The sequence below is a fragment of the Anopheles stephensi genome, chromosome 3 (genome assembly GCF_013141755.1).
Source record: "Anopheles stephensi strain Indian chromosome 3, UCI_ANSTEP_V1.0, whole genome shotgun sequence".
In the NCBI taxonomy this organism is placed as follows: domain Eukaryota; kingdom Metazoa; phylum Arthropoda; class Insecta; order Diptera; family Culicidae; genus Anopheles; species Anopheles stephensi.
In genome coordinates, this window is record NC_050203.1 from 57665768 (window position 1) to 57795853 (window position 130086).

A 130086-nucleotide genomic window follows, 5' to 3' on the forward strand; every position below is an offset into this window, starting at 1 on the left:
CGAAATGCATGCACAAAACGATGACACAGAATCTCTTCCGATGCAATAGGTAACAATTGAAGGGGAGAGTGGAAAAAAAAAACCACCCCACACTCACACAGTCCCATTGCGATTGGCTCCTCCGGGACGCCACTGTTGTTGGACACTTTTGGGCAGGAGCTTTTAAGGTGACGGTATATTTTTCCATTTCTCAAACAATTTTTTTTTGTCGTATTTTATTCACCCAAAACTAGCTCTTCCTGGTTCATTGTTGAGAAGCAGCGAGAGAGGGAGAGCGATAGAAGTTTGTCCCACTCCATTGCATCGACCATGACTTTAGACAGGGGTGCCGCAGCTGCAGGACACACACACAAAAAAGAAAGGAAAACCCACCGACCGGTACCGGTTGATTGCGTTCGGGCAAAAGTTTGTCCATCGGGCCGGATTTCAGCGGAAACCGAACGCTTCTCACCTTATTTGCACAGTTGCTGCAGCAATTTAGCTTATTGTCTTTTTTAACGTACGAATATGGTTGGATACGGAATGGGTCGGATTCTTTTTTTTTTTTGCTGGAGGCGCCCAGTGAAGCGCTCAAGTTTCTTTTCGTTCGATTGCGTGTCCATCCCGGATGATTGCCATAATATTTGCACAATGGCAGCTGTCATGTCGTTGATCGAAGTTGTGAATTGAAGACATCGGCACACCGGGAGCAAAAGGGGAAGCGGAAAGTGGAACGAAAAAAAAACATTCTTCTTCAATCAATTCCAAAGAAAGTCTCGCTTTTCACTTCAACGACCAGCGAACTAGCTTGTTACCTGCGCTTCTTCGCTTTTACAATCAAAACTAGCACAAATGTTATTGGAGAAGTGGGCACTGTAGCACTCTTATTTTCCAAAATTGTCAGTTTTATTGCTGATCTTTTGCGTTTCGCAGGAGGAGAGCGTTTCCATTTGCACCTTGTCGCTAATCCTATTTGCGGGAAGATAAGCGGATTTTGTCGTGGGATGAAAATGAATGGCAAAGGGTATCCGGTGATCAGCCGATGTTTGTGCGCAACGGCGCCAGGTATGTAATCTTATTCGTGCTAATACTCAATTTATGCCCCGAGCATTACGGAGAACTTATCTGTTTCTGGAATAGGAATTTTGTTGCAGTGGGGATGGCAATATTATAAAGCCAAGTTAAGCTTTTTTAGTGGTGATTAATCATGTATTTGAGATTGTTTAAGATGGTTCAGGTGAATTGATTGAATTGATTTTTATTAAATAAACCTCAAGTATCGGTTCGTGGACTTCACTGATTGGACCATTTTTTATGAACAAGGGATTGTTGACTCCAGATTAATTCGTGTTATATTTGATTCAATTTATTAACAAATTCAAATTATACGACACTCTATTTTTCGAGTAAGACGCTCTTCAAACTTTTTTGCAAGATTCATAAATAAGGAATATCAATCGTTATGGCAAACTACGACAAGACACCGAGATATTGTTAAGCAAACTGAAAATAATTGGAGACCTAAAAACAAATACCTGGCGTCTTACAACAATCGATCGTCACCATCCCTTCAATTAAGTAGTGTTATTTCATATAGTGTCATATAGTGTGTAGTGTTTTATATAGTGGCTCCCGGCTATAGTACTCAAGGACAGGTCGTACCTAGTAATAATAAGGATCCTTCAAGTAAACCAACTAAAGAGAGTAGGTTGTCTTAGAATGAAAATTTCGATTGCTGTTTAAATAAATGATTTTATTTGGGATTTAAAACTAAGATGGTTTCTTCAGTAGGTATACATAAGACACAAATACAATAAGTACTTTCCACACATTAGTTGTTAGGGAAGCGACCAACCGTTTTTTTTTTTAGTCGTTTGGGATGGCCGTATTGCTTACAACTAATATGCAGAATAATATAAAATTGTTAAAGTTGGAACTCTTTTTCTTCTCCGAACCGTGAAATTCATCTCATTTCGGGTGTACTCTCCCAAAAATTAGAATGCAGTTCTTATCGAAGTTCTCTACCTCACAAGAACACCTTATCCCCTATTTGGACACTTTGTTTCCAGTATTAAATGGTACACGAGAGAAGTCTTTTCCATAGCTCGAGTCTTAACCTTGGTCCACATACATTGTACCAGTGATTGGAGCTCTAAGTATTGTCCCAAATGTCTCATTTCGTTGACTTGTCTATGAAATGCTTCGATCGGTGCAACTGCGTCTGATCTGTGCCGTACAGCTATCGAATCCTATTCTCCTAAAGTGTCGAAATACCTATCCATTCTGAGGTTATTGAAATCTAACCATCCTCGATATCGAAGTGTAACACAAGGATCTATTTCGGATTGAAAACTGCACCATGAAGCTCTCCAACTTACATCTATCTTTTCAGTCGAAGCTCTAGCTCCATCCAACTTGTCACTAATCAAGAACTTTGGACCAGCATTCCGAAAGACATCTTCCCTGACAGTGCCCTTAAACACGACACCTCCAATGACCCCCACACGCAGTTCCTTGACGGCATTCCCTCATCACCTGCAATAGTTAACTGTTGGAATCCGGGGCATTCCATAATACCGTCATCAACCACAACACCGCACCTTGAGATGATCCCGATTCTAGTCACATCCAACAAGTGTCTTTCCGCCTTCGCATCGATCACACCCATTAGGCACACTCCTACCTTCTCGTAAAATCCAGTCCACAATTTTGCAGCTTCTGTGGCGTCGATATTACGGCCATGTCCTTACCGATTGCCATGGATAGACTACCCACCGAGACACATGCCATCTTGAAACAAACCGAGCCATCATACCATCATCTGATAAACAACAGTCAAACCGCATCGTTCGATTTTTACACATCAGTACCATAGACATCCATAGACAGTCAAGAGGTGATTAGAGTCTCAAAGACCCTGAGAAAGCCTCTATAAATAAACGATTAAAAGTGGTGTAAAATAAGAACATACTTTGACTGTATCGTACGAGAGCACTAAATAAAGACGAATAATACTAATTCACTTGTCGTTTATGAATCACTGTAGTACATGTTGAAGATTTTCATCAAACAAGACCCTATTCTCAATCTCCATTCTCAAGAAGTGGGCATTACACCCGTAGTCCATTGTTAAACATCAGCATCTTCCCATCCAGCTATTTTTATTCATAAGCGATAACCAACCCTCGCATCTACCCACCTGCTCCACTTAAGGTGAACGAAATCGGTTGGGTAATGTTTAAAGTACGCCCTTACATTTATTATCCAGCATTCTCCGAACAGTAAAGACAGTTTCGCTACGGAGCATAGTAATGCAAACCACACCGACCACGCGTCACCAACGCAATCCAATCCCCCATTCATAACCGTCATTTGTAGGGCAATTTGTGAACCAATGCCATTGGCGGTACCGATTGTCGTGGTGCATTCTTAGCAAACGAAACTCATAAACCCATTTGTGGGACTCAACCCACCGTTTCATAATATTGCACCTTACGCGCCCGAACCTAGCTAGACTTGGCAATTTTGTCAACTTATTGCTTAAACGACAAGCTTTTACGGCCCATTCAACGCGATGCAAGGGCAAAACTTTTGTACCCTGTTCACGGTATTGCTCGATACAGACTAATTAACGGTGTGCACTCTAATCACGTACCCTGTATTTCTCTGTACGATTGAGATTCTTTCCTTTTCTTTTGGGCAACCGAAATGCGACCGAACGGGGGATGAAGATTTGTACCGGATCGTGGTAAACCCGTGCGTCCCAGGAGCGCTGTGTGTTACCTGTATCACGCTGCCTTTTGAATAAGAAATAGCGATGCTGGCGGTGGTGTACCATTGTGCAATAAACCATCATGACCGTCTGGTGCTAGCGACTGTTGTTACCATTGGCAAAAATGGAATCACCTTCCCTTGCTACCTCCTTTGCACCAGTAACGACGAAATCGTAGTAATATTAAGTTCTCGTGAAGGAGAAAATTTGTTTTCCTTGGGTGGTGCTGGTTGTGCATGCTCCACGCTTCGAGGACATACTTTCTGGCAATAACGTTAAAGTTTTTCACTCGAACAAGGCTGCTGGCCCAGAAGCTGGAGTCAAGATTATGCACAAGTTTTCAACAAATGCAGTTCAAGTGTAGGAAGTGTACTTTTGTCCATTGTGAACGGGCGAAGTCGTCGGCACAGTTCGCATACCTTTTGCGAATCGTATTCCTATTGGTGGAGTGTACGATCGACTTGAGTGTCGTCTTTATAATACACTCAACAGTAAGTATGTGCGGTGTTCGGTGGGAGAAAACACCCCACCTCATTCCCATCCACAGACACCGCAAAGTAATAGTTTTGACTTAAGCATTCACAAAAAAGTTGTCCTTCTGGATGCAAAATGCAGGTCCACAGGTCTCCCGCAAATACAAGTTGATAATCACGATAGCAAGAGCAAGCAAACGGAAGAAAAAGCATCACAATGAAAAGCTTTCTCAAGGGCAAAGAGACAACCACATCTTATCATGGGCAGGGCACTTCATCACCTACGCCTTCTTTCCGAAGGACCCATGGATTATGTCAGGTTTACCACGCCTTGCGACGGATTGAATCCAAACGCACTCCCGACGCTGTCTGAGCTAATGCTTGCCGATGGGGGAAACACCCGCCCAGTAAGGTCAATGGGTGGGACACCTCACAAACCCGGGGTGGCGACGAACGATGCAGCTGATAGACCACGTGCACCGGATTCATGACGCGATGAATTTTACACTCCATCGCGTCACACGATCTATCACGGCGATCGGCGTCAGCGCGGGGAACCATATTTATGCCGCCCGGTTTACACTGCAGCGCGAGAGATTTATGTGCACACCGTATGTTGCTGCCTGATGTTTGCGGAAGACTGATTTCGCTCGTGATTAAATCCTTTCCCCGTACCGATTCTATACAGGTGCTAAAGAACGCGGCATGATTTGTGATTGCGGTGCATTTTGGTGCCGGGGAGAATTGAAGCAACAATTACGTCGGGCGGCACGATCCTGGTGGGGCGATCAGATGGAAATGAAACTGATGCTGATACAGCGTGTGTTTGAACATGCGTTGAGAAATATTTATCCTACCTGGGGCATGCTGGGTTTTGTAAACATTTATTTACATAATTATTTCAAACATTTGCACAATATTGATCCACCCTCTGTGACAAACATTTGCTAGCCATTTAACACCAGTGGATTATCGTGGTGCGCCTGGTGAGAGGAATGGTGCTGATTCTCTCCATGCACTGATGCAGACTCTCCATGCACACTAGATGAGGGGCTTCATTGAAGAGGATTCCAATGGGTGAGAGAGATAGAGAGAATTGAAAAGGAGATGGGAGGAACAAAGCTCCTTTGTTAGATACCACTAATGCACAGTGGATGACAATAATGCAGTGCGTCAACCAATGACGAAGGCACAATGAACGAGATGGACATATTTTAGACTTCGGACCACATTATTATCAAGGATTATGACACTTGTTGGAAAAAGTGTAATACAAAGTTAACAGTGACAAGTTTTGTGCGACATCAGCTTCAAGTAAGTTTTCAATAAAATAACTAAAAAATGGAGGATGACTGAAGCAAATCTGCATATTTCATTGAACATCAAGTTACCGATAAGCAATCACCAGTTGGCTAAAAAGCTTACAGGTTCCTTGACTCTGCCCGAGGTCAGCAATCTTATTATACTGTTTTTTTTTTCTATTTTTTCACTCGTATTTTCCATCACTCTTGACAGCGAAATGCGTCAGTGCAACTTTATCTCATATTTTCTCATTTAACGCCTCTTAACGAGCTTCGTTCCTTGCTGCTGTTCCAAGTGGCAGGCTTGTTGTGCTTCAATAGAGTCCAGTATCTTTAACAGCAAAAAAACGACTGCCGGTTGTCATAGTTTTGTTCCGTTAAAAATGTCTTTCATCTCGTCGAAGGTTTCGTTTCTCTGGCGCGGAACTAAGGCACACGGACACACAGCACACGGAATCAACGCAGCACACGGACAACGACAAAAATGACACGTCCCGGCTGAGCGGTACGTCGAACCCGAACCGAAGCAACCCACTGTCGACGCACCGCTCCACGGAACGGTCCGTTATCGGCTCTCAACTGTGATCAAAATTAATTCCACTAAATTGATTCAAAATTCCCCGTCCGCGAAAGTAAATTATTGGTCCCTAGGCTGGGACGCACATCTCTCTGCCTCGCTCGCACTCTCTCGCACTCAACACCGAAGAATCTTTTGTGCAACTGTCTGCAGCCACGTGAAGGGGGAAAGGAGGCATAAGTGTCCCTTGTTTCGCTAACGCTACTTCCCACCGTTTGCTTTCCCCACTACTCAACCAAATGGGATTGGACCCTTTCAACTTCGCAACAGAAACAACTCAAACAGTGCGGCCCCAGGACTAAACTTCGGTAGAATTCATTCGCCACCACTACCGGAACCGCTCGGTATAGTTTCCCAAAACCCGCCACTATTTGCAGCGCCCAAAACGTAACGATTTTCCCCAAGAACTGAGCCCTCTTTCACCAGCAGCTTTCAGCTTTGTTCAGCAAGCTGGGCGATACTTGAGCGTTGAGTTGGTGGAGATCGGGAGCTTTGGGGAGGGGGAAAGCGGCAAATTGAGCAGAATGGGTGTAATTGAAGGCGTTGAAATTTATTGTTTCTTGTACTTGAAGCGTACAATTTATATCCCCATCGGATGGATGCCACGGTTTCGAGCGAAAGTAGGGGTAGCAGTGCTAACGGGAGATCGCACTCCGACTGATTTCAATTCCTTGCACCTTTTTTTTCGGAGCTACACCATCAGCTCCCTAGCCCCATGCCACCAGCAATTCTAGGCCAGTGAAAGTGTATGCCCACGGTAGGGCGACTCAGATAAGATCTCTCCTCTATGCACCCCACGAGCGTAGAAAATAAACGTAAGTAAACGAAAATGGAAAAGAATTTAATTTCGTCTACTCCATTGCGCCCAGCATCGACGATCGGGTAGACTGTTTCCAAATCTGGTTAATGATTTGGTGCTTGAAATTCTTCCTACGATGCTTTCGAGATATTGAGGCAGGGTGTGTGTGCAGGGTTCGGTTCGAGAACAAAAGGTAACATCCGCTTGGGATGCTGTGCCCCAACCGTGTTGCACCGTTGCCTCTTCGCCTGAGAAACGCTCCAAGAAATGTACAGGGAGTAGAGAAAAACGAGCACACACACACAGCAACACACTCGCACAAGGTGAGCATCAGCATTGGGTGGTTTCCACCGAATCTACTGTCCATGGGAGACTAATTCAGTGAAGCTTATGAATAAATTATGAATTGCTCAAGTCTCCGGTGACTACGGTGGCGTACGTCCTTTGGCAACTGTGGCATCGTTGTGGGGTGTTTGCCGCTTCAAGGATTCCTGGTACTATTTTTTTTCCCCCATCCTTCTCCTTCGCTGCGCCTCTCCTTCGTGCATCCTTTCGCTATTTGCTCTCCGTTATTCATGGTGATAGTCCTAGGCAAAAACAAACATTCATAAAGTAGTGCAATTACGGCAGGAATACCAATTAGAGCTCGTTGCCCGGCGGTTTTGCAGGATGTGGATCCTGAGTTGCTCCGAGTATTTTTGCGCTGTTCAAGCCGATTTTTTGTTTTGTTTTGTGTGACTTGCTCATGCTTCTGGTCGTTTTTGCTCCTCATTCCCTAATGTTACAATTCACGCTGCAGCTAGCCGTGCTTGGCGGCCAGTGCAAATGATAGCGCACGACAAACAGACGGGAAATGAACTTTTAACTCCTTCAAGGCGTTAGCGGTCTCCGTGTTCCATTTCGTGAAAAAAAAACCGGGAGGCTAGGTTTACTTTTATTAAGCAGAAGCAGCTTGCTTTGCTGCCTCCGACCACCAAAATATGCTCCCGGTTTTTTTTTTCTTCTTTTGTTGGTCTACGGAAGGAAGTTCTTCCCATCGTTTATTTTTCACACGCGTGGAGCATCGCGTGTTGCAGTTTTGGGGCAAAAAAAAACCTAAAGAATCATGAGCTACCGAATTGGTAACAAATTGGGACACTAACCACTAGCCCGCGACCGGATGCGCTACTATTTGGGTCAGATTTTACAAAACACCACCACCGGGGAAAACTTTTCAACAGTAGGCTGTGGCCGAAAATTGCCGACCATTTCCGGGTATGGCCGGGTCCGATTTTAGCAGTCCGCTTCCGGGCACTAAATGGGCCCACCCACAGTAGGTGGTCCGCAAGAACATTGCCGCCCTTCCGTTGATTGGCGGGTTGCCTGTGCGACCAGCGACCGAACATGCCTGACTTATTCATGGATTATGAGTTTATTAAATAAAAGTTATGCATCGCGTTTAAGCCCGCGTGGGAAACCGTTCTGACTGAGGCCGGGATTTTTTTTTTGCTGCTTTGTTTCGCCATGCCGCCTTGCTTTTCTGTCTTGAGTGGCGCTTGCCCGGGACAATTACGGCAGCTTGTTTGAGATGAATTATTGCACAATGCACGGCGCCCGGGATGCTAAATTATGCACGTGTGGATTACGGGCTGTTGGTAGCTTGGTAGCCGCAACCTACTGATTACACGATGATAGGATGGCTTTTGTGGGCGATAGAAGAACAAAAAATGGAGAAATCCTTTAAGTTAAAAGTGGCAGCCCAGCGCAGAAGCACGCTATTAATCAAGCACAATACAAAAGTTTCGTTCGTGAAGTGCGCTTGTTAGCTTACTGGATGATGAAAAAACGGATGAACAGTTAGATTGTGTTGGAAGAGAGAAAAAATTGCAAATCCATTTAATAGACTCACGAATCTGATGGAAGCAGTGGTTGTAAACAATTCACTCAATTATAAGCTGTTTTAAAGTCAAGATTAACATTGTAGTGGTGTTTGGAAGAATAATTTTAAATTATAGATTTTTTCTTATCCCATAAGAACGGCCTTCCTGTACTGCTCTGCATTATAGATTCCTCTTACTGAATTCCATCCTTCGGGAACTATTCAAGGCAGGCTATTCGTCGGCTCAAGAACAACAAGGCACGTCGAAGGGATAGTAATGAACAGCAGCACCTGAACAGGAAATTCGTCTATTTATTACTGAGGTATGGGATAGTGAATCGATCCCTTGTCATTGGAATCTTGGTATCATCTATCCCATTTAGGGGAGGGAGATAGGCAAGAGTGCAGCAACTACAGGGGTATTACGGTGTTGAATACCGCCTACAAGATCTTTTCCCTAATTCGTCGAGGAGATAGTAGGAAACTATCAGCGAGGATTCAGAAATGGGAAATCAAGCTCTGATCAGATCTTCACGATGTGGCGAATCTTGGAGAATCATAATGGTCAACATCACATGTTAGGTGAAGGTGAATGGAAAACTCTTAGGGTCATTTGTTACCACCAAAGGGTCTCAGCCAGGGAAATGGGCTTGTTGATCTTCTGTTCCATCTGGCACTTGACAGAGCCATTCGTGACTCGGAGGTGGAAACTTTGAGGACCATCTTCTATAAGTCAGAACCTGGCAAACGTTGATGATGGCACCACCAGCGGCCCTGCTATTAAACTCTGCTTTGCGCAGGGGTGATGTACAGATCCGTGGCGGTCCGGTGGCCGTGGCGATAACGGCGCTGGTCTTCACACAGCAGGTTTGATTCCCATCCAGAGCGCCTCACCGTACGCAGGGCTGACTACTTGGTGCGGTAGCTTTGAAGTCGTCCAAAACTTCATCAATTTGAGGTCAAAAATCTCCACCGACAACAAAATTGATGTTGAGATACGCGCAAGGGTGCTGGCTACCAACCGATCATGCTACAGGCTTAGAATAATCCTCCACTTAAAATACCTGTCGCGGCGGAATGACGAGTTCTACTAGCTGTACGGTGATCTCACCATCGTGCAGCGAATGAGATTTGCCATGCCATGTCATGAGAATGACACCGGACGACTCAGCCCATAAAGCTTTTTACATCGTCCAAACGGTTTGGTAGGCCCAAATTCAGTCAGAACTGCCGTGATGATGGATTGACAGACGACGTCGCAAACCATGAGCGGTGCCTGATAAATTTAAGAAACATGCAAAACTCTTCAAAGTTAAATAGAATCCTACAAAGTAGAAACCAGAACTAATTAAAATACTTATCCCTTCTTTGACACTACAAACAATCCTGAACCTGACCTCTTGAGTCAACACTAATGCGGTAATAATCCTCGAATCCGTCGTTCAATTCAAACACCATCTGGTTGGGGGGAAAACAATTCAATAACACTAACCCTTGGCACCGGCTAAACGCCCCAAAACATTGTTGCAGGAATGCAGATTTGTTAAAACACAATCTAAAAGCAACAGCGGAAATCCAGCTCGAAACTTGTTTCAATTAATCCTCAACATTGCAAACATCAATTTACAGTGCAGTTAAATAAATTTTCTAATGAATCAGGGAAAGTTATTTGCAACTTTTTCGGGCAACGCTGGCAAAACTTTCACTCGGCGTACCCGGTCTAAGTCGGGTTCTCCGGTCCAGTAAATGTAGATGCAGGGGACGGTGAAAACCTTGGGAAAGCATCTGCAAGGATGCCAGCTTTACCGTGCAGCATATTTCAACATCAACGTTCTGGATCTCTGTTTTTTTTCTCTCTCTCTCTCTCTGTATCTCGCTCTCGCTAATTCTTTCTCTGTCTAACATTGCTCCCATGATCCACTTCGAATCGAGTGCTGGAGCATGGTGACGTGTTATCGTGACGCTGTGCAACGTGGCGAGACCAAGTTAATGGCTGTTTGTTGTTTGTAAGGACGAAAGTTTTCGTGATATGCTTCGTGCCACAGGCTCCCAACGTTCGGTAATATTTACAAATTTCGTACTCAACACACACACACACACATAGTACCGTTTGTCTATGCACCCGTTTCCTATCCTATCCCACAACCCTAGTTCCCCCTAGATCCCCCAGATTCCCTGGAAAAGGAGAGGAATTTAACCCATTACGACCGATTAACAAGAAAAACCAACAATCTAAAACGCTTCACTATGCTCGCCTCGCCCTTTAAACTCCCTTTCCCGGGAATCGGATGATCTAATGCACATGGCTGCAATCTGTCCTCGCTGCAGCTGCCAAACAGCGCTGGGGACAAGATTAAGTTTGAATTAGCCACGGGGAGATAAACTGTGATTCGTAATCCGGAGCAATTCATCCCGAAAGAGCCGAACGAAACGCAAAAGTGAAAAGAACAAGCTTACGGATCAGCTACAGGCTGCGTCAGTAAGCGTTGGAAGGGAAATTGACTGTGTTGGATTTTTTCACTCGAAAAAATTCAACAAATTTAAACTTTTTGTCAGCAAATATTTTTTATTATTTTTAGAAAGCAAGACTTCAGATTTGCTTAATGATATTTTTATATAATCTACCAACTGCTCATATTGCGAATAAACAGAAGCAATTGTTATCACACATGAGGCATTAAGATTAATTAAAAGAGACGAAGGTGTTACTTACTCACTTGTCAGTCTGAGCCTATTTGTTCGGGTCAACACCATACCACTCTCACAACTTGGGATTGTTTCCTGTGTCCATATGAACGGCCGAAAAGGACTAGCTCGTAAAGAGTCGTTTGGCGTCTTTCTCACGACATGACCAGCCCATTGGAGCCTGGTGTCTTCCAAAGGTGAGATCATCGCACAGCTCGTAGAACTCATCACTGTAACGCAAGAGACTAAGTTTTCTCTCTCTTCTTAGCCTTACGACCGTTTAAGGACATGTCTGGTCAAGGTTTCTGATTTATTTGACTTAATGATACCGCATAGTTGGATGGTTGGTCCTCACTAGGGGGGAAAGATCCGAATGGAATTTGAACCGTAGTCCTGCCGCTTAAAGACCGATGCCGTTGTCGCACCCGCCACTGGCCGCACTATTTGAGATATTAATAAAAACGCTTTAGCTTTAAAAATTTGGATTCACAAATTTTGTATGATAAAATTGCATAATCAAACAACCTTCATACAATAAGAATTTCTTTAGAAGATGGAACCCCTTTTTTCTAATAAATAAACACATTTCGTTAGCATATCAACAGGATTTTGAAAATGAGTTAAAGTCACAATATGAATTAATATTTATTATACCTTTACAAGGTAACTGGTCCATATGATTTTCCCTTTCTAGCGCTTGATTTAAAATTATTTATCGTACGAACAAAGCTACTTCCAAACTTGCCTATACCTTTCGCACCACTTTATGGCAAAATTTGACCACTTATTGTGAAGCGGTTCCAATATTCACACATCCGCACAATCACGGCACACCGATGCAAACACCTGTTCCCAGCATAAACTACCAATAAAATGGCAGGCAGCATGTTTTCGATGAACTTTCACCAAAAACGCACCTCGTGCACAAGCTTATAACCGACCAGCTTTCCAGGAACAATCAGGGAAAACTCTCACTTCGGTGCCTAGCCTAACCGACCCTAGGAAAAGGTAAAAATAGGTTATCACAATTGTTATTCTTTTTCCTCTTGCGGCGCTCCAGGGCACCAGGAGGACAGTGGTGGGTTGAGCATCCTTTCAGCCTTTGCTCACTCGTTGTCGCTTTTCCCCCTCAAACGCTTCCCATCCACAGAAGAACGTTGAATAACAGGATGGCAGTAAAATGGCATCGGCGACACGATTCTTCCTTTCATAGGCGATGCTAGACCGTTTCTAGCAAGAACAAGTCACGAAACAAAATATAGCCCCAGGAATTGTCGAGCGCGCCGGACTGGAGCGAACACGGAGCGAGCGAGCGGACGAGGTGCAACAAAAGTCCTTTGTTCCGACGTTTATCAAACCGACACTATCGTTTCCCTTCAATATTTTCCCGAAAACCGGAGAACCCCGATGCGAGCGGCTGTGCCGGATGGCTGGCCGCAAAGATGGCCGGTCGCTCGGCTGCTATTGTTGCTATTCAGCTGCCTGTTCAGAGGCCAGTTGGTTCCGTGCTATTCACGCTTTAAATGCAACGAAACCCGTTCACAAGAGTGCCAGCACTCGACACCCACTTTCGGACGATATCTTAAGAAGCAAAACTGAAGCCTGCACTTTGGTTAAAATACCTTCTGCGAAACCATTAGTGGTGTGTTTGATTTATGCAATCCGATGGTGCACGGGTAGTTAAAGCATTTCCCATTTGCGCCGTACCGCTTGCGTGTTGCAGGAAAGGGATGTAGATTGATTAAATGGCCTGAGAATTGTTGTTTTTTGCAATCTTGCTCTTTGAATAAACTAATAATTGCTGAGGATCATATATTATCTACACAGAACAAAGAACGGATTACGGCTAGGATTTTATTTATTTTAGAATCATCAGAGTTTTATTCAGATAAGGTACAAGAATAGAAATCTTGGTGAAGATACTCCACGAAAGATGTTTTCAATTCCTTTAGAGCAAGTGGAACATATATTTTAGATATCAAAATATTTTCATTTCCAACGCTTGTAAGGCACTGTCAGCAAGCGAGAACTAAAACTCCTTGCATAAAAAGTGCTAGCTGAATGCAAAACGTGAACACCTAACCGTTTAGTTTGACCCGGTGCTGAAACGTTAAATGAAATATGGAAGTTAAACTTGACATTACATACAAACCGCACGGACTGCACTTCCCACTAGTCCAGTCCAACACATCCAACCAGTTCAGAATACTCACCAGCACCACCACCACCATAGCCGAGGATCATTAGAAATGTGTTTAATTTCCACCGTGCCGGAACACACTCGGACAGCTAGAGCTACAAGCACCCCGGTCCCACTCCAACCCCTCTTCAATCCTTCTGGCAGGGCGAAACGAAATGTTCATGCAACAATTATTTCACACATAAGTTTTCCCAGAGCACACGCGACTGTACAAAACCCGTGCCTTTTGCGAGCCTCGGTGATTTTCCCACGTCCCGACCGGCTCCGGCAGGTAGAAGCGAACGGTAATCGGGAGCGGGGGTTGAATTGTGCAAAGTAAACACACGGGCACCAACTGCGACCGAGCCGGAACAACTTTAACGACCTGATGATGGTCGCAAATTTATGCTTCCAGAGCGAAGACAAACCACCTCGACACCACCATTCGTTCCCTTCACCGGATCCGAATGATTTTGTTAACGAAGGACATGGTTTGGAATGAAAAATTCAAAACTACAACCCAACGGTGTGCGGTGACAAAAACTATCAACACAAATGCTGGAACTTTTCGCTAAGTGATTAAAACGGAGCCCTCGTTCCATAAGCGTAGCACGGTATGGATTGTGGAATGGACGATACCTAGCAGAATAAACCGTACCACAGGCTCAAGTGATTGTTAAATAGTGGTTGTAAAAAATATATTGTTGTTCAATGGTGATCGTTAAAGATTGCCGTACCCGTTCCAGAAGGTAACAACATTCAGACGAAGTAAAACAAAAGGAACACGTACGTTTTATGCGTTGCAAGGATTCTGTGTATGATGAGTGCGCATGAAATACATTTTCATAGAAATGGTGTATAGGAACTGTTTGATGAAATAGAAATATTAAATAGAAGAAATAAAGCTACAAGAGCCCTTCTTCTCCTTCCTTGGCACTAGAACCTCGAAAGGGTCTCGGCTTGCCATTTCTGGCTCTCTGTGACTTAATTTTACCCATAGCAAGGTAGTCAGTCCTGCGTACGGGGAGGCGGTCTGGATGGAATTTGAACCCCGGTTCTGCCATGTGAAGTCCGGTGCCGTTATCGCCTCGGTCACCGGACCGCCCCAACCGTACCTTATTTACTATAAAAATTTCTACTACTAAGGGTTCTGATATTATTGCTGGCAGCCTTGAAGCAGGATGGATGAAACTATGTATGGCTTTCATATTTGGTAGAAGGGTTTCCTGTGCAGCATTAGATCTCTTGCTAAACCACCAAGAAGAGGGCACCGTCGTAACCTATCCCAAATTCCCCACAATGCGCTTTCTTTTATATCTCAATATAACGATTTGAACATATCAGGTAGAGTAGAGACAAAGCCTCTTTTGATACGAAATGTTTTGAAAGACGACGCCTCTTGGAGATCAAAATCTCTCAGACGATGTGGCATTTTCTGCTACGTGAATTCGTGCTCGATGAAGCTTATAAGCTGAAATTATTACTAAGATCGTGGGATCCTTCAACTACTATAAGTTTTGTTGTTAAACTTCTTGGAACTTTCAAAACGAAACCAACTACTGCCCCTTTAGTTACTTATCATTTTATCGTGTTCATTTTGTATGAGAATAACTTCCTACATCTTTCAACTTTAGATATAATTATCAAACGCTACAACCGCTTCGCAGTCTTACCCTGCTCCAATAATCCTCGATACCGCTCAAGGTCTAATGCTGTTGCCTGTCAATCCATTATCCGGGCTATGCTTGCAGACGCAGCAATGCCATCACCCCATCTGACTTTGGGCCCAACACTCCTGCACTGTCCATGTGAACGCCCTAAAGGACCGTACGGACTGAGTCGCCCGGTGCCATTTTCATTACACGACGGACCCTGGCGAGTCTAATCCGCTGCACGATGCACGACTCTAAAAAACAAGAGATAATAAAGTTTTTCATCAAAAGTCTAACACTTTTTAATAACGAATTATTAATGCGTACTTCCCAATTTCATCTGCCATGATTTCAACACACCACATAATATTAAATGTATCACACCGTTTCCTGGAATGCGCATCACCAATCAGAAACTTCCAACCGTCTGGCCGGTTTGATTTGTTCTGATGCTTAAGTAGCACCGAATTAGGGTACTTGTTACGAATACGGGATAATCGTTCCCCATCGTGGCCACTAAATCATCCCCTTGCGCTCGTGGGAATCTGTCTACACAAAACCCGAAACGGTACATACACTATAAACCACCGAGTGCCAGATATTCAAACGAAGCTGTGAGCTAAACGCACACAGATAGTCGGGCTACGGCACATTTATCGTTGCCAGGTTCCCTCTCGATCGGAAGTGCTGGCCGGCCTGTTTTCAGTATAGGAATCCATTACCGCAACTTAAATGACCACCCCTAGTGCCATAAATATTCGCTCATTATAATGAATTTTTCGGTCAATCTCGTTTATCCCGGCTGCATTGGTTGGCGCCCCGAGCACGAAAAGGATTATTAGAATATTCTGGCCACCGGGCTAATGTCGTCCGGCTACGCTCCGGCCCGGGTGGTGGAATTGGATTGGTGAGCACATGGAAACGCGACCGTACATTTCATGTGCGTCTTTTTCATATTTAATACCAATCTCTCTCAGTGTCCCGTTGGCCGTCAAGCTGTCTATGTGGCCAATCAACTAAGTAAATCATAAGCGCACCAATATATCTTTATTATACGTTTTGTTCGAAAAGTTTCACCAAGTTTCTTTGTAATAAGTCTTTATATCCAAATTTGTGATATCAAAAATCATTGAGAAAACGTTTAAATATAACGATCGTAAGGAAAAAGAGAGGAGTTTAAATACAAATTAAATATGAAAACAAATCGTTACAAAAACCGAAAATAAACTATGAGTACTAAACAGGGTAGTAAAGGTAAAATTGACAGTTACGGTTATATTTTAATTTGAGATTGTCTTGATAAATAGGCTCCCCACTCACGAGCACTCACTTTTATTAACCAAAATACCTAGAATTTTGGTATAAGTCTGGCTAAAATTTGAAAAATTGTTTCAATAATAAAGAATATCAATAAAAAAAATAATTAAAAGTAAATAATAATTGTAAAAAGGTTGAAAAAAAATACCCTTATGGGTAACTCAGTAGCGAACAGTGAGTGCTCTTGAATGGGTGGGGTTCTCATTTCAGACTTTAGCCGAAACAAGAAGAATTATACGTTCTCGATGATAGGATTGCAAGCGCATCAACGCTTTCTTCGACGACCAGCAAGCGCGAGAGCTGTTCTCCTTCGAAATAAGCCTCCGGCTCCCATTCCCTGTGCTACATCAGGATGCTGGAAACGATGAAGAATCTTTGGATCACTAGAGCCGAGTAGTGTTCCATCAGGAGTCCGCACCTTTTCATACGGCTATGAAAAGCATCTAATGGTTGGCTGACAATTTGTACAGCTTCACCACGACGTGTGTGTGGCCTCCATATTCATCAGATCTTTAACCGTGACACTTATCGAGCGTCCGGCAGTACCAAGGCTTGCTTTTTAGTGGAGAAAATAACGTTTATGACAGTGACATGGTTGCCATTTTCCACTTTCCAGAGCTGGATCCAAGCTGTAATTGATACCTAAGGCAGATATTTTTCAATAATTTCAACAAAAAGAAATGGTCTTAAAAGAAAACTTAGGGATAGAGAGGCACACTATTTTCTGTAATAGTGTTCTTTATCTCTGTCTACCCTTGATGAAACGAGGTCAGGCTCGCAGGTGTTGGTTCGGAGGTGATCGGCGAGTAAAATCTTTTGATTAACAGAAACCCTGCTACTGCACATTGGAACTCGGCGATAGTATCTGAGTTTGATGAGGGCCTGCACGAGCTTGAGCTATAAGTGCTGGGTAGTTTGAGGACGCTATACACAAGCAATCGTTTGTACTGTGCAAATTGTTGCCTTTCAATTTTTTGTGAATTTGTAATCGTCAGCACATAAAGTGTTGGCAATACGGGCTCAATTTCCGAAGCTTGCTGCTTAATTTATCTTGTACACCCTGTACAATATAAAAAAAGCTCAAAAAATTGCTCAAACCTCAGAAAAACGAAACCAACTATTAAATTTCAAACACCACAGACACAAACCTAATGATAAATGATACGTAAGCTATATTAATTGGTTAACAAAATTAAAAACCCATCCGTAACAAGATTAACTTATACCTTCATTCCACAGTTTAGCTTCTAGCAGCTCATTGGCTGCATAACTATTATTAGTTTATGAGCAAACGAGCGTTTTGCTCCCTGAACTGAATCCACCTTCACTCACCACGTCTATCTCGGGTGCACATCTAAAATCCTCCCCCCGAAGCGTTTGCCACTGTTTCGTATGCACATTTTTAAACATATTCAAACTCACTATCAGACCGTACACGATCAGGTCAGCACGGATAGTATTGTCAACCATACGGTCATTTCACACATGCTGAGCATGTTGCTCCGGGCTGCACTATTTATAAATAAATGCAAAAGATTCCTTTAAATACATGCACGATACGCAAACCCGCTACGGTACATAGCCAACACGGTCCCGGTCACACACACACACACGCGTAGTGTAGGGCAGGTCAAAAAAGGAAAGAAGCAAATAATTTCAGATATTTATTCCTGGCTGAAACGGTCAAAACAAAAACCAACCCTGGCAGGAGGGGCAGGACGGAGCGAGCAGCCAGCTCGGCGAACCATTTGCACAAAACCGTTGCCATTTTGCCTCCGGGAAGCGTTGCTGCACTATCTTCCGGTGGCGAACAGTTCGTGCGGCTGCAAATGCATTCAGAAATTATAAATTATTAATGAAATATGTACGTTTTCAACACCCGACCGCTAGCATCTGCTGGCTGCTTTGCCTTTCCTGCGTGTGTGTGAGAGTATGTGTGTGTTAAAGTGGTGTTAGTAGCACATTTTTCATTTAGTTGATTTGCAATCTTTATCTGGGTTATGCTTATCGTTAAGCAGGAAAAGAAGCTTACACACATGTTCGATGTGTCGGTCCCGGCTTCACATACGAGCATGCTGCTGCCCTGGGGGCAGCTGCACTATCCAAACTCCTTCAAAACCCTCATTGAAAATCCCATCACAAGCTGTAAGGATTCAATAATTCACCGACCAGAAAAGTAGCATGCCGGCCGAATTACATCCCTAACCCGGTTCGCAAGCAAGCAGCTGGCATTCGTTGCAAATTTGCCACAAATCATTTGATCATCTTATCTCCGGCGATAACAGTAAGCAAAACAGCACAAACCACAGCATGAAACGAGTCCTATTGGCAGATGGGTAGTGGCCCCCTGCACTCTCAACAGCAGACATGATCATTTGTGCACAATGCAATCAGACCAAACTGATGCCATTCCCGGGCACTTGAAACTAGTACGGGTAGCATAACACTGATCCATTCCTGTCGAGGCTTATGGCGAAGTGAACCATTTTTGTGGATAGAGAGAAAAAGTGAATTTTGGGAAATGAATTCCTCTGCTGCTACTTCGAGTCCTAACTAACCCGATCTGTTCCCTGTCGTGGTATGACTTTCCCGTGTCGGCATGTGTGTGTGTGTGCCTGTTTGAGCATGGTGCCACTTCGTTTGTGTTTGCAATTTGCAGCACGCCTCTGGTATAATATTTATCATCTTCACTTCCAATCTCCAAATGCTGCCCGAAAAGAATGAAAGCGATTATTCCTTGCTAAGCTCGTTCTCGTTCTTCCGTACCATGCGTCGTGCGGCCCAGAACGGCACAAGATTCGTTCCGCTCCACGAACGAACGTACGACCGAAGGGGACGTCTTTCTTCACCCTTCAAGAACGGTCCCGGGGAACACACAAAACCGACCGACCAGACGGCACGTCATGCCGACGAACTCGATTTGTATATTTTACCATATAGATGGTATCAGCTGACATTCCAGGCTGCTAAAGACGAACCTACTGCGAAGGCAAGCAGCACCCTGGAACGCACGAACACGGCAACACGGGGAAGGGTTTTTGGCGAGTCCACGCCACCCAGCACCGGATAACAACAGCATCGGGGCACCGGAATCCGAGCGAGCGAGCCGTGAAAGTTGAAGTGTTTTCTGCCACCCGTGGGCGACCGCCTCGGAGAATCAACCGTTGAAGCTTGTGTGTGTGCTGTCTGTCGGAGGTACTGCCGTGTTCTCTGAGTTGCTGATGACGGACTCCGCACCGACGGACGATGCAGCCCAAAGATGTACCACCGTCTGACATCTAGCCGTTGCCGTGTACATTCGAAAAGGACGACTTGACCCACACGCAAGATGAGATGCAGGGATACCGTGCTGTCGAGTGGAGGTTGAATGCTAAGCAGCTCGTCAGCAGTGCCAACCGTCTTTCGAAAACGGAAGGTACGTGATGATTACTGGGTTAAGGCTTCATTCAACCCACACCCCTGCAAGATGTGGGACAGTCCCAGAAAACGGTTTATAGTTCAACGGCAAGATGATCAGCTTCACGCCACCGGTTGATGGTGGCGACGAAACAAGCGACTGGGTAGGGAAATCGAGGCCAGAAATCAAGACCACACATATGCGCTTCCACCAACGGAACAGGTGGTAGTGCGATGGAGAACTTGTCCGGAAATTCGAAAGCATCCCTTTCAAGAGCCAGTGTTCTATACTCGGCCCTCACAACTCAGGTCGGTGTGGGGGTGAGGTTGATTTTCAGTAAATCACCCGTCCATCACCCGCACACCCTACCCCGGATAACGTGCCCGTTATAAATAGGTTATATCTGATAGGAGAGATGTGTTGCTACTACTACACACACACACACACACGACATCCTCGTGTCGGGGATGATTCACGTGCTGCATGCTAAACTGTCCTCCTTGCTGTCTCTGTTGCCCTTGCCCTGGTGAAGTTTGGCGGAACTGGTCGGGAACATACGGAAGCGCAATAACTTCATCATACTCAACCTGTCGTTTGCCCCGGAGGGTGGCATTCAGTCAGTTTGGACACGATTCACGGCGGAGTCGGAGTCGCGGGCGCTTGAGAAGTGCAAATTTCAAGGTAAGGATAACAAGCCTCCTCAGCGCTTCAAGCCGCATCGCAATCGCACGTGCACTGAGCAGGTGAGCAACTTCGAGGTGTGGTGGCCCGACCTTCAGCAGCAGCAAACATACCGTGCCTCATCCGGAACGCACACATCGGAGGTTTTTTTTTTTTGTTGCTCCAAAGCTAGCACAAAACTGCCCCAGGCACGAATAAATAGGATGCAGTTCACATTGCATCTCAGCTTCCGCCTTTGTGCTGTCCTGTTCTTTCACCGACGGGTAGGGACAGTATAGCAACAGGATAGTGCCTCACGCCTGGGCCTGAGTTGTAGTACGCTATTGAAGCATTAGTTTCGTTCACAAGAAGCTGCTGGTGAAGCTGCATTATGCATCACCGTACACCGCGCATCACCACCTGCTCCTGTCCGCCGGCCCTAAGGACAGTTTGTATTGTCCCGATGCATATTTTTGTTATTTTGGGCACACACACACACACAACCACCCTAACAGGGAATCCTCAGAATCCCTTCGGAGCAGCCAAGCACAATAGGCGAACAACAATACCCGTGCTCGTGCGGGACTATCATTTGAAAATAATTCCTTTCCAGTGAGAAATAATCGTAATGTGTACTGCTGGCTGTTCGGCTCACACATATATCTGCCGCTGTGCCCGAGATCGCTGTCACCATCATGCGCCATGGTTTCTTCTACCTGTTCTTATTGCTTGCAAGAAAGCGTGACTCGTGAAAGAAAGGAAAAAAAACTGTGAATGCAATCCGTACATCGGTGGATTGCGGGCTCACCCGAACTGGGAGACGCTTTATCTTCGGGTCGAGCCCAGAAGCCTCGGGTGGGCTTCCTAAATAAAATGTACTGTCTCAATCTTTCAGCTAAATCCCGTTTTACTGTACCATTTATACACGGCACCGAACAAACGAACAGCCCGCCACCCGAAATGACAGAGAACAGAGATACAGAATTAACTTACCGGTGCCAACAATGAGAAAATGCACACAGTACGCACAGCCCGACACACGATGCTTTCCGCTGCCAGAGGGCAAAGAATGGCAGGCCCCGTGCCGGAGCAAACTAAATTTCCGACACATTCAAATCCAGCACCCGAGACCCATTTTTCGATGCCATCCGTACTCCCGGGCGCAATCACAATGCCGGGAGAGGTTTGGAACTTTTCAGCAGGGGATTAAAAAGAATTACCAAGCATAATTTGTATCACAAGACGCATTATTGTGGATTCGGGATGAAGCATTCGAGCTTCCCGCCTGATAGTGCCGGTGAGCAAGCGAACGAAGTGGAAGTGCAATCACACCCGATGGGGTTTGGCAGATGCAGTTTTGCACTTTTTGTGTGTTTGTATGTTCTTTCGTTTCGTACTGTGAGGCAGTACGTTGTGATGCAAACTAGCTTCTCACCGCTTTTTCTATTTATATATTTCTTTTGCTAAGTACCATCCCGTATGCTCTTGCCTCGCATTGCCACGGCTTGCAGGTATTTTCAATACGCAGAACCAAACAGAACACCAACCACACTTTTGTACTGCTCCATCGAAACTGATCCACCCGATAACCGGCAGACGCTACAGCTTAATCTGGTGTTGATTTATGTTTTACTACTTCTTTATGAGCTTTGATTGGCAGAAGTTTAATCCGAACCAGGTTGGCTGAAATAAATCCTGCAAGCTAATTGTTTTGCATTACTTACACGAACACTGCGCGTGAAGCGTTTTGGAGTGGGCGCTGTAGTTTCCATAGATTAACAAAGTGATTTATGTTTGCAGCATTAAAATTGGACATGATTTCCTCGAATTTCAGGAAAAGGTTTGATTTTAGTTTGAGAGGTTCCGTGCAAACACTGCTAAAACTGTATTTATGCTGTGGGGTTCCTCTGCTAAATATTTGATTCGATTCCAAGAAGGGAATTGGAAAACTAATTTTAAACCAATGTCACGTGCAGCCTTCGGTCACAGCCATTGGCATAGGGTTGGATGGAGTGAAATTAAACCTTTCCATCGAACTGAGATCAGCTTTCTGTAGTACACTGCTCACTACAGAAGCTTTTCAAAACATTTCTGTGAACACAATCAGGGCCAATGCATCAGGCAACAAATTCTGGTTATAGATTTTCGTTATTTACTCAGAAACTCGCGTTGGGTGTAAGTATCACGAATCGTAGTAATTCCGTTCCTACAAACAGGAAATTGAATGCTATGCGGTAGAATTACCGTGAAATTTATCCATCTTCTCACTATCTATTGCATTGATACGAATACGGACCGCACACAACCCGATAACGTTATCATCGTTTAAAAGCCGAATTCTCTGTAATGGGTAAACTGTTGCTGGAAATGATGCACTAGCTGCATTTTTCTTTTAGCTGCAACTCGTTAACTGTATACCACAAAATGATTAATTTATTCTCATGAATCGTGTTCGTAGAATTACGTCTCATCGCTGCATTTCTCTTTTTAGTGCAGCATTTGACTTAGTTCGCAACATGGAAAATGCAGCAAAGAAGATTAGCCGCATCTCGATTGAAATCATTTTAAAGCATCTTTACTCAAGATTATCTTCTTCTTTAGTGGAGCTTTCAATCACGACTGGCTGTATCGTTTTGCAATCCTGTTTAGAGCAGGTATTGGCATTCCTTCTAGCTATAACACAACTCTGACTTGATATGTTCTCTTCGCCTGGCATGCTTTTCTTCAACACGGTTCTCTTACTAATACTAATTCAGGTATTTTGCAGTACTTTTTTATAATTCACTAGGACATTAGTGTCCGTCATTATAAAAAAATCCTGTCCGCGATATTAAAACCATTTTCGCTTTCTTCATCTTTGGCAATACAACCGCGAGAGGCATTGGGCCTGCCTTTTCTGGCTTTATGTGACAAGATTGTACAAGGATAGTCAGACCTGTATACCGGGGCGGTCTGGATGGGATTTAAACCCCGCTCCTGCCGTGTGAAGACCTGCACCGCTATTGCATCGGCTACTGTACCGCCCCAATGACGCCCCGCCTGTTGTGTACAGCCTATATATATTTATATACATTTCTCTTCTCAAGATTAAGGTCGTGTTGGGCAAAACAGGGACTATCTGGGACATGATAAGGACGCCATAGATGATGAGGACGTATTGGTGGATAGTGCTGATGGCTATCTTTGGCGGTGTTTGCGTGCAGGCCAAGAGAAAAGGAGAACGAACCGTGAGATATCTGAGAATTCTTTCTTGGTCTCGGCCTGCCATTTCTGGCTCTCTGTGACTTGATTTTACCCGTAGCAAGGTAGTCAGCCCTGCGTACGGGGAGGCGATCTGGATGGGATTTGATCCTCGGTCCTACCGTGTAAATCTGAGAATATAAGAATAAATAAGAAGAAGAATTCCACCCAGTTCTCAAAAAACTCACTCATTCTTGAAATTTATCTGACAGAGGTAACAACGGCGCGGGTCTTCATACGGCAGGACCGGGGATCAAATCCCATCCGTACCATTCCCCCGTAGTAGGGACTGACTATCAAACTATGCGGTATCATACAGTCTAGTAGGCTAAAGAAGGAGAAGAGAATCCAAACTTAACAAACACAGATAAGCAATTTTCATTTTATCCACATTTAAAATCCTATTTATACAATACGGCGCCTGACCGTAAAAATAAAAAAAAATAAAAAAATTAAAAATTAAGTCACAGAAAAGCCAGAAATGGCAGGCCGAGACCTCTCGAGGTTGTAGTGCCACAGAAGAAGAAGAAGAAGAAGAAGAAGAAGAAACAAGGACCCTTATACAAAGTAGCTGACGGAGCCCCAGGCATCAGCTATATCCGGCCTCCGTTAGATCTGCCACAGGCTAGTCATACGAATATTACCGAACAACCAGGCAAGCAAAGTCTCTTTAGATCGTCCCTATAGACATTGGTGGTTTTTTGGGCCAAACTGGAAAGGTGTAAAGGTGTTGGGTCTACCAGAAAACCAAACAACAACAAAAACAATTGGCAAACGATGGCCCCCGAGTATGGACGGTTCGAGGATGTTCGAGGAAGTTGACTATGACTGATGCAGATGTACATGCAGTTTAAAGATAACTCATAATTGAGTATTTCTAATTGTAGGTAATCAAACAAGAACAAATTTAAATGTTGTGTTTTTTTAATGATTCTGTAGGGATAATCTGTACGTATTGCTAAATTGGGTTATTAATAATTCTGAGCTGTTTAATGCAAAACAATATCTTGAACTTTTAATATTTTCTCTTTTCTATACCAACTATTTTCCATTTAACATACAAAAATATCTTTCGATGACCATAAAACTACTATTAATATCATACAAACACTCAGCATGTACTGCGGTTCGGACAGTATCGATTGTGCGTGCAGCAAACGCACAACCTCCTCCATCCATTATCCACGTTGACACAGCGTTGGTTACAGATCGGATCATTGTCACAAATCAACAGCAAACCTACACACAGAGATGGTTTATAATTACGCACCCAACCCAAATTGTGCGGGGAAATTGATATTCTACGGCCCGTCCGATGATTATCTGATTGAACGGCAAACATTGCATAATCAACGCACGACTTCGGTCTCCGTTCCGGCTCCTGCCTGTTGTCGAGTACCCGTTCCCAGAATGCCCGATTCACTATTGTTGATTTGAATAAACTTAATAAATACCCACACTCCACATTATTGCCAAAAACCTGCCCCCCCATTTCCGAAACCCACTCGATTCCACCGTCATTAGTCGCACCGCACACCTAGCCAAATTAAACCACTCCATGAACACCATGAAATGAAACAGCACCAACCGACACAAACACTTCACATACAAATGCACCGAAAAACTATCCGTACTGTAGTTAGCGTAAGCATTAGAGCCCCGAACCCCCGAGCCCCCGAACCACCTATCATGCCATTGCTTTCCATCCGGTTTTTTTTTTATCCAATCTCGACAACTCTGCACAGCTGCTTTCCTCTTTGCCCCGGAAAAGCGGTTATCACCGATTGGCACTAATGAATATAGAATCGGTCGACTCGGGTCCAATATCCGCAAACGGCAAACAAAATAAATTATTTTCCCCGGCGTGCAACTCCGACGGGCCGGCCGTTTTGCACCGGCAAGATTGATTCTGTATAAATTGTTTAACTTGTTTTCTTTTCACTCGCTGACCACCTTTCAACTTTACCACTGCCAATTGTGGCGGTTCTCGGATGTATGCGGGGTGGGGGCGAGGGTAACCTGAACTCGATGATAGAAACATAATTTAACCGCAATCGTACTTGCTCTTTGCCATCGCTTAATGCAACTTGCACTAGATTTAAATTGCACTCCGGTGTTTGAAGGCGTACCGTCCGGGCTGAGGATTGCCACCGAGAAAGACATTGCCCTGTCATCATGCTGCACGCTGGTTTCGAACAGGCACACGAAAGTTTCTTGGAACGGATGGTGCGAGATTTTCCCTACCCCGACTAACGCTGAAGCTACCGGATCCAATCAACAATCAAATATAATGCAATGAATATTGTGCCGGCGTATGTGTGTTTGGGTGTGCATGAATTCGATTCGTTGTACGGTGCAGGAGAAAACGCTGACGGTAGGATGGAAGCTCAATCCATTTCTGGATACGATGAATATTGGTGAATGTTTGGTTGAAACCTGCCGAAACTGAAACAACATGATGGTTCGATTGACCTGCTTTCCGATACCCGGTCCCGGTTTGGTTCGGGAAAATTTTAAACCGAACTCGAGTTTCTCGAGCTGTTGTTGTGGTTTAAATTTCACAAAGAATTAATTAACAAATTGCTGTGTTCGGTACTTCAATTGCACTTCCCACAAGTTCTATTCTTCATTGGCCCAAGAGCAATAGGTATGTACTGGCATGTATATCGTTATGCTACGATCGGCACAATTTATCGGAAATATTTGAATGGAACCTTCCTTGAAGCTACCGATGGACAACCGTTTCAATATTAAATGCAGTAAGTGGTTTTGAAAAGGCTTGAAATTGAATTGCATATACAAGAACTTAAATACCCGGACAGTCCCGGGAGCAAACTCGGGCACAGGGACAACTTTCAGTGCCAGTTCCGGAAAACGAGGAGATGAAAGTAAAATAAATGCTGCACTGCATAATAAATTCAATGCTCGCTTCACTCACGCTACTGACCCTCGGTACATTCCTGGCCAGAAGTTTATGTCCCACCTTCACAAACCAAACCCCACACAAAAGATAGCCAAATTCCACCGACACGTACGGTGTTGCAGAAACGGGACAAAACGTTCGCTCCGGCAAACGCTACACCACCTGGACACCTGCTTTCAACCGTACCCGTGCAACATTAACCAAGGGAAAGGCCCGGAGACGCTTTAGTGTTTATATTTGTGTGCTTTACTGGACCGGTAGTGGTGCTGGATGGGATGCCAGAACCCTGCTTTATACCGATGCATTGCATGTCCTGCACATAAAGCAAGTGCAAAGCATAACAATTAGTGCACACCCGGGAAAATGGTAGCAATGGGAATTAGCATCCGAGCACCGAGCAGAATGCTTTCCACAGCTGCCTGACCGCGTCCGTGCAACAACAAAACAAACAAAAAAAACCCCCGAACCACAGTCCAAGGGTTGTGACAAAGTCGGCAGGCAGAAACCGATGGACAATGCCGCGCTGTTGCAGTTTTGTGTCCCGGTGACTTTGACACTCCCTGATGTGTGTTTAGAGGCCAAACCGCGGGATATTTCGGACGAATCTTCTGGCAGAAGGGTCTTCAACGAGTCCGCCACCGAGCGCCGAAGCTTCCGGTACATTCAACAGTTCGAAGTTGGGCCGGTTGTGTGGGACAAACTTTACGGCACACAACAGCAATTTTTAGGATGTGCGACAGTGTAAAATAGCAGCGGGTGCTTTATTGTGTTGGTGCGCCGTGCAGCACGATACGAGCAATGCGAGCAGCGAACAGCCATGCCGGCAAGACAACGTCTTACCAGCAAACTCACATTAAATGGTGTTCGCTTTTGGGTTTCTTGTAATTGAATTGAAAGCAGTGCTGGTAGCTCGTTTCGGCGTTAACTGTCAGGGCACAACACGTTGTATTTAGGTGTAAAGAATTTGTAATTTAATGTATAAGATTTGTTGACCAACATGGAGATACGGTTGAATTTAGGAACAAGACTTCCAATTACATGTTTGGGGAATATAATGTCGTGTGCAGTCAGCAAGCCCTAGCAAAATCATAAAATGGTAGTTTGTTGCAGCTCACATACAGTTCCTGCTGTCGTGAGACATTCCTACTGGAGCAGCAGCCAGAGTCAAAAACGAATCGTTTGTTTTCTTGTTAGGTTCGTTTCCTGGAAGTCCAATTTGTCGTGTGGTAGTGTCAGGAACACAGCTCCTTTTTTTAAATTGTTGTCAATTTCTAAAAACTGTTGTAGATTTTATTCCGAAGCCATCCGTGATTGAGACTACAGCAGCGCTAGACTCCAAACGGAATGACCAGGTATCGCATCCCGCCCGGAGCATCTCCCCTAATTTAGCCAGGGATGTCAGCAATGGCAGGCCAAGACATTTTGAGCCGTTGAGTAAAAAAAAACAGTAGATCAAATATTGTTTGGACGATTTGGGCCTATAATCTTTATTATTGTTTTATTTCCAGAACATCCAATTTTCCACCATTTCTATACAAAAGTCTAACTGCTTTGGATTCCTTTATGTAGTCTATCTGATAAACGTATTTCAGATTTTTTTCAGATTTTCAGCAACTTCAAATCTATTTTCACACGAATCAATCAATATAATTTAACTCACAGATTACCTCACCATTAATCACAGCTACCTCATTGTTTGCATACCTAAAATAAATTCTTATTGTATTCCCCGTCTAACTCTGCCAAAGCTCGATAGAAGGTGATCAATTCACATGACGGTACGCACAATTATCGATAATTTGCACTTTTGGTCTGCTCATTGATCTTTACGCACGCAGTGTGCGCTTACCTCAAGACCCACTCCCTTTAAACCGAGCACCCGGACCGAGGATAGATAGGACGGAAACAAATACCATTAATAAACCAACAATCACCTCAAACAATGGAAGCAAGCATGGTCGGTCGCACCGGGTTTTCCCACGATCGAACGCACGCAAGCACGCACAGAGCACAGAGACGTCCCCCATCCCCGGGTGGCTATTGAACGACAATGGCTTCCGGGAACATCGGATGCCACTTTCTAAACCAGACCGGATGGAAGGTCAGAGCGAGAAAAACACACAGTTTCCCACGGCAGTTCCCATGCTTCCGAGTTTCCGAGACACCGGTTGAAACGCTGGCGGAAAACTAAACTGTGGCCAATCGTTGAAGACTGGCTCACACTCAGCTTGCCAAACACACCGCCTCTTGGTACAGCTAACAATACCTATGAACAATACTGGACGTGGATCGTGAGAGAGCGGGATGCGAATAGCCGCTCGAGTGCCGGGACCGCTACAGTATCCTTTAAACTGATCTGGCAACATAAACTTTGGCTAGCGAGCATGGGTTTAGTATCAAACATGCACATAATAGATTAACATTTGGTTTGTTCAATTAGCAGGAAGCCAGTCACATCGTTCCGTCTCGTTCGTGCTGCTGCTTCTCCAACGTATGTGTCCTTTGCTTTCCCAGGAGCAAATACTCACACACAAGCATGCTTCATCATAACCCCAGACGCCATGTTTCAGCTCGTGTTCGAAAAACACTTGCTTTATGTTCCACACCAGGACAAATGTACCCTTTCGCACACATTCGCACGACGACTCTCGCTGTGCTGGATCGTCCTAAGCAAATCTACCTTCGCCGTACCTGGCCCATTACGTCAACCGCTTTCACCTGTTCCACACAATAATTTCCTCGTGCTTCGATTCTCCCAACCTTCGATTCGGTACGGCGGTGGCGCTACCGAAACTTAGGACACGCCGTACCACTGAAGCGCTGTGCCGTTCCCGGAGCAATATTGGCCGCTATAAAATGATAATTTCTATATTCATGATAAGACTCATCCGGTGTTGCGGTGCGCTTTTTAGTGAGATGCATATCATAGCACCATCTGCTATGCTCAGTGAGTCCCCCACGGGTTCCATCCCCCCCACCCACACACACACACGCACGTACCAGTCGGTAGCTCATTTGGTGCGACCAGCTCCAGCGTCAACATGCCATTTTCCTGGCACCGGTACGCGCTTCTGAACCTACGACCGCATTATCATCTAACCGTACCGGCTCGTAGCATTAGCGCGACTGTAGAACCCGAATACGAACGCTCGGCATATTTCATACGGTTTTGCATCGCGTACACGCGTACATCCAACGTTCATGCATTCATTAGTCGCAGGGGTGAAATATTTATCTTTAAAAATCAATAAATTTTCATTATCATGCTTTTCATCACAATCGCACCAAAACCGTCAAGCAAGTGCTCGCGGGTTCGAACTAGCGCGGGTAGTTTGAAGAAAACTACCGGGCGCCTCCATTTCGAGGTTCGGCTATGGTTGAGGGTTTACTTTTCCCCGACACCGGTTATGCTTTTTCCGACAGATTGAGGCATATTTTGCAAAACGTGCCTTTGCTGCCGTCAGGCAACCCTACGGCCTTGGTGAACAAGCAAGCACGTGGCGTAAAAGTGATTGAAAACGAAATTGCAAATGCCAGGAAGATCGTTTTAAATGATTCGCGATTGTGCGAAAGGCTTCTACACGAACGCTCGTTTGCGGATGCATCGTGTCCGAACGAGAGTGTTTGCTGTTTCTGGGGAAGCATATTCATCCAATGAATTTCATATGATGCAATCAGGAAAGCACTATTTGGACGAGTATTAAGCTTGACATAAAAGAAGGCTAGTTTGTGAAAATGAAACACTGGGAAAGATAACATATGAGGGGGAACTTTAGTTTTAGAATATTCTAATCGTGCCCTGTAATGAAAAGTTAACAAAGTTTAATTTTTATTATGTTTATAAAGTAATTATATATAATAAACAATATTTATAAAATACTTAATAAAGAATTTCTTATACTCTCCTAAAATTCCAATAAAGCATGTAACACATACAGATAATGCTTTTAGATCTGCTGTGAGTTCAACAACAAAAAATAAAAAAAAGGTTCAAGTCAACGTATACTGTATAACAATCTCTAGAGGTTACAAGCCTTTTCTGGCAACTTCATGCTGATTTAGAGGGACGATCAGTAATGCGCACGAAGAGACGATTTGGACGAGATTCTGAAGACTGACATTCATTAACAAATCAACCCACCACCTTGATTTCAAAAACTAAACTGTAAAATGCAAGCACTGAATAAGACTGAAATTGAACGACTTTAAATATTTATACTACCACTAAACTCTCTAAACGCAGTCAGATTGATCATTCCGGCAATCTATTGGCTTACTAGACCTAACGAAATCTCGTAGTTGGCTAGTTAGCCCAACTACGGCAGAACGGTTCCGATGGTATTCGATCCCCGGTCCTGCCGTATAAACACCGGCGTCGTTATCACCTTTATCATCGGACTGCCCTAAAAAATAAAGAAGCTTGTAATTGTGAAGATCCCATTAGCCATGAAAAACAATGTTTTACGAGGTACCGCAATATTTCCGCCAAAAATTAAATATTTATGCTTTAAATAAACCAATGCTCAACGACTGTCCAGATTCTTGAGCGTCGTCAATACCTTCAGCGAATGTTTTTTTTCACAATGAGCAAAACGGGTTGAAGCATCACATCTGATACCATGTATTAATCACCCACTCAAGGGATGGAATGGCTTTATAGCCGGGTTCCTGACATTAAGATTTATTGCGTAATCCATCGAGCAGCTCGGAGGGCCATCCCATCTGTCGCAGGGCAATCATCGGTGATTTGAATATTACATACCGCCAAGGTCCGGTGTGTTTATGCTAATGGCATCGAGCCATGCAGTCACCGTTAGCCCAACGATGCATATACACTGTTGCATTTCTCGGTACGTCCATCTCGTGGATCTCTCGTCTTAGTTTGCTCTACGGTATCGCTCACGATGTCCGGGCCGGGTGGACGGTTGTCTGCATCATCTCCATCATCAATAATTGATGCACCAAGAAGAATAGCAGTCAGCAGCGAGCAAGACACACCGGTCATTATCCCGGGGTGCCTAAGTGAACCCCAACCAACCGAACCGTCGGTCGGGTTGAGACGAGATGGGCACGCTCTCAGACGCTGGCACAATTGACAACCGGTGCCGAATAAACTGCAGTGCAGTGCATCTGCAGAAATCAACTTCCGGCCGTCAGCAGCAGATGTAGTATGCACCGTAAGCCAATCTCGGCGCGCCTTTCCCCGCAATCCAGACGCACATAAATCTTCTGCATCGAAAGCCCATCGCTGATTGCATTGTAGTATTTTGAAGGGTTTCTCGGGCTGGACTGGGGGAAGAATTTCATAATCGCAACGCCATCATCTGTCACCGGTACGTTAACAACGCTCGGCTGCGCTGACGGAACAGGAGACGTTGTCTCCGGAATCCACACTTACAAGCCCCTTACGAAACACGCCATTCAATCGGTACAATTGTATTGTGAGTGCAGTGCAGCGTATTGATCGTCAATCTGCCAGCTCCCAGCTGTCAGCTCGAAACAGTTGCCACTCCATTTTACATTTCAAATCAGTTTGCTTTTTATCAGTTCCCGTGTTCAGGCTGTGGAAATGAACTATCGGTGCCGTTCAAGGAAGGAGCACCAATAAATGTAAACTACAGCCTCGTACTACAAATCGAATGACATTTTATCAACTCCTAAGATATTCGCCACACAAAAAACCACCTCTTTTGCGTCTTAAAAGCATAACAGGAAGCGTCCCTTAGCTACACAACAACCGGACGAATTGCAGTCTCTTCTAATTGAGCCACAAATCATTCGCCGGAAAATGACCCACTCCCGAAACTGGGAATAATTTAGCTTACGATTCAGCCACGCTTTGCAAACAAGCTTGCGTCATAAATTTCCAACCTCCCAATGGACACGGTAAATTTGCGTCCCTCGCTCACCGCTCAACTCTACCGCCACAACCCACGTGGAGAGCGGTACGCAAAGTACGCAAAGTTCGATAAATTATGCTACATTAAAACGAAAACGAAGGAACGTCCAAAAGCGAAGCCAAAATAACATTAGAAACGCAACATGGAAACATTATTGCGGAAGTGCAAAACAAAACAAAAGCGCCGCAAAACCGGCAAAGGGAAGGATGAGCATTTTTTATTTATTTTTTTCCCCAACAAACTACCATCATTCAACGTGACGAGCGTAAATGAGGAAAAAAGAGAATCGTTTTTTTTCGGTGTTTACTGGTCCGCACACCCTTGCGACTCGGGTAGACGTGAGTGGGATGAAATATTTGATCAATTAGTCCCTACGCGTGGAATCCCAATCATTTCCGTACCGATCTACGGCATCAGCCGCATTCGATAGTGCACAAAAAGCTTCCGAAACGGCACCATCGTATATGAGGTGTAGAGCGGAGGTACAACATGCGCGCTGTATTCAAATTTCTGTATAGTTAATGGTTGAAGGAATGTTTCACATCGATGATTACTAATTTACACGTAATTGCATGTAACGCTAACTACTTTAGCCCAGTTTATGAGGGATCTCCGCTCATGTTAATAAAGGTTTGTTCGAGATATTGGATAAAGTTGAAACAACTCAATGATTCGATACGACACCGGTACGATTTAAGTTAATTACTCATTATGGAATGGATTTATCACATTTAATGACGTATTTGGATTTTTTTTTTTTCGATTTTTATGTATTGATGAGATTATTTTATTTTATTTATTAAAAGTGAAGTAGAAATTCAGAGTTTGACTTTTCTTCAAATGTTTGGTTTTATTTTCACTAACACTAACACATATTGGAGTGGTCCGGTGACCAAGGTGGTATTTCGGATCTGATTTCCAATATGAACCGTCTTCCAGCACCAGTGGCGGATTAAATGGTGAGTGAAGTAGGCGATCCCCTAGAGCTACCCATCGGCTACATGCTATAAGAGGTAGCGCATTAATAGTTCTACCGAGGATACATCGCTGTTTCTTTCAAAGTTGACTAGTTTGCCCTAGCGATCTGTTGGGGTAATTTGATCAAAGCTCTAGGTGATAGAAACCTCAACTTTCACTCCATCTAAAGCCCCGTAGGTGTTTGATCCGTCACTGTCACAGTACATAGGACTGACTATCCAGCTACGGGTAAAAACAAGTAAAGGAAAAGCCAGAAATGGCAGGTCACGACCACGCAAGACTTCTTAATACTTTTTTTTTCTATCGAGGCTTACTAGACTTATTGATACCGCATAGTCGGCTGGCCAGTCCTCTTCATGGGGGGAACGGCTTAGATGAGACTTGAACACTAGGTAACATCAGCTACTATGGGACTATGAGACTCATCCACAAGGACGTCAAAAACCAACAGCTCTCAAAGTTGTGGAACCAAAAAAGAAGAGGAATACTAATGCATCTTTTAACAATGTTAACGACATTAAGGACATAATAAAAGTCTCAACAAAAAACTGTCCTTTATGGTCTTCTTGGTATATTTGCTGTTGTCCTCTTCATATCCAACTAATCTGAGAAAATGTAGCACCAGGCATTGCAGCACAGCTTTAAGCATTTTCCGGGTTTGGAGCTACATGCGTTTTTGAGTTCATATTATACCCTTTTAGTCAGCATGAGCTTATGATTGGAAAATTGATAATGCTAAGCAATTCCCTTTTGTTGCCTGCTGCTAAAGTTAATTTGCACAATGTGTCAAACGTGTTTTCATGCAAAACCTAGAGCTGAGTTCGGGTCTAGTTTCTAGCTGTTCAGAAATTTACAGTTAATTAATTTTGCCTGAATTTAATTAAAACAGCAACATGCTCTTCAATTCTAATCATCCAATTCGAGGTAGCATCTAATTAACAGTTTCATGTTTTGAATAACTTTTTAACCTAGCTAGAACAAAACATTTGACCACAATGCATCATCCTGTTTTTTTTCTTTTAGTTGTGTAAACAATCTATTGATTTTTGCCAAATAAAAGTGAACTTTTAATAGTGAATGAAAAATAAACTATTGCGCAAAAATCAATTTCCCTCTGTTATTACTGATAACACCATAAACCAGCACGCTATAACCTTTGGCTTAAAATACCATCGACCGGGTAAAAATTTTCCCCACGGCAATTGCTCTCCCACCCAAGCTGAATTGTGTATCACATTTAATCTACCCATTTGCAGGAGCAAATATTAAATCAAACTACTGCCCTATTATTTATCGACGCTAGTGCGCTAAGTACCGTACACTGATGGCATTATTTATCACACTCCAATCATTTCATGCTCGAAGCGCTAAATAAACCGAGCTAGGTAAACAGGAAAAAAACATGCCTTCAAAAATTGACTAGCACCAACTAAATCAATTACACTTTTGTACACCCTTTCACCCATTCCATCTCCGATTGATAGGTCAAACAAATTCTGCAAGTGCTCATTTGATTTAGCGTATTTACTCTGTTTGGCATCCCGATTTTAAAACGCCCATTCCATTCGCTGGCAACAAAGCCAACAAGTTCCTCTAAACTGCCTAGCCATTCCCGGCACAGGGACAGGGGATTGATAGTTTATTTCCCTTTGTTTCAATAATCTATTGCAATGCGTTTTGCAATTGCGGCTTTCGAGGATGGAGGGATAATAATTCTTTCCGTATCGCGGGTACAGCTTTGTCGGCCTGAGTGCCGCACGCCGAATTGGAAAAACAAATACGAACGCCGGTGCTGGTGAACAATGAACAATTTATTGCATCCAATGTGTCGGTCGGGCAGGAAGGCTCGTGTTCTGGTGGAATTGTGCCACCAGATCGCAAACGTCCATAAAGAATGAACGTCGTTGCTCGACTGGTGCTTTCTGCTGCTTTAGACATGGGAAATAGAACTAAGTTGGTGTGTCTGTGTTAATAAGTGTCTGTGTGTGTGTAAAGAAAACACTATCGGGTGAGCTTTTCCGAACATGTCAACTTTCCCCGCCAGCACGCATGTGCACATGCGCCACACGAAATCCGAACATTCCTTCATTCAGAGCGCAGTTGTAAGTTTTCCCGCCAGATGGCGCATCAGCCTTCGCACTTCATGCTTTCCGCTGCTGTTCCTTCCCGACCGTTACCGTACAGTCGGAGTATTCCTGCAGACTCCCGCAACACGACCAGTGGCGCTGTCCGGGATGGCCCTCGTGACCGTGACCGCAGCCTCGATATCCTCCGGGCATGATGCTTCCACAGGCGCACGTACCGCCGCCCTTAGAACCGCCGCTCGAACAGAACGAGCAACAATGATACACACCGTAGTGAGGCCGGAGCTTGTGAATGCGTAACACAACTGGACATTCCTGTAGAGCGACAAGTCAAACATATTACTCGCACGTATCAGACTACGGCCACCACACACACACACCCACATACCTCCAGTAACTTCCCGTCGACGAACAGCGTCAGATGCATTACACCGGGGCGTGGCGGCACAAACGTCAGCCCGTACGACCCATCCCGATTATCAACGATGGACATTGCAACCGTGTGATCTTCGTCGTCCCGAAATCGGAGATAGGTTTGCACGGTAATGCCACCGTGCCCGAGGCGCCGACCCTCGTAGTCCCGCACGACCAACGTCAGCTGGACGCGCTTGTGTGCCTTGAGCGTGGCCAGCTCGCCCGCCGAATGTTCGATACCGCTCTGCCGTGGGTCGGCCTTCTGTGTGGTCACAATGCCAAACAATGGGACGCCGGTCTGTACACGGACGGTGGGCGCTTCCTCGTCCGCTAGAAACTGCACCGTATCGGTTACGGTGCTATCGAGCGTTCGGGTTGGTTTGAGGCATTCCTCGAACCGCTTCAGTAGTACGCTGACAAACAGTAGATTTTCCACGTCACTACCCTCCGCCAGCAGCTCTTCGGCAAACTCGATCGCAGCCCGTGCATTCTGGGAACGACATTCTGGGGGAAATGAGATGCATTAAAAATTCATTACGGTTATCGATAAAGGTGCAACAGGTACTGACTCCTTCCATCGGCATACGCTCATCCTTGCATTAGGCGCATTTATTTTGTCAAATGAAATAAATTTTCAAAACTAGATTGCAGAATTTTCAAACTAGATTGCCATAAATGAATGACAGTCATTTAACATCACTCTACTAGCGGATGCAAGGGTAATATAGCAGCTCCGTGAGGATAGTTGGTGACACATCAAAACTCTCTTTTAATCTTTCAGCTCCCAGGTATGGTCCGGTAGCCGAGAGGATAGCGGCGTGAGTCGTATACTCGGACAGGGCATCGAATCTCATGCTTGACCTTCCCAACGTACGCAGGAGGAGGCTACTTTCCAACCATGGCTTTTACCGAAACCAAGGAATCTAGTAATGATCAAGCCCTGGCCCAAAATCTCTCGAGGTTTTAAGTATCACTCAAAAAGAAGCAGCAAATACCCTTTACTAATTATATATGACCTCTTAACAGCTGATGGATGTAAGAAAGCTCGGAAAACACCTTGTTTTTTCCACACACTCACACACTTAAAATCCACCATACAAACTCATTAAACAGATGATAAATTAACCGTCCAATGTTTTGATACCAACAATTACGAACATGATCGCAAAACACAACAAATGCACTGCATAATGGGTTGTACAATTAAAAGTTGCTCACCAAAAACAGAGCCATCAAAAGGTACATCATTACCCACACACACTCACACACATTGCTCGCCCGGTTTTCTTCCATTCGGGAAAAGGGAAAGTTTCGCAGAAAAACGGTCCCTCAGCCCGAAATGGGTTGTTTAATTACAATTTCATTTTACGCCATTTCATCACGCTACTCCCCTCGGTATCGGCTTCAACAGTTTCACATGTCTTTGGCACGTTCTGGGAAGGGGGTTTCATTTTCCTCCGAAACAAACTTGCCCGACACACACCGGGGATTTGGTTAATCTTCAAATTTTGCAAATTACTGCCCAACCCCGTGTCGAATCGTCTTACCAAGGTCCAGCTTCTGGGCCATAATCATCTCCATCTTTGCCTGGCGGATGTTACCGATCTGCTCGGCCAAAGCACGCCGATGCTCCTCGAGGGCTGCCACGTACTCGTCCACAAACGCATCCACCTCCTGCTGGACCGCCTCGCACCGACTGTTGATCCGCACGGTCATATCGTTCAACCGTCCGACCGACTGAAGCGCATAGTCCTCCAGGGGACGCGTCTGCTCGATGGCACCGCGCACGAAGCGTCCGTATACCTTGCCGGCCCGTGCCACCGTCGTGCAGCGGTGGTCCCGATGCAGCAGTGTGCTACACTCGCCACAGATCACCTGGTGGCAACTGGTGCAGAATAGGTTTAATTGATGTTCCGGATGCATCGGACATTTAATCGAGCGTGGCACCGACTCCGGCTCTCCCGGGACGCTCGCCCACCGGGGCCGAACTTTCATCAGCTCGTTCAACCCAACGCCCAGCCGCACAATGCCGTGCGACGACGTGCCGCGCTGCCGTTTGTGCGCTTCCTTACAAAAGTTGCACAGTTTCAGTGCACACGTTTGACAGGACGCAGTTGCCTGGTGGAAATCAATGCCAATAGTTACCGGAACACAGATGCACAGTAGTTTCAATTTGTTGTTTTGTTTTATGTTTTATTGTCGCGAACGAAATTGCGCGCGCGTACCAGTTGATGCGGACGGAGCGGTTGTGCGGCGTGGATGCGGAATAAAAAATAAAATTGGAAAAATCGAATTAGTTTTTAACTCGACTAAGGCGCGTGAAAATTGAACCACGAGAAAAACACTGTTGCGCTTCTCGCGCGCTTTCCGTTCGATCCGCTGGATTTTGGAAAGGGGTGAGCGAGGAAAAGGGATGGGAAATATAATTCCATAAAATTGTACGTTCAAGCTAGCTCCGACGTAGAGCAAAAGCAAAAAAAAACAAGGGCTTCAAAAACATAACAAACACAAAACAAATGGTGACAAATATTGCGACCGGAAAACGGAGCGAAATTGAACCGAACACTGTGCGCGGTGGCGTCGCGGTCCGGTATTGCGGTTGAAATTGGTTCCGTCTGACCGCTGACCCCGTTTCAATGAAATTGGATTGGCGAGTGAAGTGATGATGAAAGATTAGTGGTTTAGAAAATGAAATAAAGCTTAAGCGGAAAGTGTTTCGCAACGGCAAAAACAAGTCTGCTGTTGAATTTGCGCGTTGAGGACGGTTTTTGGAAAAGTATTTTTTTTAGTTTTCTTTATCAATTCGTTCTAATTGTCACAATGCTTGATATACCATTTTTTGCAATCACTTTTATGTTAGAGGTAAATCATTTTTTTTTTAATATTTAACAAAAGGCAAATTTGATAAAATAATAATAAATTAAAAAAGAGAACACTTAAATTTGGCCAAATTTCATTTCAATTCAATTTTTCAAAATGGTCTCATCAGATGAGGGTGATATATTCATATTAACTCAGAACAATCCATAGAATGAGCAAGCTCAAACTTGTGTTAACAGTGAAAAACTGTCGATTAAATGAAACAAGTGAAACCTGCCCGATTTGTGGAAACAAATTCAAATTCAAACGAAGTGTTTCTCTTCTTCTTCCTGCGCACTACAACCTCGATAGGTTTCGGCCAGCCATTTCTGGCTTTCTGTGTCTTAGTTTTATCCATAGTACGAGGAGGCGAGTCCGTATGGGTGCGCGCTGTTATCGCCTCGGCCACCGGACCACCCAAAAAAAAGTGACAAAGTGTTTGGCTCGGCAGAACGTTAGAACGATTGTTAGGTGGCAGTAACAAATGGTGGAACATCGTAGAATAAGGAGGGGCCTTATTGAGCCATGCATTTCAACTACGGAATGTAAAAGAGATATCCCCTTACATGTACATATAATGATCCACTTCGGAAAACCAAATCGGAACATTATGAAGTTTGTGTAGTGTTCCTTGAACACCGGGAAATTAAATCAAAGTAAAATGGAAAACTGGAAAGTTTTATCAAAGAAACACACCCAGCAGACGATCAGATTGCGTTCGACAGACGCACTCCTGTACTGAGCAGTGACTCAAGCCGAAGACAGCAGCCAGGGCCCAGCTGAGGGTGTTGTCGATGCACTTCCAAAGATTTGAAGAAAAAGTATGGTATGCTATAATTTATATGAAAAGTTATTCAAACGGTTTATTTAGCTTAAAAAAATCTTTTTCCCAGTCAACTTTAACTTGCGCACCCTGAAAAACCAGTTATTAATGAGTGAAGGCCTATCCCATACAAATAATTCATCCGGTTAACTATATGAATAACATATTCAACTTGAAAATTTTATCAATGCAATTTAAAATCGTTGGTCCAATGAAAAGTTTCTCCATTAGATTCTTCCCACAAACCGACAAACACTTAGTTCTCTCCTATCCTTATCTCATCTGATCTACTAGAAACATGCTTCGGTTGGATCGATGTGCTCGGTGGACTGCGTGTAAATATCTGGAACTTGTTTTGCAGTACCATTATCGTGCACATTTATCAACCAACAAAAAAAAGCGACCAAGATCAACAACCACAAACTGGCCGTATGGAAAATGGGTGCAACAAATAAAAACAACACCGACACACATAAAACTTCATGCATTGAATGATAAATGTCAAAACTTTCAAGCCACTCACTCCAATCCAATCCAATCCAATCCGATGTTTTCGTTTCGCGCTCCAACACCTCACCTAACGCGGCCCCTTTGCAATGCTCCCCCTCGTCCAATGGCACCATGGGATCAAACAAGGTGTAAAACTGATATCCTTCTTCATTTTTTTTTTTGTTCAGATATATTCCCCACGTCATGTATGACTTACCGTAACCTCGTCAGAGCATAACTCGCACAGCGCCAATGCGATTGATGATGCACAGCTGGTGGGCGATCCGGCCCGGGACGAGACCGAAGACGACACATGCTGGGAAATGATGTTCTCGATTTTCCTTGCCAGCACAAAGTGCTGCGGCAGTTGGCCAACACCACCCGGTCCGGCCGGCAGCTCCGTCGGATGGTTACAGGTGGGACAGACGAGAACTTTTTCCCTGTCACCATATATTACCTTGGCCTTAACTTTGTCCCGGCTCTGCAAGTGGTAAGAGCAAACAGGCTGGGGTGAGCGAGAGATGAAGTAGGGATACATGCATGGGACGTAAAAACTCGCCGATCGCTCTCCGGCACGGTTCTGCTTTGGAAATATGCTTTTGAAGGATGTGCCTGGTAACGATGACACCTGCAAGGTACCAGGCCCTCTCCAGCAAGATGTGTTCACCAGAATGTGTGTCATCTTTGCTTGCTTTTGCACGACGCGACACCGCATAAAATGTAGCGCAAATTGAGAGCTATTCATTTTGTGCGGATGAGCTTTAAACTGTACGCTGCGCGTTACACGATCACTATGCCCGTTTCGGGATAGTCTTGTACCGCTTGGACCAGACGTGACTCGTACTTTGGGTAAGGATGGCTTTCGTTTTTTGCGCCTTTTTCGCGTTCTACTTCTTAACAACTGCGAGTGATTGCTTTTGAAACTAAATCCCAGCAAAACGCTATTGATTTACTACATTTTGGTAACATCGCAAAAAATCACACACACACATACGCACACACACTGATCAAGATGAAAATAATTACCTTGTCTGACTTTACCGGCGATCGCAAACAGTTTTGCTCACGAAAACTCTGAAACGAGGCGCGCAGCTGGTCGAAACGTGACTCTCCGACGGTGCCAAACAGTGAGGGACCACTATGGTTTTCCGCTTTACCATCTTCCACATCTTTTTCACTGGTTTCAGCTAATTTACAACGAAAAAAACAAGATTCAGTGTTAATAACCTTCGAACAGAATGGGCGTGATAGGCTCAAACTGTCAGATTGGGGTTAATGCATTCTCCAGGATGGCGGTATCGAGAACTCAGCGGTATTAACGGTATTGAGAACTGTAACAGCAGGTGTGTATTTATCTCAAAACAACATTAAAATACTTGTCAAATACCTGTAGAAAAAAACTACAACAAAAGCAGCAACAATGTCTAGGATGTTTTTTTTTTTTAATTGATACAAATAATTTATTTGCCAACTTTCAAAGGTTATGATGAGATCCCGCACGAAACATGCTATGCTGCTTAGTATCAAACAAGATTTAATAAAGTTTTATCAAAGATATATGAAGCTAAAACAAATTTATTATTCGTAAAAAAATGATTCGCCCAAAAATCATAAGTTCAATCATTTAAGTCCTTTCAGTGCTGCTACTAAACTTAAATGCTTTTGCGTGAGGTCATGTGTTGCATTTACAATTATTTGCTAATAATATAGTATTTTTATTTGTCTCACAAAGAATTTAAAGTTTAATAAAAGGGGTCAGAGCCTTACTCTTGTTATTTCAAATGAGCTGAAAGATATTTAAAGCTCTTTCAATTTTTGTCAGCCATTTTGATATTTCAGTTAAACAACTAACATGATATAACAGCATTGTTTGTTCAATTCTTTTAATAAATTTATGGTCCAAAACTGAAGCACTTTCCAGAAGATAGCTGCGATACTTTATTATATTTCAAGATACCACGTTGTACCAGGGTCGGTTTCTCCCTTAAGGCTGTAATGAAATCTACAAATGGGTTTTAAGAAATAGTCTTAACGGTGCTCGACAGACTGACTAGTTTTAGTTTTAAGAGAGCTATATTGTCTTAAAATAACTGATCGCAGTTCAAATCCAGGCCATGTACACTCGTAGTGAGGACTTACTATCCAACTAAGTGGGATTGTTTAGTTTGGTCATCCAGAAAAGGCAGACATTATTCATTAGAGAGCTGTTTTGTATTTTGATTAGAGCATTGCAGAATACAAGATGAATTTCGAGGTCTAGAAATGGTCATAAACACAGCGGTCATAACGGCTTTCTTTAGACTGGTCCCTCTTAATGTCAAAGCTATATTTTATGTTATTATGGCATTCAACAATTAAAGGGTTTGAAATTAACCCTAATTAAATAGGAATAACAGCATTGTTACATGTATGATACTACTTCAATTATTTCTTCGGCTTCTCATCTGACTATTTTAATAGAATGTTCTCTTTACCTTTGTATGAAAGCTTATGTTTTGTAAGCTACACATCACACTACTCAAAACAAACAATTAATCGAAACAAGAAAAAAAAGAAATTAACGATTTAATCACACTTAGCAATACACACTGACACACAAGCAAACTAATTGTATCCGACAAATCACGCTAAAACATATCACGGTCACTATTTACGCGCAATCACACCACACAAAACCCTTCAATTATTTGTTTATGCTATACTGAGCGATAGTTTAGCCACGCTTAAAGCAACAAAGCGCGTTACAGCAAACACAACAAAACACACCCCCTGTCACATCGAGACAAGTGCTTCGACCGAAGCCCTACAGATGGCAAACGCAAAACGTGCCCCACATGTGGCCCCAATAAATCTTTGCTTATCGAAGTCGTACACAGCCAACGAACGGAGGCGCATCACACGAACAAAAACACGCACAAACACACACAAACACATACCCTGAGGTTTGGCCTTTTGAACGGCCCCTCAACTTACGGTCCCAATCGAAGCTGGCACTTTCGTTGACGCGCTGCCAGAACAGTGCACTGTCCTGACCGTGCGTGACCGACGCCGCTGCTGCTGCTGCTGCCCGTTCCAGGCATGGCCGGCAAAACGTGTGCAGACAGTCCAGCACACGTGGCTCTCGCATCAGCTTCTGGCACAGCCCGCACCGGAACTTCTCGGGCAGAAACTCGGTCGGAAAGTGGTCGTAGATTGTGCTGCCATCAAGGTACCATCGCAAGGTTAGTTGCCGGTGAAGGGAGTTTCATGCGAAAATAAAAACGGACGTACAGTGGCATAACGGTGGGGTAGGTAAACATCGTCGAACCGGCCAGTAAACGACCGCGTCCCACTAGGTACTCACGATATCTCGTCAAATTTATGTTGTGTCCTTCGTGGGCCACCCATCGATGCCCTCGAGCTGAGCGAACCCCTCGATCCATCGACATCCTCCGGGCGAGCACTTTCGGACGGTATCATCATCAGCATCATCTTCACCGTGCCGGTAGCGCTGCTGGACGCCGCCGCCGCAGCCGCCCCCGGTCCTGGACGGTCTTCGTACGCTAGCCCTGAGCAGCCGGCCGGAAGTGGATCCGGATGCTGTTCCAGGGCGAGCTGCTTATCCATCTCCGATTGATTGCTGTACGCCGAGCTGCGCCGGAGGCTACTCTTTCGCGGACTTTCCTCCACGGTGGGACTGGCCGTGTGTGCGCTCATTTGCCCGGGCGAAAGAAGGTAGTCCCCGGCGGCCATGCACTTCCTGGCACGGGTCGTGCGTTCCGCCGTGTTTCGCACACCTAGCTGCTCCGGGGTTAGATTAAAAGTCAATTTCCCACCGCCCTTGGGCAATGATTCCAGCACTGGGGCCGCTCGCGTCGAACCGATCCCGTTCGTTAGCACTACAACGGACGCTTCGACGTGCTCTTCCTGCAGCCGGACGTATCGTTGCACTGCATCGGGCCCTTCGTCGGCGGGCGTAGGTGGTCTGGGCGAACTGGGCCGACCCTTGACCGATGGTGCCCGTTGGTCATGGCAATCACTCTCTTCACCGTCCGAATCTTCACTTGCCCACGGTGCATGCACCGTGACGGCCGCCTCCATTCGCGTCCGACCGGCACCGCGTGCTCTCGGGGATTTCCGGCGCTCGTCCATCGTTTCCCCGTCCGTCGTTGTGGTAGAGTCGGCGTGGGCTAGCATAGACTGATGGCACCAGCTCGGTACGGTTGGCGTTTCACGATCCATTAACAGTTCCAGCAAATCCAGCAGGTGCACCTCACCCAACGCTCGACAACAACAACAAAGCCCGCTTATTAAGAACGAAAACACTGGGGCAGTAAACGGACACCCACCATCACCGATCAACATTTCCGAACTAAAACTCAACGCTTTTCGACCGGTGCGGTAGCCCACCGGTATCGTAAAAACACACTTAGAATAGCTGATAATTGAATTAGTTCTACAATTTACCAAGCGTCCACGGTCACATACGCTAAGCGTTACTGCGGTAAGTGGTAAGCGATGAGGTGAATTGTTCTACGAACTGCCCTTTTGCATAGTCTGGGCATAGATTTTCAACCGCTGTGATCAACCATGAATTGTAACCGCACGCTTTAATTTATAGATGTTTTGTATTTATCGTTGTCTCTCAATTGTCGTAACAGCATTGCTTAACCATGTGCTCAACTGGTGAACTAAGGGAAATATCAATTTATGCAACTAGGAGTGCTCGTGCCACGAAAGAGAAATGTTGTTTCAGTTTTGTCAGTCCTTACTTTTCATGCCTTATCCAACGTACTGCGTGAGCATAACGAAAAACTGGTACAGACCTTTCAAAACCTATAATCGAACATTAAGTAAGATGAACAAAGCGCTGATTACATTCCACTGATTACATTACAAGCGAACGCAAACCGTGCTGTCAATCAAGGCTTTAAGACCGTAAGTGAATGAACGAAATTAGCTTTGGCCAATGAAGCATCTGCATATTCTTGGGTAATAAAAAGATTAAGGTAACAATTTTTTATGATTTATATTTGGTTAAATAGGTATAAATTAGTTCAATCAGGTAAAAACAGTGATCATGTTGCTCTTAAAATGTTTGCAAAGCAGCACATTTGTATGACCAAGCAAATTCAAAAGCATTCGAGATCTTGTCGTAACACAGTTTGCGTTAGCTTACATGAGAATGTACTCAGAACACATAATACAGCCTATCCAATAAAAATGCTGTCGTTTAGTACAAACGCAACAATACTCACGCTCATGTACGCTTCAAAGTTCATTGGATGAAATCCATACGCTGTCAACATCATGGGACGCTGTTGTCTGGCCATCAGGAAGCAAAACTCTTTCTGCTCCTTTACCGGTAGCTTATACCATGGCATCGAGATCACTTTGTTGTACATTTCATCAATCTACGAAACACAACAAGTACTATTTTAGCATCTACAGACCTCACAAACAAAATTTTGAGCTTACCTTAAGTTCTACAAAATTTCCAACAATAAAATATATTGAAAGTTCCGTAAACATAACCAAGAAAAAACAGTACGTAGGATACCAATCCGTCTGAAAAGTATAGATTCCATATCAAAAATGGAGTTTTTACTGTTGTGATAAGAATCATATCAACATCCCTCCAATATCTGGTTAATCAATTGAAAAAAGACTATGGCCTTGTCTTAAAATAAATCTGCTGCAATTTCAAATCTACCGTGGCTCCATCGTAACGGAAACCAAGTCCCCAAAAAACTCTAACAGTCCATCGATTTACCAACGACTTAACATGGACTTACCAACGTTACTAGCAGCATACAATCGCATATAGTAAACACTCCCAACATTACTTGCGCTAGACATTGGAGTCCTAAGATGTCTTCAGCGATGCTCAACAGGCTGAAGGTAACAATTCATCTTAAAAAGAATTCACTAAAGAACGAACTTACAATGTAATACTTACCTGGTTGTCAGCTGATGATCGTACATGCACTGTACCCACATTTCTCGGACATCTGATCTTTTTTTGTTATCTTTCAAAGGATCGATTAACCTGAATTCCAGTTTATCAAGATGCACCATAAATATGTCTGCCGCTGTCATTGCGTACATTGCAATCAACAAGTATAAAAAGTCGGCCAATATGACCCCCATCACACCGTTTATGATGAGATTCAGCTGGAACAACATATTCAATACGTATCCTGGAATAGTGCTGCAATCGTAGTACGGTAGCTCGTACAACAAAAATGGTACTCTCTCGCCCGTCGTGAAATAAGCAAATAATGGATACAACATAAACGCAGCCGCAGTACTTGAACATACTGGGCGCATAATTCGAAAGATGATCCAAAGGTAGCGACCAGTTCGTTCGAGTACTGCCATTTCTTCCTTCGTTCCGTTCTGATATCGCTCCAGCACTTCGAGCTCTATTTTCTCGGTTAGCCGCTTCACATCGTGCCCCTTTGTAAGAGCTACGAAAAATTTTACATAAAGCTGCAAAAGAAATCTCACAAATATCACACACTTACTGCACCTTGTACCGTACGTACCTGCAACGCCGTACCTAGCGTAACGAGAACTTTCATCATGTGCAGTGGATCGTGCCTGTACTTGGCTACCGTAAATCCAGTGCTGATAAGATAAATAGCCATTTGAACCGATAAATAGCACGATGCTGGCAGAAATTTGCCCGGAGCCGTCCACATTTCCACACCCATTAGTTTCGAGTAAAATATCAACGGCTTCAAAAGCTCACGAAAGCTTCCACGGGTTGCCATTGTATAACTGTGATCTGCTTCACCTAAAATGTTCCAAATATAGGTCTATTTTGCTACACGCGTAATCCTTTCACAACTAACTAATCCACTACTCAATGAACAAATGGCAACAAGTTCTCCCAAGGGTTTTCTTTCTGGTTCTGGTTATATTGTTGTGATCGGATGGAAGCAACAGTTTATTCTCGTCATAACTTATGGATAGGCGATCGAAACATCTGCAACTGTAGCAGTACTGCGAATAGCTTCATTATCCATCCGCTGCATACATGTGAGTAATTGTAGGAACAATTAAGTGATTGGACACAATTATCCAATGGCATGGGAAACAGCTACGTGTTGTGCAATAAGTGTTTGCTTATAGATAAACTGTTGCTAACGAGCTGAGACTGTATTATCGAAACTAATATAGTACCAGTACCATGATGTTAATACAATACAATACAATAATTAACAATAATTTAAGTACAACAGCTTTTACCAGAGAAGCATACATTGCTACTTGATGGTTACCAACCACCACTACATAGACTCCGTTTACTTCCCCGATGCATGGAAGAGGCAACGGTTAGTGCTGTTCTCCAAGGCAGGGAAACCACCCGGGAAACCATCAGCGTACCGTCCAATCTGTGAGTGTGCTGGAACGGCTTATACAGCGTAGACTCACGGAGCATCTGGATCCGACTGCATCTGAGTTTGTCTGATTCGCAGTACGGATTTCGGAAGGGACGCTCTGCCATGGGCGCCATCAACAGACAGCGATCGGGGAAGCTCTGCAGAGAAGGAACACGCCACGGAACCTCCAGGCGATGGTGCGGAACTACTTCACCAATCGCACGCTCCACTTCGAGACAGATGAAGGAATGATCTCGCAACCGGTGTCGGCTATTGTTCTGCAGGGTTCGATCCTAGGGCCAACACTAAGGTACGTCATATATGACGACCTTCTTCGTCTGGAGCTGTTCAGGACGCGCGCAGACATCATCAGCAGAGGGAAGCCTCTGGTAAACATCGGGAACAGCATCGTCCGTTACGCAGCCTCGGCGTGGAGATGGAAGCTTCTACAGAGGGACACCCATCGCACTACCATCCAGAGGACGCACCGCACAGGCTTACTCCAAGTACTCCTGTCTCGCCCTCCAAACTGTTTCCTAGGACGCCGCCTTTGTGGTTGCAGGCACCATTCCGCTAGTTCTTCTCCTACAAGAGAACATACGCTACCACGACGAAAAGGCTGGTATATCGTTTTGGGTATGTCATAAAGCGCGGAGAAATTGAATTCCTTATCACCCAACTCTTTACAGGGCACAGGTTTCTCCGGAGCTTTTTCGTCGACAAAGGCATCCTGGACTGCTTGCCAAACTTCCCGGTGTGTGAAAACACCGTGGAGGACGTCGAGCACGTAACGTTCCACTGTCCACGGTTCGCTCGGACACAGCACGAGATGCAGCAGCAGCGCACCACTCGCCTTACGATGAAAAATCTTGCAGCGGAAATGTGTGCCAACCGCGCCACATGGGAAGCAGTCAGGACAGCCGCGCGGACCATCTTCAAAACCCTCCAAGTGAGGTGGAATCCAGCGAAGGAACGTCCACCTTCGCCTCCAAAACGATGACAGCAGCAACGACGACGACAGAACAACGAGCAAGCGGGGCAACGACAACAGCAAGCGGGGCTGAGCTATGGAGTAGCCATGGCAGCAGCATGAGCAATCCACCCGAAAGCGGCGGCCACCTACCGGTGGATTGGCGCAGCAGCACCCAAAAGAAGCCACGCTGCAGCAGCAACAGCAGCAGAAACATCAAGCAAGGACGACGCAGAAGCAACAGCACAGATACATCGCACAAACGAACCTGCATAAAGTACCACGCACATCTGCGAGTCGGCAGGACTCCGATCAGGTCGAGAAGTGGTTTAGTGGATAGACATCGGACATCGAAAGTGTCACGATGAATCCCACATAACCCAGCTCAAAGGGTCTTATTCAGCTGCGACCGGATTCTTGATATGGGTACCTTTTGAAGGTTCCCTCCCCGTTAACAAAAAAAAAATGGTTACCAACCACTATTTCTAATAATTATTGGTGCTCAGAGTGAATTGATCAAGTACGGAGCCTCAAAACTAGATCTCAATTGCGTCGATTATAATCCTATCATCAGCGCCATTGCCGCTTTTGAGTCCTATGTTGACTTGGTCGATCATAGACTGTGTCATGGCTGGGCTACTTGGGGAACATTGCACGCAGAAAAATTCATGTTTGTACTGTCCAAATAACTGTGCTTGTTTGTTTCAGTCCAGACCCACATCACACACTTCAATAGTCAACCGGAGCGAACCAACCCCCATCGAAGCCATAGCCACAGCAATAGATCCGGACCAAAAATCCTACAACACACACACACCCACCCAATAGAAATGGACAACAACCACCCATCATCCGTCACAACCGAGCATGCCCGGGATATGGCAAATAACTAGGAGGAAATGCCTAGTTAATTTTGTTAATTGTTTTTTTTTCGTGAATATATTTCACAGTCACCACATGCGGTGGTGACAATACGGCATCAGTCCGTAATAATTAATAAATAAATAAATAAATAAATAAATCAGCGCCATTGCAATATCCAACCGAGACAATCATTTTATCAGTTAGTCAGTTAGTTGTTTGATAAAATAAATCAAAATATTCCTTATTGGTGGCCGAAATGCGGTCTGCCATAGTCAAACAGAGAGCATTAGGCATGCAAAAAGCATGAGACTTCCATCGTTAAGTAATTAATAAACTACAATCCTATTTCTTTGGGTCTAAAGCACGTACAACAGGCAGAGACGGTAGCGAGAAGAGGCGGATGACCCAAAGCCTCTATAAATAAAGGATTAAAAAAGAATTACGATAGCAACGCTGATCTCCACACGAAAGCACCTGGAATCAAATCTCATCCGGAACATTCCCCCGCAGTGAGGACTGACTATACAACTACTTGACATCAATAAATCAGGTATATCATTGCATAGCCGGCGTGATCACGAAGGTCATCCGACCAAACAAAAGAAGAAGAGTAGTATGGATCGTAAGCTACAGATAAGATGCATGTTTTCCGATCTGAAGGTTTGGATTGGAGCATATCGCATAATACACTTCTGAAAAAATTCAAACGACTAAGCCTTACCAACTTAATCCTGCAATTAATCAATTCATTCAATTCAATTCAATCGGAAGTATCGAATTGTGTACTTCTTCTTCTTCCTTGGCACTAAAACCTCGAGAGATCTCGGCCTGCCATTTCTGGCTTTCTGTGACTTGATTTCACCCGTAGCAAAGTAGTCAACCCTGCTTTCGGGGAGGCGGTAGAAAATCTTGATGGGATTTGAACCCTGGTCCTGCCATGTGAAGACCGGCACCGTTTTTGCTTCGGACACCGGACCGCCATTCGAATTATGTACGGACTATGTTTATTCAGTCGGTCTACTGGCAGCTTTGGGGTCCCACTGGAAAGCAACTAACATCCGCTTTGTTATATATGCAGAGGAATAATATACATTGGTGCCACAGAATCCATATCGATACTGGTCAACATTATAAAATGCTGATTTGCGGTTTAAGAATTGGTGTTTATTAAACTCTATCAAGGTTTGTGTTAAATAATCAATCGGGTAGTATTTCAAATGAAAGACCTTATGTGTATATATGTGTCTAAATGGTCGATGCTGCAGTCTAGTCAGACCCATCGTAGGATAATGTTCGGTTATTTGTTGCTCTTAAGCCGAGACATGATAAATGGTACATTGTAGACAAGGAAAAGAAGAATTTCATACACAATGCTCAGGCTATGCGCTCCCTTAATTAAACTGACCACTTACTTTTGGTGATACCTGCCTACTTCTATGAAAAAAATGTAGTAATATTTAAAGGTGTCACATACAAATTGAATGGTGCTCAGCTAACAAACATTACCTTCCTTCTCCAGATCTATCACTTGAAGATTTCTTCAAGTTTCAAGTTTTCCTAAAGATGTTCTTTCATTGATGTGATGCTTTATCCAACGTACTGCAAGATCATTACGAAAAACTGGTACAGGCCTCTCAACACCTATAATCGAATGCCAGATAGAATTCAGCTTTCTCTAAGCGATGCCATCCACGAAATTCGTAACGTAACATTACTCACGCTCATGTACGCTTCAAAGTTCATTGGATGAAATCCATACGCTGTCAACATCATGGGACACTGTTGTCTGGCCATCAGAAAGCAAAACTCTTTCTGCTCCTTTACCGGTAGCTTATACCATGGCATCGAGATCACTTTGTTGTACATTTCATCAATCTACGAAACACAACACATACTCCTTGATTAACTACGTGCCTAGCGTAAGAAATTTTAAACTTACCTTATGTTCTACAAAATTTCCAACCATAAAATATATTGAAAGTTCCGTAAACATAACCAAGAAAAAACAGTACGTAGGATACCAATCCGTCTGAAAAGTATAGATTCCATATCAAAAATGGAGTTTTTACTGTTGTGATACGAATCATATCAACATCCCTCCAATATCTGGTTGATCAATTGAAAAAAGACTATGGCCTTGTCTTAAAATAAATCTGCTGCAATTTCAAATCTACCGTGGCTTCATCGTAACGGAAACCAACTCCCCAAAAACTCTAACAGTCCATCGATTTACCAATGACTTAACATGGACTTACCAACGTTACCAGCAGCATACAATCGCATATAGTAAAAACTCCCAACACTACTTGTGCTAGGCATTGGAGTCCAAATAGGTCTTCGGTGATGTTCAAAAGGATAAAAATAACACAAAACACACTTCATCGTACACAGAATTCAGTTACAGTACGTGCTGACGATGAAATACTCACCGGGTTGTCAGCTGATGATCGTAAATGCACTGTACCCACATTTCGCGTACTTCCGAACTCTTTGTTCTATCCTTCAAAGGTTCATTTAACAAGATTTCTAGCTCAACAAGATGCACCATAAATATATCTGCCGCTGTCATTGCGTACATTACAATCATCACGTATGAGAAGTCGGCCAGTATGAACCCCATCACACCGTTTATGATGAGATTCAGCTGGAACAACATATTCAATACGTATCCTGGAATAGTGCTGCAATCGTAGTACGGTAGCTCGTACAACAAAAATGGTACTCTCTCGCCCGTCGTGAAATAAGCAAATAATGGATACAACATAAACGCAACCGCAGTACTTGAACATACTGGGCGCATAATTCGAAAGATGATCCAAAGGTAGCGACCAGTTCGCTCGAGTACTGCGATTTCTTCCTTCGTTCCGTTCTGATATCGCTCCAGCACTTCGAGCTCTATTTTCTCGGTTAGCCGCTTCACATCGTGCCCCTTTGTAAGAGCTACGAAAAATTTTACATAAAGCTGCAAAAGAAATCTCACAAACATCACACACTTACTGCACCGCGTACCGTACGTACCTGCAACGCCGTACCTAGCGTAACGAGAACTTTCATCATGTGCAGTGGATCATGCCTGTACTTGGCTACCGTGAATCCAGTGCTGATAAGGTAAATAGCCATTTGAACCGATAAATAGCACGATGCTGGCAGAAATTTTCCCGGAGCCGTCCACATTTCCACACCCATTAGTTTCGAGTAAAATATCAACGGCTTCAAAAGCTCACGAAAGCTTCCACGGGTTGCCATTGTATAACTGTGATCTGCTTCACCAAAAATGTTCCTTAAAATGTGTGTATTTTGCCGCACGCGTAATCCTTTCGCAGCTAACTAATCCACTACTCAATGAGCAAATGGCAACAAGTTCTCCCAAGGGTTTTCTTTCTGGTTCTGATTATATTGTTGTGATAGGATGGAAGCAACAGTTTATTCTCGTCATAACTTATGGATAGGCGATCGAAACATCTGCAACTGTTGCAGTACTGCGAATAGCTTCATTATCTATCCGCTGCATACATGTGAGTAATTGTAGGAACAATTAAGCGATTGGACACAATTATCCAATGGCATGGGAAACAGTTACGTGTGGTGCAATAAGTGTTGCTTACAGACAAACTGTTCCTAACGAGCTGAGATTGTGTTATCGAAACTAATACAGTTATGTGAAAATGTTCACGAAAGGGGGTGGTTGTGATATATTTTGAGGATTGAAGTGAGACTGTGTGCACTCGTATCGCTGGTCGGTTTGCAACTGTGTATTCGTTTGTCCATAATGATTTACATGTAATTCGAGTAGTTCGTGTAAGTGTATAACAGTCGAGTAGTCCTAATCTTAATCCTTAATTGTCTACTGTTTAATTCGTGAAATTTAAATGCATGCTCGAAAATTGTAATATTAAATCCTGTAGTTCAAATGCAGGCAAGATTATATAATTATTCTAATTCCCACATTCCCGGCCACCAAAGAAGGAACTTCTTTAAATTTCATGCAAATGTGAATTCAAAACTAATCGTGTACTCCTGACGCAATGCTTATCTCCTATCTGCCTGTTATCATGTGTGTGTGTGTATATGTGGGTGCGTGTGGGCGTGTGTTTGTTTATCTTGATCCGTGATTGACACTTGTGAATGTAAACAATGTAGCGTGGTTTACAAGTGCGCATTAATCAGTGCATGTGGTTTCCGTGGTTTCAAGATGACTTAGCGGGTCTGGATTTGGTAGAACAGCTAGACGATTAGCTGCGCGGACGATATGCTTCCCTGAAGCAGTGCGCAGTGTAACAACGCGAACTACCCCGTCCTTTCCTGGATGTACTGCAACGATGCGCCCCATGGGCCAAGAGGTAGGATGAACATTGTCTTCCTTAATAATCACCAATTGATTTTGTTGTAGGACGGCTGCTTTACCGGAACAATATTTGGCCCGGGCTTGTAACTGTTGCAGATACTCCGGATACCATCGGGCCCAAATCGATTGGAGATGTTTTTGTACCAATTGGTATTCCTTCAGGTGATTGCTCGGCGTATTGGTGTAATCGATGTCTGGTACCGCTTGCATATTGCCACCGACAAGGAAGTGGCCCGGTGTCAGTGGTTCTAAATCACACGGCTCATCGGATAAAGGTGTTATTGGCCGTGAATTTAAACATTGCTCTACCTGGGCAAGCAAGGTAAGCATGTTCTCCTGCGTGATGCTTGTAGTGCCGATGGTTCTAATGATGTGTTTTTTAGCTGCTTTCACCGCTGCCTCCCATAAACCTCCAAAATGCGGCGCTCTCGGTGGGATGAATTTCCACTTCATCTGATTCGTCGCGCACCAATCAAATATTGCAGCTCGATCGTGTTCGTCGCATTTAAGCATCTTGTAGATGCGATTCAGCTCGTGCGCGGCTCCCTTGAATGTGGTTGCATTGTCGGAGTGAAGTTCCCTGATTTGACCGCGTCGTGCAACCAAACGACGAAGTGCATTTATGAATGCTGTTGAGGTTAAATCGCCAACCAGTTCGATGTGTACCGCTCGTGTTGAAAAACATACAAAAATAGCGATGTATGCTTTGATCGGACTTCTGTTGCGGATGGTTGGTTTTACCTTAAAACACGCGTGGCAAGTGTGGTACACGGATTTGCACAAATTGCGACCACCAATAATCCAAAATCTTTGGCGCAGAGTAGATAGCAGCAATTGTGGTGCAGCATGCAACTTTTGCAAGTGAATCGAAACAGCTAGTAGTGCGGCAAGTGGGTGCTTTGAAGATAAGATGACCGGGTGTTTTTCTGCTTCTGTTAGTTGTGCGTTAGTGAGCCGGCCACCGATGCGCAGGATCCCGTCGATGTCGATGAAGGGTGAGATCCACTTCAGTTTGGAGTTCTTTGGAATCTCTTTGCCCTTCTGTAGGGCTTGTATCTCCTCGAAGAAAGTGTCTCGTTGTGATAGGTAACACAGTTTGAGTTCTGCCGCCTTGAGTTCGTCCGTAGTGAGAGGTGGTATGTGTTTTGAATGTGCCGTATTTCCCTTGTGAAGCTTCGCGTTATGAATAAAGCGCAAGCCGTATGCAACAACCCTTTGCAGTGTGTGGTAAGCCGAAATTCGGGAAAACAACCTGTTCCGAAATTCGCAGATTGTAGATGTTGTTGCAACCCGTGGTGAAGTTAACCTCTCCTCCTCTGCGCTCTCAGCCTCGTTTGGTGGTGAAGTGTTTTGTGGCCAATCTTCAGCGTTGCGTGCTAACCAATGTGGCCCGTGCCACCAGCGTTCACATGCCAATAGTTTCTCTGGTGTTAAGCCACGCGAGATGTCGTCTGCTGGATTGTCGGTGCCTGGAACATGCTTCCAGCACTGTATGCCGGAAGTTTGCTGGATTTTAGCCACCCTGTTGGCTACGAACGGCTTCCAGCGATTTGGTACGGAGTTCAACCAGTGAAGTACAGTCATTGAGTCGGTCCAACAGATTGTAGTAGCAGAAACCTTCAGTGAATTAATCACCTTCTCGTGTAGGAGTGTGGCCAATCGCGCTGCACATAATTCCAACCTAGCTATAGAGTGTGAGTTAGATAATGCGACGACTTTCGACTTGGCTGTTAGCAGCTGTACGGTGACTCCTTCCAAGCCTTCAGCGCGGATGTAACAACAAGCGCCGTATGCTAGTTGTGATGCGTCAGCAAAGATGTGTATTTGCAGACTTGTGGCCGTGCGTTGAGCTATGTACCGTGGTATTCTCAGGTTGCGCAGTGAGGATAAGGTAGAGTGGAAGTTCAACCATTCTTGCTGTAGGTGCGATGGTAGCTCGCTGTCCCAATCCCACGATCTTCCGTTCTGCTTTAGAGCCCACAGTTGCTGCATGAACATTTTGGCGATGATGATCGTTGGACCCAGCAACCCGAGGGGATCGAATATTTTAGCTATGTATGACAAAACTAGCCTTTTGTCATGCGGGATGGTGTAGGTGGTATATCGATCCGAAAACGTAGAGTGTCAGCAGCTGGTTCCCACATGATACCTAACGTGGAAACCTGCTTCGAATCCTTCCATTCATGCGTTAGTTGAACTGCTACATCTTCAGACGGCACGGTTTGCAATGCTTCGGTGCGGTTTGAAGCCCATTTCTTCAGTGTGAAACCAGCTGAATTTAACATGCCTGATATCTGCTTCTGCATTTCAATCGCTTCATAGATATCATCGGTACCCGTTAACAAATCATCAACGTAGAAGTCGTTTAGGACAGCGTTCACTGCCAGCGGGTACTCTTCCTTGTTGTCAATAGCAGCTTGTTTCAAGGTCCTTGTAGCTAGAAAAGGAGCTGATGCTGTGCCGTACGTAACCGTCTGTAGTTCAAAGGTTGAGATGGGTTCAGCAGGATCTTCTCTGTACCGGATGCGCAGATATCTACAATCATCGGGACTGTGTAAAATTTGCCGATACATCTTCTCTACGTCGGCAGACAATGCGATGGCACGAGAACGGAACCGAAGGATGATCGATAGGAGATCTTCTTGAACGACTGGTCCCACCATGAGTTTGTCGTTCAACGAGTAACCACTCGACGTTTTGCACGATGCATCGAACACGACGCGAACCTTCGTGGTTGTGCTCGACTCTTTAACAACGGCATGGTGTGGAAGGTAATAGTGATCTATCGAATCATCTGCAGGACTGGTAAGTCGTTTCATATGCCCCAACTGTTCGTATTCTCTCATGAATTTGGCATACTCCTTTTTCATTGTAGGATTACTGTTCAACCGCCGTTCCATACTACGCAATCTACGATCAGCTATTTGTTTCGACTCTCCTAAAACGACATTAGGATTGGGGTTAAAAGGCAAACGAACGACATACCTTCCACTTGTAGTGCGAACAGTTGTTGCAGCGAAATGCTTTTCGCAAGCATTCTCCTCGACCGATAGCACAGGATCCTCGGCTATGGTTTCGCTCTCCCAGAATCGATGCAGGATCTCCTCCAATGTGGCATCGTGTGCAGAAAGATGACACAGCCGCGGACCGGCTGATATATGATGAGAGATGCCGCTGACAACCCAACCGAAACGGGTTTCAATCAGCCACGGCTTGCCTCTGCCAATAGAGCGCTTGCGACCGGTGTGCAGCTCCCAGAACGTATCGCCTCCGATGACGATATCGACTTGCCCCGGATGATTAAAGGTGCTGTCCGCCAATGCCACATCCGGCATTTCCCATGAAGAGATGTCCGTTGGTGAAGTAGGAATGTTTGTACATGGCGTGTCCAGAACCAGGAACGCCATTTCCGTTGAGAAGGGTTGTGTCTTGGAGTGAACGGTGGCGACGATCGAACCCTTGACCAGCTGTACCGAATTGCCGATGCCCGAAACAGCGACGTTGACCCTTTTGCGACTGGTCAACAGCCTTCGAGCTAGGTCTTCCGCAATGAAATTCGATGTGGAACCCGAATCCAATAAAGCCCTTGCTTCGTGGATGTTGCCGTAGTCATCCTTGATTTGGATGTTTGCCGTTGCAAGGAACACATTGTCGTCATCCGTTTGAGCAGACATTGTAACCGTTGTGGGAGGAGTGTAGCGTGGAGTGTGATGCAATAAGCTGTGATGACGCTCCCGACATATGCGACACGAAAATTCCGATTTACACTCCCTCACCTGATGATTGCTGCTCAAACAATTCCAGCACAGTCGATTCGTTGCAACAATGTCTCGTCGTTGCTGAACTTCTTTACCTGTGAACACTGGGCAGTTGCGCAAAGTGTGACCTTCGGAACACTCCAGTGGACACTTTGGCGGTTGGATGAGGGCAGACGAAGGAACAGGAGCCGGGCGAGAAGTAGCTGCATACGCGATGAACCGTCGTTGCACTGGCTGCCGACTGTTGCCGGCCACCTTGGTACCACCAGCGCTTTGATCCATCACGAAAGTGTTGGTCGATTTCAAGATTTGGATCCGATCTTGAACAAACTCGATCACATCCTTGTATTTGTCCCGCGTGAAGTGTACCGAATGCTTTTCCCAAGCCAACAGCGTTTCCCGATCTAACTTCATAAGCAGCATATTCGACAGCGGTGTATCCCACGAATCTACCGGTTCCTTTAACTTCACTAATCCGTTCACGAAGCGCGTGAATTCATCCACCAAGTGGGAAAGCTTATCCACGCACACCGAATGCACTCCGGGGAGATAGTGCATTTTCCGATAATACTCACGGATTAGTAGACGCGAGTTGTCGTACCGTTTAAGCAGAGCAGCCCATGTGATTGCGTAATTGTCTTCCGTTAGAGGTGTGTGCTCGAAGGGTAGTGCAGCCTCTCCTTTTAGCGATGAAAGTAAGTACTGCAGTTTTGCGATGGACGGAAGCTCAGGCGAAGCGTCGATCATAGCAAGGAAGCGATCGCGGAACGACAGCCATTTCGTATGATCTCCATCGAACGTTGGAAGCTCGATTTTGGGTAAGCGTAGGTTTGGTGCGTGCGGTCGACCAAAAGCGAGTGTCGACGAAGCCAAACCTGTCGTATCGTTGACCGCTCCTTCTTCCTTGGGTTGATTTGCACGTAAAAATGATTTCAGCTTCCTGCAACGTTCCTCGAAGTGGATTCTCTCCATAATGCACGCTTCGATTGTTGCATCACTTTCGTCGAGTTCCTCCAGTTTAGAAATAGCGGCGAAGAACCCTGCCTGATGCGATTCCAAATTCTCTAACACCTCCGGAATCTGTTGGGCGTCGTTGGGTTGGAAATCCGTCTGGAACCGCTCCATGGATTTAATGCTTTCCACAGCAATCCTTTTCTTCAACTGCACTGCCTTGATTTTCTTATCCATTGCTTCTCGAAAATATCACACGAAATATCACACGACGGTAACGAACAACTCGTTGGCGCGAAATTCGAAATGGTGGAGTGTAACCGACCGTTGCCCTTGACGCGGGGCCGAATGCGATGGCGAATTTGTCACGTAATGACTTGCACAATTTCCGTATACCGAGTTCCACTCTTGGTTGCAGAATGAAACTTCCTCTCCGTATATCACGATCCGGTTCGAAGGACCAACAAATGTGAAAATGTTCACGAAAGGGGGTGGTTGTGATATATTTTGAGGATTGAAGTGAGACTGTGTGCACTCGTATCGCTGGTCGGTTTGCAACTGTGTATTCGTTTGTCCATAATGATTTACATGTAATTCGAGTAGTTCGTGTAAGTGTATAACAGTCGAGTAGTCCTAATCTTAATCCTTAATTGTCTACTGTTTAATTCGTGAAATTTAAATGCATGCTCGAAAATTGTAATATTAAATCCTGTAGTTCAAATGCAGGCAAGATTATATAATTATTCTAATTCCCACAAGTTACTAACGACTCTTACCTATAATTATTGATGATCAGTAAGAATTGATCAAGCACGGAGTCTGAAAACTAGATTTCAATTGCGTTGATTGTAATCCTATCATCACAGCCATTGCAAAATCCAATCGATACAATCAGTTTCAAAGTCAGTAATTATCAACCTGCAACCCTATTGCTTTGGGCCTAGAGCACAACAGGCAGTGACGGTAGCAAAATGAGGTGAATGAGATCTCAGAAACCTTATATAAACGATTTAAACAAAGCTTACGATAGTGGCACTTGGAATCAAATCTCATCCGGAACATTCCCCCGCTGTAAAGACTGACTTTCTAACTTCTTTACATCAATAAATCAAGTAAATCCTTCCATGGCCGGTATAATCACGTAGGTCATCGGGTTAAACAAAAGAATAAGAGTAGTATGGAACGTAAGCTACAGATAAGTTGCATGTATCCGATTTGAACGTGACCTGCTCGAAAATATCGCATGATGTACTCCGGAAGATGTCCAAGGGACTAGGCCTTTCCAACTTCATCCTGCAATGATTCAGTTCATACCATTTTAATCGGAAGTATTGAATTATGTACGGACTATGTTTATTCAATCGGTTTACTAGCAGCTTTGGGGTCCCACTGGAAAGCAACTAACATCTGCTTTGTTATATATAAAGAGGAATAATAAATATTGGTGCCACAGAATACATTTAACGACTGGTCAACATTAGGGAATGCTGTATTACGGTTTTACAATTGTTGTTTATTAAACTCTTTTTAGTTTTGCGTTAAAAAGTCTTATCCTTAGTCCTTTACATGATCTTCTAGAAGAAAAACAATTACGCTACCAATGGTCTTGTTTTGATAAAGGCCGATCAAAATTGTGATCTAATTCCGTGTTCAAATGAGCACCGTTTGGAAATTCGCGCATATTTTTAGTACAATTTAGGTGTCGGCCGGCCCTGCGTTGGAAATTCGTTTGGACGAATTCTTCTTCTTCTTCCCTGGCATTACAACCTCGAGAGGTCTCGGCCTCGGATATTTCTGACTTATTGAATGCAAAAATCCTTCTCGAATCGAAGTTCTTGAAAAAAAAACATGTCGACAGTCATTTATATGATTTTTGTTAAAAACATATGAAAATCTTAATATCTGATTTACACAATCGATCAACATGCATTGAATTTATTTAAATTCCATTTGAAATACTTGTCAAAACAATACCAAATCATGGTATTTTGCGTTTTGATGTGTTCACACAAGACCGTCCACCATACACTCAAAATCCATTAAACAATACTGTTGTCATCGTACGCCGTACGCGCTTATTGGTAAACGGTGCTCGTGTGAACACAGTGTAAGGCTACTATTATACTTGAATCTCACATTCAAGCCAAACGGGTAATATGTGAACAGGACAAAAGAACGTCCAAGGATAAACTTTTGGTAATTTGCTGGTTCTAGGCCGAGAAAAGATAAATAAAACAGAACAATCACAAACACAATGCTCCAGTAACGCGCTCTCTAAATTAAAATGATGCACATGCTGCTGAAACTGTTGCAGACATTGGAAAACGATGGAAACACAGGACCATAAATCTTTAAGGAGAAAAGCAAGAAACTACATTCTTGATCTCGTTTCTATAATTTGTAAAGTTGCTACCAACTAATTGCATGGTGCTAAGCTCACAAATATTAGCTTCCTTCTCCAGATCTATCACTTGAAGTTATCTTCAATATGACATGTATGACGATACATGATGATGCTTTATCCAACGTACTGCAAGATCATTACGAAAAACTGGTACAAGCCTCTCAACACCTATAATCGAATGCCAGATAGATTGTTTTTTATGCGATATCAATCGAAACATTCGTAATGCAACATTACTCACGCTCATGTACGCTTCAAAGTTCATTGGATGAAATCCATACGCTGTCAACATCATGGGACGCTGTTGTCTGGCCATCAGGAAGCAAAACTCTTTCTGTTCCTTTACCGGTAGCTTATACCATGGCATCGAGATCACTTTGTGGTACATTTCATCAATCTGCAAAACAAAAAACACCATTAATAGCAATGTACCTGACACTTCCCGCTTTGCACATACCTTAAGTTCAACAATATGTCCAACGATAAAATAGACAGTAAGTTCCGTGAACATAACCAAGAAAAAACAGTACGTAGGATACCAGTCGGTCTGAAATGCAATGGTTCTACATTAAAATGTTTCTCAGGTTACAGAACAAGCGTCTACAAGATGTCACATCTCAAACGACAAATTGTTCTGAATATGGAGACATTTCGTTCATGATCTGAACATCACTGTGTAAGCATCGTGATGCTGTGTAGCATCGTGATTTGTGTAAGCCACAAATTTTAATTTATATGTTATATTTTAAATGTAGTTCAATAGAGGGAGAAAAAATGTTAAAAATAAAATAAAATAATGCAAACCATCCTTGCAAATTTATTTTAAAATTACAAAACTTTAATTAAACAATGTTTTATAAAATAAATATTTATATATTCACACAATAAATTTACGCTAACTGGAGAAAAATCTTACGTACTAAATACTAACACAACCTTAATGTAACGGATAAAAGCAACACTAACGTACATTGTAATTAATATTACCTAATACCAATATTCAATATAACTAATACACACTACCTCTCCATCGATTGATTACTTATGACGCATTGTACAAAGACACTGCTCATCTCACGTTACCTATACGGTGGACTGAAAGTAACGGAAACCAAGTGCCTCACGAAATTTGACTTACCAATGTTACTAGCAGCAAACAATCGCATATAGTAAACACTCCCATAGCCACTTGTGCTAGACATTGGAGTCCAAAAATGTCTTCAATTATGTTCAACAAGCTAAACATGATACGAAACACATTTCATTACATAAAAAAAAAATTCTGTGCAGTACTTTCCAGCATTGTTACACTTACCTGGTAGTCAGCTGATGATCGTACATGCACTTTAACCACAATTCGCGTACTTCTGATCTCGTAGTATCATGCTGCATAGGATCATTTAACAAGATTTCCAACTCAACAAGATGCACCATAAAAATATCTGCCGCTGTCATTGCGTACGTTGCATACATTATGTATAGGAAGTCGGCGAATATGATCCCCATCACACCGTACACGAGCAGATTTATTTGGAACAACATATTTACGATGTATCCCGTAGTGGTGTTACAATCGATGAACGGTAGCTCGTACAGCAACAATGGCACTACTATTCCTGTTGTGAAGTACGCAAATAAAGGATACAGCATAAACCCTCCTGCTGCACATGCACTTGAAATGCGTGTCATTCGAAAGATGATCCAAAGGTAGCGACCAGTTCGTTCGAGTACCGCCATTTCTTCCTTCGTTCCATTCTCATATCGTTCCAGCACTTCAAGCTCTATTTTCTCGTTTAACAGCTTCACATCGCTTCCCTTTGCGATACCCACGAAAAATTTTACATAAAGCTACAAATGAAACCTCAATTACAAACCTATATTAATGTCCCGATAAAGCGAGATCCGACCATACCTGCAGAACGGTACCCAGTGTAACGAGAACTTTCATCATGTGCAGTGGATCGTGCCTGTACTTGGCTACTGTAGATGCAGTGCTGATAAAGTACGTAGCTACCATAGCTGATAAATAGTATGATGCTGGCAGAAATTTGCCCGGAGCCGTCCATACCTCGACTCCTATTTTTTTGGAGTAATATGTCAACGGTTGCAAAAGCTCACGAAAGTTTCTAAGGGTTGCCATTTTAAAAATATGTTGTAGCAAATCTTTCACAACTGGCAAATCCACTACTCACTGAACAAATGGCCATCAGCTCCCCCGATGTGTTTTATTCCCAGTTCCGGTCTATTGTTGAGATGGGTGAAGGCAATAGTTTATTCTCGTCATAACTTATGGATAAGCAATCGAAACATTTGCAATTGCAACTGCATTGCGTATAGCTTCATTATCTTTATGCTACATACTAGAGATGGGCAAATCGGCACCAAAGTTGGAGCTGATTCCAATCGGTTACAAAGACATGTTCAACCGTCTCCTGAACTTGGTAGGCACCAACGGCTCTTGAGTCGACTTGGCACAAACCGCTTTGAACGACACTCACAGCTCCACGGTTGGTTTCGAACAAAGGAGAAGCTTTCTTACTTCTCCAATAAATGGTTTGCCTCAAACAGAAAACAAACTGACCCATATTATAAGGTCATCACAGACTTTATTATTTCTTTAATAAGATTTATGGCTATAATGCCATTTGCTCTCAATACAAAACGATTGGCAGAGCTAGTCACCGCGAATGATTAGATTTTTGCGTGCAAAATACGGATGCAGAGACGTTGGTACGGTACCAGCTCCGGAACTATTGGTTCGATACCGGCTCCGTAACGCCCATCACTACAGCATACATCTTAGTAGTTAAGGGTGCAATTAAACCACTGGGGGAATAGTTCACACATGCATGGTAAATTAAAGCAAGTGGTGAGTGATCCTTAAAGTAAAACTGTAGCTTATATACTGAGCTTGTGTTATCAACACTTATTTGTATTGCCCAGACTTACTACAATAACACCATGTTTCTATCCTATTTTGTTTTGGGTTCATAGATACATACAAAATGCTACATCTAACGGAGCTGGTCCGAAAATGAAATGTCGTTTGTCGTCATGACTTTAGTCATCAAGAACCTGTAAATAAGTAGCTTACGTCTATCGTGTCAGCTTCACTAAGCAGTAAAATAAAACATTATTATACACATGCTTTTGTTTTTTATAATTTTAATAGGCATCGAGTGGTCCAGATGCCGAGGCGATAGCAGTCAAGGGTAGCCAGTAATGATAGAACCGAGACCTTTTGAGTTGGCGGTGCCAAAGAAGATAAAGGAGAGGTTCACGTACATTAGCGTCCTTCTACAGAACTTTTACTTGAAGTTTTAATATCGCCATACATGTTCTTTATCCAGTGAAACGATGCTTTATCCAACGTACTGCAAGATCATTACGAAAAACTGGTACAAGCCTCTCAACACCTATAATCGAATGCCAGACAGATTGTTTTTTTATGCGATATCAATCGAAACATTCGTAATGCAACATTACTCACGCTCATGTACGCTTCAAAGTTCATTGGATGAAATCCGTACGCTGTCAGCATCATGGGACGCTGTTGTTTGGCCATCAGGAAGCAAAACTCTTTCTGCTCCTTTACCGGTAGCTTATACCATGGCATCGAGATCACTTTGTTGTACATTTCATCAATCTGCGAAACACCATATACCATTAAGAGCGTTGAGCACGGCATTGGACGTAAAAAACAAACCTTAAGCTCAACAATATGTCCAACGACAAAGTAGACTGTAAGTTGCGTAAACATAACCAAGAAAAACAGATACGTAGGATACCAGTCGGTCTGAAATGTAAAAATTTTAAATGTAAGTTGATATTATCCAACAGTCCTCTACACTTAATACCGACTTACCAACGTTACCAGCAGCATACAATCGCAAATAGTAACCACCCCCATAGCCACTTGTGCTAGACATTGGAGTCCCAAGATGTCTTCAGCGTTGTTAAACAAGCTGAAGGTAATCATCTCTATTTTAAAGAGAATTCATTACAGTGCGCACTTACGATGAAATACTTACCTGGTTGTCAGCTGATGATCGTGCATACACTGTACCCACATTTCTCGGACATCTAATCTCTTTGTCTTATCCTCCAAAGGATCATTTAACAGGGTTTCTAGCTCAACAAGATGCACCATAAAAATATCTGCCGCTGTCATTGCGTACATTGCAAGGAATACGTATAAGACGTCGGCCAATACAACCCCAGTAACGCCGTATGTGATTAGATTTAGTTGGAACAACATATTTAAAATATATCCCGTAGTGGTGTTACAATCGATGAACGGTAGCTCAAACAGTAACAGTGGCACTACTGTTCCTGATGAGAAGTAGGTAAATAAAGGATACAACATAAACGCAGCCGCAGTACATATATATGCTACGCGCATAATTCGAAAGATGATCCAAAGGTAGCGACCAGTTCGTTCGAGTACTGCGATTTCTTCCTTCGTTCCGTTCTGATATCGCTCCAGCACTTCGATCTCTATTTTCTCGGTTAGTTGATTTATGTCGTGGGCCGTTGCGTGTCCCAGGAAAAATTTTATAAACAGCTACAATCGAAAGCTCGTATAGAATTTATGCTTGCATCGTTATCCATCGAGTTCGTACCTCTAGACCAAGCCCCAGTGTAACGAGAACTTTCATCATGTGCAGTGGATCATGCCTGTACTTGGCTACCGTGAATCCAGTGCTGATAAGGTAAATAGCCACCATAGCTGTTAAATAATACGATGCTGGCAGAAATTTGCCCGGAGCCGTCCATAACTCCACTCCTATTACTTTCGAGCAAAATATCAACGGCTTCAAAAGCTCACGAAAGCTTCCACGGGTTGCCATTAAATTGCCAGGTTCCGAATTAAAGCTTCGGTTCGGAGATGAATTTGTTTTACCGCACGAGTAATCCTTCTGCAACTGACCAATCCACTACACAATGAACAAATGGCAACAAGTTTTCCCGAGGTATTTATTTCCAGTTACGTTCTATTGTTCAGATCGGGAGAAATCAACAGTTCATTTCCATCATTAATTATGGATATGCGTGCAGACATCTGCAATAGTAGCCGTATTGCAAAAATTGCCGTATAGCTTCATTTGCTGCATGCATCTGAGCTATTATAGGAGCAATTAAACCCACGGAAGACAATTATACCAAAGCAATGGGAATCTGATACAAGAGGTGAAGTAGGTGTTATTTACGGTGAAGCTGGCTCTAATTGAACTGTTGTTATAAAAACTGGACAATATTCTTCTTCTACTTGTTTCGCTCCAGCGGGAAAGCAAATCCGCCGGGAGTCCCACAAATGTGGATTGGATTTGTTTCACGAGAATTTGCTTTGTGAAGGCTGGTGTCGGTTACATCTTGACCATCTTACGATATCTTGGTGATATTACCATTTCTGGAACTTGAAAAAAAAACCATGTCACAGAAAGCCAAAAATGGCAGACTATACCATTTCGAGCCTGTAGGACCATAGAAGAAGAAGAAGAAACACGGTATTTTCTTCTCGGATCGTTTCAAATTTGACATTTCAGTTCAACCTGGCCATCCTCAACTTCAACCTAGCCTGTATCTAGTTCAACTTGGCCATAGTCCAGAAAGGGCAACAGATCGCCAGTTCTACCTGGCAATTGTTTACTTCATCCTAGCCATTGCCCAGAAATGGCTCGCACATCGTTAGTTCTTCTCGGAAACCCTGTACATATCGCACACTGATACGTCAGGAGGTCGCAATGGCGGATTTATGTGTCTTGTTCCTATCTATTTTACCCCGTACGTAAGGCTGACTACTTTCCTACGGGTATAATTACGTCACAGAAAACCAGAAATGGCAGGCCAAGACCTCTCGAGGTTGAAGTGCCAAAGAAGAAGAAGAAGTTCCTATCTATTTTCCGGATCGGAATGAAAATCTAAGGTTGGATGTTGATCGCTTGATGGTCACTTGCATACTGACTTATTTTATTACATTAGGATTAATCGTTAGTAGGAGTGTAACTGTTAGTGCTATGTAAGCATATAGTACGCGTATAGTAGTGTAGTGTGTATCGTAACACGCGAAGTTCGTGCGTTCGATGTGTGTGCGTAAGACGTATGAAGAAGGGTTTACACGTCTTCGCCACACATTAAACATCCAGGAGGCCTAGGGCAGAATGGAGGTTGGGGTCCCCTATCAGACCGACTTCATGAATCATGAATGAATCATCCTGCGTACTCATTCCTTAACCGATTACTAATTAATAAGAATCTAGTTTTCCTATTCTAGTGTTTATCTATCCTACTCCTATTTAGCTCTTTTACTGATGCGCCACCTCACAGGCACCACTCCTATGAATTTTAATAGCACAGAGGAGACCTACCAGGCAGGTGACCTGAACACCAATGTCCTCAACGGGCACGAATTCTGTACTATGCTGACAGAGAACCCCGATGCACCGATGTCATTATGGAGCACTTGTGGACCAACTTCCATTAAGATTGCCTCCCCGTAAGCCATAAATGGCAGGCCGAGATCTTTCGAGGTTGTAGTGCCAAGTTGTAGTAATGAAATTAAACCTTTAAAACTTCATCTACACTAAACAAAAACAATTCTCAACATTCAAAAAAATTATAAAAACTCTGCCAAGGTACGCTTTTCAAACTTCGGCTTTATTGTCGGAAATGTGTAATGTATTAATAGAAGTGCGCAATGAACAGTATATTTTCATCATTAATTATTGATTAGCGTGCGGAACATGTGCGAATGGCGTGGCATAAGGCACCCGAAGTACAACTGCTCCAAGCATCCATGCAATTGAAGGTGCAATTAAAACCATTGCAAATTTCCAATCCTATCTGCTGGAAACAGTACAAAAACGTGATAGAGATAACAAGATAATTAGTAATCTAAATCATTGTGGGTATGCTTCAATCAACTTGTTTCTCAAATCTCTGTGTGATTCCATAAGACCGTTCCTACTTCAAAAAATTCATAGCAAGCGCAAACAGCTGGTACAACATTTTCATGATCTGCAAGAAAAATGTAGAAAATCGTTAGCAAATCTACATCGTTTACTACATTTCTCAAACAACACGAAAGACGTCGCACCTGTGTGTAGGTTTCGTAATTAACCGGCGTAAGACCAGCGATCGACATACCCGACGGTTGTTGCGCTCGCAATAGAAGCAACTTATACTCCTTCTGCCTACGATCGTCAAGTAAATACCATGGGAAATGTACTAAACTGATGAGCAGCTCATCGACCTGGGGAGTGGGGAAAAAAATAAAAAATAACGTTTTCAATAGCGTCGTGCCTGACTATCACTCTCACCTTCCTTTCAATGATAGCACCCAGCACAAAGTGCACCGACAGATCAATGAACAGGGCAAACAGTATCGCGTATGCAGCGTACCAATCAGTCTAGATGGGGAGAAAATTAATCAATCGATACATACTCACTCGCATGATAAAATTTTCAAGATTCACACTCAAATATACCAGAAATATTATCAACATATTGATGCAGATTCCAAACACACTGCAGCCCACTTGCGCCAGGTTGATCATGCTCCACAAATCGGAAAACTTGTCATAATATCTGGCAAATAATTTTCAAACTTGCATTAAAAGGAATTTTCTCCAGCGATAGAGAAATATAGCGATACTGCTTACTCTACGATGTGCTGATGCTCCACTAGACAGATTCTCCACTTGCGATTGACCTTCTCGATTATTTCCGGCGAACTGCGCGTTTGATAGCCCGGCTCCGCCAGCAGCTCACTCAACTCGTTCAGATGAAAACGCAACAGGTCCACGTAAAGCGATCCGTTGATGGTAAAAAACGCACACAAGTAGTCGACCAAAATCAACCCACAGGTGCCCGTAACATAAAATGCAATCTGTAACGTGACCGTAATCCAATAGCCCCTGTTCACCGTCCAATCGACGTACGGGATTTCACAGAAAAACAGCAACATTACCCGACCCTCGGTAAAGTACACGAACAACGGATTGATCCAAATGATGAACAGCGATCCAAAGTATCCGCCGATCATGATATGTCCTGCGATGTACAGCACACGGCTATACTTTTGCACCACCGGATACTCGTTGCTCGTTTCCTGATACTTTGTGTACGTTTCCCGCTCAATGTTGCCCGTTAGCTCACGGACCGGATCACGGTTGCGGATCATCGTGAAGTACTTGATCATGAGCGCCAGACCCGTACAGATGAGCGACTGTGATTCGAGCATCTCGAGCGCGTCTTCCCGGTACTTGTAACCCGTCCACACGTGCAAACCGAGAAACATCACGATCTGCGTCAAACTCGCTATACGGCCCCAGGTAAAGCCGTACTTTTGCTCCCAAAGACCGGCACCGATCAGACGGCTCGACAGCTTCAGCCGATCGAAGCTTGCGTGGTACAGTTCGATGGCGGTTCTCATTTGGTCACTTTTGTTCGAACTATAGTTTGCAACTGATGCTCCAGCGTTCTGTGCGTCGGAATAAATTTCTCAATCCATTCTCCGGTGTCGGATTTGCATCGTTATTAATTCATCTTGACATGTTTTCTGCTGTGATTGACAGAAAAGTGAATGTTTTATTACATATTTTGAAACAAGATTGACAGGATTCGAACAACAATAAAGTATTGCGGAGCGCGCCGTTGGTAAAAGTGACAGCGGTGCCAGTCTTCACGCAACAGGACCGTGGCTCAAATCTCACCCGAACTGTCCCTCCGTAATTTTTCATCTCATTTGCAACAGCATATCTCAAGCTAGAAAGCATTCCTCTTAGCTGCGTTCGAGAGGAAGATGCTCAGAAGGATTTTTGGCCCCGTATGTGTGAAAGGACAATGGAGGAGCCGCTACAATTACGAGCTCTACGAGCTGTACAATGATCTCACCATCGTGCAGCGAAATAGACTCGCCAGGTCACTCAGGTGGGCTGGTCACGTCAGGAGAATGACACCGGACGACCCAGCCCCTAAAGTCCTTTTGGGCCATCCACACGGACAGATTGAGATGGAGTGATGAAGTTGATGCGTCCGCCAGAACGGCCGGGATAAAGGATTGGCAGACGTCGACGCTAAACCGTGAGCGGTATAGAGGATTGTTGCAGCAGGCCTGCAGACCGCAACGCGATTGTAGCGCTTGATAAGTAAGTAAGTAGAAAGAATCAAAACCAAGTCGTTCTTAAAGTTGTTTGCTTTCTTTATTTTTCTATTTTTTAAATATTTTTTTCATTTCTTGCTTGACAAGCGAAATATTCTGGAATTGATCACAGAAACAAATAAAAATAAACATCACTCACTGTCAACATCTTTTAAGGGAGGTTTTGTGTCTCTTCTTTCTACACAAGCTACAGTACAAATCCAGCTTTCCCCTTCCAATCTTTCGCATAAAAAGCTATCCCTAATCAGGGTCCGTCTACTAAATCAGCCCCCCGTTACTTGCTGTCTTACTAACTATTTTGTCGCATCGCCTAAAGCTTCAGCATATATAACTACCTTGAGTGTACTTTGTTTTATCATTTTCTTCGCTTTCGGTACTTTAAATAGTAAAATTCACTGCACTGCTTTTTTGTTTTTGTAAACTAATCACTAAGCCCTTACAGTTTTAAAATTGTAGCACGGTGTCTGTGTGTGTGTGCGGTATTTGTTCCCCAAAACCTTTCTTTGCTTGATGCCGCTATAATACATTCGAAAAACGTGATTGTACGATTAGTCTTACGCTAGTGCTCAAAGTAATCCATTTTATCTTCTGCAGTACATTGTGTTTCTTGAGTGTGTGTGTGTGTGTATGATTTCGGTTTGTTGCTCTAACGGAGTTATTGTTTATTATTTTCTCTTATGCTTATACTTATGCTTATTGTTTGTTGAACTTGTTCATTTGCTTTTTTGTGCTTAGTTTCAAGCAGGCATCAGGTGTGTAAAAGAGCTTTTAATATTGCAATCGTCTGAAACAAAACATGCGCTTTTCGTATACATTTTTGTTTCATATTAAATTCTAACTCATATTTTTAAGCCAAATTCCAAAGTAAAGCTTGAGCTGAGTCCTTCAAAATGTCGCTTTTAAATAAAATAAAAATATTTTAAGAAGCTGTTTGATCGTTTAGTTAAATAGTTGCGATACAAAATCAGATGCTTTATGACATTCTTTGCTATTGTATTTTTCTAGGCAAGAGGACATAGTTATTGACATTTAATATATTTTTGTAAGCGTTTTCTCGTTTTTTTGTTATTATCCTGAGGTCTGCAGATGTTATGATGCGCAAATATTAAAATTCAACGTCTTAAAGCCACCGGTTTGCTTCACAAAAATCGAAGCCTATTAAGTTGCCTATTAAAATAGTCCATTCCATAACAATTTTCCTAACCAGCCCAGTAAGTCGCAATAATTATGTCTCTCTTTCCTGACCTCTTTCCTGTCCTGCACTATTTGCACATTCAACTGACATTCGGGTTGCGTACCTATAAAGTATCAAAATTGTCCGTAAACGTATGTTAAAAATATTTCCGAAACGGTTTACCATAAGGTGGTGCCTATGTGTGCGTGTTTCAAGCTGCACTCTGCAAGACTCCGGCTTCCCAACCTCCACGAATCCAAATGGGCTTTGTGCTGCACGAAATGCGATATTGCTATTTAGTTTGGTATGATTCCGTGTGCCATGTACGATGGTTTTTTTTTTTTTTTGTTGCCTCGGAAATCAGCGTTATTGCTATCACGTCGTACCGTCGTCCGGTCAATGAAGCCACAGGATGGATGCGATGGTGTAAAAGGATCAAGTTCGCTTTTGGGCCCACTTTAAGTCATCGGCACGAGGTTTATGGCCAGTCGACAGTTCAATGATGGCCTCCAGTGTGGACCAGAATCTGTGCGAAAGAGTTAAAGTTTTGAGTTATTCACACACATCGATTTCGGTTGAAGGTAGGTGATGTACTTACTTTATCTTCTCCAGCGGCCAGTTGAGCCATCCTGTCGTTATGCAAAAGTACGTTTCGTGCGGTGCAACGTGATGAATGCGATGATGGCGTCTGGGCAAGATGATGTGATGATTCTGCAGAAACAGTACCCATCTCGGTAGACCCCAGTATGTGTGGGACCATTTGTGAATCTGTCAAAGAACCATCAACAAAAAAAAACCCCAGTTACACCCTCATCAACTTCAACACACAATGCGCTGAGGGAAAAAAAACCTTCCGGCTAGACATTCTTACCTGATTCGTCATGGCTATGAAAATCGAGCACAGGAACAGGTACGCGCTGATAGCATAGTCCTGCTGTATTTCGGCATTCGTTCTGGTAAAAAAGTTCCACGCCAGCTTGCCGAGTATTGGCAGGGCAACCATAAAATTGTCCCCGTTCGTTTCGATGAAATCATGCCGTGTGATGGAGGTCGGATCGATGTGATGCTCTCGGAATGGTCGAAGAAAGTTCTGCGCGATGAATGAAATACAAAAAAAAAGGATATGAATACCTTTCACAAGCGCGCTGGAACGATCGAGACTCGAAACCTACCTTACCAACGATGGGCAAATCGACGGAGCCCCAGGTGTCAGCGCCCCAATGTAACAGCCCCGAACCAAAGTCTGCCGTCAGTATGCCGAAGATGGCTGCCACCACGACGTTGCTGATGCGCTCGAACCTAAAGTGTCTTAGTATTAGGGCGAGATTTAGCACCATCAGCGAGATGCAGATGTACACACACACCAGCTCCTGAGTTCGCTTCCCTGCAATGTACAGAAAGCGATTGTCACACAATTAATTTATTACTTCAAAGCAGTTACAAAACAGACGCGTTTAAACAAAAAACCATCCTTCGCAACGCAGGGTGAAAGTTTTTTGAAGCGGTCCATTGCCCACCAAATGAACCCGCATCATTTCTTTTGCAAACCGCAATAAATGGAATTAATTTGAGGTCCCACGGCACGAAACCGTAGGCACCAAAAAGATTAAAGCCCGTCACAGTGAAGTGAAGCCCAAGTGAAGATAATTACATCAAAACCGCAACAAAATGTCAATTATGGGTGTTTCAAAGGCCACAAACCGCTCTCATCAGAGTACTCTCTCTCTCTCTAACCCCATTTTTGACCGTCCAATTTGATGAATACTTTAAAAACATAGAGACGGTATATGTCTGGTGCGATTTTATTTGGTTGCTTAGTACTAATCACTCCTTAACTTTAATGTTGGATTAATAAAACATGAGGGATGAATTTGTGCTTTAAAGTATTAAATTACCCATCTTGCTTTCATGATTGTAATTGTATAAAAGCTCACTAAAATAACTACGTATCTGGAGAATCAATTCAAGCTACTTTATGTTGGACTTCATGCAAAAGCATCCGTTTTTATTTTGATGTTTTCCGTTAGATTCGGAATATTGTTTCATTGTTGGCTGGACTGAATATAAAATCTCAGCCGAAGCGTTCCTTCATAGAGAGAACCGATTATCCAACTATTTAGTATCAATAAGTCTAGCAAGCCATTCCATGGCCAGCATGATCACTTAGGACGTAATGCCAAGAAGAAGCTTGTAAGGGAAGAAGTAGGTTAAAAGAGGGCGTCAATGCAGGTTCGTTCCGTTAAGCCAGGCGCCATCATAGTTAGCGTTTTTTTTTACCGAATCAGCTCCTAAGCTGAGCAATTGTACACTTTTGTCGCATAAAGGTCAAGTTAGACATTGATGACTCAATGAGATACACCAAATCGGAAGCATGTTCCTCATTTGCCGTGATCTACTAAATGTTGAAGTCTAACTTCAACTTTTCCACCATTTTAGGACTAATTCAATCGTTATTCCTTCATGACGACACCAGATTTCACTGTGCAAAAGTTGCCAATGTCTATATACAAGTGGAAGCCTCTTTCTGTCTTCTTGGTCTAACGGCTCCTTAAGGTTGCCAACCATTTCTGGCTTACTAGACTTAAATACCACGTTATTGGATAGTCAGTCCTCACTACGGGGGAACGGTTGAGATGGGATTTGAACCCAGGTCCTGCCGTATGAAAGCCGGCGCCGTTTTTATGATTAAATATAATGCCTCTGAAATCCGAGAAATTAGCAGCAAAAACCTTATTTTTTGCTTTCTGTCGAAAAATATTTGGATGTTGACCACAAATATGACACAAAATAATCTCTCCTATTTTAGCTTAAACAGGTTAAATGAAAAGATTCGAGAGCTGGAGGAATTTGCAACCAAAACAGCTGGACAGTTTAAGAACTAAAATGAACTTCTTTTACATAAAAAATAAAACTATGACAATGGTTATAAACTTATCTCCCAATGAATAAGGTAAGAAAAAAGTTCTATCTAGTTCTTCTAAGTAAATTTATTCCAAAACACCGTTTCAAACACAAATTTCCATCAACTGGTAAATTTTTAGGCAACGATATTTTTTATGTTTGAGAAAGTAAAAATAAGTTTAAGAACATCATTTGACCTTCTACTAATTAAGACTTCATTGTCTTAATCGATAGTCATACACATTCGAAACGAAATCCAATTTCAATCGCATCGATCGCCCCGTAACGTCCAGAGCGCAGAAGCTTTACGCCTTGCTCTATGGTCCGTTGTTCTACGGTCAATTTCGCAGTAATCTCCAATCAATTTATGCTACCCGCAAATCCCGTGACCGACTAAGCATGCCCCATTAGTGTAGCGCCCGTAGTATGGGAGCAGGTCGCTCAACTGCCACCTGTACCGTTTATTCCCCGTAGGCGTACGTGCTTGCCCGAAAAGAAGCAAACAGTGCCAAATAGAACCACTGAGCGCGTGAGTTGCAGCGGAAGGAAACAAAAGAACGGCCAGCGAGGGTAAATATCAACAGTCAAATCTCATTTACATAAAACAATCTTTCGGCACTGGCTAATGACCAGGCGTCTCCATCACCCGGGTCGACCGATGGAAGAAACCTGTAGCGAACCATTCCAACCCAAAACCAAACAAGGCTTCTGACCGATGGCGATTGCCTGTGCTGGAACTATTTATGTTCAGCCACGCGAACAATGCTGGGGCGCGAGTTCTTGTGAATGTCAGTGTGTGCTTCTTGATGGAACCCACTCTTCACTTCTTTCTTCGGTCTACGGTTCGAAACCAAACTTCTTCGAACGATGAACGATCAAAGGGAAGGATGAAACGAGTCCGGTACAATACATCCGGTTCCAATGGCTTTCCGTTCGTGTGTTCCGTACACTAATGTTTCCTAGCGTGAGACTCACACCAAGCAACAGTGCTAGCAGGAGCAGCAGGACTTAGAACGGGCTACCACGAACGAAAGGAGCACACGCCTCACCTTGTTCCAAGAGCACAAATATCATCAAGCAAGGCGTGTGTTTGTGTGAAGTGGGACCTACACAACGAGAGCTTTTATAATTATTGTACAAAAAACAATCCACCCTCCAGTGTTCTAAATATATCCGACATTTTGTTTCCCTTTCCCGAAACCTCCCGGCCTCTTCTGTTAGGCATAACACGTAAGGCAGAAGGAAAAAAACCGCCCATCGACATATTTATAGAGGCATACACCGTCTAAGCAGTTTGCAAGTACTGTAGTGCTGGCAAATGGAGCATTTATTGTCATCGTCATTTGAAAGCTTCCAAAAGGAAGGGGGAAACCCAGTACGGGAAATCGACCTGACCTTATCCGTACAGTGAGCGAAATGTTTGGTGCCAAAATAAAACGGAAACAAGTGTACCAAGCGTTCGATATCCTTGACCGTATCCCGGTGCACGTCTCAAGGTTTTTGTTTTTTCTTTTAAGGTTCTACAATGGCAAGAAATTATGCAACCGTCTCGAACAAGCACAGCAACAGCGTGCGGAGAAAGTGCAACCGATTGCAGAACGTCGTCTGTTTGAAGCAACAATGCTGTCATCAAGGTTTTCGTTCGAATAAATGGTTTTGGCAACGTTTCCCACTATCTGCCCGTGCCAAAGATGCCAAAAATGTATGATCGTGTATTTTTTGTATTCATGTGATAGCTTACCATAAATATGGATCTGATCTCTTTAAATCGATCCAAGTTCTTAAACATGATTTTAAAATACGATTTTCTGGAGCAGAAAATATACTGTTCAAGGGTAAATATTTATCCTGGCGTCATAAGTGTTGGGTGAGGTCAATCTAGATTCCCAAATCCCTTAAGATTCCGTTTAGTTACACCCTGCGTTATTAACAACTGAACCGTGTAACAAATGCCGTAGATTTAGGTTTAAGGTTAGAAGAGTCTCCCTCCTTAAACGTCCACGCTGAACTCGATATGAGCAAAGTTAAGAAATCACAGACACTAATTTTCAGGATCTCAACTGAAATACATGATCCCTTCTGCCTGAAATCCTTTAGCTGGTACTGAGTTTGATCGACTCTGGGGTACGCTACTGTAATATGGTGTCTTCCGAGAACTACAGCGATGCCTAGACTAGCGAATTTTCAGTGAAAATATGCTCGCTTAGCTATTCTACAACCCATCTTCAACCCATTCAACCCTGTCCGATTCTGCTTTTTATTCTTAAAGCTCATTGAAGTAGTGTATTTTCCCGTCCGAGGAAGCTTCAGTTAGGGCCTCCTGTAATATTCCTGCTGTCCTAACAACTATTTCTCCTTACGATCTTTTTCGTAGCCTTCGCGATGGACCCTCCCCGATTATTTCAACGCACTCTTTGGCCTCTTTAGTCTCGTGCTCGTCTTCGTGAATTATTATGCTTTTTTTTCATAGTCTGTTTACAAGCTCTTCTACCCATATGATAATTACAAAATAGTTAAAAATTTAAATCACATATTCTGACATCACCATGGAGTTAAGATCGACTGGTACACAAGCTCACCTAAGCGTAGAGGAGCTAGAACAATCGCTTGTGGCTACCGTATAGCCTAACTCTTGCTTTAACTGATATAAGACTAGCTGCGAAGCTAGCGTAGATCAACCAGACGAATAAATATAAAAACGTTATTAAACATCGTTTCTTGTGTTTGTTTTATTCGGAAAATCATTTATACTTAAAGCTATGTTAGGTACTGTAGTAGTTAATAAAAAAATGGAAATACGAAAATTTCATACTAATAGTCCACATGTCTGTAGTAGATACACACTCTCGCTAAGATCTCTCCAAAAGTCTCCATGCTTGAGATCCTATTATACCCATTTAACCTGATTTAACCCTCATTTTTATCAACAAACAATCCAGTTGCGAAAACCCCATTCATTTCAATTACCGTTTAGCAAGCACTTGCCACCCTACTCGCCACATGGCGCTGAGCTCTGATTTGACAATTTAATAACCACACTAACCGGCACTAATCGTCAACTGTTCGCTCACTGTACGGATAGTGATTAAATCACCCTCAATTCTAACCCCATTCGCGAGCTCCATTCGCACATAGACGAGCATAAACCCGCGACTAAATGACAGCCTGTACTGGCATGGCATTAAAATATGTTCCACGCCGTATGCTGTGACTTCCGACCGCTAGCCGTACACACACACAAACCTTTGTGTCGCTTGTGTGATCCGGCGGCGGCACTCTCGGCATCTTATCGGTCTGCACACAATCGGTGCATACAACGCGGTACGCCCTATCGCCGACCCCGTGTTTGCATCGCATAATTAAGCCATCAGGCTCTCTGCAGCTGACAAGTCCGCGGGCGGAAGTACAAAAACCCGAAACCACCGCCCGTGCCAATATGGAGACCACCGTGCATGTATGGTAGCTCGATTATCAAAGCAGAAACTGCTTCGCCACAACCCACTCCGTACCTACCGTTACTGTACAGCTTCGCCAGCTCCTGAGCTCCTTTGTGCCGGGGTCCCCATCGTGGCCGTTTCTCGAGATTCGCACGGTTGTCTTCGGACAGGCCGGTCGTTGCTAGTATGGTGTTGGAATTCGGGTCATCTTCCAGCATAGAGTTCTGGAGTATTTCCTGGTCCGTCTTGACAGGCGTCTGGAAGCAGATTCGATACAACGGATTAGATTAAAACCGACCGCCAAGTGCAAAGAGCCGAGAGTTCAAGACCTGGTGAAAGCGACATAGCAACATATTAAACTGTTTTAGCGACCTGCTCTCCCGCATCTCCTCCTTGCTCATTGATGACATTCCGGGCGCAATACACACAAACCGATGGCGTCAACATTCTTGGCGTCAGCGTTCTTAACCATCTAGCGGCACTGGTGCGGTTGCACAATCCCGCCAGCACAAGGTAATACTCGCTACCCCCCGCTCCGCTCCGTTATCAAATTCACTTTGTCCGCGAACGAACCGTTGCAGTTTGTGCCTGCAAAAATGGGAAACCGTTGCCAGCACACGCCACAACGGAACCGGAATGGTGAGTTTCGCTAGCTTTCGTTGCGTGCAGCATGGAAGGCACACTCGGCCTGGCGCCGGTAAATTGCAACCTGTTCAAAGCTGCTAATGCTTCAACAATGGTGTCTCCTTTCTGCTGGGAAAATGAAGGAAAATAGAAGTACCGGAGAGAGGAGCGCGAGATGCTCTCCGGGCAGAACGCTCCTCGAAAGGACACAGTTCAACGACAACGACACAAAGGACACAACATCTCCTTTTGCTGTCTAATGGAGCGATTCATCGGAAAATTATTGTTTTCCTGCTAAAACAAACCCACACACTGATGAGCCCACAGTGCTGATGATGATGATGATGACAATCATGCTGTGCTCACAAGGTGCTCGATCTGGATGCTGCGTGTGAGTGTGCAATTTAATGCACGAACTGTTTTGCCTTGAAATGTGGCACCGCAGGGAGAGATGCACACAATGCAATTTAAGGGAATCTAATAATACGATGGAATGCCACCTCATCCCAGTCGAAGGATCCGTCTTTATCCAGCGGGATTTTCTTCACCTTCGCGCTCATCGTACTCTCGATAATATTTGCAACGGTAATCAATCAACAATAACAGCCGTCCGGGAACAGGTACACTGATGTGTTATTGGATTTAATTTATCATCCCTAATCACAATCGGCTGCATGCGTACATAATGCAACCTACACGCGAGTGATGGGCCGGCATTTAATTGAGCCTTTCCGGAGGAGATTCGGTATGGTGAAGGTTTGCTGGTAGCAAATGATGTGTATGATAATTTGATTTCTTTTTTCGCTGCGCAACTAATGAATCGATCAAGCATGAATCTCTACATATGAATGAAATCAACAGTGTGATTTGCTTTCTTCATTCCGCGTCAATTATAAAACCCTTGAACGGTTTGAAGCCAACCGAGCACGGGTAACAAACATCTCAACAGGTTTGCTGTTATTAACAGGAATTATGTTCGATTAGTGTTGCGAAAGGATTCAGGATCAATTTAACAATAGGTAAATAATGAACTTTGATAATGTGTGATTTCAATTCAACGTCAAGTTGAAGGGTCCATGAAAAACGTTACGGTTCGGTTGCGTCAAAACTGTACTGAACTGTGGTTCAAAATAAAGGAAAATGGTGAAATAATTGACTTCACCACAAGTCACTCACACACCATGAGGTTCATTTACTGTTCTACCTTCCAAGAAACCTTTGTCTTTGGTGTCTTGAGGTGAGGGGGGCGTTTTGAGCAACCTAAACAAGACGAACCGGCACGCTCAACTACGTGGGAACGCAAGTAAAACGCAAACAAAACATAACCATCGATATTCCTTTTTACAGCAAACTAGGCAACTTCATGCAAGCAACTCTCCTTCTCGCTTCTATAACAGTCTTCAAGCTAGTGTTTTCCCGAGTAAATGTGGGAATGTGTGTGTGTGTGTGTGTGTGTGGGGGTACCTTTAAAAATGTCGTCGAGATCTTAATCGCCGAGGTGGACGCAGGCGACAGTGCCATCGGTTGTTCGTTCACCATTGTCGTCAGTTCCATGCGTCTCGAGCAGGGTGGAAGCGATATCAAATCCATGCTAGTAGCGTTCCATGAAACCGAAACCGTTGACCAAACACACACACACACACACACACACACACACTCACAAAAACTGGGCTCCGTCTAAGAAGCTCGAACCACGAAGCACTTTTCCTGCGGACACCACTAAACCGGGTACGATTTACGATCCGAAGCAACAGAGTGAGGACCTTTTCTGGTTGCTTACCACTTCACTTTCAATTCACACTCACGCACACACTCACGAACAGAAACACACTTATCACGGAAAGGCACAACCGATACCGTTTATTCGGGGTTTCTCCTTAAAAGTGTAGTAGACGTTACTTAACCAACGCGAAACCGAACTGTACGGAAGAAATAACACTCAACTCAAGCTTTCCTTCACTAGCACTTCCTTATGCGGACACATTCGGTCGTTTTCCTTTTTCTACCCCATGGGCACACAGTATCGCATATCGCTCTCGATGACCCTAATCAACAGTCACGGGGATGGAGATTGCAGCTCGGTGTCATCTGTATCCCCGTGCCGAGTGAAATAGAAAGTGGAAAACACCAAGTTATTTATGCAATTGAGTGTACACAACTGCTCGGTCCCCTATTACTTTTTGCGGGCCAGCTAACGCCCGCGGATTATCACAGTTTATAATTTTTATCTAAACAAAGCGGGGTCTTTATGAGCTTGAGGCCTGCTTTTGTCCTTGTTCGTTGATTTTTTTTAAGGCAAAGCGTAAGTATTCAAGTCCTTTTTGAAGTTGCGGTGAAAAATAAAACTCCCTTAAGCATACAGATAACAAACAGGCTCGGCAGGCAGTGTTGTAAAGTATTTCTCCTTGGATAAAGGGAATACACCCCCCCGGTTTCAGTACGGATGACTTCATTATCCCACGTTGTGGTTGACACTGAATAATCCACTCAACACCCTCCAAAGTAAGTGTGGTTTTTTTATATACTGAATGTTGGTTTTCCCCCACTATATCTACACCAAACAAGAAAGTAATAAACCACCTGTTGAAACCACTCCCCTAAGACTTTTACTGTTCTGGAAAAGGGGTTAAGCCAAATGCTGCAAGCAACGCCCTCTATCTGCTACCTTTAATGGGGAACGTTAATAAAAATCACAAGTAACAGTAGACACGATTCTCACTTTCTAAACTATTTTCCAGCTCAGAAATCTCTAATGGTAAGATCTTCTATTCACCCCACCACGCTGATAACAAGAATCACTGGGCGCCTCCATCGAGTAGATGCAAAGGCGCCCAGCAAAGCAAACGTCCTTGCGTGAGGTTAAAAAGTGCAACACGTTTCATTTAAGCTACACGATACCATGGACGTTCCCACGATTAAATATGTATTGAGTCGTGGTGCCCGATTTCGTTGTAAACCCCGATATTGTTTGGCTAGCACACCAAGTAGCAGTAGCAGGGGCTGATCGCCTGGTTAAGGGAAAACCTTCCGGCTCGAAGTGATGCGATTTGTATATTTCATTAGCTGGTACCATCAGCTATTTATGAGCAGCAAATGCTTTTTTTCACACGCATGTGAAGTTTTTTGTTCAGAAAAACTCTTCAAATTTGTTCCCCTATCTGCAGGCAAACTTCAGCTAGCTTTAATGACCGGTTAACTTTCACTAGCTATTGGGCACAACTCAATCGCGACCGGGAAAACTTTCCACGAACTTAAACAAAACCGCAAAAGTTACACTGCAGAGTAATTTTCCCCTAGCACTGACAATGTGCTCTTCCTTCGTTTCCACAACAATCCATCCGTCACATTGACCTTCGATCGGCACATGCAAGCAGTACGTGGTGCAGCTCGGCAAATCCACAACCAAGCCACCATCAAACTGGTGACAGTCGATATCTGTCTGGTACCGACCGGAGTACCAAAAGCCATAAGATTCATTCTAGCTCTTTCGGCCAAAAAAAAAAAACGAACGCTCGCACGACTGTAGTGAGTGCCGTAGTATGACGTCATACTCATCACACCATGCACCGAGACAGCTACAACCGAAAAAAAACGCACAGCAGCAACGATGTTGTTACCTTGCGTGCCGGCATACTTTTGTGTCCGCGTGTAGCCACTCAACGTTCGTTAGTGGCAACGAAAACAAGAAAAAAGAACCTCTCGCCGATGTACATTTCATAAAACTGAAAACCGATCCGTACAACACAGGCGAGATGGGTGTCAGAGTGTTGCGACGCGTCACCGGCTCGCGAAATTCCTGTGACCTCGATGATGGATTAGGACAAGAACGAACCAGGAGCTAATGGAATGGTGGTTTATGTTTGGGAGAAGTCACGAGTCGCGGAGGAATGGAGCTGAGCGGAGGATGGTTTGTTGGGACCGGTTGTTCCGTCCCATGAAGCAACGGTAGGGCACCTAAAAATAAAACCTCCAAAATTAGTGGAAAGAAAGTGTATCACATTTGCCGGGTGTGAACGGAGTAACTTCGAAGCGTTAGCAGACAGAGCAACTGTGCTGCTGTCGATCGTACCCCATCAACGGGAACCGCCAATGGATCAATCACATAATCGACGTTGTAAATCGCGTCATGGTTTATGGTATTTGCTAGTGTGAACGATGCCAATCACCTGCGACCATGGTGTGTTAGACAGAAGAGATTACCCTATGTTTGGGGTTTTGTTTTGTTTTACTATCCTCGACCGGATGTGGAAGTTATTCTAGTTGATGTGTTGCTCGTGTTTTGTACTGAGAATTATATTAACTTTTGTATAACCTCAATTCAACGGAGCAAAATATAAATTTTCTTTTCTTTTCAACGATTTTTACAGCCAAAAAATCTACGAGCCTTGATTACTCATTGTCAGGTGTGTCAAACATACGGTCCACGTGTTCTTTTCATCACAAGGAGTGTTTATACAATCGGTAGTTGTGGGCTTCTCAAGAGGGTTGTTTTTTACTTAGAATACTAATAAAAAAATCTTTTTGAATCATACTTTTGAAATTTTGATGATCCGTTTACATTTGTTCTTCTTCTTCATTGGCACTTCTTCTTCCCTGGCACTACAACTAACCTCTAAAGGCCTCAACCTGCCATTTCCGGCTTTCGGTGACTTGATTACACCCGTAGCGTACGGTAAGGCGACCTGTATGGAATTAGAGCCCCGGTCCTGTCGTGTGGCGACCGACGCCGCTGTAGCCTCGACTACCGGACCGCCCCAACCTGACACATTTAAATGACAAAGTTGATGAAAAAGGACTGCTTAATCAGTTGCTCCAAATAATCTTGGTCAGTTATATGCTGGAAACATGTGGAAAAAATATGAAAATATGGAAAAACCATATGAACAAATTCGATAGAACCGGTCCTCCAAAATATGAAGAGAATGTCTGACAGATGATTCTAACCAGTGCACAAGAACACAGCATCTTGCAAATTACAACTTGGTGAATTCATGCTACAGTCTAAGTCTGTATTGATACAAGAACTGTGTGTCTGTTGATTTCCGGCAATCTATTGTAATGGGCATTTGATGCGATGTTAACTACCCTTTAAGATCTGTAATATAACGCCATTTGTTATTTTATTTTTTGAACTGCATTTTATTGATGTGTTCCAGTTGGGTACACGAAGAGATCTGTATCAAATCCAATCTCTGTCATCTCATTACAAGCAGGACTGCTATCCAGCTTCTAGTTATTTAAGCCAAGATAGCCAAAATTGTTAGGCCACACCCTCTCGAGGTAAGGTGCTAATGCCAGAACTTTTTTCTTGAAGAGTTCTATGTAACAAGACTATTTTTATGGATTTTCAAGTGAAGGTTAATTCTAATATCTCGTCATCAATCAATTCCGAAAATTTTAATTGTGTAATTGGGCCAACGAAAGCCAAAATGAGTTTGACACCACTGCTTTTAGTACAATTACTCGTTTTAAAACTTTCCCATAACTCCTATCAATCCACACTCATCCACCCACTGTACCCAACAACTAGGATTGACATTTTTACCGACGACCCACTGTCACTTAATACTTTTTGCGAGTTTATGAAAGGTTAGCCTGACTTTACTCTTGACGAGCCAGCAATTACCTCGGTGAACCAAACCAAATTGACTCAAGTGACGATGTATTTTTGCTTGTTGCGAGTAACGAAAGCGATATGAAAGAAGGAATAAAAAGACCAACGCGACTCCACTCCCCCCATTGGCTGAACTACTCCCCATAATGAAGCAAGTTAAGCAGGGAATCGGGTACGGTGGTCGCTTTACTGCTCATTCCGCTTCGCTTTATTATCTTTCATCCATTAAACTTATGACCGGTCGCCGGTCGTAGCCGTGCGTGATCATCTAGCGGTCGGTGGCTCACTTCTTGACGTTTGGTCTCGGCGCGAGTACTCACCGATGCGTTTGCGTTTTCAAGCTTATCAATTATTTGATCTGTTTGGAGTACGTCTTTGCTAAGCTACCAAATTAAAATGGGTACCGGGACAGGGCCGGTGGGACAGGCGGTACTGGTGACAGGTGGGATCATTGGAACGCAAACAGGATTCCCCGATGAGTGCGTATGGGAAAGTGGGGAAAAGCTCTTATCGTATGTTTGCAGTGAGGAATTTGTGCGTGACTTCAGACTTTATTCAATTTTAAGCATAACTCGTATAGTGTCCAGATTAAAAAAAAATAATTTTAACACTATGAAAAATGATAAGGATCATTAAGTGACTTTAATATTTATGTTGAAAAAATGTATCCTTTTAACTATTTCCTATTTCACGCAGAATCTCATATCAGGATTTCCACTAGGTCTTATACAAGAAATAGCTTCAATGCCCTCCCTCAAGCTTAAACACCACCACAAGTGATATTGCAAACCGTCTGCATGAATTACTACTACCGAACAAAACGGTTCAATTTATGCGCTTCCCGGCGCGACGTTTATTTACTGTAAAACAACCGTAAAAATCGTACAACTGCATCGCCGTGTACGTGTGGCGTCGGTATCTTATCGAAATTTATGGACCGCTTCACCAACGCTTCCTTTCCACGCTGCACGTCGATAGCTGACTCGTAAAAACTTCGATCTCAGATTTACCGATACATATACCGTGCAGCTTTGCACCGCGGAATGCAGCACGTGAAGCATCGGACTAGCGAAGAGGACTCACATTTCCCCAAGGTGGTCAAATAACACCGTCATCAGTACATTCGGCGCTTCTTCCACAGTTGGAGAATCCTTGCTGTCTTCCGCTCCGTAGCTTCACTCCATTGACTGTGCGAGTCGCCTGCTGGAAGCGTTCCAGGTATTTGGAGTAAAACATCAAACCAAGAGCTGAGGGCAACAACAACAAAAACAAACACTCAAACGAACCACATCGAACGAACCTTTGCCAACTGTGCCACGCCACAGTACGCTGTGACTACGGTAGAAGCATAAAAGGCCGAAAAGCTTGTTGAGTAGCTCGTCGAGTGTTTAACTTTTGCTGCAAAACGACGGGCTTGATGCACCAAAACATCATCGTAAAGTCGGTTTTTTTTCTTACATTCCTGATTTCGTCCTTTTGTTTCTTTCTTCTATGACCAGTTTTTGATGGTCTTTTACATCAGCTCGCTCGGTTCGACCAGCTGGGGCCAACGTTGTAAAGAGGGGTTGTACCGTATACGTCATGGTGCAATTTTTCCACTCCATGTCAAATTTGAAAATGGCCAACGGAAAGGTCATCGGAATAGGAAGACAGGAGTCAGCTGAAATCCTTCTTTATGCCTCTCTGTAAGCTTGACCGGTGCAGGTGGGCCACGCTTCGGCCTTCGTATTCAAGGTATTAAATTTTTAAAACGATCATGTGCCTTTTGCAATCCTGGCCAGTGCCGGTGCTCAAGAAGTCATACCGGTGGTTTTGGGCTTGACTTTTATAAGCTTATGCTCTTTTGCTTTCCCTGTTATCATCAGCTGCCGTTGCGACAAGTGACTTCCGATTCTTGGAAAGCCATTGTTGTCTCGCACGAAGTCATTTCACCATTCGTTAGCGTTGCAATCTGTGTCCCAAGACTTCACCATTCTTAGGAAACTCGTTTTCAAACTCCGGCTTTTCTCCACTGCTCCACATTTCCCCCGCATTCAGTAGGTCAACTATTGCATTAAAAGGGAACAAATTGGGTCACAAACGCGATCCGACACCTTCACGGTCCCTTTTTTTTTTTTGGGTATTTCCAATCTTTTTTTCTTCTCGCTTTCTCTCTCTCTCTCGGTGACGAAGCCTAGGATGATTCACGCATTCTCATGTGGTAAAGGCGCCAGCAGTTCGATGGCCCCCAAGTTCCAGCAGGACCAAACACACACACTCACACATCCACAAAAAGGGGTGTGTGAGTGATGGGGGCAAGCATACAAACGAGCTCCTATTACAGAGAAAGCAACCAGTGAACGGTCCGGGTTCGACCCCTTGCTGGTGGACAGTTTGACAGCCCGCACGGCTTCCGGTTGCCACGTTCAAGTCCGGTGGGGCGTGCGTGTGTCGCAACGGGTATCATTAATAATTCACCAACCACACGTTCACTCGAATCCCTTCGCAGGGAGTAGCGCAGAAGACAGAAGGACGGTTCACCACGAAAGCACTCGAAGCAGAAGCGTTTGCGTCGTTTTGTTTGAAATCTCTTCCACGAAAAATTCTTTTCTCTTTTTCCATCTTTGATTTTGTTGAAACATTACATTTAAAACAAACTAAAACTCTTGGTCACTTTACACACATACACACACACATCAAACCCCAGACACTGATGATCTCATCGCGAACAAAAATCACAACAAAAACCAGAACGCTGGTCGCTGCTAACCATGCTCGCTGGCGTGCCGTCACTTCTCACTCGTATGTGTGTTTATGGCCAGCGCACTGGGAAGTAGAATAAAAAACACATACTGCTCACAACACTAACTCACTCACTCACTCAGCTATGCTCAGCTTTCTGACCGACCGACCGACCGACCGAGGGCCTGGTACTCGTGCCCCGGGCTACACAACTTACACGATCTTTTCCTGACCAGCGACAAACGGTGACTGAAAGTCGCAACGGAAAGAATGTTTCAAACTCGCTACCCGGTCTAGAGCCGCGGTCGCCACCGTTGTCGCCGCCGACTCCATCACCAACACCAGCAGGTTCTATGCGGGTCTGTGTTTCACGCGCTGGTGTGCAAGTTCCGAAGCTGGTACTGGAACGGACCGGTCGTGGCTGGTATCGTCTTCTACTTCGTCCTTCGTGTGCCCTAGTACCCTTCGGCTGGTTCCGGTTGCCATGTCTGGAGGAGGTCTGGCACCGTTTCAGACCAGTTCGCACTCGCTGGGGTCCTTTTGTGAACGTTTCGTTTGAATTTGGTGAGGCTTACCAATCGGCTGAGCTCCCATTTGCTGGGCCACGGAGAATGGATGTTGCGAATGGAGGTCTCGTCGCCGCACGAATTACTCAATGGAGACGCCTGGTACGTCACGCTTCGCTTACAAAAGGTACACGCACACACGCACGTTATTTTTGCGTGCTCAACATCGGCGCACATTCATGAAGCGCCCAAATTTACTACCATCCCGCGTAGTACACAAATGCACTGATGAGGAACCGAAGATAGAATGGAAGAATTTATTCGATTAATAACGTCCCAATCAGCTGCGTCGGAAAGCTTCAACAAGGGCAGTCTTGATTCATTTTTTTTTCTCTAGTGATGGTTCTATGGATTCCACTTTTTTCCAACTCTCGAACCAGTCTACAAACACATACGCGCTAATACAGCCGTAAAGCAATTAGAGCCTTTCGGTGGGAACGTGTCGAAGCTGCAAAAAAAAAACGCTTAAATAACCCCCATCAATAAGCTATTGATGTTCCTATTGATTCAATATTACTGATGAGCGCACCAATTACCCGGTTCGCGGCAAGTGAATGATGTACATTTGTAGTAAATGAGTGTGGGTTTTTTGTTTGTCCTTTTAATCATACTTATCGGTTGTTTTGCAAAATTTTATCTTATCTTGTACGATTGGACTTTAATTGCAGCTGATGAGCTTATCGCGGTGTCAATAAAACGAAATCGGGCTCACTTTAGCTTGTCACGATTTTACGGTGAACCGTGATGTCACTGGGGATAAGTGTTCAAAAAAAATTATCTCACCAGCTTGTAAAGTCTTCCGGGTATTTGGTTACACTGGTTGCAATCGCTCGCAGTGGAAGAGTTTGCCATCTTTACAACCGCCGTATGTATCTCTCTGTATCGTATTGCATGTGATCTTACTGGTTGATTCTAGCTTAATATCTAAACCAATCTTGTTTTAGCTAGCCCCTGAAAGTCTGACTTGACAATTTACACATTTCACACAACGCGATAAGCATGCCTGAGTGTCTCCACACCTCTTTCTTTGTTTGTTTTTTACACGTTTCGGTTTGTACCTGTTAACGCTGGTTCATGTTTGTTGCATCGATAATTAGCTATTAGATAATGAGCTTTACAGTAAACATAGTGTAAATATTGTGCATGCCTTGCCCAACGATCAAACATCGAATCAGAAAAATTTGAAAAAATACTTTGAAAGAGGTTCACCTAAAAAATCTATTCATTGCTGGTGAGATCTCCCTACTGATATTGTATCTTCGATATAGGGCTCTTTCAACAATTCTTGAAGACATTCAAGCATTGCCAGCTCCTCTTTTCGAATGATTGTCCTATAAACGGTATCGTCTTAAACACGGATGACGAGTTTGAATAGCAATTTTCATCTTATCCAGGAAGTTTTTCACCATTTAGACGAGTACTCTGGCCATTGGATCCTAGTTTGAAAACAATTATCGACTATTAAACGACTTTTTTTGGGCTTAAACTTAAGGAACGATCTATCTAATCATCAATTGCCATTTCGTATCTATTTCGTATGTTCATAACTGGTACAAAGCCATTGATAATGGTGTAATAATTTGGATTTTGTTTAAAAAAATACCTTATACAAAAGACAGAGGGTGGTAGGATAAATAGTTAGGACACATAAAGAGGTCAATTCGAAATTCAAGCAAAACCTATCTAAAAATATCAAGCATTCAAAAGCGATCTAATTTCAAGATATCTAATTTTTACCGTGACCGTTGATACGCCCATAGTCCCATCAGTCAGCTGTCAGTTCAAAACAATAACAAAACCGGCATTGTAAACAAACGTGCACTCGGCATCGCACTGCACCGCAAAAAGGAGAGAATTGTGCAACCGAATCGTAATGCGTACTAGTTTAAGATTGTTTTAAAATGTTCAGCTCCATTTTACGTGCTTTTGCTAATCGCCAAAGTCGCGCTGTACTGCCAGTAGGACGGTCGTTGCTGATAGACACTGCCCGGTATTCCAACCAACGAATAGCCGTCCCGCTACGAAGCAAAAAGCCCAAATCCAGCAAACCAACGGTGAGAAAAGCCTATCATTTTGCCCTTGCATCGTTTTAATTACCTTTTAATCGTCAGACTCAATACTTCGTGGACAGCCGGCACGTTCGCACGATCGGTGGTAGTGGTGGTGATGGCTGCGTCTCCTTTCTACGGCTCTGGTGTAACGAAAATGCCGGGCCGGATGGTGGTGACGGTGGAAATGGAGGGCACGTAGTGCTGCAAGCCTCCCAGGACGTGAAAGATTTAAACCACATTACATCGTTGCTCCGTGCGGATGACGGCGAGAAGGGTGCCACCAAAGATTGCCACGGTAAAAACGCTAACCACACGGTAGTGAAGGTACCGATCGGGACGATTGTGCGCAATCCGCAAGGAAAGGTGGTGGGTGATCTGGACACCGAAGGCATGATGTTCGTAGCGGCACGTGGTGGTGCCGGCGGTAAGGGAAACCATTTTTTCAAGAGTGACCTCGAACAAGCGCCGCAGGTAGCGGAGATTGGTGCCACGGGGGAAGAAACGGCGTACACGCTCGAGCTTCGCAGTATGGCACACATAGGATTCATTGGGTTGCCAAACGCAGGCAAAAGTACACTGCTGCGGGCCATTAGTCGAGCCAGGCCGAAGGTAGCCGCTTATCCGTTTACCACGCTGAAACCGCATCTCGGGATGGTACAGTACGACGATTACGAGCAGATTGCGGTCGCCGATCTGCCCGGGTTGATTGAGGGTTCGCACAAAAACAAAGGACTGGGCATACAGTTCCTGAAGCACGCGGAACGTTGCAATGCGCTGCTGTTTGTGGTTGATGCGTCGGTCAACGAGCCGTGGCTGCAGTACCAAACGCTCATGCACGAGCTAAGCATGTTCAGTGAGGAGCTGGTAACGCGGCCACGGTTCATCATAGCGAACAAAATCGATCTTCCCGGTGCGGAACGAAATGTGGAGTTGCTGGCCCATCACGTGGATGTGCCGGTCATTCCGATCAGCGCCAAGATGGGTACGAATATTGCGGAGATGCTTCATGAAATTCGCGTCGTTTACGAATCCTGTCGAGACAATGAAACGTCCTCTGAAAGGCAGGATGTACCACGGTGAGAACACGAAAGCCGATACTAAATAGTTGCTTTAATATGTAATAAACGTTATTCTTTATTAAGCTTCAATTAGCGATCGCCGTATTGTTCGTGCGGGAGTGGACAAAAAAAAACAGAGTAAAAAATGCGCCGCAAAACAATGCCGAAATGCACTCCGAGAAGCTAAAATGCACGTCGTTCTATCTCTCGTTACGTCGTGTACTACCGAATCTAGCCGGGTCGCTACTCCAGCTTCGAAGCAGCGAAAAGGCGTGCCAGTTCGAGAATCTCTTCCGCCTTGTCGTAGTTGCCGCCGGACGCTTGGGCCGACTCGGGCTTACCGCCACCCTTGCCGCCCATCACAGGTGCGATGTGCGAGATCCATTCGTTCGCCTTCAGTCCCTTCTCGACGGCCGACTTCGGTACGCTTGCCAGACAGAAGATCTTCTTCGAATCTTCATCCACCGACAGGAACAGGGCGGACTGTTCCGGATTTACCTTGCGCACCTCCTTCAGGGCGGAATCGAGCGCCTTCGTGTTGTTAAGCGCTTCTAGCCGCTGCACCATGAACGATGCTTCCCGATGAGCCTGGGACAGTTCCTTCGCTTTCTCGACCACGCCGCTAGCAACCGCAGCCTTTGCGGCACGTTCCTTATCGTCGAGCGTTTTCTTAAGGCCCTTCAGTACCGTGCGCAGCTCGTCCTTCTTCACGTACGGAATGGTCGCCTGCGACACATCGTCCGTCAGCTCGACAATCTTCTTCACGTGCTCCTTCGCATCCTTACCGTCCTTATCGCTCTCGATCGTCGCCTTCAAACTGCTCAGCTCTTGCTCGAGCAGTTCCGTCTTTTTCAGTGCTTTCAGTGCTTCCGGTCCGGTCAGCGCAACGATACGTCGGATGCCCTTCGCGATGGCTTCCTCGGTGGTAATCACGAAATCCACCATATGGCCCGACTGATGCAGATGAGTACCGCCACAGAATTCGACCGAATTGATCACACCCGCCTCACCGGTCGGATCGGATTCGAGCTGCTCCACCGGCACTCCGAACGAGATCACACGTACCGGGTCGGGGTACACCTCATCGAACACGGAGCGCAATCCACGGATCGTTTTAGCTACGGCCAAATTAGCTTCCTTCGCGTACACCTGCACATTGCGCTTGACGACCTCGCGCGTAAGCCGTTCCGCTTCGGCCACCTGCTCGATCGTCATCGCGGCCTTGTTGGTGAAGTCGAACCGCAGCTTCTCCGGCACTACCAGCGAACCTCGCTGATCCGTATCCTGTCCCAGCACCTTCAGCAGCGAGTGATTGAGTGCGTGTGTAGCAGAATGGTTCTTCATCGTCAGCTGACGGCGTACAACGTCCATGTGGCAGTGCACTTCATCCCCAACTCGCAGCGTACCTTCGACGACTCCGATGTGCAGAATGTAGCCACCGCGGTTGTACACGAGCGTCACATTAAACTCACTGCTCTCGTCGTTCACCTTCACCAGATAGCCCTGGTCGTAGATCTGACCACCACTTTCGGCGTAAAAGTTCGTACGATCCAGTATCACGCCACACTCCTGCCCAGCCTGCACCTCCTCCACGAAGGCGTTGTTATGGCGCAGAGCCACAATCCGCCCGGTGCACGATTCGAACACGTACTGTGCCAGCGGATCGGTCGATTCCGCCTTGTACCGGTACTTGAACGAATCGTCCGTCGTCGGCACTTTGCGCTCCTGCAGCTCCGAAATGGCATGCACATCCAGATCGATGGTGGCCGTCTTGGACTTTTCCTTACCCTGCGACACGATGTACGACTCGTGCTTTGCCTTCTCGTACCCTTCCATATCGATCGTCATCTGCTTCTCCTCCGCCATCAGCTGGGTCAGATCGACCGGGAAACCGTACGTGTCGTACAGTCGCCAGGCCACATCGCCCGGAATCACCTTACTGTCGCCCAGCTTCGCGATCGTACGGTTCAACAGATTGCGTCCACGGGTAAGCGTCTTCAGGAACTGTTGCTCCTCCTCATTAATCACGTTCTTGATGTGCTGCGGATCTTTCCGAACCTCGGGGAAAGTGTCTCCGAGCAGCAGCACCACCGTATCAACCAGCGTTGCAAAGAACCCTGGCTTGGCGTTAAGTTTTTCCGTTGCGTACCGCACAGCACGACGCAAAATACGGCGCAGCACATACCCACGGCCAGTATTATCCGGGAAACCACCGTCGGCCAGTGCGATCGTGATCGTACGAGCATGATCCGCCAGCACACGGTACGCCATATCGACACCATCGCTATCGTCTGCCCCCACACGTCCCTGGTAAGCCGGTGCGCCCGTTCCCTTCTGGATGGCATCAAACAGCGGCACAAACACGTCCGTATCGTAGTTGGAACGCTTGTCCTGAATCACCGACACGAGTCGCTCGAAGCCCATGCCACAATCGATATGTTTCTTGGGTAACAGCTTCAACGAACTGTCCTGCTCGCGGTTGTACTGGATGAACACCAAGTTCCAGATCTCCAGCACATCCGGATCGTCCATGTTGACCAGCTCGGGTACACTGCGACCACCGATACGGTCAAAGTGTAGCTCGGAGCATGGTCCACACGGTCCCGTCTCACCCATCTCCCAGAAATTATCCTTCATGCTACCGGGCAGAATGTGTTCCTCCTTGACGCCCAGCTTCAACCAAATCTCACGACACTCCAAATCCGGCTCCAGTCCCGATTCCGGATGTCCACCGAAGTACGTCACGTATAGACGCTCCTTCGGCAGCTTCAACCGGTCGGTCAGCAGCTCCCATGCCCAGGTACAGATCTCCTTCTTGAAGTAATCCCCAAACGACCAGTTGCCCAACATCTCGAAGAACGTGTGGTGATACACATCCTTACCGACATCGTCCAGATCGTTGTGCTTGCCGCCGGCCCGGATACACTTCTGCGTGTTGGCCGTTCGGACCCACTTGGCCATATCGCTGTTCGGATCGACCGTTCCGAGGAAGATGGGCTTGAACTGATTCATGCCCGCATTGGCGAACAGCAGCGTCGGATCATCGAGCGGAATGACCGATGACGAGTGCACGTACAGATGCTCCTTCTCCTTGAAGAAGTTCAGGAAAATGTTCCGAATCTGCGAAGCAGTCAGCGAGGTATCCATGGTGAGCGTTGAGGTGCTGCAAAAGAGTTTAGTGAAGGTATAAAAAAATCGATTAAAAGCTTGACTTCCAACCTAGAAACCGGTTTGAGTGGGCAAAAGGGCGATTCTTTTCTTTTTCTAGATCACCGCAGTATTACTTTCACTTCTTGTGCATTCCGAGCATGCAATGTGACACGCGTCCAACTGGGTGGACCATCCAAGGGGGCGCTTTCATATGGGGGTGAGCCTATTTAATGCCTTCATAGCAACCATTGTTTCATCAGCCACATTGATTCCGGTTAATCTCTTTAATGATGTCACCTTTACGCACCTTTGCCACCCGTTTCTACTTACCGGCAGTGAGCGCGACGGAACGAACTATCAATGCAGTGTTTTTGGGGACTAAATATATGCTCCCTACGCAATGCGAACCGCGATAAGCCGTTTTGCCGTATGATCGGCCTTTATCCACGTTTTATTTTCCGGCACAAACACCAACACGCGAGCGGCGAATGAAGTACAAAAAAAAAACAACCATTTGGCGCACTGTGTTTATTCCTATCGGTCAGCACGATTGACATTTGTATGACACATTATTGAATTATTTCTGATGATCAAGGTATGTAGATATAGAAGGTAGAGTTGTTTAGAGCAAATTGACATTTCTCGACCTGACATAACAGTTCCGTGGTGATCAAGGGGAAGGGTATTGAGAAGAGTGACGGCAGCATCGGAGGAGGCGCCAGTGGTGGTATCGCTTGCGATTTTTTGACGAAAAATGCAACCAAATATCGTCAATCGTCTGTGGGACAACACTTAATATGCGAAGATGACCCATAAATTAGCGAAATTGCTCAAAGGACTGAGAATCGAGGCTGTTTGTTCATGTTGGTAGCCCCATACCATATGTTTTTGTAAACAAACTCTGACATAACTCGACTAAAATGTCGCCCTGTCAAATCGATAAAAATCCACCTTCTAAATACATACACCTTGCTGATGATCGTTATTTTTTAGAAAAATATCGCATGAAATTGTGCGATTCGTAAAATGTTAAGGTTGATTAGACTTTCAAAATGCTGCCTGTTAGTTTGATGTGTAAATAAATCATTATGTTCGATGATATCCATCAATAAACACCATTTATTTCATCAACATGAAACACACTGTTTGTCTGGAGCACGCTCGCTAAGCACGCGCATGAAAGCATTTATTTGGTCTCAAAAACAATTATTCCTCACAATTTTCACGAAAAACAGTTGTACAATATTTTAACCAACTATTTTTGATCATTTCATAGGTAAATATTCAGTGTAAAACATGAGTTTAATAATTTTAACTAAATGAGACATTGGATGCTGTCAAATCGTATGACCGGTTGGCCTCACTTTGTGCACGCCTCGGAAATTTGTGAATAGCAGCAACGCTGTCGTGTTGATCTACCAAAACGTAAACAACTCCGTATCCACCGGCTTTACCGCAAAAAACAAGCTTCCGATAAGCGAAAAGCACCGACACCGTGTTCACCAGCACCGTGTACCATTTTCCTGTTGACCCCAGTACATCCCAACGGCCGGCAAAGTGGCGGACGTACCGAAAATGAAGCTCATCGACTCGGTCGTGAGGAGCTTCAAGGTGGCGAAGGTGTTCCGCGAGAACACGGACAAAATCAACGCCATCGACTTTTCCGCCAACGGTGAGATGTTGATATCGTGCAGCGAGGACGACCAGATCGTGCTGTACGATTGCGAGAAGGGCACCCAGATCCGGACGGTCAACTCGAAAAAGTACGGCGTCGATCTGATCCACTTCACACACGCCAACAACACGGCCATACACAGCTCGACCAAGGTGGACGACACGATCCGGTACCTGAGCCTGCACGACAACAAATACCTCCGGTACTTTCCCGGACACACGAAAAAGGTGATCTCGCTCAACATTTCCCCGGTGGAGGATACGTTTCTGTCCGGATCGCTCGATAAGACGCTCCGGTTGTGGGATCTCCGGTCGCCCAACTGCCAGGGCGTGATGCAGCTGAACGGCCGTCCGGTTGCGGCCTACGATCCGGAAGGTTTAATTTTTGCCGCTGGCGTAAATTCGGAAAGTATAAAGCTGTACGATTTGCGCTCGTTCGATAAGGGACCGTTCGTGACGTTCAAGCTAAACCAGGAGAAGGAATGCGATTGGACGGGGTTAAAGTTTTCGCGCGACGGCAAAACAATTCTGATCAGTACGAACGGTTCCATCATTCGATTAATCGACGCGTTCCACGGAACACCACTGCAAACGTTCACTGGTAAGCAACAGATGAATCTAATATGGGTTCACACCTAGCATTGAATATATCCAACCCAAATCGACCTTTCTCCTTGTAGGACATTTAAACAATAAGGGCATTCCCATCGAGGCATCCTTCAGTCCCGACTCGCAATTCATTTTCTCCGGCAGTACGGACGGCCGGGTGCACGTGTGGAACGCCGACACCGGCTACAAAATATGCGTTCTCAACGGTGACCATCCCGGCCCGGTACAGTGTGTACAGTTTAATCCGAAGTTTATGATGCTTGCGTCCGCCTGCACCAACATGGCATTCTGGTTGCCGACCGGCGAGGAGTAATGGTGGTGGGCAACTATTTTAAATCACGCTGTGTACAGAAAGTCTACACCGTCGTTTCCCCCAAAACCCAATGCTATCAACAATACAACCTCGAACAGGACACTGCGAGCATTTTGCGTCGGCTACTTTTGACGAAAACGAGCTGAAAGGGCTGAATCCGGGTTCCACTTGTGTTCGGAAAGCTACGCATTAGCTTCAATATTGTAGAGAGGCAGTACAGTTAAGACTCGAGCGAAATAAAAACATAGAGTATGTTTCGATGTGCAATTTTCACTTCGAAAATTCCCAAAGCGCACAGTTCGCAGGTGACAGATACCCGGAGATGGTCGTACAAGAGCCGAAAGAAAGTTCTGAAGTGGAGGTCGGACGCATCACAAGGTAATCCACGGTTGTCTTGGGAACTCTGGCAAAGTCCCCGGCGTTGTGTAATACCGGTACTCCACATTTACCAAAGCAATCGTCCAAAGTATCTTCTGTGGACTTATAGTAAATTCTTCCAAAAGGCTGTTCAATCTTTATGATGATCTTGTTTTTCCTACACATTCTAGGCGCTTCAGAACTACCCACATATATCCGTACGAAACCACACACCTTCGACTAAAGATTCTTAAGGTTGAATCGAGTGCCATTTGTTGGTAGAACAGACCTTACATCATTTTCTGTTTTGAAAATACCGATATATTGATATTGATTGGAAAAATAGTCTTAAAAACAGATGTCCTCGATACCGTCTACGATCTAGTGCCATTGGCTTACTGGACTTATCGATACATCATAATTGGATAGCCAGTCCTCACTGCGGAGTAAAGGTTCAGGCAGGATTCAATCACCTGTTCACCAGATAACTGGACCAGCACAGTCCCCAGTAGCGCCCTTGTCATGTTATCAAATATTCTGGCCTTTCGGGTGGACGCATCTACGCCTTCTGTCCATGTGGATTACCTTCAAAAACTTTGAAGTCGGATCATCCTGCACCTCACGACCCTAGTCTGCGTTAGATCAATAGGGAGATCATCCATTCGCGAGTCTAATTAGCAGATTATTGGTGAATCCCTCGTTTGCATTCGATATTGTGTCTTGTTTGTTTATCACAGCTGATGAAATAAGATTATCTGCTCAAATCGCCTCTTTTTAGATCGAAGACCGAATTTGTAAAGACACACAGGTCTTCTCGATACCATCTAGAGAGGTCGAATAGATAGGAGGACGCTCTTGTTAGGATTTTATTACCATACTTCCCGCAAAACAGTCAGGCTGTTCTATTCGAACACCTAAAATACCGTACATATTATGTTGAAAAATAAAAACCTCTGCCACTGAATCACCAGACTAAATAAAAAAATCCACAGCAGCAGGCCACGAGAAAATAACTCTGCTTAAACAGCTGTAAACGAGCATAGAAGTTCCATTATGATAGAGTTTCTTTTTCACGACATATTTTTAAAGTTCGTTTCGATATATTTGGAATATAAGTACGTGTAACTTTACGAATAACCAAATTTGTAAGCAATTAATCAGAAAAATAAAGCTTCTTGAATGTACAATTGCTTGAAAGCTGTATTTCTTCTTCTATTTTGCTTACCGGGAACGTCTTTCGAAAGATCTGTCAAATTCAACGCCTTCAAAAGGGACAGCCATTATTTGCGTCTCAGAAATCAAAACATCCAGTACGTGAGCGATATTGTTTGGTGAAAACCATTTTAGCTTGTTCGACATTTTATTACTTGATCCCTGTTGCTTGCACGGCTAGCTAGCCGCATACGTAAGTTTTGTTCCCCTTAAGCTCGCTATGTGAACAATTTAGCAAGTAAACATTGCCGTCCGCAATATGTTTTGCAGCTCGCTTGCCCGTTTATCGAACCTTACCCACCGTCAAGATGCGGGACTGCAGTGCAGCCGAGGAGGAGATTGATCGTGAGATCAATAGCTGGGGATACACAATGAACGCCACCGATTACATGAGCGGCCTCCAAAATGTGCGACCCTCGGCGAGCTTTGCCCGTAGTGCCGTACCGATGGGCCGTGGACGCGGCTGTGTCGACGTGTCGCGGGAAAGGCTGGAGCAAGTCCGTCTGGCGGCTCAAATCAACCGTCAGGAAGCGCACCGGAATCCCGTGGGCCATTTGCCGACGACCGAAGAAACGCTCGAGAAAGATGTAGGGCCGGAAATTACGGCCGGGTTGCGTTCGGTCGGCATCCTGAGCTCGGCCGGTGAGCTCAACAGCAAAACGACACGTCGAAATGTGAACCTCGGGGAAGATATGCGTATCGATCGGAATGTGCCCTTGATGCTGAGCAGCGAATTTTTCCATTCCCGTTCCTCTGCCGGTCCGTGGCAGGAATTGGAGTTGGAGCTACCACCCCAGCCAGCGCTTAAGTACGATCCGTCCAAACCATTGGCGGAGCAGTTCACAACGATCAAAGAATTCCACACACAACCCACAGTCGTCGGTGATGATGAGCCGAAAGCGGCTGCTACCAAATCGCCGAAAAAGCAAGCTGCCCCAAAGAAGGGAAAGAAACACAAGTGGACGAAGGTTCCGGTGGAGGAGTATCTAGCACCGCCTAGTTGGAACAACCCGAACCAAGGACGTCCACCAGTGGCGGTAAACAGCATGTTCGAGGCGCGTAATGTGTACGGAATCGATGGAAAGCATGTTATTAATTAGGGGGAATGATGGAGCTGCCAACCTGAACGGCGTGTTATGGATGGATGTATAAATATCATACCATTTACACATGATTTGTTTCCGGATAAAAAGACTTAACATATAAGATTAAGTGTTTGTATGTTTTAACATATCGTAACGATGAAGGTGATTTTAAAAAGAAGTGCCTTATGACTAGTATTGTGCGAAGACACAAACTCAGAAATCAATCGTGTAAATTCAGGTCTTCAGTACTGCAATAAACGGATTTTAAACCAGTATTGAATTACTACTACCGGGCCGCCAACAAAGGTCTAAATTTGAAGGACTAAAGATGTACATACTGATTTACCATAATATGATGTTTGTTAATCATGAACAAGTTATCTTTTACGAGACTTCCGATCACGACAATCGGACGTCTGGTGCTGGGTTGCCAGCGCGTGACACCGAGGCTACCACCGAGGGGAGTGAAACTTTGCCAGTCATGCTCAATATCATGGTGACCAATATTTATCAGGAAATATTACATCACATTAACAAACCTCACAGGAATAAGGACAATGATGTTCATGTTCCCCGGACGAGGATCTGGGGTGGATTCTTTAATCTGAGTATTTTCAATGTGTAAGCATCGAATAAGCTTCGTCACCTTTAAATTCGCTGGATGATTTCTCCACAAATAACGCTTTCCTGGTGCATTAAACTCTGTGCATTTAATAAGCTACAGGATCAGCTCATCTCTTTGAGATCGTGTTTGAGAAGTCCGCTGCCAAAGGATATTACGACCGAGGCAATATTCCTTAATCCAATATCCTTACCACTGGCCATATGGTGCGTCAGGACATTAGCATGTAGAGTGAACGAATGGCCGTGAGATTCGATTGAGAAGGCAGCTAACAAGGCTCTTAGAGCAGTGGATGCAACAACTCCCTCAGACGGGGGAAAATTCTACAGGATGCGAACATGGCTCGAAGCGATTTCACTCCCAAGCGTTCGCTATGTGTCGCAACGCAGAGAGAGATATTCTGTCGGACGATCGGAAGATGATGGTGAGACTGGGACCGACACCACAGGGCAAAATCATCAGGGCCTTTAAAAAGCTACAAATGTAATAAATCAGCCGGAATGCGGATAGCGTGGTCTTGTCAAGCAGGATCTGAGAGGATTGCCACTGTCACTTAACTACATGAGACGTACATCGTTCGATTCTTTTTTGCTTGGTCGAAAGAGGGTGCGTGGGTGTTGACGATGGGGTTGCTTTAACGTCTCCCAGGCCATTGCATCGTTCCCTTCCAGGCTAGGCCAGGCTCCTTTCACAAGGTCCCTTATTCGAGGCCCCCTTGGTTTACGCTGATGCCAGCGATTCTGATTCCATCACTCTTACACATTTTTTAACTTCGTGGTGCCTCATCAGACAGGGTGTCCTAAGCGACTGCTTAGTCCAAAAGATTCATCACTAATAGTCTTCTGTGATGTAGAAGGCTTCAGCCACACACGAAATACATTCTATATCGCACACAGACGAGACCAATAGTTCACGGTCAACAGTTCTGGACTATCCCGCCGTAGAACGCTAATGCACTGGAGTTACTTGGACGATGTGTGGGAGCATAAGGTGCATAGGAGGAGAAAGAACCACGGAAAAGCTGTGCTGTTTGGCACGTGATGGAGATGTCGGGCATATGCCCAACCAGAAACCAGGTGTACAGAAGCACAGCTAGCTAATTGATCGTCATCCGGATTCGATAATGCGGCACCACTACAGCATTGAGCGTAGCAGTGCAAAACCAAGCCAGAATAAAATACCTGCTGTGCTGTTTGAACTGTCGACTAAGTTTATTATAGAATTGTTGTACCATTAGCTCATCATCCATTACACATTACAACTTTTTAAGCATTACAATAAATATTTAAAATTCCATTCACAAAAGTCCACCCTCTACCAGGAAGCCCTCTGCGTTTTCTTCCTATCACAGCCCAGACGAGCGGACATTCCGCTTACCTGGTGTGTTTGCTATACTTCGCACGCTGGTCCATGCACAAAAACGGCGATGGACGTTTCAGATTTTGTAGTCAGAAAGGTGACGCAGAGGTTTCGTTACTGAGCGAAGGAAATTACGATTCCGAGAGAGCTGTCTGACAAACGGTTATACCTGGACGAAGGTGTACTAAAGTCGATATAGCTATGCTCCTAAACTTAACACGCTAAGCTTCCTTACTCCAAAAGACGGCGAAGTACGGTGTACCGACGCTCGCGATTGTCCCTCGTCGTACTTGCACTTGGGTAGTGCAGTCAGCATTACTCTTCAATTACCATTAATTACTACAATCTTTCAATGCTTAGCGCCCTTACATTAAATGTGCTCGTAGCGCCTCGGGGCGCGTTTGGCCGGATGCATTATGAGTATGAGTTCGATTGTCTGTTGCCTGGCAGTTGCCCGATTCCTTCATCCCTAGCACTTGTCCTTCTTGCAGTCGATCACATGGTTGCTGATCTCGGTCGCGTTCGGCGGACCCTTCTCGTACAGGTAGGTGACGGGCCAAAGTTCGGCCGGTGCGGTCACACCGTCCAGATGTCTCAATCCTCCCGGCTTCGGTGGTGGCTGATAGATTTCACCCTTTTTATCCTTGTTTTGATAACGCGAATCGTGCTGTTTCTTGGGGAAGTACTTATCGCTGCACTTGCGCCACTGATCTGGGGCATCACCCACGAAGCACCTGCAAAGGCGAAAGCGGTAACTGGTTAGCAAGGTATTCATTGGGGGGGGGGGGGTCCATTCTCGGAACCATTTTCCGAGAACTCTGCGGTGCACGCCATGCACTAAGACAAGGTAGACTCGATGTGGGGGAAAGAATTTTGGACCATGGACACGAATTGCAATTTTAAAACATTTACCAAACACACACACGACAGTACAGGGGTGAGTGTACGACACGGAACATGGAACACGGAAAAACACAGACGAAACCGAGCGGACGCTTGTCGTGGTGCTGTTACAACCGCATCGGCTATATCCGCACCCTTTCGGGCAGCGCTGGATTGCTTACCATGGATAGTCGAACCCTTGCGAGTAGCCGCAAGGGTGTTCGGCCTTACAGCAATAATCCCATGAACCAATCTCACCACCCTCTATCTCGCAGGAGTAAAATCCTGTGATCTTGTTTCGCTCGCATTTGGTACCGATGCGGCAGGGCTTTCCCGAGACGGTATACTGACGCCGACTTCCATCACCTTGGGAGGTTCGATAATAACAATGAACAGAGAGGGTAAGTGTCACGACTGCTTAATGCTTAATGTGTAGTACATATGTAGGGGTGTGTGTGTTTTTTGCTCTTTTTTTTTTTGGTGGGTGGGTGGGTGACTGATGGTTGTGTCGGGATGTAGCAGTGTTGACGCAGGACGATACGCAAGCCCGAAAAGCTCTGATGATGAGCTCACCATGGGTGAGATGACACGAGGCATACTGACAGGCAGCTAGGGCATTGTTAAGTAGCACGCGCACTAAGCATGAAGTTTGATGGATGAAATATCTGAATACGGTTAGACAAACGTAAGCTTAGACGATCCTCCTCTATGGTAGCACTATGATATTGTGATTAGGCAACTAAAGGAGTAGTGATCACACAGCGCGGACCACTGCAGAGGTGTACAACAGTAATACTAGGTTCTAATTTGCTGCCTTCATGGGATGAGTGCTTGATGATGCGCTGATGTTAGCAAAACCCGTGTCCCTTTCATCCGGATTTACCGGGTGGGGCAGTGTTCGAGGTGCTGCTGGCCCGTTTACCAGCAGCTTGCGACGATCGAGTGTCACTCTCAACCATACGCTCCCCAGTTGCTGCACCGGTACGGTTTACCGAACTTCCGGGAAGCAAAATGATGAAGCTGGAATTGGTGGAGTTAGTGGTCGGTGCGCTATCGGAGGATCGGTTTGCAGTGGTAGTGAGCATGGAGGTGTCGCTATGCTTGTCGCGGTCGTCCTTGTGCTGGTCGATAGTAGTAGTAGTTTTATTGGTGGTGGTGGTGGTGGTGGTGTTGTTCGTGCGTTTGCGATCACCAGTCCGACCGTTACGGCCGCCATTACCCGGTTCGCGGAGGATGTCTATTCGGCGGTCGTGATTCATCCGGGTGCCGCCGCTAATGGTCGTGATCTTATCGCGGCACGTGTAGTCGAACGGATTCCAGGCGAACAGCCAAAAGTCGCGATCGTTCGTGTGTGCATAATGCACGCCCAGCTTCAGTTCGCTCTGGTCCAGATCCGACATCTCGCAGTTGTACGTTGACGCTTGGGAGCTAGGGAAGAGAAAATCGATCGTAAGCGACACACGTGGTGAGTGATGCAAAATGGCACACATTGGCACACTAATGATGATGCCGCTAAGCACCGTTTAATCACTCTCTGTACGGGCGAAATTCGTACACTTACCTGAAACTGAACGAGAGACACTTGAAATGGGTGGCCTCGCGCAAACGTACACACTCATTTTTGCAATCCAGCTCCGTATTAACCGAGGTAACCTTCTTGATGGCGGAGGAAAGCAGCTTCGCCGGAGATCCATACCCCAGATAGCAGACTGTAATGAGCCACGGCAGTGTAAAGTTAAACGAAAGTGCGAGTCACACCACCGACTCATACCAACAGCTACTTACACTTTTTGTTATGTTTATCGTCGATGATGGGCTGAATCTCGCAACCTTGTCCATAGCTGGCACGTTCGAACACATCGAAGCTTTCGTCCGGCACCAGATGTCGATCTTTGTCCATATCGCGCACGGGCCAATCGGAAAGCTGACAGTTGTCGATCACCGCGTTCACACTGTTCGGTCCAAAGCTGTACGTAAACGCGCGGCAGGTAAACTTGGACGCCTTGATACACTCCAGCTCGCACTCTCCAATCGATCGAACCGTCAGCGAGTCGCGAACGATCGATTTGAAGAATCGTGCTGAATCAATAACACGTATGAAGCATTCTGAAAACCGGGAAGACATGGTTAAAGATTCTTTGCCGAAACCAAGGAGAGCTCTCATTCTATAGCTGCTTCTTACGCGCATTATAATCCCTCCTGGGATGACTAAGCTCCGGATGGCAGGTCTTGGCGTCATCGCTCATCGAGTAGATATCGTAATCCCGATCCGGTTCCAGATCCGCATAAAAGTCCAGCAAATTAAACGGCCGATCACAGAGCAGACAGTTCTCGCGGGACACTGCCGAGTAGCGGTAGCTAAACGTGTGACACCGGAACCGGCTTTCCGAGAAGCACATCCGTTCACACTCAATCACCGTGGGCGTGTTCAGTGCGTACTTTACCACACCCTTGTGCAGACGGAATCCTTCGCTCGACTTAACGGAGCACTCTTCGTGACTCGGTCGCCGTATCCACTGCTGACCAAAGCCTGGCCGATGTTCTACGTACGGATGTACCGGGTGGTGATCGTCCTCGTACCCATACTTGCTGCCACCATAGCTCCACACATTATTATCGTCAAAGTGATGATCATTTCGCAGCTCAAAGTAGTTGAACGACGGGCTGTCGTAGCGTTTGATCTCGTTCCGCAAACCCCAATAGTCTGAAATCGATTTGTACGAATCGGTATTAAACGATGGCCCGTACGAACCACCGTAAATGCCACCGTTCTTGTGAATGTTCTGACCGATCAGGTACGGAATGAACGTGCTCGGTTTGTTGCCGTACTGCTGGACGGTGGAGATGTGTGATGGTGGTGGAGCTGCCGGTGGTGGTGGCGGTGGATCACGGTCCTCGTACGGATGGCGTGGACGGTGAACTGGTCGAATGTCTTCATGGTGGATGGGTCTCGGATAGTCGGGACGGGTTTCGTATGGTTTGAAGAAGCTATGGTCTAACGTACCGTAACGATCGATTTCGCTGCCGTACTGTGGCTTGTAAGATAGCGCCGGACGATAGGAGTCCAACGGTGCTGAAGGTGGTGGTGGTGGTGGAGGAGGGTAGTAGCTAGACGAGGGGCTGTAACGTTCGTATTCCGGTCGGCTAGAGTACATCGGTGGTCGATACTTATCGATGGCCGTGATGACCGGTTTGTACCGATGGTCCTCCTCGTACGGGTGCTGCTCCGAAGGATACGGCTTGTAGCTCTCGGGATGATGTGGTCGATATGTGGTCGGTCGAACGAACTCCAGCGCCGGACGGAAAGGTTTGACCATGCAGTCCTTACAGCTTGGTCGACAGTTTGCTGTCGCACTACGATCGCGCTCGTAGTAATCATAATCAGGATCACGAATAAGGTTCGAGTCACGTTGATGGGGGCTCGAGTACAGATCGATCTGCGAAAGTGGTTGATCGATCAACTCACAATCACCCTGTCCACGGCCGGTAGGATCCAACCTAAGGTAGATCATTGATTGGAACACTTAGCTTCAACCTCTTTAGCCATTTAGTTTGCTCATTAGTGACTTACCGATAGTTGAACCCTTCGCACGAGAAACGCCTTTCATCGCCACATTCTCGCTGACAGTCTTCTACACGCTCGCAGATCAGCGTTCTTCGTACCCAGTGCGGGGCGACACGCTTTCCGGCCAGCACACGACGATAGCAAGCTGTGGAAGTAAAGAGCAACGAAAATCGACATCTTCATTACTATTAAACCTCACGACGGCTCATCTTCATTTGAGGTCATAAGTGGTCTATCTTCAGCCTAGAACTCGTGCCAACGAAGCTTCTACCGTTCGCCAGAATGGTGATCATGTATGATCATAAGAAATCATCATCAGCATCACTATCGAGCCATTACATCAAATAGTGTCGGCGGAAATGGCTGACGGAAGATGTACATGGGCAGTGCTGCGCCTACTTTTAAGCCACTGCGTGCGGTCCACTAATTCATGGCCAAGATCACCGGTTCGACGGTTAGGCATTGTAAAACGCATTGTATTCGCCGAGCATCCAAACAATGCATAACGTGAACACGCAGACCCGTGGCAAGATAAACTTCGCTGTTATGATCTATCGGGGTGGGCGCTAACTGTCGCTACCCGAAATATGACCTCATCGTAGAAAAACTCTAGTCCACAAAGGCGTTGAGAAGAAACACGGAAACGCAGGCCTCCAACGTTGCCTGACGGGAAGTGACTGTACTTCCTTTTGGCGGATCATTCTGCCGGGGTGTGAGATACCAATGATGTTCAAGATGGGTTTGCACCAGCTACCGTGCTACGGTGGCACGCTTCTGGGCGATCTGAAGATGCTGCCGGGTTGATAAAATATTCCACCCAACTGCACATGTCTTTTTGAGTCTGTTGTGGGCTTCTTAAGTTGTGAAACCATCGTGTCATGGATCGCTGGTGGCCCTCCTCGGCCAGGAGCATGGTATCTGGCAGAACTCAACATTGTAGCTACTTGTTTTCCGTTCCGTTCTTTACCACGACGGGCCGTAGATGGAAAGAATTTATTGGACACTCTTTAGCTGAGCTGACTTCTAAGGGTTGCACCCGCGACTCCATCGCAACCTGTCGCAATACATGGGGTTGTCGTGCAAATTGGCGAAACACGGTTGCAGTTTGCGCCGCAACAATGCTTGGCACCTGAGGTTTCGTACCATGCATCTCTGCAGCACATACAATGGGCTTATTGAAATCGTTTCAGCGTTTGCTAGTCATGCAAACGTCCCCGTACGGTTGTTTTGTTTGGACCGAATTTTCAACCACCGCGGAGATCTGCATGTGTTCTCGAAAGGGTTTTTCTCGTTTCGGCCGCCTAGGTTCTTGCACAGATTCGATTGTTTTTGTGCATCTTGTCAAGCTTTGATGTGTGTCATGTGTATGTGTGTGTGTGTGGCTGTTGTTTGCTGGCATGTCACTGACCATTCTTTCTTGCACGGTTAGATGGCGAGTAGGAATGTGTGTGTGGAGGGGTGGCATTAGCAAATAATCAGCCAATCAATCAAAACGATCTAGGAGCATCGTTTACATGGATTTTTATGACGATTTCAACACCTTAACCTCTACCGTCGGGCTGGGCAGTGTTGAGCTATGTGAATCATTAGAAGTACTATTCTTGTGAGCTGCGTTCCATTGTTATCTTGTTTATGAGTGGATGGTGCGCTTTTTATTGATCAGCTGGTTTGGTTTTGCAGAAAACATATGGTAAAACGAAATTTTATCATTTTTTTGGAACAACTTAATAAGGTTAAGTTGGCTTTCAGTGGAGATAGTTCATCAAACAATGTTTTAAAGCTTTCTTTAAGAATCATGTCAAGAACCTCGGGTTGGAGATTAACGAATCGAAAACCAAAATGATGGTGGCATCACCAGCGGCCCTGCTAACAAACACTGATTTACGCAGGGGTGATGTACAGATAGGTGACCGCACTTTCCAAGTCGTTCGTATCTGGGGTCAAAAGCCAGCACAGAACTCTTATGGTCCCAGTACCCACATACGCCTCTGAGACATAGACTCTGTCCAAAACCGACGAAGCCCTCTTAGCCACGTTCGAGAGGAAGATGCTCAGAAGGTTTTTTGGCCCCGAGTGGAAGGACAAGGGACGAGCCGCTACAATGACGAGCTCTAGGAGCTTTACGATGATCTCACCATCGAGCAGCGAATTAGACTCTCCAGGCTCCGGTGGGCTGGTCACGTCATGAGAATGAAACCGGACAACCCAGCCCGTAAAGTCCTTTTAGGTCGTCCACACGGACAGAGGAGGCGCGGTAGGCCCAAATTGAGATGGAGTGATGGCGTTGATGTGTCCGCCAGAACGGCCGGGATAACGGATTGGCAGACGACGGCACTAAACCGTGAGCGTTATCGAGGATTATTGCAGCAGGCCTGCAGACCGCAAAGCGGCTGTAGCGCCTGATAAGTAAGTAAGGTAAGAATCATGTGCGTTTGATTTGAATTTTGGAAAAACAAGATATTAGTATGTCAACTGGGTAAATACATCGGAAAGAATGTTTGCATTGCTTTTCAACAACTGCGCTAAATTTCTTGGTGAGTCTTGTAGCGCCAGTTGGTGTGTAAGTGTGCTATTGGAGCATGTAAGCCACCTAGCATTTTTGCAGTATAAATTCAATTAGGCGACCAATTTAGCATTATGTAGAGTGTATAGAATTGCTCGTTTTTGTAACTAGAAATAGTGCATACTGGATTTCGATACATGGTAGTCAGTTTTTTCCCATCTCTATCATCTTTTTTGTGCTGAGCAGAAACTTTGATTGTAATTTTATAATATTTAAGCCAATTCAAATAAGCTGTCACCACACTTAGAAACAATAAATCGGAAATGTTTGTTTTACACCGCAAAGCAGAGACAGAAGCAAAATTCTTGGAACCACCCTCAAGCAAAGCTCTTGGAATCAAAACAATGTTTTACTCATGTAAAAATCTTTATAATAAAAAATTTGGGACTACAGCAGTGATGAGCTTGAGATCAAGAGAGCTATCAAACACGTCAAAATTGTTGTTTATAATCTCGAGATTTTGTGTCTGAATTTGGCATCGTGCCCGGATCGATCCGTCAAGGAATCGAATCCTGGAATCATTTTTGAATTTTGTTCATAGCTTGAAAGGTCCCTTATATGCCCCAACCGGTAACCCAACAAATACTCCAGTGACACGAACCGACCAAGGAACACAAAGTTTCACCGATAACACACGTCACATACTTGAAGCCCAAGAAGTCATCGCCTGACGCTGGTGTCGTGACTTTGCCAGATAAGTTTTGGACCTAACATTTGCTAATGAAACACCTGAGCAGTTTATAAATATTTTCATAAATTTGATTTTATACAGGGTGCTGTCTTGTCCCAGTACAGCACTATTTCGATTATTTGATTGATCATCATTCAATTCGTCTTCAGAAAATGTGTGCAAAGCGTTACATCATAAAATAAAAGGATAAATAGTAATTTTTTTTATATAAGACATAAGTCGCCCTGTTTCTTGCTTAGCACATTTTCATCTAGATTTTAGAGCTATGTATAAACATATGAAGAAGTTTTGATCCGAAAGGAATAGTGAGACAAATTTAAGGATAAAGCTCACATAAAGTAAAACTTAGATAGGAGGGAAGTCATATATTTTACTCATCTAATGTGGTTTAGCAAATATTTTGGGAATAATCAGAAGATCATCAGGACAGAAAAACATATTTAATTTTTTTTACTACCAAAAACACCAAAAAGCACAGAGACCAAAACACTGTTCTCATAGTTAGATACAAAAGTCCTCCAAATTTCAGAAGTAGGTGAAATTCTGTTGAAAAAAAATTATGTTTAAAGAACAGATTATATTGGAAAACATAATTTAAACAAACTTCTCGCAACTATGAAGAATAGAATATACCAGAACTAATAGAGTAGTAGTAAACCATAAAATTACTCAACACGCATAGAACAAATACGTAACCTTTCGCATCCTCCACAATTATGATCGTCGATGCAATGTACGCCGGTATCAAGCTCGATAAGCTGATGCAGATGATCAGCGCCTTCGAAACGCCAAACACCATTATCACAAATTACAGGTAACGCTATAGACACTATAAAATACGGTGGCTGGCAAACGTTCACGATCACGCGAATTTTATACTCTGGCACTAGCTGCACCTCACTGCACATTTGCATACGCACCGCGACGCACTCAAACACTGGCGCAAATACTAAACCAGCAGTACGACAAAGTATGTTCGTAGCTCATGAAGCAGCCTCCCGCCAATCGATAGGATTAATAGACGTGAGCTTCAATAGCAAATTGGATCGCTCTATCTGCGATAAGCGAGATGCAGGGTTTCACATCAAACAGCAGCCACCTCAATTGTTGTTACAGTGTGCTCTGCGTTGCTGCATTTAATATCCGGTGCACAACCAACCAAGCACAATACAGGGGCAACACTATCTGTCTTGACCTGCAACCAGCACCGAATCACACATCCCTTCCCTGGTAGCAAGACTGGAGGGAACCCTATCGAAAAACGCGATGCGAACGTCTCCACCGTTCGTACGAAACTGCGAACACCTTTGCGGTGGTGAGCAAAGTTTAGGATTTTCGCGAAGCAAATCTGGCCACCGCAAACCACCACGGCAGGCTCCTCCTGCGCCCCCTTTTAACGTGCCCCCCACCGTTTCGGGCGTCATTTAGAATGGTTGGAAAGCGTCATGATGCCTTCCCGAGACGTGCAAATCCCCGTGGTGGGGATCGAATCGTTTCGATCGCTGCGGCTAGTTCCCACCCCTCACAGTGGGGGCCGGAAAATTGCACGCTCAAACACTGAGAGCATTTTGGCAGCTTCCAAGTTTGGGCCTGACTGGCGGGAAAAAGTGGTGGTGTGTGTTAATTAAATTTGTACCCAACGTGTTCGGTTGTGAACGTGAACCATTTTCCGTTCGTGGTCGTGCGTGCGGAATCTCTCCTCCCCGGTGAAGGTCTTTGCCGAATCGGTTCGGTTAACCGTTTAAATTTAAATTTCTGTTGTTCTACACAAAACCGATGGCACAAGTTATGTATGTTGCTCATTTGTTTTTTGTTTGTTTTTGCCTGGTAGTGCCCGTGGAGACATTGAATATTTAATTAACTGTGCTGGCAACACTCTACTGCACTCGTTAATAGTTTGGTCAACGGCATAAAAAAAGTACAGAGCAGTGACACGTACCGGAGCTTGAACCATGCGGAGAAGACGTCAATGCGTTCGGAATGGTACAAGACGGCTAGTCAGCATGACAAATCAGTTTAGTGTTGAACGAGCTACGGTTTTGAAAATCGATTACTATGATGAATGCTTTGTTAACTATGTGTTGTATTGGGGTCTTCAAATTGTCGTTAGGTTGGAAATGTTAACCAACAAAAACCGCTTGCTATGCATAAAACCCCTTCAGGAGAGTCTATTAATAAAATAAAATTACTTTAGCTGATTAAATTAAATAAAAGTATCTTGAAAACATAACATCAACACATCCACATGTCAGCAACTTCATCACCGTTCTCAGCCAGAATGCCTAAGCAGGCCGGATGCCCTGTCGCCCTCAACACCATCCCCTGATGGCTCCGCTCTCCGGTGCGTGTGCGGCTACAGTGTGCGTGTTGGTAATGAAAAAAACACCACGAGGAAGATACCCATCTGTATCGGAACTGCCAGAGGTTAATGATGGTGAGTGTGGCTCATTTCGATCATGCTCGGTAGGTAGGCTCTAAATAGGAGCTAAATTATGCTAATTTGCGTTATTTTGGGTGAAGGTCCATTGTTTTGTCTCACCCATAATGCACAGTATGCACATGTTGTTGAAGGAGGGCTGTGTTTTTTTTTTCTAGCTCTAAACCTCCGCCCGAACAATTCAGGTTGCGGTTGAACCGGTCAGATCGGTTGGACACTTCGCGAATGTGTTACGTTCCCACTTTGGCAGCCAAATTTTGCAGATCATCTTTAAATAGGAATTTAATACAGGAGCGCTTGTCTTGTGCATTGTCTTTATCCGGATGTGAAGTTTATCAACCTCCGTCCACATATATAGTTCCTTCCATTGGAATCTAATAGAGTCATTTCGCGACTATCCCCCCCGGCGGGGCTTGTAATGGGTCTTTGTAGACAAAGTCGCGCTCTAGGAAATGGAAAGGAAGCAGTACATAAGACAAAGAACATTACACGCTTCATGCGTGCCTCGCTAGCGATGGGCAGGGAAATAAAATCAACAGAGGAAAAAGTCACCGTCCAAGCTCCAAGGTGCTAAAAACACTGGTGCGAAATTGTCTAAATTTTCCGGTTCACACCGGAGACGTTCGCAGCAGCAGAGCGTTTCGCAAGTGAAAACCGGCATCACGCTGCACTGACGGCGATCGCTAGCTTAGCGACCGTTGCGGGCTTCTTCTTCTTCTTTTTGTGCATCGCGAGAGGCTCGAGACGCTAACGGTAAGAACTCAAATTTATGTCCTACACGACTCATAAACTCGTCAAACATCACTGGCGAACGGTCAAAGGGATAGGGAAGCTGGCTGGATGATGTTTGCTACCCTGTGAGAAGAAGGGTTAATCTCCGTTCGTAGCAGGTAACGTAATCCGGATAGTGATGAAAGTAAGTAACGCTACACCGGGTGGGTGTCTCGTAATCTGTCTGGACCGTTGCTGATGATATCACGAAGACGGAAGTACAGCAGAACATGATTGCCGTTGGGTGAGTACTTCACTTTCGATGTTCGGACTTCCTATTGATATGAGCCTCTGTAAGAGTCTCCAATATCCAATAAAGATCTTTTTGCTTCTTAGGTTATGCCTGCTATTTCTGGCTTACTATACTTATTGATACCAAGTAGTTGGATAGTCTTCCACATGTTTAGGCTTATTCCAACACGCTGCACAGAACGGTACACCGTTGGGACTCTAGCACTTCATAATTATGTCATAATTAAATAGACGTGCTCTTCCTGCCCCGGCACATCAATGCATCATTCGGAATCCATACACCCCTCAGTGTGTTCCACACAGGTGTTGAATGTGCACTATTTTTTTCGACCCCAGTGCATCGTGCGAGGTGTGAACCCCTTTTCAACCGACCGCTTATAATGGACAGCAATTACTCTGCTTAATGGCAATGAAATGTTTTCTATCCGTGTGTGTGTGTCTGTTAGGGCTAACAGTGCTGTACACTGAAGAATATGACACTTCGGCTGGAGCGTGATGCCCTTGCTCCGTTTTATGTTCCTACCAACATTTGTTGGCGCATTGTCGTAGAACTTTCCGTTTCAGGGGTGCCTAATAAGCATGGCGACGAGTGTGAAAGGAAAGAGCTTTGAACGATCGTACAAACACTGTTAATTTGATAAAGATCTTCTGGAACGTAAAGCTCCGAGAGTTCATCAATAGTTATTTATTCGAGAAAGTTGTATGTGAGAAATCTTCATAAATTCTTAAACCATTTTGTCTAAAGTAATATTTCATGGTTAGTTCTGTAAACAAACATTTGAACCACTCTTGAAGTACAGCACGCAATAAAAATAGCTGCAATCAGAGCTGGTAATGAACTAAATGCTCACTAGAACTACCCATTCAAAGTCGCTTCCGTTTGTTCCAATTTTCCGTGCCATTGCAGCGGACCAGCTCTTTGTGTGTGTGTGTCGCATTTAACACCCGATCTTCATCAGCGAACCGATCGAGTATGCAAACATCAATAGCATCACGCTACATCACCGATCGCATGAGGTGCAAACATTCATCAAACTTGTGGCCCGCTCGTCAGCGCTACAAGCTAAAGCGCCCTCCGACACGCCACGCATCGTGTGCAATATGGCGAGACAAATGTCACTTGGTTTGGATGAGATGTTGAACCACGTGGATGCGGTTTAGCGCGTATACAAAAAAAAACTCGTACGGTTCAGTGCATTTAAGCCGATGTTCAGCAGAACAGAACGCAAGTGTTTGGTAATTATTCTACCCCGGGTTGGTATGCATCCACCCGGCAGCTTAATAATTGTGCAATCGGCATTAAAACGTACATGTGGAAAGCTGGTAACTCTGGAATGAAATTTAGTTTTTTACATTCTAACCCGTAATGGGAGGATTACTTACGGCGCTTGGAGATGGATGGTGGATGAAGGTCGAGTTTGTCCTCGTGAACATTGTACCCTGCCCCTGCCGAAGGTCCCGACTGAACTGGTGGTGCTGGTGCAGGCCGAACGACACCATATCCCGACGGTCCCGTATCGGGTCGGTCCTGTGCCGATGGGCGAACCTGGTGTCCACCGTACCCGCTCGATGCTGGCGATGAGGGACGCTGTGGTGGGTTGCTGTCACCACCGTACCCGCTAGGTCGTTGGGGTCCAGAATTGTTCGCACCACCATAGCTACTTCCACCACCGGTCGAGCTTGGTCGTTGAACGCCTCCATAGCCTGTACCGGGGGGTCCTGCTGCCGGTGGTGTACTTCCTCCAGACGCGGTCGGTCGTCCGAAACTCGTGCCACCGTACTCCGGACGAAGGTAATTGTTGTCGAGTGTCGGTACGTTCTGGGCGTAAATCTCCGGATATCCATTCTTATCGTTCGGTAAGGGATAGTGCGTTTCGTACAGCATCGGGAACTGGTACGGATAGTTGCCAGGTTTCGCCGGTCCACTACCACCGTACGTGGGTCGATAGTCCGGCGGATATTTTGTGGGACTTTCACGATCGGGCATTGTCGCACCGCTTTGCGTGGGCGGCAATCGTTCACCGGTGGCTACATTGTACTGTGGGCCGGCGGCTGTACTTGTCGGAAGGTATGGACTACCTCCGGTCGGGTTCGAATGATCCTTCGTGCTGTAGAACTCCTCAGCTGGAGCGGTCGTTTCGGGCAGTGTTTCACCATTGGTTTGTCCGTACGTCGTCCCCGGGGCAGTAGTACCATATTCGCTGGTTGGTCGTGATGTGTCCACAAAGCCACCGTTAGCGGTGGTTGGTGCGTCGATTCCGGCTGACGATACGGGAGGCCCAAAGATGGGTGGCCCGGGACGATCAATAATGCTCGGAGGTGGGAAAGCACCTCCGCTGGGGGGTTGTGGTGCGGTAGGTGGTGGAGGAGGTGGCTGTCTTGGTGGACTACCACCGGGTTGGAGTTCACCATTCGGGAAGATACCCAGGCCTAAAAGAAGGGTACGAGACATTAGTTTACTGTCTCACTATCTGGAGCAACCTGATGTTAGGTGACTTTTTACTTACCGCCCGGTTTGGGTGGTGGGTTTGTGGGCCCATCTAAAAAACAGTTGTATTTACGGGCGTACAGATCAAAGTCCGGATCGAAGATGGTTCCGACCGGGCGCGATTTAGTTGCGTCAATTGTGTTCGCCGACAGCTGACACGTTCCATTGCCCCGACCGGAAATTCTAGCATTAGAAGACATAAAGTGAGAGAAAATAAACACATGTAATTAAGCAAAAGATTAGGTAACGTGACGGAAGGGTTCATAGTTAACCTACCCAAAGGCAAACGTTTGGCATTCTTTGTCGTTCAGGCATAGCGTTTCGCAGATCTTCAGCGAGTTGGTGTCCGAGTTCCGGAACGTTTTCTCAAACGGCAGCATCGCACCGAGCGCTATCCGCTCGAAACAATCTATAATGGATAGCAAGCACGTAAAAAAAAGTAGGCTATGAGAAGGAAATGATTGTAATTAGCTCGTCTTGAGTGCATGCGTGAGCAATTAAAAGTGCTGCAACAATTGATGCAAAACGTGCGTCACATCCATCAGCTTACAGCTTAGTAAAACCAAGTTCTTCACGAACAGGCAGTAGCTAGGCAGCGAAGGGACACGATCACTTTGTAGTAGACAGACGCTCAAATGGAAACAAACAACCGTTTAATCTTCCAAACATAAACACACCCAAATAAAAGGGCCCCCGATCGACGCACATTCCCTTACAGACTACAGAGCCGGATCGAAACGAGATGAACAGGTAAACAAATTATTATGCAATCAAATTGAATTCTCATTCCAATCATTGTTCAGCTGCCACCGACGCCGTGCCGGATGTTCACCATTGTTAGGGCGCCCGCAACGCGGGGCACACGCCAAACACAGCGCGTAACAGGGCCGCCGTGCTGTTTCGGAGAGAATGTTAGGGCGGCTTGCATTAAATGCGTACCACGGTGATCGTACAACAAATGCAGGGCAAGAGTTAATGAATCAGAACGGCACAGACGGTAAGGTATCGTCCACACTAGCCGATACGAGTGTATCGTAAAAAAAGTGAAAGTGATCAGGTGATGCGCTCTATTTTGTAATGGGTATATTGTGTTTGCGCGTGTAACTACCAATTACGTCCTGTACAGAGTGTCTACGATATTTGGGTGGCGGATATTGGGTCAATAAGATGAATAGATGAAGATTTGGGTTTTTATGCATTGTATTAAATACATGGCCATATCGGTTAAGAGTTTTTTTGGGACTAAAATTATGTAGCTTATTCGTTCTTGATAGTAACGTTCTTGATAGATAATCAATAACTTTTTGTAAAATCAAGCCATTTTTAAGATGTGAGTAACGAAAACATAATACTTCAAGGAATCTGCAAAGATGTCTAAAGTTGATGGTCTAATTTAGAAGGTTCAATGTAAAAGGCTACATCTTGTTCAAATTTTAATAAAAAATGGATTCAATGTTGCTTAACTTAGATTGAATAAATTGATTAATAATACCTAGATTTAAACACTGATTTGAAGTTCATATATCAACATGATCTAGATCAAACATACGCACAAAATCTTCCAAAGCGTCCCATGAAAAAAGAGCCAAGAGAGTTTCTGAAATATCTGCGTTACTTTAAATTGTGCTCAAAAGCTGGTTTTAATGTGCTTGGACTGAGCGGCTTCAAGGGGCCGAAAAGAACCTCCCAAATGGTTAGCAGAGTTGATGTGGTTCAACTTACATTTCGTTTGGGGATTGCCTTTAAGGGAGTTAAAACGCTATTACTTTTGCTTTGTACTTGCGGTAGTATTTGATACACCGGATTATTTTTTAAATAAATTAATCTTTTTTATCAGATTCAGGTTTGAACTCTGAGTTATAAAAATAAAAATTCGAATTTTGATTTAAGTTGGACGGATTTAAGTTGCTAAATGGAAGGTCGTTGTTTACTGTTGAATGAATGGAAGGATTTTCTTAAGATGAGCCAAACAAAAGGTTTTTCTAACCTAAGGCTGGATAGACGAACAGAACAAAATAATATTTTTAATTACAAATGCAGGTTGGAGAATGTGGTTTGGAGGCAAATGAGGCAACTTGGACCGGGGATCAAATCATATCCAGACCACCTGCCCCGATGCAGCACTATTCTGCTATGGGTTAAATCAAGTCAAAGAAAGCCAGAAAAGGTAGGCCAAAACCTTTTGAGGTGTTAAATAAGTAGCAGAATTAATAGCGCATCTAAACATTATCCAAAGAAGTAATTTAGCCATCAATTAAACTACAGCGTGACCTTGTGAAAGAGGAAAATTTGCCTTATTGCATGTAGATGGTTGTTTCCATATCAAGAGGTTTACCATAAATCCTGATTGTTAGTGATTTATTGTGCTAGTGATAAAGATTTTGTTATAGATTACTAGGTTAAAATTATATTTGTTAATTGTCCACAAATTACAAGTTTTTAAATTAGCACTATAGCTTTGCTGAATAGCCACTCATCTTCTATCATGTCCTGTACTATTGCTCATTAGCCCAAACTATGTCAACTTAATAAGAAATGGATCCACTTACCATGCTGTGGCTGTACGAGTCGATTATCGATTTGGATTGCGGTGGCGAAAGTCACCACGAGCAGAAGCAATCGCAGCTGATAGCTGACGATGATCGCCACTTTCCTTTCCATTTCCGTCATAACGTGTGTGCCGATTCCTCTGCGCTTCGACGATGATAATGAGCCGGGCCAAAAATGGATCAACCAGTCCTCCTCATCTGCAACACGCACCCGACCCGACACCACCTGCTCCCAACATAGACAAACGCTTGTCCAGATGTCTCACGACTGGGTGGCCAGCGCCGATTTTGGGACAACTCCGAGAGCCGCTCTGGGCGTTCCTACTAGATTGCTGCTGCTGCTGCTGCTGCTCGTCTCACGTCTGTGTTATTTTCGATAGTTCTTTTTGCGCGATTTCACAACTGGTGGGAAACCAAAGCGCCTGGTCGCGAACTTTCCGACCGCGTGGCCCTTATTTAATGTAAACGGGCTTTAATTGCTTCCTTTCTGTGCGGAACGTTTCCTCCCCTGCTGCGTGCTCGAAATTAGTTCCAGTCCCATTAATCTTGGTTCGGGAGCCCACTCGCACGTGAAAACTGTCCTCCACGAAAGGCTTTCTTCGCGTGGCGAATGGTAAAATAAAATGTTGATTGTTTTTTTTTTCTTCCCGGAGGGTTTTTTGTTTTTTGCCAATCTGGCCTATGGAGGGATGGGTTTTATATTGTGTGTCGAGCGTTTCTTTATGTTTTCCGCACTTTCGGACAACTTTCGCACACGACTCCGAGCTCCTTACTCCGATCAAGGTCAGCTGCGGTTGCGGTAGAAACTGTGGCCGGAAATTTGCTAGGCAGGGAGGACTATCGTGTCCCGGTCCGGTTGTGGCGTTCGATGTGCGATTTCTACTCAAATCTCTCGCCCAATCTAGCTCAAAATAGGTACGGATGTGTTAGCACTGCCCAATTCCCGTTATGCGCCTGTGTAGTGATCACATTTCAAGATTGCCAACTTGAGGCTCTTCTCCGTTGGGAAATCGCTAGTGACATTGCCGTACTGTGGGACGGATGGGTGGCAATTATGATTTTAATTTACTCTCTATCTACGATGGTTCAACGCTTTTTTTTGTTGTTGTTTTAAGCCACAGCACCAAGTACCGAGCACGAAGACGATAGGTGGTCGAATGCGAACGATGTCACCGAGCGATAGAAGACGAACCCGTTCCTGTCGTCGGCATGACGGCCTGTCCCGGTCGCAGTTCGTTTACTTCAATCACAATACCGTTGTAAGAGCTGAGGATGGAAAAAAAACATCAAACTGTAATGGAGCAGCAGGGTGAATTTCAATTAACACGCTACGGATAAGTTGAAAGAACTTGCGTTAATTGCACAGGAAACAGTAGAATAAAATTGGGGGTAAAGGACCTCCGGCAACAAAACACATGTAATTGGATGTTTTAATTTAGATCGTTGTCCTGTTTTATTCTTAAAGCGAAACTGCGTATGAGAACCAGAAACGAGCATTCAGTTCTGCCCAAATTCGGAACAGGCCCCTCGCCCTGAAGAATTGTTTGCAAATGGGATCGTGCGAATTCGTGCCGATCCGATCCCATGACGAATGATGCCACCCGTTAGTGATAAGTTGTAAATCAACGTGCTGAAATGAGGCCAGGCGGCGACGGTTCGGTGTCGGCTGACACAAAGTACTAGGGCTTGTAGGGTACCAGAGTCGCCCCGGGTTTGTAGGGTTTTGCCAGAATTCATTTCCCTCTTCGGGTGCGCTAAGCTTGATGGTCACATAACGCAACGAAACACAAAAAAAAGAAAACACTACGGATGGGTTCGCTGCCATCGAACGAGGAAACATTTGGAGGTCAGACATCTCTTTTGATATGTTAAAATTTGATGGATAGTTGGCGTTTGTTTTTGTTTGCTTTTTCGGTTCTGCTCTGCGATGTGTTGACCACAGGGCACGCCGTTTGTTTTACTGTGGTCCGAGCTTTGGTTAGGATTGCGAATACATTATGACAGGTCGGGTAGGATGGTGTCGATTATGGAATAGAATTAGAGTATTGAAGGGCATGGCAGGAGCTTTGTCTGTGATCAGTGCTCCAAAGTATCCGTATTGATGGATGAAGGATGGAGTTGGAAAATGACAAGCCTGTCACTTAATTTGCGACATGTGTTATACAGCTTTAATCGGTCTTGTGATTGAATTAACACGACATTCGGATTATTTTGTATCAGCTTTGTTTCTATATAATTAGTTTTAGTTCTAACCCTTTGCTAACTATGAAGAATTCTGAATTTACTTAAAAATTACTAAATGACGGATGATGGTAGATGTCTTAGATTTAATAGAATAGATGTCTAGAGATAAATGTGGCGGCACGACATGGCAGGACCGAGGCTCAAATCCTATCCAGACCGCCTCCCCGTACGCTGGGCTGACTACTTTGCTACGGCTTAAATCAAGTCACACAAAGCCAGAAATGGTAGGCCGAACCCTTTAGAGGTTGTAGTGTCAAGGAAGAAAACATAGTGAATGTTCTAGGTTTTCCATAACCTAAAATGTAAATATTTCCTTAGATTTCTTTAGGACTAAATTAGTATCCAGGAAAGAGTCCTTCGACACTAATCGTGATACGAGATAAGAAAGAGCTCGGCCTCAAATTGTTGGCTTTTTTGATACAATTTACTCTTAGCTTAAAAGTAAGTCCTGCATACAATTCCCTCCGGTTCGAGTTTCTAATTTAGTAACCTCCAAAAACAGATCTCTCGAAAAGAAATTGACACAAGCTGACCTTAAAGCCATCGAAATCGTTCCCATTCCCACAAAACCGTGACCAATTTCTAGAATCTCGACACTACTTTCCTAATCCCGTCAAGGTTATTCTAGCGTTCTACGTATACCCCTCATCAGCATTGACCCCAATGTAGAAGAATTTCTCAACTATTCCAAAACGTTCCAAAACATCCGAAAAATTTTCACTGCCAAGCATTACGAAATGCTGTCTTAATTCTTCCGATTCTCGTAAAAACTCATCGCTCGCATGCGCAACACAACGAGAACGCAGAACCATACTCGTGGTGTTGGAATAGCTAGTCCCTATTCTAGTCCTCTGCACACCGACCAGTGCCACTCTTGCACATCCATCCCAAACCAGTTGGTCAGCTGGAGCTGGCACCCTCTAATGAACGAATGAGCGAGCGAACGAACCCAGCTTCTAATTATCATGTGAATAATTGTCGTTAAATTCGAAATGGGTGTTGTGGCGGTGGTTTTTGCCATGCAATTGCCCTCAACCATGCAACCGAATGACGATGGGCGCGAATGCAGGCAAGGTCAATAAAACCTTCCCATCTCCCGAACCCCAAACGGGGTGGGCGCGGACCGGGACGTTCACTGGCGTGAAGTGGCGGATTAGGCGTACGGGCGTGTAGGTATTCTCATTTAAATCGGTCCGGTTCGCTGGTAGATTGTTTTACATTTCAAAGCACATTTTTCGCTGCACACAACAACAGATTATGCTTGTCTTTACTGGCGGACCCATCCGGCAGCTGCAAACGTCTGTACACGAGATGGTTGGATAAATGGTGATCATATCTTTTTCGACACTTGAAGTTAATAGATTTTTGTACTACCCTTTTAATGTTATCAATTTATAGGTAAATTTACAACACTCTGGGATTTAATATATAATGCATAAATAACTAAATATTTTTAAATAAGTCAAAGGTTGTTAAAAAGAGCTTTGAATTAACTCTTGCTTTCAAACCACGATTGAGCAATCCACATCCTTAAGACTAGAACGGACATTTTTGAGCACTCCATTTAAACTGCACTCATCTAGTTCAGTTCACTTCTGGCACAAAGGCTTTGCAACACACGGAACATGTCCACTCAATAGCTAGAACAGCGCACCAACTCCCCTGCGCAGGCTGGCTCCAATTCCAATAAAGATTGTTATTTAAATGCGCACCCGATTTTGGTTCTATTCTACACCACTCCGAACGCTATGTTCCCGTGGGATGTCGTTCTCTTGTTTTCGGGACTATTTTCCCACGCTTTACTAGGACCATCCACCATAGACTCAAAATGCTTACTCTGTTCACTGAACCGCACTGGTATATGCACTGGATGGAAGCTCGGCACACTCACAAAATCACAAAAAAAATTGTTACATCTAATCCACAAACTCCAGGCTAAACGCGCGTCTCGTACCGGTGCGTCCGTACGCTAGCGAATGACGAAAACGACTGAATTATTCGGACGCCGTCCGGGGTGATTTTATTTTTATATTTTAACATATTTTTCCTCCACGCTCGGGTCACCCCGCTCGGGCTCCTTCCTCGCGTGCACGTTGGCCAGCTTTCGAGCCGTTGGTTCCGTTTCGCGCGCGCAAACTGTGTACTGTGAGCTCGCTTGTGTGTGTGTATGTATGTACTTCGGAATACTCGCGCTCGTACCGGTGGGCGCGTATTCTGGCGTGGTTGAACGCAGACGGTGGATTGTGATGGGTTTGGAAAGGAAGCTGACAGTGAAGATAGTAGAGGAGCTTCTTGTTTAATGTAATGTCTTGTAATTATTATCACTTATAAGACATTTACATTTTTGAATCAAATTCTGTTAAATTAACTAAGAATGAAGGTAGTTTAGGTTTTAATTTTGTCTCTACTTTACTTAATTGAAAATAATATTTTATTTCATCATTCTGTCTCTTATCCAATTATCAAATATTTTATTTAGTTATTTTAAGTATTAAAACCAATGCGGTGCAAATAAAAACTTCACACATTCCAAAATCGCAGCATGCATCCCAAAAATAATTTATAGCTATTGCCTGTTTTGTCATGGTGCGCACATTTGAATGCTTCATTTTTCATGGCTCATACATGAAGAAAACGAAAGGTGGCTTAATCTTTCGCACATCCTGTCTGGCAGAAACCATCCCTGCACGTTCCGAGATAAAGCCTTCTTCTTATTCTCATGTGTGAGAAATCGCATCCACCGTCGCACTGCATGCCAAGCAAACGATTTCGGCACCGGGCCCAATTTCGACAACCCGAAAACTTGATAATTAATTAAGCTTCCAATATGCTTCGTGACTTCAATGTGAAACAACCATTAAAGCAAACGGAAAGAAAAAAACACCCAAACCGTCCTACATGAACGTGTTTTGTTTTGTGCCCTTGTGAGGCAGTAAGGAGGATCGGCACAAAAGTACTCCCGATCCCGATTGAGTTGTTCCAGAAATTCAGGGGCAAACCTGTTTCTCGCTAAATGTAACATAAAAGCATATGCAAAAGAAAGAAAAGTTTAAAATGAAACAAGGCACACATCAAGCTAAAACACATCTTGGCGTTGATTCTTCGTTCTGTATTTTGTAGCCCAGCCGACTGTTGGACAGTGATTTTGGGCTGTCGTTCCTTCCGGTCCGGATGGAGTGTTAATGTCGAGCGAATGAAGGGAAGGCGAAGCGCCCGTTTTCGGGGATTTCACGTTTCGAAGCGATCGTGTTCACCGTCATGCTAATAAGCTTGGCCAAATTGTGTCCAGAATTGCCCGGAGGAGGGGTTGATTGTAAAATTTCTTCGCCTCAAAGCATGATCTGAAACGTTCGTTTGGAGTTGATTGGAAGTTTAACTATATTTTATTTAAGTTAGCTACATTAACTTTGATCTAACAAGTGATTTAATATATAATCACTTACCGTTTGTAACAGTTGGATGTAAGAAAATCGTACGCCATCGCTTTTGTGTTCACCCTCATCAATAATTGTGCTTACCCAATTAAGACTCATTCGCCGGCTCAAAGCATCGACAACACCCAGCGTCTACCATGTTCTGATGCTGCCTTACACCAACATATGTACGCTAGGGACTCTGTTCTGTTCGAAGTTTTGCAGCGTTTTGGTCTTCCCGGGCCGGACGAATCTGACGCGAGATGACTCAGCGGTCAACAAACCTGCACGACACCAGGAACCTGGTCGATGGTGTTTGCGTGCCTGTAATTAAGCCATTTGCTGGCTATATTATTGGTCGGCTTCGTTCCTCTTTCGCTTATTCGACAAACGTATCAATCGTTCGGTAGTGCGGAAAACGATGTGCTCATTAGAGAGATTTTAGATCAGCCTACGAGAATAGATATGTTGTCATGATGGAGATCGATTAATATTAGTTTCAACGTATTCTAAATCACTTCTGTATGAACTGACGGTAACCAGTCGGGCGAATATGTTGGGTTCGTTGCTTACTCGGTCGTTGAAGTCTTTTTAACTTTATAGAGATTTTTAAATATTTTCTAATCGCATTAATTTCGCTTTTTTTGTGTATATTGAATAATTGTATAAATTTACTAGTAGTTTGTTAACGATCCAGCTAAGTCTCACTGCTAATTTGTTGTCAATCACGTTACCGTCCGAAGACCCCGAAGAGCTAATGCCCTTTTAAATAATTACAACAGTCTCCACTCCATGCCTAATTGAAATTCACAGCTTCTGAGCATTATTAATCATCTGCTAAAACAACAAAACCATTTCGGTAGTACAAAGCTTCCTGTTGACTATTGTTTTTACCACAGCGGTCGTTCTCAGCAGCGTTTCGTGCGCTGTATTTATCATAATGTTTTATGATGCTTTGGAACGCTTTCGGTAGGTTACGAACTCAAACAGGTGACTGGTGACCGTTTGTGTCAAGGTTACAAAAAAGTTCGTTCCTGGAAAACTGTCCGACCGGTGCATTACCAAACCGATGGTGGTTTATTTCGGCGGAAAACGGAAGCATTAAGGTACAAATCATCAAGGTACTGTAGAGAAATTCGCCCTATAATAAAGTGGTAGTTAATTTTTAGCTTCTTTAACCCAACTCAGTCTTTGTAAGTCGCAGAGTTAAAGCTCTCTAGATGCCAGAGAGGCCAGTAATTACTTCCCAGCCCGAAAAATAAGACGCTTTCCTTCAATTCAGGTTCAACTGTGCTAAAAATGCCCCCCAAAAAGTGATCCAAAATAATCGTTCTTAACGGGAAACAAAGGCGTCTTGGGCTGGTTCGCACGGAAACATGGATGACCATCCCTTTTGTTAGCGGTCCGGAGTGCGATTGGCCACCAAGCGGCTTTACGGTTTGCAGATTTGGATAATAGTTGGATCTGATAAAGGGGGCTTCCCTGTGTATCGGTAAGGCATGTTAATAAGATCAGTTCGATTTGAAAGCTCGAGCAGAGCAGTCGCATTTCGATTCCGGTGATAAGAGAGCAATCAAGTATCCAACGGAATGGCTGCGTCGAGAAGTACGCTAAAAGTGGACTTCTCAAAAGTGCCAAGAAAAGTCCCTCATTTGGAAGCAGTGACTTTTATTATGGAGAAACTCGGTGTGGAGAAATCCGATGTAGTGCGTTTACACCTGAAATCGTCACACATCGCGTTCCTGCAATTGAAGGACGAAACCTTGGCCCGCCGAATCGTCGAGGACAACGATGGAAAGCATGCCATAACCGCCAACGGGAAAGAAATCCCGATATCCGTTAAGATGAACGACAATTCCGTCGTCGTAAAACTTCACGACCTGTCGGAGAATGTAACCGATAGTGAAATAAGAAACTATCTTTCTACATTTGGAGAAGTAATTTCAATCCGTGAAGGAATTTGGGGCAATCAGTACCCTACCGAAGGCCTACCAGATGGTTACCGATACGTGTCGATGGTGATAACAAAACCTATACCATCACACATCACTATCGGACGACAAGAGACACTTGTCACACACAGAGGTCAAAAGCCCACATGCCGTTATTGCGAGCTATCCGCACACTTTGGTATGACCTGCACGCAAAATCGTAAACTCGTAGTGCAGAAAGCAAACGTGCAAGAGAGGATAACCTCATACGCAGCAGTAGTGGACGGTAGAGGAGCATCATCATCGTTTGAGAGAGCAGTGCCAAAAGCAGCCCACGCACCAACAAATGCGCTTAAAGAGACCCGTCAGGCAAGTACTCCCAGTACAAATCAAGTTTCTGATACGATTCCCTCTCCCCCTTCCACATGCGCTAAGTCCCATACACATGTTCCCGATCCCACTGAGTCCCACAATTCCCGCTCTGCGTCTCTCAAAAGACAAGGGGATACAACGAAAGAGACGGAATGGACTACTGTCCTGCCAAATAAAAAACCCCATAGGGATAACCGAGTACGGAGTGAAGAAAAAAACGGTGATATGGATCAAAACAAACCATCAGCTGGTCGTGGCCGTGGCCGTTCAAGAAAATCAGAAACGCCGAAGCGAGTAAGAAAGTCATCCTATTAAAATGGCGTCATTTAATTTGGTAACTGTGAATCTGAACACCATACAAAATCAGACAAAACTAGATTGTTTTGAAACTCTCATGCGTGACTTAGAAGCTGACATAATCTTCATGCAAGAAGTCGCTAATAGTAACATCGCGTTAAAAGGATACGAGGTCATAACTAACGTAGACTACACAAAAAGAGGAACCGCGTTAGCTATAAAACCACATCTCACAGTAACTAACATAGAACGCAGCCTTGATTCAAGACTTATAAAATGTGACATAAATAACGACATCACGTTGTGTAACATTTACGCACATTCGGGTACACAGAATCTGAAAAATCGGACTTATTTTTTCAACAACACAATACCGTATTATTTAAGAAATTGCAAACAAAAACTTATTGTTGCTGGAGATTTCAATTCGATTGTTAGACCTCTTGATTCAACAGGAAATAGTGGAATTTGTCATTCTTTAAAAAATCTAACACAAGCTCTAAATCTCAGGGATGCTTGGGAGTTAATTCATAAAAAAGAGATAGAATTTTCGTATATAACTTCCAATTCTGCATCCCGTTTAGATAGAATATACGTATCAGAAAACATAAAAGAAGGTGTAAGAACTTCTGCATATCACGTTAATGCATTTTCAGATCACAAAGCTCATAGCCTACGTATATGTTTACCGATATCAGTACAAATGTCACGAACAAGAAAAGCGTATTGGACCATAAGAAAACAGGTACTAAACGAAAAAAACATAAAAGAATTTGAATTCCGTTGGATCAACATCACGAAGCATAAGAAAAATTTCTCAAGCTGGATTGATTGGTGGGTTTATTTTGCAAAACCCAAAATCATAGCTTTTTTCAAATGGAAAAGCAATGAACAAATTAAGGAATTTCGACATCAACAAAACCGTCTTTATTCCGAGCTGAAGCGAGCATATGAAAATTATTTTGGTAATCCATCTGAAACGGTTAAAATCAATCAAATAAAAGCTAAAATGTTAACGCTCCAAAGAACTTTTCTCGAAAATAACTTCAAAATAAATGAGCGGAGAGAGAATGATGAAGAAATATCTACCTACCATTTGAGAGCACGAAACCAAAATAACGGAAAATTAATTAAAAAAATAGATACAGAAAATGGAGAAACTCTAAATAACGACAAACAAATTCAAGATTACATAACTGAACATTTTAAAAAACTTTTTAACGAAGATCATGACCCATTGAATATTCCAAATAATTTCCCTTCAAAAAAATCCATTCCCGATAACTGCAAAGCAAACATTGTAATGCATGAAGAAATAACGACTGCAGAAATTATGTCAGCAATTAAGTTATCCGCAAAAGGCCGTACTCCAGGATCCGATGGAATTCCTATAGAATTTTACCACTCTTGTTTCAACATCATCCATCGAGAATTCAATCTGGTAATAAATGACATTATGCATTGCAAGGTACCCTCGCCCTTGCTCGAGGGAATTATTGTACTTGTAAAAAAAAGAAATAGCACGTCGTCTGGAATAAAATCCTTCAGACCAATAACGTTGCTAAATGTGGATTACAAGATATTTAGCAGAATAATGCGAATTCGGCTAGAAAATGTTATTAGCATCCACAATGTTCTATCACCGATTCAAAAATGCCACAATAAAACAAACAACATATTTCAATCCATAATATCGCTAAAAGAAAAAATATCTGATTTAAAACATAGGAAGATCGCAGGAAAACTCATATCTTTCGACCTAAACCAAGCATTTGATAGAGTTAACCGTACCTATCTTTACAAAACAATGAAACAAATTGGAATTAACAAACAGATAATCTCAATACTAAAAGCAATAGGAGACAAAGCCACATCCCAAATACTTATCAATGGAAAATTATCCCAACCTATACCAATTCAAAAATCCGTACGTCAAGGCGATCCAATATCCATGCTTTTGTTCGTAATATACCTAAATCCCCTAATACAGAAACTTGAAAAAATATGTGCTGGTGAAAACGATTGCCTTACGGTATATGCCGACGATATTTCAGTAATATCGTCCGCTCCAGATAAACTTCACAGGGTAAAAGAAGCGATACTTAAATTTGGAGAAGAAGCAGGAGCAAAGCTAAATTTGGCAAAATGCAAAGGAATAGACGTTGGTTATACAGCCAATCGTAACAATATCAAAATTTCTTGGATAAATACCACCAAAAACGTGAGAATCCTAGGAGTTAAGTTTCTCAACGACATTAGGCTAATGGGGAAAATAAACTGGGAAGAAGCAATACAAAAACTAAAATACCATGCTTGGAATAACAAAAGCCGTCATCTAAATTCGATCCAGAAGGTTAAAATAGCCAACACTTACATTCTTCCCAAGCTCTGGTACATCGCGTCGATATTTCAACCACTCAACTCTCACATAAGCAAAATTAAGGCAGAAATAACCAGATTTGTTTGGGACAGAGGAAAGCTTAGAATTCCAGCGCAAACTCTATTTCTGCCCCTAAACCAAGGCGGACTTGGCCTGCACATGCCAGAATTAAAAAGCAAAGCTTTATTGATAAATAGGTATATTCGCGACAAGGACAGCACTACATTCTCAAAAATGGCTCTAGAAAATCTAAATAATCCTCCCAACATAACCATTTCGAATATACCCTGCATTAAAGCAGTAATCCTAGAAGCGGCATATATACCAATCAATCTGAGAACGACACCCACCAGCAAAACAATTTACATATATCTACTAAATAAGCTAACTAGACCTAGTATATGCGAAACGCATCCTGTGAAAAAGTGGGACAAAATATGGAAAAATGTGCATAACCCCAAATTAACAAGCAATCAAAGAAATTTATATTACTACCTAATACACGGAAAAATACCTCACAATGAAATTCTCCATAAAATGAATTTGGCCAACACGGAAAAATGCTCCCATTGCAACGAGGTAGAAACATTAGAGCACAAATTTTCTAAATGTGCTAACATATCGTCAAAATGGAAAACATTCATAAAGCTAACAAAAGAAATAACTGGAATCAGAAAGACAGATTGGGAAAATTTCGTGTTTCCCGTAACTAGCACAAAATCCTACAACCATTTAAAATGCTTTATCAACTACATTTCAGAACTTTCCAGTAATATAGACGTTATAATAAACAAGGAGGCATTGGTGCAAAATTTATAACAGAAATCAACAAAAACTAATTTAAACTGTAAAAAAAGTATATGTTTAAGCGATTAGAAATAAAGGACCTAATGTTACTATTTTATAAAAAAAGATCGTTGAACTTACTTTTTGCTGTGCTTTGCTTCTGTTACTGTAAGCTACATACTTGTCAAAGAAGACACAAAGAACCAACGGCGGGTTGATTCTGCCTTCTTTTCGTGAATGAAAATTAACAATTCCACGAAGCTTGAAGTTATGTGTGCTTTGCATTTATTTAACATTATTTAAGCCCTTTAAATCTTTCTTTCAAGATTTTACTCACTGAAGATGTAAAGATATGAAGCTTAGTCCCTTGTTCTTCGACTTGATGGTATTCACTTGATGTAGGTTTTTGTTTAAATGTTTCTTTATACTATTTCATGTAATACATAACTTATTTTACTATTCTGGTTTATTGGAAATAAATTTTTGTAGCAGCCAATTTTACCTTAATTTCAGTTAATACGTTGAGTGATTCGAATTTTGTTGAGTATTTTACAATGCTCATCTGCTTTCCAGTAACATGTAATTTGAGTTAGGATTAAAATTAACATTTTGTTAAATAGTGCTTTCCAAGCATGAAATGTGTATTACTGGATACAGTAAGCATTACAGAAAAATCAGGGAAATTGAAGAGAGTAGGGGAGAATTCATAAATCGTTTGACTTTGAGAAACATTCAACATAAGTTCCACAATTAGGCATGGACTTTGCTGACAGAGAACGCTTAAGCTTTGCCATTTTTGAGTGGAATAAGGACTGACAGGTATTAAGGACTGTTTTTGGCGGTGTGTGCGGGAAAGGTGTGTAGAGAAGGAATATGAACCACGAGCTAGCTGAGCTGTGATAAGTATGCCGGACTCATGAGCCTCCAAGAAGGTGCTCGTCAGCGACCCGTTTGGCACGAGGCGTAGAGGAGCGTAGTAAGCTATTGGTTGGAACAGGTAGTGTTTAATGTGTTGGAGATCGTACAGCCGTAGTTGGAGGAATAAAGCTCTGGTACAAGTTTCCTGTAAAAGGATTGGCAACCTGCCCATGCCTGAAAGATGTGCTCTACGCTGATTGATGATTTGTTGTAAGTCAAGTGTAGGAGGCCATTACGATCATCAAGTGCAAACGCCATGGACATGAGCTTGATGACTATCTTCTAGAAACGATTACCCCCGACTCGAAGAAGGGCACATCTATCCAACAATCCAAATCATGGATTACGCTGATGACATGGACTCCAATGCTTTAAGTTTCAACTACGAAACAGAGGTCTGCCAATCGATCGAGCAGTCTACTACAAACCTTAGGGTTGAAGATTATCATGACAAAAACTGAAAACAAAATGCACTCAAGATTGCTGGTTGCAAACCGGAGAAACTAAATCCTGAAGAAACAAGAACGGTGAACTCTCCCCATACCTGACGACTTTTACTGAGCGCAATTCAAGAGGAAGATGCTCCGAAGGTTTTTAGGTTCCGTGCGCACGGAAGGATAATGAAGGAGTCGCATCAACTATGAGACCTGTAAGCTGTGAGATAATCTCATTATTTTGTAGCAAATTAGACTCTTCAGGCCCCGATGAGTAGATTATTTGAAGAGAGTGGCAACAGACGACCTAATATTGATGGCTGAAATTGAGACGGTGTGATGGTGTTGATGCTTCTGAGAGAAAGGCCAGGATATTTAAAAGGTAGTCGATGGCACTTGATTGTG

At 44.3% G+C, this 130086-nt stretch overlaps 12 protein-coding genes across 27 annotated transcripts; 3 read left to right on the forward strand and 9 right to left on the reverse strand.

Moving 5' to 3' along the window:
* Window positions 1-35491: 35491 nt before the first annotated feature.
* On the reverse strand, window positions 35492-44689 carry LOC118508958. Its single transcript, XM_036048886.1, has 7 exons — window positions 43703-44689; window positions 43333-43556; window positions 41386-41546; window positions 40577-40840; window positions 37736-38306; window positions 36163-36692; window positions 35492-36089 (listed from the first exon to the last, which is right to left on the reverse strand). Exons 1-7 carry the CDS (start codon window positions 44578-44580, stop codon window positions 35832-35834), a joined length of 2886 nt encoding a protein of 961 aa, XP_035904779.1. The 5' UTR covers window positions 44581-44689; the 3' UTR covers window positions 35492-35831.
* A 431-nt stretch (window positions 44690-45120) lies between these two features.
* Window positions 45121-46354, reverse strand: LOC118509997 (putative odorant receptor 83c). Its single transcript, XM_036051381.1, has 5 exons — window positions 46298-46354; window positions 46134-46233; window positions 45817-45906; window positions 45597-45752; window positions 45121-45174 (listed from the first exon to the last, which is right to left on the reverse strand). The coding sequence occupies exons 1-5, from the start codon at window positions 46336-46338 to the stop codon at window positions 45121-45123; spliced, it is 441 nt and encodes a 146-aa protein (XP_035907274.1). The 5' UTR covers window positions 46339-46354.
* Window positions 46355-47306: 952 nt separating this feature from the next.
* LOC118509998 lies at window positions 47307-52869 on the reverse strand. The gene is made up of 3 exons (XM_036051382.1): window positions 52579-52869; window positions 52352-52522; window positions 47307-47372 (listed from the first exon to the last, which is right to left on the reverse strand). The coding sequence occupies exons 1-3, from the start codon at window positions 52804-52806 to the stop codon at window positions 47307-47309; spliced, it is 465 nt and encodes a 154-aa protein (XP_035907275.1). The 5' UTR covers window positions 52807-52869.
* An 8263-nt stretch (window positions 52870-61132) lies between these two features.
* On the reverse strand, window positions 61133-63158 carry LOC118509999 (putative odorant receptor 83c). Its single transcript, XM_036051383.1, has 6 exons — window positions 62931-63158; window positions 62334-62833; window positions 62157-62256; window positions 61476-61565; window positions 61260-61415; window positions 61133-61186 (listed from the first exon to the last, which is right to left on the reverse strand). The coding sequence occupies exons 1-6, from the start codon at window positions 63156-63158 to the stop codon at window positions 61133-61135; spliced, it is 1128 nt and encodes a 375-aa protein (XP_035907276.1).
* A 1206-nt stretch (window positions 63159-64364) lies between these two features.
* On the reverse strand, window positions 64365-64908 carry LOC118508959 (odorant receptor 30a-like). Its single transcript, XM_036048887.1, has 3 exons — window positions 64725-64908; window positions 64509-64664; window positions 64365-64434 (listed from the first exon to the last, which is right to left on the reverse strand). Exons 1-3 carry the CDS (start codon window positions 64776-64778, stop codon window positions 64381-64383), a joined length of 264 nt encoding a protein of 87 aa, XP_035904780.1. The 5' UTR covers window positions 64779-64908; the 3' UTR covers window positions 64365-64380.
* A 3574-nt stretch (window positions 64909-68482) lies between these two features.
* On the reverse strand, window positions 68483-69452 carry LOC118510000. The gene is made up of 3 exons (XM_036051384.1): window positions 68680-69452; window positions 68557-68605; window positions 68483-68494 (listed from the first exon to the last, which is right to left on the reverse strand). Exons 1-3 carry the CDS (start codon window positions 69450-69452, stop codon window positions 68483-68485), a joined length of 834 nt encoding a protein of 277 aa, XP_035907277.1.
* A 750-nt stretch (window positions 69453-70202) lies between these two features.
* Window positions 70203-87706, reverse strand: LOC118508960 (plasmanylethanolamine desaturase). Of its 13 annotated transcripts, XM_036048892.1 has the most exons (8): window positions 87614-87706; window positions 87228-87443; window positions 79782-80405; window positions 77770-77950; window positions 72528-72739; window positions 72227-72445; window positions 71954-72123; window positions 70203-71881 (listed from the first exon to the last, which is right to left on the reverse strand). In XM_036048892.1, the coding sequence occupies exons 3-8, from the start codon at window positions 79905-79907 to the stop codon at window positions 71791-71793; spliced, it is 999 nt and encodes a 332-aa protein (XP_035904785.1). In that variant the 5' UTR covers window positions 79908-80405; window positions 87228-87443; window positions 87614-87706; the 3' UTR covers window positions 70203-71790. The 13 variants fall into 13 exon arrangements, with proteins under 13 accessions (XP_035904785.1, XP_035904786.1, XP_035904791.1 ...); XM_036048893.1 differs by lacking the exons at window positions 87228-87443; window positions 87614-87706 and adding an exon at window positions 86870-86958; XM_036048898.1 differs by lacking the exons at window positions 87228-87443; window positions 87614-87706 and adding an exon at window positions 86784-86954.
* Window positions 87707-88997: 1291 nt separating this feature from the next.
* On the forward strand, window positions 88998-90420 carry LOC118508963 (mitochondrial ribosome-associated GTPase 2). The gene is made up of 2 exons (XM_036048906.1): window positions 88998-89272; window positions 89330-90420. Exons 1-2 carry the CDS (start codon window positions 89120-89122, stop codon window positions 90347-90349), a joined length of 1173 nt encoding a protein of 390 aa, XP_035904799.1. The 5' UTR covers window positions 88998-89119; the 3' UTR covers window positions 90350-90420.
* On the reverse strand, window positions 90375-93998 carry LOC118508962 (alanine--tRNA ligase, cytoplasmic). Of its 3 annotated transcripts, none has more exons than XM_036048903.1 (2): window positions 93808-93998; window positions 90375-93490 (listed from the first exon to the last, which is right to left on the reverse strand). In XM_036048903.1, the coding sequence occupies exon 2, from the start codon at window positions 93472-93474 to the stop codon at window positions 90571-90573; it is 2904 nt and encodes a 967-aa protein (XP_035904796.1). In that variant the 5' UTR covers window positions 93475-93490; window positions 93808-93998; the 3' UTR covers window positions 90375-90570. The 3 variants fall into 3 exon arrangements, with proteins under 3 accessions (XP_035904796.1, XP_035904798.1, XP_035904797.1); XM_036048905.1 differs by lacking the exon at window positions 93808-93998 and adding an exon at window positions 93612-93713; XM_036048904.1 differs by lacking the exon at window positions 93808-93998 and adding an exon at window positions 93547-93659.
* Window positions 93999-94848: 850 nt separating this feature from the next.
* LOC118508964 (WD repeat-containing protein 82) lies at window positions 94849-96363 on the forward strand. Its single transcript, XM_036048907.1, has 2 exons — window positions 94849-95752; window positions 95832-96363. Exons 1-2 carry the CDS (start codon window positions 95053-95055, stop codon window positions 96071-96073), a joined length of 942 nt encoding a protein of 313 aa, XP_035904800.1. The 5' UTR covers window positions 94849-95052; the 3' UTR covers window positions 96074-96363.
* A 1330-nt stretch (window positions 96364-97693) lies between these two features.
* On the forward strand, window positions 97694-99017 carry LOC118508966. The gene is made up of 2 exons (XM_036048911.1): window positions 97694-97835; window positions 97913-99017. Exon 2 carries the CDS (start codon window positions 97951-97953, stop codon window positions 98740-98742), a length of 792 nt encoding a protein of 263 aa, XP_035904804.1. The 5' UTR covers window positions 97694-97835; window positions 97913-97950; the 3' UTR covers window positions 98743-99017.
* A 1517-nt stretch (window positions 99018-100534) lies between these two features.
* LOC118508965 (arginine-glutamic acid dipeptide repeats protein) lies at window positions 100535-121130 on the reverse strand. 2 transcript variants are annotated; one of them, XM_036048909.1, is made up of 12 exons: window positions 120987-121130; window positions 116907-118172; window positions 114634-114766; window positions 114377-114540; window positions 113253-114299; window positions 105162-105300; window positions 103773-105088; window positions 103376-103696; window positions 103152-103299; window positions 102810-103018; window positions 101773-101956; window positions 100535-101442 (listed from the first exon to the last, which is right to left on the reverse strand). In XM_036048909.1, exons 2-12 carry the CDS (start codon window positions 117025-117027, stop codon window positions 101178-101180), a joined length of 4047 nt encoding a protein of 1348 aa, XP_035904802.1. In that variant the 5' UTR covers window positions 117028-118172; window positions 120987-121130; the 3' UTR covers window positions 100535-101177. The 2 variants fall into 2 exon arrangements, with proteins under 2 accessions (XP_035904802.1, XP_035904803.1); XM_036048910.1 differs by lacking the exon at window positions 101773-101956 and having other exon boundaries at window positions 101170-101442.
* Between the last annotated feature and the right edge of the window lie 8956 nt (window positions 121131-130086).

Excerpts from the sequence above, each read along its gene's own strand:
- LOC118508958 (XM_036048886.1), bottom strand. The coding sequence starts at position 44,580 with ATGGATCGTGAAACGCCAACCGTACCGAGCTGGTGCCATCAGTCTATG. Across the intron at positions 36,693-37,735 it reads GGCCCAGAAGCTGGACCTTG|AATGTCGTTCCCAGAATGCA; the intron begins GTAAGACGATTC and ends CATTTCCCCCAG. Across the intron at positions 36,090-36,162 it reads TCGACGGGAAGTTACTGGAG|GAATGTCCAGTTGTGTTACG; the intron begins GTATGTGGGTGT and ends GTCGCTCTACAG.
- LOC118509997 (XM_036051381.1), bottom strand. The coding sequence starts at position 46,338 with ATGTGGGTACAGTGCATGTACGATCATCAGCTGACAACCAG. Across the intron at positions 46,234-46,297 it reads GATCATCAGCTGACAACCAG|CCTGTTGAGCATCGCTGAAG; the intron begins GTAAGTATTACA and ends TGTTACCTTCAG. Across the intron at positions 45,753-45,816 it reads GAAATTTTGTAGAACTTAAG|ATTGATGAAATGTACAACAA; the intron begins GTAAGCTCAAAA and ends TGTGTTTCGTAG.
- LOC118509998 (XM_036051382.1), bottom strand. The coding sequence starts at position 52,806 with ATGGCAACCCGTGGAAGCTTTCGTGAGCTTTTGAAGCCGTTGATATTT. Across the intron at positions 52,523-52,578 it reads CGCTAGGTACGGCGTTGCAG|CTTTATGTAAAATTTTTCGT; the intron begins GTACGTACGGTA and ends TTTCTTTTGCAG. Across the intron at positions 47,373-52,351 it reads TCTTTCGAATTATGCGCCCA|CGGATGGATAATGAAGCTAT; the intron begins GTATGTTCAAGT and ends ACATGTATGCAG.
- LOC118509999 (XM_036051383.1), bottom strand. The coding sequence starts at position 63,158 with ATGGCAACCCTTAGAAACTTTCGTGAGCTTTTGCAACCGTTGACATAT. Across the intron at positions 62,257-62,333 it reads GATCATCAGCTGACTACCAG|CTTGTTGAACATAATTGAAG; the intron begins GTAAGTGTAACA and ends TATCATGTTTAG. Across the intron at positions 61,416-61,475 it reads GACATATTGTTGAACTTAAG|ATTGATGAAATGTACCACAA; the intron begins GTATGTGCAAAG and ends TTTGTTTTGCAG.
- LOC118508959 (XM_036048887.1), bottom strand. The coding sequence starts at position 64,778 with ATGTTTACGCAACTTACAGTCTACTTTGTCGTTGGACATATTGTTGAG. Across the intron at positions 64,665-64,724 it reads GACATATTGTTGAGCTTAAG|ATTGATGAAATGTACAACAA; the intron begins GTTTGTTTTTTA and ends GGTGTTTCGCAG. Across the intron at positions 64,435-64,508 it reads ACTTTGAAGCGTACATGAGC|GTGTTGAGAGGCTTGTACCA; the intron begins GTGAGTAATGTT and ends ATTCGATTATAG.
- LOC118510000 (XM_036051384.1), bottom strand. The coding sequence starts at position 69,452 with ATGAGAACCGCCATCGAACTGTACCACGCAAGCTTCGATCGGCTGAAG. Across the intron at positions 68,606-68,679 it reads GAGCATCAGCACATCGTAGA|ATATTATGACAAGTTTTCCG; the intron begins GTAAGCAGTATC and ends ATTATTTGCCAG.
- LOC118508960 (XM_036048892.1), bottom strand. The coding sequence starts at position 79,907 with ATGGATTTGATATCGCTTCCACCCTGCTCGAGACGCATGGAACTGACG. Across the intron at positions 72,740-77,769 it reads GGCGAAGCTGTACAGTAACG|GGAAGCGAACTCAGGAGCTG; the intron begins GTAGGTACGGAG and ends TGTACATTGCAG. Across the intron at positions 71,882-71,953 it reads TGGCCGCTGGAGAAGATAAA|ATTCTGGTCCACACTGGAGG; the intron begins GTAAGTACATCA and ends TCTTTCGCACAG.
- LOC118508963 (XM_036048906.1), top strand. The coding sequence starts at position 89,120 with ATGTTCAGCTCCATTTTACGTGCTTTTGCTAATCGCCAAAGTCGCGCT. Across the intron at positions 89,273-89,329 it reads CCAAATCCAGCAAACCAACG|ACTCAATACTTCGTGGACAG; the intron begins GTGAGAAAAGCC and ends TTTAATCGTCAG.
- LOC118508962 (XM_036048903.1), bottom strand. The coding sequence starts at position 93,474 with ATGGATACCTCGCTGACTGCTTCGCAGATTCGGAACATTTTCCTGAAC.
- LOC118508964 (XM_036048907.1), top strand. The coding sequence starts at position 95,053 with ATGAAGCTCATCGACTCGGTCGTGAGGAGCTTCAAGGTGGCGAAGGTG. Across the intron at positions 95,753-95,831 it reads ACCACTGCAAACGTTCACTG|GACATTTAAACAATAAGGGC; the intron begins GTAAGCAACAGA and ends TTCTCCTTGTAG.
- LOC118508966 (XM_036048911.1), top strand. The coding sequence starts at position 97,951 with ATGCGGGACTGCAGTGCAGCCGAGGAGGAGATTGATCGTGAGATCAAT.
- LOC118508965 (XM_036048909.1), bottom strand. The coding sequence starts at position 117,027 with ATGACGGAAATGGAAAGGAAAGTGGCGATCATCGTCAGCTATCAGCTG. Across the intron at positions 114,767-116,906 it reads ACTCGTACAGCCACAGCATG|ATTGTTTCGAGCGGATAGCG; the intron begins GTAAGTGGATCC and ends TATCCATTATAG. Across the intron at positions 103,019-103,151 it reads TGTCTCTCGTTCAGTTTCAG|CTCCCAAGCGTCAACGTACA; the intron begins GTAAGTGTACGA and ends TCTCTTCCCTAG.